This window comes from Megascapheus bottae, chromosome 8 (assembly GCF_031878675.1).
Source record: "Megascapheus bottae isolate mThoBot1 chromosome 8, mThoBot2.hap1, whole genome shotgun sequence".
Taxonomy (NCBI): domain Eukaryota; kingdom Metazoa; phylum Chordata; class Mammalia; order Rodentia; family Geomyidae; genus Megascapheus; species Megascapheus bottae.
Window position 1 is genome coordinate 48,177,064 of NC_143516.1, and position 144,179 is coordinate 48,321,242.

At 36.6% G+C, this 144,179-nt stretch overlaps 2 protein-coding genes and 1 pseudogene across 11 annotated transcripts; all 3 read right to left on the reverse strand.

Moving 5' to 3' along the window:
- Positions 1–20,077: 20,077 nt before the first annotated feature.
- On the reverse strand, positions 20,078–65,757 carry Fhl5 (four and a half LIM domains 5). Of its 9 annotated transcripts, XM_090338401.1 has the most exons (11): positions 65,658–65,757; positions 64,620–64,842; positions 63,895–64,051; positions 62,154–62,224; positions 47,650–47,792; positions 40,913–41,046; positions 36,067–36,234; positions 34,729–34,903; positions 33,345–33,514; positions 26,340–26,526; positions 20,078–20,316 (listed from the first exon to the last, which is right to left on the reverse strand). In XM_090338401.1, exons 6-11 carry the CDS (start codon positions 40,928–40,930, stop codon positions 20,153–20,155), a joined length of 882 nt encoding a protein of 293 aa, XP_090194527.1. In that variant the 5' UTR covers positions 40,931–41,046; positions 47,650–47,792; positions 62,154–62,224; positions 63,895–64,051; positions 64,620–64,842; positions 65,658–65,757; the 3' UTR covers positions 20,078–20,152. The 9 variants fall into 9 exon arrangements, with proteins under 9 accessions (XP_090194527.1, XP_090194530.1, XP_090194531.1 ...); XM_090338404.1 differs by lacking the exon at positions 63,895–64,051; XM_090338405.1 differs by lacking the exon at positions 47,650–47,792 and having other exon boundaries at positions 63,895–64,047.
- A 7,028-nt stretch (positions 65,758–72,785) lies between these two features.
- Positions 72,786–99,476, reverse strand: Ufl1 (UFM1 specific ligase 1). Of its 2 annotated transcripts, XM_090338410.1 has the most exons (19): positions 99,368–99,476; positions 98,351–98,496; positions 97,350–97,378; positions 96,475–96,572; positions 95,885–95,999; positions 92,891–93,021; positions 89,400–89,458; positions 88,442–88,588; positions 87,113–87,288; positions 85,863–86,042; positions 83,271–83,391; positions 80,844–80,966; positions 77,922–78,039; positions 76,946–77,109; positions 76,730–76,860; positions 75,076–75,156; positions 74,724–74,809; positions 73,798–73,978; positions 72,786–73,155 (listed from the first exon to the last, which is right to left on the reverse strand). In XM_090338410.1, exons 1-19 carry the CDS (start codon positions 99,442–99,444, stop codon positions 72,937–72,939), a joined length of 2,382 nt encoding a protein of 793 aa, XP_090194536.1. In that variant the 5' UTR covers positions 99,445–99,476; the 3' UTR covers positions 72,786–72,936. The 2 variants fall into 2 exon arrangements, with proteins under 2 accessions (XP_090194536.1, XP_090194537.1); XM_090338411.1 differs by lacking the exons at positions 97,350–97,378; positions 99,368–99,476 and having other exon boundaries at positions 98,351–98,467.
- A 30,546-nt stretch (positions 99,477–130,022) lies between these two features.
- On the reverse strand, positions 130,023–130,958 carry LOC150059914 (DNA-directed RNA polymerase II subunit GRINL1A pseudogene; annotated as a pseudogene).
- Positions 130,959–144,179: the final 13,221 nt, after the last annotated feature.

A 144,179-nucleotide genomic window follows, 5' to 3' on the forward strand; every position in this document is an offset into this window, starting at 1 on the left:
GTACCGAGGAATCGAACCTGGGTCTTCGTGCATGCTAGGCAAGCACTCTACCACTAGGCCAAACTCTTGGCCCCAACATGGAATATTTTTTAAAAAGAAGTTTGACTGTGTATTAGAAGTTTTTTTCATACATTTTTATCGTGATTAATAGAAGAGTTACATTATATTCACCAGACAGAAGGTGCATTACTTCACATACATTGATATCTTTCCTCATGTCTTGGTTCCCATGTCCCTCCCTTCACCCCTGCCCCTCATTTGTTTTCCTCTCTTCCCTAGCTGACTTCAAATAACCAAATACGCACATATAAAACGTATCAGATAACCAGGTGAAATACTGTAACAATATGAGATAACCAAGGGACAGCAAAAGAGATGAGAGATAACATAGTACATTAAGGACAACAATCATTCATTATATGGCTTTTGTTTCTATATCCTAGAGGTCCTTTCATTTAGCGTCATACTGTATGGCCTTATGTATCTAGGTTTTGTTCTATTGTAAATCTCTGCTAGGAGAGCCCAAGGTTTCTACTGATTAGGACAAATGAGGGAAACCATTGAGTCTATGTTCCTTTCAGTCTGGCTTACTTCACTTAATGTGATTTTTTTCTAAGTCTTTCCATTTCCTTACAAATGGGGCGATGCTGATCTGTCTGACAGCAGCATAGAATTCCTGTGTATAAATACCACATCTTGTTGATCCACTCATCAACTGAGGGACATCTAGGTTGGTTCCATATCTTTGCTATGGTAAATAGTGCTGCAATGAACATCATTGTGTTAATGGATTTAGTATGTCCTTGTTTTAGGACGATTGGGTAAATGCCAAGTAGTGGAATTGCTGGGTCATAGGGGAGTTCTATGTTTAGTCTTTTGAGGAACTGCCATACTGCTTTCTATAGTGGTTGAATGAGTTTGCACTCCCACCAACAGTGTAGTAGTGATCCCTCCTGGCCACATCCCCTCCAGCATCTGTTGTTATTAGTTTTCCTGATCCTGGTCATTCTAACTGGAGTGAGGTGAAATCTTAGCGTTGTTTTGATTTGCATTTCTTTTATGACCAGAGATGTTGAGCATTTCTTCATGTGTCTATAGTCCATTTTTGTTTCTTCTTCAGAGAAGACTCTCTTTAAGTCTTTGGGCCATCTTTTAGTGGGATGGTTGTTTCTTTGGAGATTAGTTTTGGATTGATTCAATTTTTTGAGCTGTTGATATATTTTAGATATGAGGCCTTTGTCTGTTGTATGGTTAGTGAAGACCTCCCACTCTGTAGGCTTAGAAGAAGTTTTAAGTGAGGAATAAGTTATGATTTCAAATGTAAAAATAAAAACGTTCTCCTGGGTGCAAGCCCTGGAACTGGGAAAAAAAAACCCAAAACTTCAATTTTGTATACAGTGAGTCAGTTATTTCTTGATTTTGTAACCCATTGACCATTAATTAGTGTGAAGTTAGGAACAACTGCTGATTGATGGCAATGAGGGTTGATCTAACACTTGCAAACATGCAATGCAACTAAACTGTGTTTAAGGCCATGTTTTCTGACCTCTCATAGCTCACCACACAAAAGGTTAAAATTGCCATACAGTCACTCTTCTGTCTTACAAATTTATCCTACGATGTGGAGATGGGAAGTCAGACAATGAGTTAAACAATCCTTGCTTGATCACTCTTAGTTGAGTAAAATTTTTGTTTAGTAGATGATATTTGAGAATGCTTTTAGGGAGGGGAAACTGGTTACAAGTACACCTAGGGGGTATTTTAGGTGATATGTTGATTTTGCTATTGGCCATACAAGTAAACACATTTTTTGAACACATTATTTGTATATTTGAATAATCCAAATAAAAACCAAAATTCACAAAATAAGATATGTATGAGAAATGTATTTGATGCATGATAATCTATAAGTCAATCTTTGCCTATAATTTATAAAGAAATCCTACAAATGAAATGACTGACTATAAATGTTTGAAATTTTTTATTATATTTTATTGTCAGGATAATATGTAGAGGGGTGAAATTTATGGGTATAAATTCACAGAAGAGATTATGAAATGGCTCAGAAAAATATATACAGGTGTGAACTCCTCTTACATTAAAATAACATAGCCTGGTACTGGTGGCTCATGCTTGTAATCCTAGCTACTCAACAGAATGAGATCTAAGGAGAGCAGTTTGAAACCAACCCCGGGTATGAAATTTCAATGAGACTCTTACCTCCAACTAGCCACTATAAAACCAGAAGTGGCTTTGTAGAGTGCCAGACTTGAGCAAATGAGCTCAGGGACTACATCTGGACCCCAAGTTTATACCCACAACTGACACAAATATAAAAAAATTAAATAACTAAATAATAACATGGCATGCTTTCAACTATAAGTGTGGAATAAATATTGACAATAAGCATGTTGAATAGAACAATACATTCCTTCATATTCAAGTATATATTAATACCAGTTAATAAAATTATATGTAAATATATGTTTGATTCAATAATTCCACTTTTGGAAAACTCATCCAACAGATATACCTGCATGCAAGTCACACACATAGATTTATTGTTTGTAGAATTATTAGTAACTAAGGAAGAGCATTCATGTGTGCAAAGAAAGGAACTGGCTAAATGAGATATGGCATATATCCATCAAGAGAATCCCTTCTAGCTATAAAGATGAGACAGTGCTGGTAGACTGGTAGAGAAGTGGTAAGTTAAGATTCACTTTGGAGGGAGGTAGAGAAGATATCACGTCTCCATTTTTCTCCCAAAGGGCAAATAAAATCTTTACATCAAATTCTTGAGAAAAACATGACAAAAATGAAATGCATAATAAAATAACAAAACCTGAAATGGTGGAATGGTTTGGAAGGAAGTTATAGACTACCTAAAAATCTCAGCACCTGAAAAAATATATGGTGGTGTTGTGAACTTTTTCCCCTTCTGCTTTCCAAATAAATATATATTATATTATATATCATATTATAATATTATATTACATATTATATATATCATACCTCAGAGTTTTTGCTGAAAAAGCTGGACACAGCAATAAATGAATGAATGCAGACAGAAATCCCTAATAAACTTGTTCTCTAGAACTATAGAGCTAGGAAACACACAGGCCATCAGAACAGAACACAGCGGAGCACAATTATGAGACAATAACTATTCTAGTCAAATACCACAGTTGAAAAATCTATGGCCGACTCCAGTCACATGAACCAAGGTGATGAAGGAACTAAATTTCTACCCTTTCACCCCGTCCCACTTGGATTACAGTTATTGTCACAGGAGACATCCCAGAAGAGAGCTTGGACTAGCATCTATTCTAGAGGATAAATTGAAAGTGTGTGTGTGTGTGTGTGTGTGTGTGTGTGTGTGTGTGTGTGTGTGTGTATGGGGATTATGACTTCAACAGTCAGATTATTACAGATTATTAGTACAATGCTTCTTGGGCATTTTCATTCATTTCTTTACCTGCTTCCATTTCCCTCTCCCCCCCCCATCCTTAATCACAAGTTATGTAGATCATGTTCAGCAGAGTGTACACTGAATACAATGACTGCATTTTCTCACCTTTCTTCCCTTTATATCTTTGCCAATCCAGCATAACAGAAAAAAAGAAACCAAACAAAGGAAAAGAAAACAAAACCAAAACTATGTAAAAGACCCATGTTTTCCATTTCTTGGGATTTGTTTCTCTGGATGTTCAGAAAGTTGCACTTTTGGATTTCTCTCCTTTCTACACTTTTCTTAAGTCAGTTCATTTGTGTAAATACATAAAGCTCTGTATAAGTTATCATGTTTACTTGTATTTTAGTTCTAGATTCATATATAAGAGAGAATGTGTCATTTCTCTCTCTGAGTTTATCCTACTTTACTTAACATGAGGTCTTCTAGGTCTAGGAGAAAGAATCTAAATTTTAAAATGTGTTTTGAAAGACCTTACTAGACAAACTAAAGGCTGAAAGAAAATATTGGAGATTATGTATTCAACAAAACAGTAGTACCTGAAATATATAAAAACAGTAAAAAATAAATCAAGCAATCTAAATAGAAAAAATTTTTAAAAGATGTGGCAAAAGTTTTATAAATGAAACTATGCAAATGGCAAATCAATGTGAAAATGTTTACTATAAGCTGTTAGAGAATCAAAAACACAAGGAGATATTCTATATGCCTAGCAAAATAAAGTAAAAAGTAATGACAGTGCCCAAGATTTGTGAAGATATGAACAAACTGTTGCCTGTGGTTAAGATCTCTGCTGGCAACTGCTAACTAATTTCTTATCAACCACAGTAATGATTTAATAGTTCCTTAGGTGCATCTCCAATATTTGTTTATCACAGGGAAATAAAAATGTGTTGTCACATGAATTCTTATTATGCCTTAATAGTAATAGGTACAAATGTAGAAATAACCCCAGCAGGTGAAGAGCTAAACAAGTTGGGAATGACGTTTGAAATCTGTAATCCTAGATAGTTTGGAAGTAGAGATCAGAGGACTGTGGCTTGAAGCCAGACTGGGCAGAAACGTTAGTGAGATTCCATGTCACTCAAAGAGCACAGTGGTGTTGCGCTTGCATAATGGTTGGAGTAGGAGCTTAGTGTGCCACCTGGCATCCAGAATCAGGAGGTAGATGAGGAAGCTATAGTAAGTGGATCACAGGACAGCCCTGGCATAAAGTGTGATGATATCTTGAAAGTCATTCAAGCAGCTAGGTGCACATTACTCCTGCCTATAATCTAAGGAGACTGAAATCTGAGAATTCAGGTTTGAGGTCACCCCAGGTAGACAAACTCTGAGAAACTTATCTCTAGGTAAAAACAATATCCAGGAATGGAGACATGGCTCAAGCATTAAAGCACCGGTTTAGCAAGAACAAAATCCCAAATTGAATTTCTCAGTCAGTGTTACAAAACAAAACACAAAACAACAAAGAAAAGTAACAGTTGAAACAAACCATGGTACATTAATGTGACAGGATATTACCTCAGCAGTAAAAAAGAAAGGTGTTGTTCAGATGCAACCTGAAAGAACGATCAGAGAATGTTAGAGGAGTGACTACTGGACAGGAAGCATATTTGTGAACATCAGGACTCCAGACAATTAGAATGGCTAGTCTTTTTTTGATAACATACTTGGAAAGAAAAGGATAGTATCAGAGCAAGGTACAGGAGAATTAGTGCAAGAAAAAAAAAGGGAACAGAGTTGAACACAGATCAGTTTAAGAACAAATTGACAGGCTTGAAATAGGTCTGTGGGGTGGACTACTGTGGGAACATTAGCAGCATATTTTATAGTGTTGAAGATACACTTTCATTATGCTACGAAGTCTCCGTACACAATTTCCAGTTAATGTTTGGCTGAAGTAAGTTTTACTTTCATTCTCCTTCTATATTTCATTTCCCCTCATGTTTGGATTTCTGCTATTCCAAATATACTCCTAAGTCAGATTCTAACTCTAAAATTAGCCATTACAGCCCACTGGGACTCTCAAAGATAAAGAGGTTCTCCATTGTAAACTGCCTCCTTTCCTTTATGTAGCCTTGCATTTGCTCAGGCCAGAATTCATGCCTGGCTTTCCCAGATAATTGCTGGGTGGCTGCCAACTTTGCTGGAATAACAGCTCTTAAAGCTTTCTCACTCATTATTTGGGGGACTTTGCACACACCATTCCTTGTTGCAGCCTGCACTTTCCAGGCTCAGGGACCAAGTGGCTGCACACAAGTAACTGTTCTTAGCAGCCAGTCTCCCCAGGTTAATCACTTCAGGATTAAAATGTCTTTGGAGTTAATTGGCTTCAGGAGAGAAAGTCTGAGTCCAAAGACTTGTTTTCAGGATGATTTCCTTGCTTGGTGGTCTTCCTCTAAGTCAGTCTCCATTGCCCTTGTATATTTGCAGTGAAAGCATCTCTACAGCTTAAAAAATAACTACCCAGCTGCACACCAGTGGTTCATGCCTGTAATCCTAGCTACTCAGGAGTCTGAGATCTAAGGATCCTAGTTGGAAGCCAGCCTAGAAAAGGAAAGTCCATGAGAGTACTACCTCCAATTAACCACCAAAATATCAGAAGTAGAACTGTGGCTCAAGTCGTAGAACACTAGCTTTGAGCACAAAAGCTCAGAAATGGTACCCAGGCACTGAATTCAAGCCCCAAGGACTAGCACATACACAAAAATCACTCAATTCACAATCTTTACGGTCATGCAGTAGACTTCTGTGGCTGATTAATTGCCATATCTCATATGCCATACAGTATATTCTACATTTAATAAGCAACAAACAATCCTTTCTAAAGGGTGACTACTTAGTTAACGAGAACAAAACATAATCTGAAGTGTAGAAACTGTGCTAGAGGAAATGTGGCAACTGTTACTGTAGTGCTGAGTCCCTTCATAGTTTTCTTCATGAAAATGTACCACATAGGCTGGAGTTTGGCCTAGGTGTAGAATGCCTGCCTAGCATACATAAAGGTCCCCGTTCAATTCCTTGGAACTGCATACCTACAAAAGGCTAGAAGTGGTGCTGTGGCTCAAGTGGTAGAGCTTTAGCCTTGAGAAAGCCCAAGGGCAATGCTCAGGCCCTGAGTTCAAGCCCCAAGAATGGCAAAAAATATGTATCACATAAATGACTTGCTGAAAATAAAATTTAATTCTTGAATTCTGGTTCACATTCCCAGAACTATGGACTTCAATAATGAATGAGATCTGGATAAAATAGATGCTGAAGATGTAATTGTTACATTAAATATGATACAGTTGTTGTTTCCTGTAAAAGCGCCCTTGGATTTTCAAAATTCATTTGAAACTATTTATACATGAAGTAATATGAAGCCTGGTATTCACCTCAAAATAAAATATGACTGAGGGAGAAGAAATAAATGAAAGTATTTATAAAGGAAGATTGTATGTCAATAATTGTTGGATTTAGTGAGGGCCCTTTTTATTATATCACTCATTCAAACTTTTACATATGTTTGAAATTTTCCATCATAAAATGTTAAAAATAATATCCCCTTATTGATCTTTCTTGGAAGCATTTAATTGTCATGAACATTACTATTCTCCACTATTATCCAAAAGTGGAATGTAACTCCACATTATACTTAACACTTCCTTTTGCCCCTCCAGTTTTTGTTTACCAAGCAATACTGGCATGGAGTCTTTGTGACGCTTTAAGGACTAGTCCTGGAAAATTCAGAAATTCAGCTCCTAAGCTGGCTGTAGAAGAAGGTACACTCTATCAATGCTTCCATCAAATGGAAGCTCTTGTTGAATCAAGTTGCCTGTTTGCCCTAGTGGCAGAAAAAGTGATGCTCTAGAAAAAGAGAATAGGCAGAAGTCATTTGTGTGTGTGTGTGTGTGTGTGTGTGTGTGTGTGTGTGTGTGTGTGTGTGTGTGTGTGTGTGTTGTGTGCCTTCCAGTCCTGAGATTTGAACACTGGGCCTTGGTAATGTCCCTGAGAAATGTTTTGCTCAAGGTTAGTACTCTACTACTTGAGCAAGAGCTCTGCTTTTTGCTTGTTTGTTTATTTATTTATCTGTCTCAGTGGTTTATTGGAAATAAAAGTATTATAGACTTTCTGCCAGACCTGGCTTTGAATTGTGATTCCCAAATCTCAGCTACTTCAATAGCTAGTATTGCAAGCACAAGCCACAAGCACCTAGAAGAACAGTTCATATGTTTCTAAAGAGCCCTAGAGACAACAGTTTAAAATAATACAGGGTTCTAGGATTCACTTATGGAAATCATCATGCGAGTTCAGTACAATTCAGATGTTCTCCTTTGTCTTCTTCATCTTCATCTATTTCCTCTTCCATCTTCTCTTTCTTTTCCTCCCTCCTGCTCCCACTTCTCTTTCTCCTCTATTTTCTCCTCCATCTTCTCCTCTTCTTCCTCCCTCTTCCTCCATTCCTTCCTCCCCTACCCCCATCCTCTTCTTCCTCTTCTTCTTTCTTTCTTCTTCCAAATCACTAGTTACTGACATTTTTCATTCAGAGAAACACAGAATTCCTAAATGTACATTTTCTTTTCCCGAGAAGAGGGCTATCACTGTTGCCATAGACATTCCTAGATATAGACTACCAATCAAGGTCATCAGCTTCAACTCAGGGCCAATATTTTATGCGCAGGCATAATTTCCTGTGTAGGTAGAAAATGGTTACAGTTTAATAATTAGCAGCTATTGGTTACATATGCAAGTTCTGCTGAGTCAACCTCAATGTCCCTTGTTACTAAGAATCATGGCGATGTTAAACCATATTTCAAGGTCTCTCTGATCCTTCAATTCTTTCATGGTGCTTTGAATTAGCTAATTGGTTAATGTTCACAAAGGATCTAGAACAAAATTAACTCTTGTACTTTTATGGTAATATTTGTGGTTTCCATAGCAAGGGACACACAGTTATATATTGATCCTGGATAATCAGTGCTGTAAAAAAGACTAGAATTATTTAGTTTACTTATTTTATAAAATGACAGCTGGCACTGGTGACTTCTTCCTATAATCCTAGCTATTCAGGAGACTGAGATCTGAGGACCTCAGTATGAAGCCAGCCTGGCAAGAAAGTATGTGAAAACCTTATGTCCAATTAATCATCAAAAAAACCCCAGAACAATCCCCCAAACAAAAGAAACAGAACTAGTAGAGTGGTAACTTAAAGCAAAAAGCTTAGGAATAGCACTCAGGTCCTGAGTTCAAGTCTCAAGACTGGCACAAAAATAAATAAATAAACTTAAACAAACAAAAAGACCATTGTCCAAGGCAGGGGCTCTAGCAAAATCAAAACACAAACAAATGAACAAAAAACTAACATTAAGCCCCCTCTTCTCACCCTCCTAAATATGCAGATTCTAGATCCCAGCTGCAGAACTAGACTTTGGGTAAGTCTAATGTATAGGAGAGATAAAAACTGTAACTTATAACTCACATGCCCTCCTGGGAGGTTTTTGTTTATGTCTAATCTCTAGTGTCAATGTTCACAAAGGATCTAGAACAGAATTCACTCTTGTACTTTTATGGTAATATATGGGGTTTCCAGAGCAAGGGACGTAGTTTTACACTGATCCTGGATAATCACTGGACAGACATTCCATATGGGAGCTCTCAGCCTTCTCTACACATCTCTGCATCTGCACTTGCCAGGCATAAGACGTAATTATCATGCTCATACCTAACATTTATTACTGGGAAACCAGATGTTTTTTCATCCTTAGCTTAAAGCCTGATATTTTCTCCCCCAGCTAAAAAGTGTGTTGCTTTAAAATTTCATTTGTACAAAGGCCAGCAGTACTAGGGAGAGAGGAGAAAATAATTTACCCAACTTGTAAAGTTTAGAAAAGCATGAACTAACACAGAGATGGTGTCGTGGCAGCTATCTGCCACCTAGTGGCTAATGCACAGATTTAGCTGTGCTTTTCTTTTCTTTCTTTTTTTTTTTTTTGGCCAGTCCTGGGCTTGAGCTCAGGGCCTGAGCACTGTCCTTGGACTTTCTCAAGGCTAGAGCTCTACCACTTGAGCCTCAGCACCACTTTCGGCTTTTTACTTATTTTCAAAACAAAATACTCTCACAAAGATGAGATTTGTAATCACAGGAAGAAATTTATAAATTTGTCAACTAAGTATTTTTTTTACTAACTTGGCCTCTAATTTATTCCTCCAATGTTTTTATTGTTGCTTTAAATGTGGAAAAGTTCATCATGTCCCATAAACTTTGTTATGTTTCAAAAATTTTACTAATATTGCTTTAAAATAAAACTGTGGATACTCTTGATATAAATCCAAATGTATTCATTTTTGTAGTTAGTGGTCTGTGATGCCTTTAGACAAGTATGTTTTTATATTGGTCTCTTTTCTTTTTTGTTCATCCTGGAGTCAATACTATCCAAAGTGAAAGGGCCTTAAAGCAAAACTTTTACTTGAAATTTCCTTTTCTTGTAGGGCTGTTGAAATGTGGAGAATGCAACTTCCTGGTGCTTCATTTTCTCAATCTAATAATGAAAGTGTTACTAGAATGGTTTAATCTGCAAAACAATAATCTGTGTTTAATATCTAGACCTGGACTCTAGAATGGCCACAAGTAAGAGCCAAAAGGCTGCTAATGAAGATAGAGCTATGGTCTAAAATTAGTTAGGAAACATGTGACAGAAGTATATCGGAGAGAGAAAAAGGAGAAGCATGGAGACATAGAAGGAAAGATACTTTGTTAGGAGATGATTTAGAGTACAGGTATGAAGCAATTATGGGTGAACCATGGAGATAAAGAGGAGCAAACAGTCCTGAGACATGCAACAATGGAATAGGACTGAAGACCAGTGGAAAGTTGTCTTGCAGAAAAAGAAAATGGTGAGGTGGAGCTGAATGCTGTGTGCTAGCATTATCAGCAGCACAGAATCTCGAGGCAGACTCCACCGTAATGACTTCCCCACCCTCTTTTGTTTGTTTGTTTGTTTCTTTCTTTTTTTTTTTGCGAGTCCTGGGGCTTGAACTCAGGGCCTGAGCACTGTCCTTGGGCTTTCTCAAGGCTAGATCTCTACCACTTGAGTCACAGCACCACTTCGGCTTCTTCTATGTATGTGATACCAAGGAATCGAACCCAGGTCTTTGTGTAGGCTAAGCAAACACTTTGCCACTAGGTCAAACTCCCAGCCCTCCTCACCCCCTTTCCTTAAGCTTATTACTCATGATCGGGATTATAGAGAGTGCTCCATGCTGGTGGTTCTTAGTGGTTGAAGTAAAGAAAGGATTACCAACCAAAGCTACTTAGACCCACATGCCTTGCCTTTCCATCTGATGTGTTTGGAGAGGAGGCTGGTCTCACCTAACAGTAGCAATTATTCAATAAGAACATAATTAGTGGAACATTTTCAACATGATTTAAGTCATGTATCTACTTCCAGCTTTTTGTTGATTTGTTGGAGATACAGTCTGTTGGATTTATCTATCCAGACTGGCTTTGAACCTTCCCTTATCTCAGCCTCCTGAGTAGCTCAGATAACAGATGTGAGACTAGCACCCACTAAAAATTCCTTACGTTTTATCTTCCTCATTAAGTGTGGCACAGGCTTCCTTTTTTTTGGCAGCTAGGAATATACTTTTGAGGGATAAAAAATTTTGTATGTAGGGAAGAATTTGAACGGTGTAATTCCTTTGAACAACCAAACAAAATGAGTATCAGAATTCTGGAACTTTCTGAAGCTGGAACTTGTCAGGAGGGTAGTGAGATCAAAGGTATGGAGATACACAAATCGAGAGAGTAAGAGTGGACAAATGCAGTCATGCTATTCCATGTACAGATGTGAAAATTGAACAAGGTTAACTTGAAAAAATAGTGGGGTTGAGACATGAGGTATAATGGTGAAGGGGGTTGATAATGATGCAGATACACTGCACAGTACTCACAGACTGAGGCTGAGTTGAAACCCCTCTGTACAACTATTTGAAGATAATTAGTTTCTTTGAAAAAAGTTTCGGTACTCGAGTGCTGTTTTTCTACTAGTCCGGAGCTATACCTATAAACATCTTCCAGCTCTAGTCTTGTATTTGACATCAGTAGAGGATTTATGTCACATGTAATACAGATCAGGAAGCAGAAGTGTGGGTGCTGATGAAAATAATGTGGATTGCCTAGATACTCAGGAGGCTGAGTTCTGAGGACAATGGTTTGAAACCACCTAGGGCAGGAAAATCTGTAATACTTTTACCTCCAATTAGCCACCAAAAAGCTGGAAGTGGAGCTGTGACTCAAGTGGTAGAGTGCTAGCCTTCACCTATGAGAAGCTCAGGGACTGCACCCAGGTCTTGTGTACAAGTCCCAGGACTGGTGCATACACACACACACACACACACACACACACACACACAGACTATGGACTTTTTTAGTCCATAGTAACTGGATGTTTACTTTCTGGAATTACATTCAAATTAATTATGTGAATAGTCAGCATTTTTGTCCACAGGGAACAGATGCACTTAAAGAGCTCTGAGACTGGAGAAGAGAAAAAGGGAAAACTAGCAAGTAGGGAGCTTGGTTAAGAAGAATGTGAGCTCTGTAGTCTGTGATGATTGCAGTAGCCCTGGGATGCTGCTCCAGAATGAGAAGAGAATTTAAGAGGTCTCAAACTACACATATCCAGCAGTAAGCTAAAGACTGCCCGTTGAAAGACATTGGTGAACGCATTTTACAGTTTAAACAAAGTCAGTACAGTTGCATTTCTACTTCTGTGTAATCAGCTGATATAAAACTTGGATGGATGATTCTGAAATTGACATATTTAGGATAGTCTGGCTTAAGGTAGAGGCTATATACAAAATCTATGCAGCAGGCTTCAGAAAAATCTTCAAGGCAGTTATTCCCCAGACCACTTGAAATTACTTGTCCAAGGCATCATGTCAGCATTGGTTGAGAAAGGAAATGGTTCAGATTTAAACAGATGGAGGAAACTGTGGCGCCCTCTCACAAGAACAAGTCCGTATAATGTGAGTGAGGTGAATGGGAAGAGAGATTTGCAGGTTTAATCATGATTATTAACAAAACAGTGCAGGGAGAAAATTATTTCAGAAATAGTAATTTCACAACTAGAAGTCAATTTGATTTCTATCGGGTGTCAACTGAGTGTCAGACATCTGACTGAGCACTGGCTTTAGAAAAAGTGAATATATGGTCTAGGAGTGAAAGAAGGTTAAGGAAGGAAAGTGAAGGAAGCTGATATTCAATAATATTATAATTAATGGACTGTGAGGTGGTTTACCTATGTATGCTTCTTTCATATGCAGAGGATGTTCATATAATAGTCTCCTAATTAAAAATGTCAAAACCAAGGTTGAGAAAGTTTAATATCTCTGCCAGGTTTCATACAAAATGCACGCAGAAGAGCAGAGATTGAAACCCAGTTTTTCTTGTTTTAATTAGATTGCCTCTCCTTAACGTAATATTAAACCAAGTTGTTTAAACTTGTCACAGGATGATGAAAGAAGTAATAATTTTCTTCAAGTTGAGGGAAAAATTATTAAATTATGCTATGGGATATTTGCAAAGGTACTATGGAGGAGGAAACTTTGATCTGGCATTTCTATGAAGGGAGGAGATTGTTAGTTGTTTTCAGTTCCCAATTTTGTCAATATTTTTCTATGTTACTTATCTGTTTGCTTCATGTGGATGCCATGCTATGTAGTTTATAAAAAAAGGTTTATAAGAAAAGGAGTATTTAAAAATTCTATTTCTGCTAGGAGCTGGTGGCTCATGCCTGTAATCCTAGCTACTGAAGAAGATCTGAGGACTGAAGCTCAAAGTTAGCCTTTTGACTTTGAGCACTTGACAGGGGTCAAGTAGTAAAACATTATCCTCAAGCAAAAAAAAAGCTCAGGGACAGTGCCAAGGCCCTGAATATAAGCCCAGTATCAGAATCAAAGCAAAACAAAATTCATTTCCTCTTCTCTTCAGGTTAAACACTTTCTTCTTTTTTGCCAGTCCTGGAGCTTGAACTCAGGGCTTGAGCACTATCTTTGAACTTTCTCAATGTTAGTGGTTGACCAATTGAGCCACAACACCACTTCCAGCTTTTTTTGTGTGTGTATGTGGTACTGAGGAATCAAACCCAGAGCTCTGTGCATGCTAGGTGAGCACTCTACCAGGAGGCCACATTCCTGGGCCCAAACACCTCTCTTTTAAACCACTATTCCTCTTTACTTCTCCATGAGTCATCTCTCTGTACTCGCACATTTATTCTGAGAGCTTGAGCTGGAGCTCTCAGGAGGAAACATCCCCATTAATTTTGCTAGAGACAATCCAAGAGAGGTAAAGATTATTTGCTTAAAGAATCCATCCTTGGAATTCAGTATGTGAATATCCATAAATGTTGAGCTTGGTTTTGGGGTGGTGGTGGTGGTGGTGGTGGTGAGGTAGGAATAGTATTTAATGTACTGAGTCATTGAATGAATGTCTGTTGAGCTCATTACTGTCCCTAATTCAGAGAACCCTTTATGGACATCTATCTACTCCATAAGTTCATTACCATTCGTGGGAAAATATTTGGGCAAAATACTCTGTTCCTCTGTGACACAGATCATAATTCTATCAGAGCGAGTCATTCCCAACCACAGATGTATCCAATTCAGTCACCATAAATATGCACAAACCCTGTTATTTCTTTTATAGACCCATATTTTCTGCCTGATTCTCTTGTTTACTTTCCCTCCTTTCCAATTTTAGAAATAATTCCTCTAACTCCATCTTCACCAGGATATCTAGTCCTAAAGCTATTCAGCTAAGAAAATTTAGAGTGGCTCTCTGATAAATGTTCTAATTCTTGTTTCTAGATGTTGTGATTTTAGAAACATCTGAGAAGCCATGTAGGTGTTTGTGAATAGAAGAACGCATTGCTCAGTTCTATTGAATTCAATAGTTTAAATGAAGATTGATATTAGTTTGTCTCTTGGCATTTTTATGTTGATACATAAAATTCAGATTGAGTAATTTCTGAGAAGTCATAGGTTACGTTTATCTTTGTGACATACTTTCCCATACTTGCAAAGTCTCTTTGATTTCTCCACAGAAAGAGAATGTTTCTAAATATTACTTTGTTTTTGAAATGGGTTTTTACTAGGTTAACTAGGTTAGCTTTGAATTCCTGTGCTCAGATCTTCTTCCTGAATCCTTCTGCCTCAGCCTCTCAAATAGCTGTGTCTACAGTGCTTTGTCTTTCTTTCTTTCTTTTCTTTTTTTTGTTGGTCATAGCAATTTAATTTTGGGCCTGGGCATTGTCCCTGAGCTCTTCAGCTCAAGGCTACCACCCTTGAGCCACAGCCCTGCTTCCTGTCCTCCCCCCACCCAGTGGTTAATTGGAGGTAAAAGTCTCAGTCTTTAGTGGGCTGGCTTTGAACTTCGATCCTCAGATCTCAGCCTCCTGAGTAGCTAGGATTTCAGGTGTGAGCCACCGCACCCAGCTCAGATTTTTCTTTATTGTGACTTTTCAAATATCTTTAGGCTAATAAAGATGTTTCTGGTAGGCTAATGAACCTTTTTCCTAGGTTTGAGAAAATGGTAATATCCCGTGAAAAAGAATCCCACTTTGATAAACACTACTTGAAGACAAAAGATTTTTGAGTACCAGTAAGAATTTCAAAAACATTGTTTAAAGGAATAAACTGCAAATGGCGGGTGCTTTTCCAAATATTTGCTCTTGCATTAAACAAATTCAGGATATAAGGACATTAAACCAAATGTTGATATTGCATACCTAAGATAATTCTGGAGAGAATCTACCTGATGCTTGAGGTAGTGGGAAATGTGGGAAAGAATCTCATAGATGTTCTTGCCTTGGCTGATTTGAACCACAATCCTCAGATCTCAGTCTTTTGAATAGCTATGATTACTGGCATGAGCCACTGGCACTCAGCTTTCAAAAAGTTTTTTTTTTTCTCCACAAGGAAGAAATTAGAAAAGCAGAAATATCCAACTGAAATGTGTAGTTTCTGATAGAATGTAAAATCATTATGGTTAACATAATTATTTTCATGTGAGATATTTCTAAGATTGTTTTGGTCAATTATGGGGCTTGATCTTTAGGCCAGGGCACTGTCCCTGAGCTGTAAAAAGCTCAAGGCTTCCATTCCACTCCTTGAGCCAAGGCACCATTTCCAATGTTGGGTATTTCTAAAGTTGACCACTGTAAGAAAGATCAAAGCATGGTTCTTCCTATTTAGGAGATGTTTTGTGTTTGAATCAGAATTCATGATTATTTTTCAGTTAATGCTTTAATATGATATCCAAATGTACATATTTTAGTTATTATAAAAATGTTTGGAACAAGAAGAAAAAAGTAACTATGCAAATGAAACTCATACATATGTAACTGAAATAGAGATATTATAGATGATATTTCATATCTATGGTGTTTACAACAGTTGATATAAAATACAACTCATTAAATAATTTTAGAAAATATACTATGTAAGATGAAAATTTATTCAGTTTAAGAAACTTTAGAAACTCACTATTTGTAAAACAAGCATAAAAGCAGTATTATTACAGTCATAAACATCTACCTATAAATGTGTTAGAGAATAATTTATGTGTTCAATTATACATATCCAAATTATACTGTAAAAATCATTTTTATTTAAAATGTGAAGTGTTATCAATGTGTCTACTTTTATTTCTTTAAATTACTAAATGTAATTACTAACATCAAAAATGGTTTTAGACTGATTTTATTTTGACATTACATTTTGTGATAGTTTTTAAGAGAAGTCATTTGTAATTAGTCACACATATTTTGTACTGCAATGTACAATGCAATATTTCCCTTTTTAAGGTTATAATGACTAAGTCTTGATCCTGTAATCACTTGACCAATGGTGCTAGTTTATTTCAGTCTAACATTTTTCTAATTTTGCTAAGTAAAATTTAAACCTTTGGGTATCCTACTCACCTTACATCTGTAAACACAGTTCTAGGCCTGCATAGCCTTTTGCTTATAGCTACTAATGAAACATGTATATTACTGTAATAAACCTGAGCCTTGGAACCCTGCACATGCTGATTCTATTACATATAAAGCCACTAGCAAGAGTTTCCTCAAATCTAGCCATAATATTTTTTTCTTCCCTAGATAAGACCAGTTGTTAATTGTCCTTGGACTCTCTGTCTCTGTCTCTGTCTCATACACACACACACACACACACACACACACACACACACACACATACATGTACACACACACTTTCATTCTAAGAGTATTTTCTGCTCCTCTGACCCTTTCTCTTTCAAATCTCTAATAGTTTTCCTGATCTTTGGCCTAATTTTTGCCTCTTCCAAGCCACCTAGTTGTTATTACCATTCACTATTTTCGTCTAACTAGTCTCATGCTCATGCAAATGTCACCTTGAGTCAGAGGGAGCCCACTGCTTCCATGGGCAGTCAGGTCCATAGGGATATGCCAGTTGAGAGTTTTTCTCTTTACTATATAAATCAAATATATCAATGGTATGACTTAGACAGTGACATTTGTGTGTTTGCCAGTCTAACAAGTTCTAACACATTTGTGCTCTATCTATAGTGGTATCTTCTCTACGCTAAGATCTCTGCATCTAGAAGAATCTCTATATCAAGAACAATTATATCTTCCACTTCCATATTTCCATGCCTCCCTCTATTTCAGAACCACAAGAGTGGGTCTAGTTATGGTTCTAGCTATGATCATAGCATACATTTAAATACATGTTTAATGATTAAGGCATCTCTTAAAAACAGAAATATATGAAAATATATACTAAACTACACACACATAATTAAATTGGAATCTAAGAAGTAACTCTATGAATTTTAAATGTAAAGATTAAATGCAAACCCAATAATATGCTCATTCAATTTCCTATCCTCTAAACAACAAATGTCTAAAGCTAGGGCTTAGCTAAAAAAACTGTATGCAAAATATATTTATTGATTAGCAAAGAAAATGTTATGCATTATATATCCATCCACATTTTGAATGCTATAGGTTTCTACATATGCATTACTTAGTGCTATACAAATTTATAGAATATTGATAGTTTGCATTTTAGAATGTGAATATGAGAAAGCAGTATACCATTATTAATCCAAAAATACAATTATAGTTTTAAAAGTCTAGGTTACCTGTCCTTTTAATATCTCTAAATGGTTAACCTCACTAGATGGCTTTGAATTTGAAATTGCTTCCAAACATCTTATAGTTTTTAATTGAATATACCGTGATGTTCTTTTAATTACTAAAATCAGGCATAGCCTATAGTTATATTTCACTTGGGACATTTAATGTTTCTGCAGTAATCTGAAAGTAGATATATAAATATATCTAGATGGGTCTCTTCTCCTGAACTCTTACTATATTGGAGAGCTCTTATAACCAAAGGTGATAACAGCCTATCAAGAAGACAGCAATGTCCAGTAACAAGGACATACTAAAGCCACTAGCACAATGATGTTCATTGCAGCACTATTTGCCATAGCTAAGATATGGAGCCAACCCACATGACCCTCAGTAGATGAATGGATCAAGTAGATGTGGTACTTATATACAATCGAATTCTGTTCTGTCATCAGAAGCATGACATCGCCCCATTTGTAAGGAAATGGAAAGACTTGGAAAAAATCATATTAAGTGAAGTAAGCCAGACTCAAAGGAACATAGGCTCAATGATTTCCCTCATTTGTAATAATTAGTACACAGCTAGGACTTTCCTACAATAGCTCAAAACCTAAGCACATAAAGTAATATAGGAAGAAACTAAATGAAAGGATCTCTAGGATATGGAAACAAGAGCTTTATTTTGTGTGATTGTTGCTCCTAATGTGCTATTTCTCTTCTCTTTTGTTGCCCTTTGGTTAATTTCATATTCTTATTGTGTCTGCCTTGGTTACCTTGTATATTGTATATACATTTATTTGTTTATTTGAAATAGGAAAGGGAAGGGGGAAATACAAGATGATTGGGAGGGGGTGGATGGAGAGAAATGGCTACAAAAACATGAGAAGTGGTATCAATATGTGAAAAGTAATGCACCTACTACCTGATGAATGTAACTGTAACTTCTCTATACATTATCCCGACAATAAAAAAGTATCTTTTTCATTGTACCAAAAAGGAAATTATTGCTTGGGGAAGTTGGTAGGGCCATGATAAGTTGGCTCTCTGTTTTGAAGATTAAGCTCTATTGATTGACTTTTCACTAAAACTTCTTTTCACAAAGACTGATTTTTCTTTTGGGACCTAATAAATACTTGTTTGTAGAATTGCTGTTTAGTGTTATAAATAAAGGTCCCGTATTGTATTAAGGTGGATACAGATGTGGTAGAAACAAGCGGGGGGGCTGGGGGAAGGTGCCTCATGCACAGCCCTTGTGCTTCACGGAGATTCTGATTGATCAACAGCGAATTATTCTTTTCAGTTCTTACTTTTACTGGGTTTCTTTAAAGCCCACTTCAGTGTCTGCCTGTTAATCATCTATGTAATTTCAGAAGGCAAATTCATGAGGCTCAGAGCTAATTATGTTTCTATTCTGCCCTTAGATGTCTGGATGAAAGTTGTGTTCTAACACTCAATTCCTTCCCTAGAATTCATTTTCACGAGTGATAGTTTAATGATCTATTTACTTTAAAGGTTTGCCTTTGGGGATAATGATTATCCTGGCTAGCTTCACTTAAAAGAATAGACTTTTATTTCACAGAGTCTATAAGCATTTAGGGGAAAAATCGTTGTGGAGTTTGAACATAGAATTAATACAAATGTGCTGAAACTCATGCCTCAGCTGGATCCCTAGGTAGAAATGATCCCTTTTATAGATACGCAAAGGATGAGGCTCACAGCATCCTCAGTGTTTTTAAAAACACAGGGAACCGGGCGGGGAGTTTGGCCTAGCGGTAGAGTGCTTGCCTAGCATGCACGAAGACCGGGCTTGATTCCTTGGTATCACATACTTAAGAAAAAGCCAGAAGTGGTGCTGAGGCTCAAGTGGTAGAGTTCTAGCCTTGAGAAAAATCCAAGGACAGTGCTCAGGCCCTGAGCTTAAGCCCAGGACTGGCAAAAAAAAAAAAAAAAAAAAAAAAAAAAACCACAGGGAACCAGCCAGGGAGGCAGCCTGAACGTGGGGCCAATTGTAACTCTAAAGTGAAAACATTTGAGCAGTAAAATAATGATTGGCTGTGCTGATCATGAACCACCATCTCTTATGAATCTTATTTTATCACTCAATCAATCTATCACATTATATATAACTCATTGGGCTAGAAATGTAAACACTCATCTCATGTATCAATTTTTCCCTTGTTTTCTTACACTCTGACATTTTGAAACTTGCCATTCTTCATTAATTAATACTAACAATTCGTACGGATGGCTCATGCACTCGTATATGAAGAGATAGTTTTCTAACAGCAGAGTGCGGCACTTTGCAAGGTTATTTGTTAGTTCGTGTTGGGCTGTGTTTTTGTGCACTGATCATATAACTCAGTAGGAGCATGTGTAAAAAGCTTTGCTGTTATCACTCTAACACGAACATTCTTAACAGCATCAATAAAACAGAAAAGTCAACTAATTGTGACCAAGTTCTGGATTTAGTGAGAACAATGAAAAAGTGGATTCTGGCTGGGGAAGGACTGCATGCTCTCTCCTAGTTGTCAGTATCCACCCCAGAGCCACATTTGCGGCACACGATTTCCGTGTCCTGGGTCAGGAAACCTTCACCCACCAAGGAGACGGCACACTTCCCACAGTTGAAGCATTCACTGTGCCATTGGCGGTCTTGAAAGCAGATGAACTTGGCACCTCTGAGACCTGTGAATAACCAGAAACACAGACTCATCATTCTTTCAAGGATGCCTTACATTTCTGTCAGGTTACACTTCTAGGAGTGAACAAGACCAGAAGCAGAAAATGAAAATAAACACCTTTTCCCTCCCTATCAGCTTTTCCTCTCCCTACAGCCATCTGTTCAGGTGAGATTTTTTTCAACTTCCCCTACACCCCCCATCACAGTTCCTTTTTAAAATGCAGCCAAGATGTAGCTCAGGAACAAAGCACTTGCCTAGCAATATTGCCTTGCAATGTCCTGGGTTTGGTCTCCAGTACACAAAACAAGACACAAGAAGAATACAGTTAAAGTTTGCCAAGTTCTTCTGCAATCCACAGTAGTGAGTGAAAGAAGGTAGAATAAAAATAATAAAGTATCACCTACTTTTTCTTTTTCTTTTATTTTTTTTCCAGTCCTGGATTTGAACTCAGGGCCTGAACACTGTCCTTGCGCTATCTCAAGGCTAGAGCACTACCACTTGAGCCAGAGAACCACGTTTGGCTTTTTCTATGTATGTGATATTGAGGAATTGAACCTGGGTTTTGGTGCATACTAAGCAAGCACTCTTCCATTAGGCCAAACTCACAGCCCTATTGTTTACTTTTCTAAACACTTAGGAATTGTTTCAGATAGATAAGGAAATACAATTAAATTCGGTATGAGAGGTAGATTTTAAAGTCAGAGATGTGTAATGGTACTTTTCTTCTATGCAGGTGACCGAGCTACTTAGCTACAAAATAAAAACAAAATAGAATAATAAATTGCATTTTTCAAGACTAGTATTTGGTATTTTTTAGATCTCTTCATTCAGTGTTCCATGCTTAGTTTTACTTGAGTAAGCCATATGGTTATATTATGATTGGTAACACAATTTCTAGAAATCCAAGCAGAAAATGCCATCCAGTAAAAGACAGAGCTATCCTATCTTGCTAAGTCAATTTAAGCAGTGAGACAATTTGAGCTTAGGGTTCTCATGAAGATCTATGAATTTGACCAGCCCTTGTAACACCCTTTCTAGTGATGAATTTTATGAAATGTTTCATTAGCTTCTCCTACTTTAGCATGAGCCTCATTTGAGCTTACATTCCCCTATATGTTTTCAGGGGATTTGTCAAGAAATTGATTTTGAAGGGTTGTAGAGAGGAGAAAATCTAAAGGTTAGAAGAGGCTGGGATAGTATGTGCTCTTCTTATTTCCTATTCCTCCTTCCTCCTCCCCTCCACTCTGCTGATTCTAGGGCTTGAACTCAGGGCCTAGGCAAAGTCTTTGAGCTTTTGTACTCAAGGCTAGTATCTACAACTTGAGCCATAGCTTCACTTCTGGCATGTTGGTGTAGTTAATTGGGGATGAGAGTCACACAGACTTTCCTATTGGAGTGTAAGGGAGGGAAATGGGGACAAAAAACAAGAGAAGGGGTATCAATGTGTGAGAAGTAATGCACCTACTTTCTGGTGAATGCAACTGTAACCCCTTTATACATTACCCTGACAATTAAAAAAAATCCAAATCAGAAGTCTAGCTTTAAAAAAAAAAAGAAAAAAGAAAAAACTCAATCCTCAGATCTCAGCCTACTGAGTAGCTTGGATTACAGGTTTGACCTACTGGCACTTAATATTTGAGTTATGCTTAGGTCTAATATTTTGTCCTTTGTAATCTGCTTTTGTGCACAACAATCTTTTTGTGTTTAACCAAGGTTGGTTTAGTGATATGAAAAGTATGCCCTCAAAAAGAATCAGATTCGTAAGTCTGTGATAGATCAGAATTGAAACCCATCAAGTTCAGGCTGTCTGAGATCATGATTAGATATGTAACTTCCCAGAGACCTGTGTGGTGCACTCTTTAATAATAATTTCATTTTCTCATTTACCTATCTGAGTCCCATATTTTTCCTAGCCCAATTCAAGGAAAAGTTTAGATTTTTAATTTGAGACTGAAGATTGCATGAATGAGAAATTAAGACATCCAGTTCCAGTAGAAAACCTGGGAATCCCATTTTTTTAACTTAATGCAGTGGAGATAATTCATTCCCTTAGTTGTAGAAGATGCCAGATATACAGAAGGCAGCAGAGTGTGGTGGTTAGAACTTCATTCTCTGGAATCCAAGAGATCTGAAATCACTAATGCAAGTTCTTCTAAATGTCAGTGATGTAACACAGCTGAGTAACAGAGGAGGGCTGATGAGAGAGGGCGTACCACATTTAATTGTGCAGCCGCTCCACTCCTTGAGTTTTTCAATTTTTTTCAACTTAATTTTATTGCCAAGGTGATATACAGAGGGGCATCAGTTACATTTGTGAAGTAATGAGTACATTTCTTATTGAACATTGTTACCCTTTTCCTCATTTTTCTCCCACTTCCATAACCCACTCCCAGATTGCAAAGTTCATTTCCAACATGTTGTCTTGTGAGTATCACAGTTGCATTGATTCACCCTTTGTCCTTTGTCTCACCATTTTGATAATTCCCTTCCCTTCTCAGATAAAAATATATGCAAGACACGGGGTACCAAAATCAAATACAGTGACAACAGGGGATAAAAACCAAAGGGAAAAAAAACTGAAAGAGAAAAGAAATAGCTTCACACAGTACATTAAAAACAATACCAAAGGAAAACCTCTTATTTCCATATCTTGTAGTTCATTTTACTCAGCATCATCTTATATGGTCCTATATATGTAGTTTTTGATCTATTGTGATCCTGTTCTATCATTTCCCTAGGCACATACTAATTATTACAAATGAGGGAAAATACGAAGTGTTTTTCTTTGGATCTGGCTTACTTCATTTACTATGATGTTTTCCAAGTCCACTCTTTATGATGGTGATCTTACTCAAAGAATCTGAAGGCACCTTTTTCCTTTGCTTTTGTCATCACAGATGGATTTTTAGCATTTGTTTTTATTAGTTAGTTTGTTTGAAATTATGTGCAGGGCAAATAAAACCTGTCTGCTGACTAGCCATATCCGATGGACAATACGAGAATCTACACAATATGATGCCCCTGTATAGACAAATACAAGTATGCTTTATCTGGGTAGTTCAGTCCTTTTTGTAAGTGCATAAAATTCTCTACTTGGGATTTGCATGGAAGCTCTTTTCCTGCATCAGAAGATAAATGTGTGCTCTTCTTTTGATCTGTTATGTGTATCTTTGAAACTGGAGGGGGAATCTTAATTCTCTGTTATATAATCCAAACTAACAAAGTGAAATATGGTCTAAGAACACTAGCAATGGAGAATGGATATATAATTCTTTCATGTTGTGAAGTGGTGAATTTCTTGAAAGATTAACATTGATTTCTCAAATATTGACCAAAGCTTCAGTTCTTTAACTTTAGGATTAGTGTTTTTTCAAAACATTGTAAGTCTAATATTATTAATCTATGATTTCTGTTATTTTTGAAACATTTCTCATGTATTTTTCTAGTACAGTGCTATGTTGTTTTCTTTAATCTAGTTATAATTAAAGTTCATCATAAGTGAATAGAACGAAAAAAGAGGCCGGGAGTTTGGCCTAGTGGTAGAGTGCTTGCCTAGCATGCACGAAGACCCGGGTTTAATTCCTCAGTACCACCTGCATAGAAAAAAGCTGGAAGTGGTGCTGACGCTCAAATGGTAGAGTGTTAGCCTTGAGAAAGTCCAAGGATAGTGCTCAGGCCCTGAGCTCAAGCCCAGGACTGTCAAAAAAAAAGCAGGGTATAAAATTAACCCTCAAAAATCAACTGCCTCCAACAGTGAGAGGAATGAGACAATCAGGAAAGCAACTCCTTTTGCAATAGCCTCAAAGAAAATAAAGTACCTAGGAATTAATTTCAATACCAAACTTTAGACTCTATTACAGAGCTATAATTCTCAAAACAGCTTGGTACTGACACAAGAACAGGCCTGAAGAACAATGGAATAGAACTGAAGACCCAGATATTAAACCATAGACCTATGGCCACCTAATCTTTGACAAGGGAGCCAAAAAACTAGAATGGAAGAAAGACAGCCTTTCAACAAGTGGTGCTGGCAGAACTGGTTAAGCACCTGCAGAAAACTAAAGTTGGATCTTTCTTTGTCCCCTGCACCAGGATTAACTCCAAATGGATCAAAGACCTCGAGAAAAAAGCAGGTACACTGAAAACTTTACAAGAAGGAATAGGAGATACACTAGGCCTCCTTGGCACAGATGGAAACTTTCTTAAGAAGGACCAAGAATCACAACAAATCAGAGAAAGGCTGAAAAAGTGGGACTGCATTAAACTGCAGAGCTTTTGTATGGCAAAGGACATAGCTTGTAAACTAATTAGGAAGCCTACAGAGTGGGAGAAGATCTTCACCAACCATACAACAGACAAAGGCCTCATATCTAAAATATATCAACCACTCAAAAAATTGAATCACTCCAAAACTAATCTCCAAAGTAACAACCATCCCATTAAAAGATGGGCCAAAGACTTAAAGAGAGTCTTCTCTGAAGAAGAAACAAAAATGGCCTATAGACACATGAAGAAATGCTCAACATCTCTGGTCATAAAAGAAATGCAAATCAAAACAACTCTAAGATTCCACCTCACTCCAGTTAGAATGGCCAGGATCAAGAAATCTACTAACAACAGATACTGGAGGGGATGTGGCCAGGAGGGATCACTACTACACTGTTGGTGGGAGTGCAAACTCATTCAACCACTATGGAAAGCAGTATGGCAGTTCCTCAAAAGACTAAACATAGAGCTCCCCTATGACCCAGCAATTAAACTACTTGGCATTTACCCAACCATCCAGAAACAAGGACATACTAAATCCACTAGCACAACAATGTTCATTGTAGCACTATTTACCACAGCAAAGATATGGAACCAACCTAGATGTCCCTCAGTTGATGAGTGGATCAACAAGATGTGGTATTTATACACAGGAATTCTATGCTGCTGTCAGAAAGAATGACATTGCCCCATTTGTTAGGAAATGAAAAAACTTAGAAAAGATCATATTAAGTGAAGTAAGCCAGACTCAAAGGAACTTAGGCTCAATGGTTTCCCTCATTTGTCATAATCAGTAGAAACCTTGGGCTCTCCTAGCAGAGATTTGCAATAGAGCAAAACCTTGATACAAAAGGCCATATAGTAGGACCCTGAATGGAAGGATCTCTAGGATATATATACATAAGCCATATAATGAATGATTGTTGTTCTTAAGGTACTATGTTATCTCTCATCTCTTTTGCTGTCCCTTGATTATCTCATATTGTTACAGTATGTCACTTTGTTACCTGATATATCAGATATATTTGTATTTGGTTATTTGAAATTGGATAGGGAAGGGGGGAAAAACAAGATGAGGGTTAGGGGTGGGGGGGAGGGAAATGGGGACCAAGACATGTGGAAGGGTATCAATGTATGGGAATTAATGCACCATCTATCTGGCAAATATCATGTAACCCTTCTATTAATTACAAAAAAAATGAAAAAATCCCACCTTCACAATTACTTATCAAAAAAAAGAATGAAAAAAGAGTAACACATTTGTTAGAAGCATCTTAAATGCAGTTGAATTAATTATTGATCTATGCAAACTCTAATCACTACAGCCTCAGATAATTTTTCAGTATTGTTACATTTAATTAACTGTTTTATATTTTAAGTCTGTTTACCCTGTGTTTGGAACTAAGTAGCATTCTGATTTCTCAATATCCCTTCTATCCACTCACTTCCTTAATAAGAATCAAATCAAGCTTCTTTATTAAAGTTTTCTCTGACCTCTTAGCTCCTTCCCTTTCACTCCTCCCTTGATCTATGACTTTAGAGATTATGCAATTGTATCTTCTTAAAGAGAACTAATGCACATATTACACTGTCTTTTCTGTAAGGGATTCATGTAAGATTTAAGTTTACAAATGGGTATCCAATTGTGATGATCCCCAAAAGCAATATCATAAAGGTTTACCCGTTTCTAAACTAACTGGCTTGCATGCTATATCCTTGTAACTGTGTCATGGTAGAATCCTACCTAACTAAAGAACTTACCAGTGATGGGTTTGGTACAGGCTGCACATTTCTTGGCATAAAGATGATTATAGCAGTCCAAACAGAACGGGTAATCATCTCGGGACATGAACTCCTCTTCACAAAGCTCTTTTCTACAGCCACTGCATAGAAAGCATTCTTTGTGCCATATCTGGTCACGAAATGTCACTCCACCTGTAGTTATCACCTGACAAAGGATGGGTGCCATTTCAGTTAAGAACTTACCAGCAATCCCACTCCTAGGCATTTACCTAAATGTCCATAAACAAGGCCAGACTAAACCGACCAGTACAACCATGTTCACTGCGGCATTGTTCACTATAGCTAAGACAAGGAACCAACCCAGATGCCCTTCAATAGCTGATTGAATTAAGAAGATGTGGTATATTTTCACAGTGGAATTCTATGCTACCATCAGAAAGAATGGCACTGCCCCATTTGTAAGAAAATGGAAAGTCTTGGAAAAAATCATATTAAATGAAGCCAGACCCAAAGGAACATAGGTTCCATGGTTTTCCTCATTGGTAACAATTAGTGTAAATCTAGGATATTCCTAGCAGAAGAATGCAATAGCTCAAAAGCTATGTGCATATGACCATATAGGAAGAGGTAGAGCGAAATGAATTCCAGGATATGGACACAAGAGGTTTGTCCTTGTGGTTGTTGTTTTTAATGTATTAAGTGAAGTTTTTTTCTTGTTTTAATTTTATTGTCAGGATAATGTATAAGTGGTTATGGTTACATTTATGAGGTAGTAGGTGCATTACTTCTCACAAATTGATACCCCTTCTTATATTTTTGTCTGTTTTCCTCTTCTACCCCCTTCTCAATCATCTTGTTTTCCCCCCTTCCCTACCCTATTTCGAATATACAATATACCAGGTAGCAAAGTCAGATACTTTTCTTTCGCTTGTGGTTTGTCCTCTGTTGGTGCTGTATCTACTTTGGTACCTGGTGTATTATATATACATTTACTTGTTTAATTGAATCAAAGAAGGGGAAAAACAAGATGAAACAAATAACAAAAGATGAACTAGTGTAACAATGATATTCACAAGAAAATATCTTGGAAATGTACTCTACAACTAGGGAAAGGTGGGAGGAGGAAAAGTGGGAGAAAAATTCAGGATCATCTTGGACGTAGGCAGCTGAAAAGAAGTAAGGGGTTGATGATTTATGTCAATTTCTCTGAGCTTTTTTTAAATTTGAGCTAAGAAACTTTTTATGTCACGCTCATATATCACTTAATAACTTTCAAAGGTACTGAAAATAAACTTTATATTCCTGAAAGCTTTCCATTAGGTCCAGCATTAGAAAAATCTTGAATGGAACTGGCGAGGATTGCCAGTTTCAAATATTGACTTTCTCTGTCTCTGTCTCTGTTTCTCTCTCTCTGAAATCTACAAATAGTTACACAAGAGTTTACAATTTATCATGTTCATTTATGTGCACAGTACAACTTGCTCAGAATCATCTCTTTCATCATTCTCTCTCCCCCTCCCAAATACACTTTCCTCTGCCATTCATATAAAGATTTCAACGTCCCTTTTCACATATGTACATTAAATATTATGAATGTATTCACCCACTCTTCCCTTGCCATTTATCACATCTTCCCCTCATTTAAAACATGTTCCAACTTCATGGTACTCATTGTAGAAAGGAGTTATACTATGGAGTCTCACTCCTGCATATATTGTTCTTTGAATTTACATTGTTAGTGTGTTTTTAATCCTATGTACTGTGCTGATGGCCTTATTTTGGCCATCTTAGAACATTTACATGGTAGAAGTTTCTATCATTCTCCATTAAGAGATGAACAATTCCTGAGCTGTGAGAGTCGTTGAGTCACTGGCCACAGAGTGATCGCAGTAAATCTACCAACCTGACTCCATGACTCCTGTGCTTAACCATTGAGTTAAGGTTACTTAATTGCCCATTGAGTGAATGAGCAGCAAAGGAATAATGTATTTGGTCAGTGATTCCAATTTTGGGTCTACCATAAAGTACTATTGCAGTGGGTGCTGTAGATAACTGCTTCACAGCTCAAAATATTGCATTGGCTGGGCATGGTGATACACATCTGTAATCCCTGCTACTCTGAAGACAGAGGAAGACAGAGTGAAATTTGAGGTGATCTGGCCAAACTTAGGATAGCACCATATCTGAGAAACACTAAAAATAAGAAGAACTTGGGTGTGGCTCAAGGGGTCAAGTACTTATCTAACAAGTCTGACGGCCCTGAATTCAAACTCAGGTTTAGGCACAAAAATACCTTTATGTTCAAATTTTAACTACCTAACTTAACAGACTTTAAGCTATGTTTTTCTTGACAAAACTAGAAATATTTGTTTATCCAGGACTCTAAACATTCACACAGTGAAATCAGAGGAGGATATTCTTAAGAGAGGATCACAGAGGCTTATTGGCTATGTGCATGTAACCATATAAAATGATGCTGATCAAAATGAACTCCAAGAAATGGAAACAAGATGATTTTATTTCATTTTCTTGTGTGATTTTTCTTCTGCTTTTCTCCTTCTATGGCTGTTTTTGATTGCTGTACCTTTGGTCTTGTATGTCAATTTATCTGATTTGAAGAGGGGAAGGGGATGCACGGAAATGAGGGACAAAGGATGAATGAATGCAGCAGTGATATTCACTAGATACTACATTGAAAATGAATTATGCAAATTGTGGGTGGAGAGGCAGAAGGGAAAGAAACTGGGAGAAAATAAAGAGGTGACACTATTAAAAAAGAAATTTCTCATTACTTGACTTACATAACTGCAACCCCTCTGTACATCGCCTTTAAAATAAAAATAAAATTAAAAATGAAAATATTTATCTTACAGGCCTTAGAAAGATCTATTTTAAAAGTACTTCATTATTTTATAGTGCTATCTTAAAAATTAAAAACTTTTATTTTGCCCGTGATGGGGCTTGAATTATGGGCCTGGGTGCTGTCCCTGGGCTCTTCAACTCAAGGCTATTGCTCTACCATTTGGGCCACAGCACCACTTGCACTTTTTCTGTTGTTTATTGGAGATAAGAGTCACATGTACATCCTTGCTTGGACTGACTTTGAACCTCGATACTAAGATCTCAGTCTCCTGACTAGTGAGAATTCAGGAGTGAGCCACCAGCATAGAAAAAATTATATTACCTAAATGGAAAACAGAGTATGTAAAGTAATGCAATTTAAAATATCTCCTACCAACTTAATTGTATTTATATCAAGCACAGCATAAAAAATGATTTCTTTGATTTGTTTGGTCAAATCAGTACACGATGCTACAAGCCAGAGATACCAGTGGCTTACATCTATAATCCCAGCTACTCAGGAGGCTGAGATCTGAGGACGTTGTTTCAAACTAACACAAGTAGGAAATTCTATGAGACTGTTATCTCTAATATATCACCATAAAATAAAATAAATAAAATAAAATAAAATAAAATGCAGGCGCTGTGACTCAAGTTGTAAAACACAGTTAGTGATTGAGCAACAAATTCTCAGGGATAGTGCCCAAGTCCTGATTTTAAGCCCTATGAGCAGCATATTTAAAAAAAAAGATTTGAAAGTTGAAAATTTGATCAACAGCAAAATAAAACTTTAATTATACACCAGAATCTGTTTAATTAGGAAGAAACTCTAAACACTAAAAATAACTTGCTTGCAAATATATTCCTTTTGAAGAGGTAGGAAGGTAAAAATAAAGCTGAATATATAAGCTTGGTTTTTACCCCTGACTGTGTCAGGACTCCTTAAATATTTTATCTTGCAAAATAAAGACAATAATGATTTTGTATGTAGTAGATAACAAATGAACTGAAAAATACATTGAACTCCATTTAAATCCTCAGGTAGAAGTGGTGCTGGGCTCAAAGTCATAGAATACTAGCCTTGAGAAGAAAAGCTCAGGGATAGTGTCTAGACACTGAGTTCAAGCCCCACAGCTAAAAAAAAAAAAAGAAGAAGAAGAAAGAAAAAGAAAAAAGTTCTGAGGAACTTTAATTCAAAGCACTTAAGGCTGAAATCACTTATTTTTTTTAGTGGAAAATATAGTGTAGCACAATGAAATCAATGGGAAAACATTCAAGGTAAGGATTTGTTGCCAAGTAGTCTTTTTCTTCTTTTTAGTAATGGCCTTTAGTTTGGCATGCAAAAGTTCCACTTGGATCAAAATAGTTTATTTCCAATTTTTCTTTAGAAATTTCTTAAAAATTCAAATAGATACTAAATCCACTATCACAACCATGTTCGTTGCAGCACTATTTACCACAGCTAAGATATGGAACCAACCCAGATGCCCCTCAGGTGATGAGTGGATCAAAAAGATGTGGTGTTTATACACAATGGAATTCTATGCTGCTGTCCAAAAGAACGACATTGCCCCATTTGTAAGGAAATGGAAAGACTTAGAAAAAAATCATATTAAATTACTAAAAAGAACATAGGTTCAGTGGTTTCCCTCATTTGTCATACTCAGTAGAAACCATGGACTCTCCTAGCAGAGGTTTACAATAGGGCAAAAGCTAGATACATAAGGCCATATAGGATGATGCTAAATGAAAGGACCTCCAGGATATAGAAACAAGAGCCATATGTGTGATTGTTGTTCTTAATGTACTATTATTTCTCATCTCTTTTGTTGTCCCTTGGGTATCTCATATTGTTACAGTATCTTACCTTGTTTTCTAGTATATTGTATATAGGTTTATTTAAAATAGGATAGGGAAGGGGAAAAACAAGGTGAGGGGAGAGATTGGGCGGGAGGAAAATGGGAACAAAAACATGAGAAAGGGTATATATGTGAAGTAATGCACCTTCTATCTGGTGAATATAATATAATCCTTCTATTAACTACAATAAAATATATTTTAAAAATAAAATAAAATAATGTAATGCAAGCTTAAAAAAAGAAAATAATCTGGCATGTCATGATCTGCCTGCTACCCAAAATAAACATTTCATAATTTTTTGTGACTTCAGTTTGTATACTTGTCTATAATCTAGGAAATGCCAGCACTTTGTCCCGAAGCTCAGCACTGATATATTAGAGACATTTTTTGGTCACCTCTTTACAGAAGCTGAAAGATTATGTTTTCTCCAATAAATTTTAAGATGATTCTCATAGTTTACTAAGATTTTAGCCTACATTTAAAAAATGAAGTCTGAAACTTATTGCATTATAGCCTACACAAACAGTAAGATTAATGGTCTCATTTTATTTTCTGTCTCTGCTTTTCAATGCATGTCACTGACTTTGGTAATTCAATGGAGCTTTGTACATCATAGGTTCTGACTGCTGCCTATAATAAACCTCACTTTATAAAGTAGTGGAAAAATTTTGAGCATTAGATGGTTTGGTGTCCGTAGTAATTTTCTCATATCATTACAGCATAATTTAATAATTACAACTTAGTAAAATATATCTTCTAATTTGGTCCAAGTGCAATAGTGGTATTATACAAGTAGAAAATTTCTCCTCCCCTGGTCCCTGTCCATGCGCATGCATGTTTATGCACCTTTAGGAAATGGCATGGAAGCATTCATTTGTTCAAATGCAAAATGCAAATGGTTTTAAGGGACCTACCAAAGAATAGCATAGATAAAAAAATACTTAAGAACCACTGTATTGATTTAATGCGATGATTCAGCTTTCTTATTACAATTTAGTGTCGTGTGTGTGCGCATGCGCGTGCACCACACCTGGGGCTTGATTACAGAGCCTGGATGCTCTCCTTGAGCTGGCTAGCACTCTACTACTCGAGCCACACTCCACTTCAAGATTGGAAATGAGACTCTCACAGACTCTCTTGCTCAGGTTGGCTTCCAATTGCAATTCTCAGATCTCAGCTGTCCTGAGTAGTTAAGATTATGGGCATGATTCACTGATGCCTTACGTATAGTGTCATTTACATTTAGGATGTGCCAAGGATTTCTTTGAGAATATCTATCTATCATCTTCCTATTTATCTACCTATTTATCTATCTGTCTATCTGTCTATCATCTATCTATCTATCTATCTATCTATCTATCTATCTATCTAATTTCATAAAACACACAGGGTTTGTGATGATAGCCATGGGCCACTTTTCATATGAAAGCTTAGAGGCTAAAAAGTCAGACAATATTTATTTAAATTTTTTTCCAGCTTATTACGAATGTGTTTTGAATGGTAAACCAAAAGAGAAGGTCATTCATGTTACTCTGGAACAGGGAATGAAGGCACTTTCAGATCATTTTCTTTGTGGTTTTGTTGTTGTCAATCGTGGGGCTTGAACACAAGACCTGGGTACTGTCCCTGAGCTGTTTTTCTCTCAAGGCTAGTGCCCTACCACTCTGAGTCATAGCTCAACTTTCAGTTTTCTGGGGGTCAATTTTCTGGGGAAGTGAGTCTCATGGCCTTTTCCTGCCCTGACTGGCTGCAATCCTCAGATCTCAGCCTTCCAAATTGCTTGGATTACAGGTGTGAACCACATGCACCCAGCTCTTCTTTGTCATTTTATGCTGCTAGATTTCTCACAAAATCCATTTCCTCACTTGCTTAAATGGACTCATCTACTCCACAAAGCCATTCACATTGCTGAAAGAATACAGAGGAGATCCCAGACTGACTAGTTTCTCACGGTGAATCCATGAGCAAATCCCCCATAGTTAATGCTAAATATTTTCCTAACCAACATCCTTCATTTGAAGATAAATGTGACTTCTCCAAGAACACATACAATGTTTGTATTAGAGGGGCAGATGGAACTGGAATGTCAGTCACTTGAGTTGCTTAGAATCTAATATCTATGTTATTGGAGGAATGTTATAGATGCTAAAAGTAGGTACTCATGTTCACTGTAGCAGCTAGTGGTTTAGAGATTTCTTGGAGCTCAGAACTAACATGAATGTGTTGGCTAGACAGAACAGGATAGCCTCAGTTCACTTCAAACTGCAACAAAATACTATTAATAGAGGTGATCCCACAGACTTCCCCTACAGATAACTTTACCTTCTTACAAAAGTTGCAGTAGTTCGCAAACTCCTTCTCAAAACATGGCACACAATAATTGCCAGTCTCTTTTGAGATCAGAGGCTTTGTTCCTATTGGCTGTCGGCAATGCTCACACACAAAACACGTTTCATGCCAGTAGTTGCCCTTAAATTCCATTTTGCGAGAACCTGCACTCCAAAGAAAGAGCTGGTTAGTGCAAGTCAAGTTGACGTTCATTGTCTATGAGCAAATGAAATTACCTAAAGTAGCATTTAAAACATAAAAGCTATAAGCTAATTGTCCTTTAAGAAATATATTTCCAGAGTTTCAGAAACATTCATCTAGAGAAAGAAAAGTTAATAAAGCCACGATGACAATGATTCCCTCTCAGATAGAGAAGTCTTGCAAGTTCTGCCTGTGCTGCAGGGTAAAGATGTGAGAGTATTTTAAGTGGAGACTGAATGTCTCATGGTTTAGATGAATTGGGCGATAATAACCATTACAGGGATGTTAGGAATGCCATGGCACAGCTCCAGAAATTTATGTTTATGCTTCTGACCTCTGAATTATTCGAATCGGTAAGAAAAATGTGTATATGGCTGTGTGTGTGTGTGTGTGTGCGTGAGAGAGAGAGAGAGAGAGAGAGAGAGAGAGAGAGAGAGAGAGAGAGAGAGAAAGGCACAGAAAAACTGAACAAAGACAGAGAAAGAATGCCATGCTTCAGTGCGTCAAGATTGCCAAAAGTGGCTCTATTGTGGTTCAAGTACTCCTGAAAGAAAGAAAACAGGAGACAGAGACAGAGAGAGAAAAGGAGAAAGAGAAGAAAATTTAAAAACAAAACATTTAGAAAGAGTAAATATTGATATGGCAGATTTTGTCAAAGTATCTTTTATTCATGTAAATATCACAATGAAGTCTTTTATATTAAAAATGTATGTCAGTAAAACATTCTCAACATCAGCTTGCCAAAAATGGAATGTATGACATGGGCCCGTTTTCTCTCCTAACACAGAGTATGATAATTGGCCTTCGGAGTAGTTTGGTGATTGTCCCCAGTCTCCCTTGATAAACGCTTCTTCTAATATGTTTCTTCTCATGCAGCCTCAGGGTGTCTGCAGAAGTATTGGTCTAAACTTTTCATCTTTATTCTACAGCTCAATTTCTGGTTCAAAATGTTTCTAAGAAGAAACCCCTGGACATTGTAATAAAATTGCAGATCACTGTAATTTCCCATTCAGGTTCATGAATGAACAAAAGATACATGAAATGAGATGGAGAAATGGAGAGGCCTTGGTCAAACCCAGGGCTCACTAGATGCTTTGTGGACCACCGGACGCTTTACATGCTGGCGCCTAATGAGAAGCATGCAGCTGGGTTGGAGCCCGGCTTCTGGAGGTCTTACCAGGCATAATGTTCCGCTTGCAGTGGAAGCACTTGGAGGAGCACTCATTGGAATAGCACTCTGTGCACAGCAGACGCTCATCCTTGGCGACAAAAGGCTTTTCCACCAAAGAGTGATTGCATTTGGTGCACCGGAAACATCCTTCATGCCAGTGCCGATTTTTGTAACACAGATCCTTGCAGATAGCAAGGACAAGTTAGCTAGATGAATTTGCAACAATACAAGCCATTTTGTAAGATAAAATTGAACACCTTGGGACGCTAGCATGGGTAAGCTGTGCTATCCGCTTGGGGAAAGTTATTATGGATATCATTAACTGTTGGAGAGGAGATTCCAGGAGGCTGGCGGCATGATGGGACGGAGCTGCAGACGTGTTTAATTAACCAGTAAAGGACATGGAAAAATAAACAAGTTTGTTCTTCCTTCGCATTTCCCCCTATCTTCTTTTTCTAACTACAGAAAAGGCTTCTCTCATAATGCTCTAACATTCTTGGTTGCAAATAATGCCACCTAATTAAAATAAATGGAGAATAAGGAAGAGAAAATAAATAATGAGCATTTGAGGAAGAATGGAGGGTAGCTAAGAAAGTTTAATATGTGGGGATTAGGAAAGATAGGTTTATTGTTTATTGTTTCATATTGTGTGTGTGTAGGAGAGAGAGAGAGAGAGAGAGAGAGAGAGAGAGAGAGAGAGAGAGAGAGAGAGAGAGAGAGAGAGAGAGAGAGAGAGAGAGAGAGAGAGAGAGAGAGAGAGAGGGAATATACTGGGGCTTGAACTCAGAATCTCAACATTTTTGCTTGGCAATTTTGCTCAAGGCTGGCTCTCTACCAGTTGAGCGACACCTCCATCTGCTCTACCTGGCCTTTAAACTCCTATGATTCTTGGATCTCCTCCTTCTGAGTAGCTAGCATTACAAGTGAAAGCCACCAATACCCAGACTGATTTCCGATCTTTACATCTCCAGTTATTAATGTATTTATTTATACTATTATTATGAAAATGACTTTGGGGAATAGTTTACTTTAGTCTTTAACATCCTAAACATAGCTTTTCTATCTCTCCTCTCTTCTCTCTCCTCTCTTCTTCGCTCTCTCTCTCTCTCTCTCTCTCTCTTTCACTTTCTCTTTTTCTTTGTATATATCACACACGTACTTCACAAGATAATATTAGTATTAAAGCATGCATTTCATGGTGGCTAGAACTTGATTAATGATAACATTGAAGATCTTTCATGCATAATAACAGTTTTTAAAAAGTCAATACAATGGAACAGAGACACCCAAAGTCATTCGTCTCCTGCTCACAGATGTCATCTTGTGAACTGAAGTGAGCCGTACCTTTGAATCGGATTCAATGGGTTCTTTGCACTGCTCACAATAGTTACAGAAGATGCGATCGTAACAGGAAACGCAGTACAGATTGTCGTCCTTAAGTACATACTTCTTCCCAACAAGGGGTGCTGTGCAGTATTGACAATCGAATTGAGATGTCATTTTGGTTTCACTCTGCGAATAAGAAATGATTCTTGGATTAAGAAAAAGCAAAAGTGTTTATAAATAAGCTCTCAAGACAAAGTGAATCAAGCACTTGAATTTATATTTTCTAATTCATAATCTGCCCATTTAGGAAAATATTCCTAAGTTATAGTGACTGAGAAAGACTGTTTTACTTCTTTTAGAAGCATGTTTTGTTAGAAATAAATAAGCCAGTACTGTTTGTGGGAAAATATCCTATATTCCTGAGGAGCTAAAAGTCCCTGGGAATGTGATTTGTGTGGAAATCAGAAGCCCAAAGCTCAAAGATATGTGAACTGGTGATGGGGATTTTACTGACTGCCACATCACATATTACCTTGGATAGCACAGGAAGGGAAATGTGACAGATTTAACTGTCTGTCTCCCTCCCCCTTTTCCTCAAGCTTAAATAGGAATGCAGCATCAAGTACATTGCCATATTCTCGTCCATTCTTTTATTTCCCAAATCTTTATTAGGCAAAATGTTGATGGCTCACATCTATAATCCTAGCTACTCTGGAGGCTGACATCTGAGGATAACAGTTTGAAGCCAGACCTAGAAAGTCTGAGATCCTTATCTCTAATTAACTAGCAAAAAGCTGGAAGTGAAGTTGTGGTAGAGTTCAGGCAGTAGAGCACTAGTCTGAAAAAAATGCTAAATGCCAGAGCATAGGGCTCTGGGTTCAATGCAGTATGACACAAAAAATAAAAAAAAATCTTTATTAGTTATGTAATAACTAATATAAAGCTTCCACATTCATCCTAAACTCTTGCTGTACCATGTGTCTTCTGCTGAAACAGCCTCCTTACCTATGGGTCTAACCCATATGTTTTAATGTGCTGATGACTCCAAAAACTATTTTTGATAGTTCTAACTCTGGATGCCCCTACTTAACTTCCAAACAAGCTTACAAAAAAGAAAAAAAACCTCTTTTATGTGTATGGTTTAGTCAAGGGCTAGGTTCTGTTAAACAAAAGTCCAATATGAGATGAATCTAAAAACAAAGGGGATATATTATATATATATATATGTATATATATATGTAGTTTTTCAGGCATTAGGGCTAAGTTAACATGTGTAGGACATGAAAAAAGGAACATCTTACTTAATGATAAACTGTTATAAAATATTATGCCAGGGCAGGATACGAGTTCTAGTTATTTTTTTAAGATTTGGGAAAACATTTAAGAGAGAAAATATATAGGAAGGGATAACATTGAACAAGTGGCAATGTACTAAATTTTTTTAAATTTCTACTCAAAGCCCCTTTGTACAATTACTTAAATACAATAAAGTAATGATTTCAGATATTTATAAATTAGATGTGAGTATAATACAGAGTATGAAATTTTCTGTATTCACAAGAGCAGTATTTATTGGAATACTTTTGCTGGGAATGGACATTTTAAATTTTTGATTGGATTATTTTATTAAAATGAATGTGGATTTTCTAATTCTCTAATCAAGGGAAAACATTTTTACCAAAAAAAAGGACCACTTAATCAATATAATGCTTTCACAAAGAATTTTAATGCTATTTTGTACTCTTAAACTACTATGCTCAGGCATTTTGCCTTCTTTTAAAGACAAAGTTCACAGCACAGTGCCCAGTTGAGGACAGATCATTAGTAATTCTGCATATGTCACTTTTATTATATTGCTACTCACTATTAATCATAGGAAAGACTGACAACTTGGAATATGTGAGCCTTTTCCCAGAAAAGATGAAATTCCAACTAGAAAGTTCCCAATGGAACATGGCCAAAATTATCTACAAGGAACATTGAATTCCTTGTTTGATTAGTTCCACAGACACATCCCTTCTGAGGGACCACAAACATTCTCAAAGGGACACTAAGGGCTTTGGAAACAGCCGGAAAAGAGATCTTATTCCCTTGAAAAATATCAAGCTTCTATTTACATTTGCAGTGACCAAATGTTTAGGTCAAGAGTAACATAAAGCCAATATGTTCATGACGTCATATGAAAATTGTCCTTTGAGAAATAACCATTCCATTAAAAGGTGGGCTAAAGATTAAAGTGAGACTTCCCTGAAAAGGAAATAAGAATGGCCTATAGAAACATTAAGAAATGCTCTACATCTCTGGCCATAAAAGAAATGCAAATCAAAACAACTTTGAGATTCCACCTCACTCCAGTTAGAATGGCCATGATCAAGAAATCTAATATCAGATGCTGGCAGGATGTGGCCAGAGGGGATCACAAGTACACCGTTGGTGGGAGCGTAAACTTGTTCAACCACTCTGGAAAGCAGTATGGCTGTTCCTCAAAAGACTAAACATAGAGCTCCCCTATGACCCCGCAATTCCACTCCTTTGCATTTGCACAAGGGTCCAGAAACAAGGACATACTAAAGTCAGTAGCACAGCGATGTTCATTGCAGCATTGTTTACCATAGCTAAGATATGGAACCAATCCAGATGTCCCTCAGTAGATGACTGGATCAAGATGTGGTACTTATACAGGATGGAATTCTTTGCTGCCATCAGAAAGAACAACATCACCCCATTTTAAGGGAATGGAAAGACTTGGAAAAAATATCAAGTGAAGTAAGCCAGACATATGCTAACAGTTTCTCTCATTTGTCGTAATTAGTACACATCTAGGACTTTCCTAGCAGAAGATTACAATAACACAAAACCTAGATACATAAGGTCATATAGGATGAGGCTAAATGAAAGGATCTCCAGAATATGGAAACAAGAGCTTTATCTTCACAGTGGTAGATTTGGAAGACTGATTTAGAGTAAAAATGGAGTAGGCCAAGGAGAAGGCAGCTTGAGCAGATGATTGGAGAGAGGGCAAATGAGTGACTAAACTTATAATATTCAAGTACATATGTGAAACAGAACCAAGTAACTTGAGAGGACAAGTGAATTGGGGAGATGTGGGAGAAAATAACGGAAGGGTTGATATTAAGATGAGTTGTACTCATAAATTGACATGTTGAATTGAAACTTTTACAAACACTTAAAACTAAAGAAAGTTAGAAAAAAAGAAACAGTGGTGCATCAAAAAATACACAAATATAATTAAACTTAGAGGCATACATAGGCTTTGATAATTTTTTTAAATTTGCTGATTTAGGCTCCAAATTTCTACCAGAAGAATATAAGTCATTGCTAGTAATTTTTATAACTGAAAATTCTATTTCTTAGGGTTCAAACTTTTTAATTGAATTTTCTCTTTTATTGGTACTGTGGCTTGAACTCAGGACCTCTCCCTTTCAATTGTCTGTTTTCTGTTTCTTTCCGTCTTCCTTTTTTTTTTTTTTTTTTGGCTCACAGCGGGCACAAGAACAATTGAGGTATGCCTCCCCTTTTAGCTCTTGGCTGGTCATTTGGGGATGAGATTTTCAGATTTGTCTCTGCCCACTTATTCTGCACTGCAATTCTTAGCTGTTGGCCTCCCAAGTAACTAATATTGTAAGTGAAAGCCACAGGTAATCTCTTTATGGGTTGTTTTTAAACTGAAAATATTTTTGCATCATTACATTTTATGATAAGGTATTGATAAGAAGCCTAATGCTGTGAGCAAAATGCATACTTTTTACTAGGCTGAGCAGATGCATAGATTCACAACAAGGATGTAGAAGAGTCTGTCAGGCGGGATAGAGGCAAGGACTTAGATGCCACTTTGGGTGTGTATAAATTTCTCTTGCTTACAGGGAAATCCACACTATTCATTTATTTCTGCAGCAACCAACATGAGAAGTATGTGCCATCTGCAAAGTCATAGGCTAGGAGTTGTAAAGCACATAAAATGCATTAGATTTCTATCTTATCTGCAGAAAGCTTAGAATCCATTAGGAAGAGTAAGGACACTTTATAAATAACTAAATGAAAGTTCAGAACTGAAAAGGAGGAATGGAAGATAATAAGCATTCAGAGCACTGGTTCTAAACATTACAATTAAAAATTATTGCCCAAAGTCTACTACTACACTAAATCAGCATTTGGGGATGTTAGAGTCTGAAAGTATTTTGAGTTCTCAAATGGCTCTAAATGTTTATTGATGGTAGATATCTACCAACTGAAAGAAAGAGAATGGGGAGGGGATAATTACTTCTAGCCAGCAAACATAAAGGAATAAGTAGAAACACCATTTGAATGTCTGTGAGACAGCTATTCTGGATTGACTTTCCCAGCCTCTTCCAACTGCTTTCCCATTGATTGGAGAGATTAGAGAGATGGCAGCATCTCCTGCATCCTCTTACAGCCTAACACAAGTTGGGATGGAAAGTTTGGAAGAAAGTTGTAAAATAAACATATACCTAGTTGCAGTTGATAGTGGCATGCTGGGTCACAGATATATAAGTGATTTCTACCCACTCAGGGCAAGGAATTAGTTTTCCAAGGCCCAACACCTAGTGTTAGGCTGTGATCAGACAGTTGCAGTAGAATCGGATAGAGTAACAGCAATTTCCTGGTCTGGAGGGCAGATCACAGGGAAGAATGGAAGTGGAAAGATGCAAAACATTGTCTCAAGACCCTCAGAGAATGTTACAAGTATTCAAAATGTTTTCCAATATTTCTACTTCCTGAATTCTGCAGTGTTAATCATTGCACAAGGATTTTCTTTCTTTTCTGAACAGTCCATTAGAATGGTATATTTTTGTTATTCTCAGTTGACAGAATAAGAACTCACACTTACAGAAGCCAACATCCATTGGCTGATGAAAATGTTGGCTCCAAGCTTCACTTGCACACATGAGAAGAGCAGAAGCCTAGGATCTTAGCCCGCATGAGCCTCTCTTTACCTGAGAATTCAGGGAAGGGTATCTGAGATGAAAAAACAGAATTGAGAGGAAAATTATGCTTGTATATAGGAGACACACTTGCACAAGGATAAGTAATTAATTCTAACTGGCTAGCAAGTTATGAAAGGGTAAATATGGAAGGAAAGGTTCTAAAAGAAACACTGGAGGTTGGGAGTTTTGCTTAGTGGTAGAGTGTTTGCCTAGCATGCACAAAGCTAAGGGTTTGATTCCTCAGTACTATATACACAGAAAAAGCCATAAGTGGTGCTGTAGCTCGAGTGGTAGAGTGCTAATCTTGAGATAGCTCAAGGATAATACCCAGGCCCCGATTCATGTGCCAGGACTAGCAAAAATAAAAAAAGGAAAAAAGGAAAAAGATAAAGAAAAGTAGCACTAGAGTCCAGTTATCTTTGGCTTAAGCTTCAATCTAGTGGGTAATTTTTTTCTATTAACAAAAATAGAGTTATTGCTCATTTGAATTATTTTGAGGTGATGTGTAGAAAAGTTGAATGATTTTGACAGAAAGTTAGGATTAAGTAGGAAAGTAAATCAGAAGCTATTTTTCAGTATTCTCTTTAAGCAGCAAATACTATTGTATCTTCTGTATAAAGAAGTGAGGTTTTATGTATTTGGGGGAAATATGAAGGAAAATCAAAGAGACAAAGAGAGAGAGAGAGTGAGAGAGAGAGAAAGAGAGAGAGAGATGGGGTGAGGGAGTATTCTTTTAACAACAAAATCAAAAAGAAAAGAGAAGAGAAAAACAGAAGGAACCCTGAAGGAGAAAAGAGAAAGGTCAGGTGTGGGGGAGAGAGAAGGGAGGTAGGGAGAAAGCATGAGTGTGCACTGCAGAGACCATGAAAGGAAGATAGAAAAGAACATTCACAGATGTACCTTCAGAACTTTGAGAAGCAAAAATTATACTTAGATGGGTGAGAATAAAATGTGTAGTTAGGATCAGGAAGGATGGAAGTTTGGGGTGGTCAGATTGATGATCATAATGACCTGATTTATGAAAGAAAAAAAAAGGCTTGTACGTGTATGACAAAATTGGGGCCAGAGACTCAAGGTGTGGTAAGATTGAAAAAGTCAATGAATCTGGAAGTCCAAGAGTCATCCTTGGCTTTCACACATGGTTCCTAGTGAATTTAGTTGGGATACCAACTAAAATATGCGCTAAATCTGAGGAACTGGACTAGCAGGGCATTGAATTGAATATTAATAAAATTGGTCTGAGCCAGGTACAGGTGGCTCAGGCCTGTAATCCCAGCTACTCAGGAAGCTGTGATCTGAGGGTCACAGTTCAAAGCCAGGCCCAGGCACAAAAGTCCTTGAGACTTTTATCTCCAATTAACCACTAGAAAACTGGAAGTGGGGCTGTGGCTCAAGTGGTAGAGTGCTACCCTTGATTTGAAGAGATCAGGGATTGCATGCAGGCCCAGTGTTCAAGCCTCATGATCGACAAATAGAAAACAAAAATGGTCTGAAGCCTTCCTGTTAAACTGAGAAGGGTTAGCCTTTGTCTCAGCCGAGTTACTTAATGGAGAAGCTGAGATATGACAACTGAAGTTAGAAAACTGAACTGGATGATCAGATAAAGTTGCAAGTGTGGAAAAATAGAAAAGATAAAAGATGGGCTCATCAATGCATGCATGATGGGGAGGAGAGGATAGGCAGAACCCCACTGTGTCTTGGAAAGCAAAGTAGTGAGAATATTAAGGAAAGTGTGAGCCATGCAGATTAGAAAAAGCATTGACAGGAGGTACAAGTTGTTTTTAAACAGTGATATTCACAAGACAATATGCTGGGAAATGAACTTTATGACTTGGGAGGAGGTGGGGGGAAAAACAAGGTGACAAGACCAAGGACAATATGTGAATCAGTGTAACAGCAATACTCACAAGACAGTATGTTGGAAAATAACTTTACAACTCGAGAGTGGATGGGGGAGAGAAAGTGGGAGAAAAACATGGGAAGGAGTACCAATATTCAAGAAGTAATGTACTGGTGCCGGGAGTTTGGCCTCGTGGTAGAGACTGCTTGCCTAGCATGCATGAAGACCTGGGTTCAATTCCTTGGTACCACATACATAGAAAAAAAGCCAGAAGTGATGCTGAGGCTCAAGTGGAAGAGCTCAAGCCTTGAGAAAGTCAAAGGACAGTGCTCAGGCCCTGAGCTCAAGCTCAGAACTAGCAAAAAAAAAAGAAGTAATGTACTCACTACCATACAAATGTAACTGTAATCCTTTCATACATCACCCTGACAATAAAATAAATTTTAAAACAAGTTGTTGGGAAACACTAGCAGATGTCAGATTCCAGAATCATTTCATCTGCTTATTACTGACAGTTTCTAAAAGTACAACGAAAGGTATTTCTAAGAATAAAAACTAAAGTAAAATGCACCAAAGACTGACAAGAAGGGAGTGTCACAAAGTTCACGAATAGATGAGAGCAGTAGGGTAGAAAGAAGCATGCCATCCTACAGAAGTTTTCTGAGCCATGATGACATTATATACTGGACTTCTACTAACTTAAAACTCAAACCATTTAGTTTAAATGACATAGTCCAAAATAAAAGTGGGGTGGTATTGCCAAAGGATCTAGCATTAGAAAATGCTCTATGGAAATTCCCAACTTAGCCTTGCAAAAAAAAAAATTCCTAAGGGAGGTTGAACAAAGGAAGGGCAAAGGAAAGAATAGGCAGGAAAGATGAACATCACATTACATACTAATAAACATTGTAAAAATTAACTATAACACACATAGTTTATGGAGTGAATATAAAATTGTACTCATATACTGAGCAAAAACATTTAGTAGTAGTTGATTCTTCATTCCTGTACGGTTTGAGAAGATAGTCAAATACATTTTTCATGTTAAATTTTTAATGCTTAGTGCTTCTGACACTGAATTTTCTGTAGGTCACTCAAAAACAGGAATAGAAACACAATAACTGAAATGAAGCATAATTTTATCATGCCAAAAGGAGAGAGAGAAAAAAAATTAAAAACCAGGGCTTCATGAAATATGAATATATGTTTAAAATGAAATCAAAATAAATATCTGTGGAAAATATTTTATACATATTCTATAAAATATTCTATAAATGTTCTATAAAATGATTTAAATACAATTTCTTAGTTCAATTCTAATCAACTTTAGGTAAGGGCTGAGATATAAGCCATATTTATTTTGTTCAATATGCTTTTATTCTGTTTTTATGCTGGGACTTGAACTCAGGGGCCTGGAAACTGTTCTTCAGCTTTATTTTGCCAAGGCTGGTGCTCTACCACTTAAGCCACAGCTCCACTTCATACTTTTTGGTGGTTAATTTGAGGAAAAATTCTTATAAACTATTCTGCTCAAGTTGGGTTTGAACCATAATGCTTAGATCTCACATTCCACCAACATCTAGATAGTTTTATCCTTAATATCACAGTCAATGACAGCTCAATCAAAAAAAATGGAAAGTTAACTCCTGTTAGCCATGTGATAGAACATGTATGTATGATTGGGGGGTGGATCTTGTGGGTGAACAGAGTACCATCTTGAGGTAGAGAAGTATGACGTTATCAGAAAAATGAAGGAATTTTATGTGCTGTGCAACTTAAAGAAGTTACATTACCTTATCATGTATCCTTTATTGTAAACACCACTATAATTTATTATATTGATTTCATTATAGCCTTTTTGTTTCCCATGGAGATAGCAATGCCATAATCACATAGATTATATGACTTACAGTAAATGATAATCAATCCAATAGGCACACTTTTGTAAATACATTCAACCAATTCTGTGACCATTGCTTTCAAATATATGCAGAAGTGCAGTTTTCCTTAAAGTCTGCTGTGATTTTTGGCTCCATTTTCATCTGTTTCTTCAAGGTAAAGTGTAAAGTGTAAAGGTCTGTGTAAATGCCCCTGCGCTCTCAGTACATGCACAACTCTGCTCCATCATGCTCTCTGGTCTTTCACAGATACTGTATATTTGTTTCTGCTGTTTTTCAGGGAGAACTTGAAAGAATTAAAATATGAGTGATGTAGGAATATTAAAATGCTCTTGGGAAATTTGAAGGCTGAGATTTATTTGACTGATATTCTTAGATCCAAATGGAGAGTGTATAAAGTATCTTATTTTGAATTATATCTCACTGAGTTTGCTTTCAGTGGTTTTCTCATTTAGAATGTTAATGGTTACTGTAAAGGCAGGCATGTGTCTGACGAGCAGCCAAGAGCATTTTTAAAGCCTTGTTAATCAAGGTACACTGCAGTATTCTCTTATAAAAGGTTACAGAAACCATATGTAGTATACGAGTAGCCAACACACCCAGTCTGCTAAGGCAAATGTTTCATGATTTCTCTTCTTTTCCCTGTACGCCCCTAGATCTAAGCACGTATCTATCATGTTTTCTTGTTCTCTGTTGATAGCTCAATTTCTCTGAGGAATTCCATAACATCGTTCACAATTCTCAACAATAGTCATTCTTGGTTTCATTGTTTTCTTTCCCCAGTGAAAGAATTTCAACAGCTTTGACTATACATTTTGTTGTAGTGAAAATGAGGCCAAGAGAGAAGGGCACACAAATGGAGGAAAAATAAGCAAATATGCAATCATATTTAATGTATTTTTTAAAATGAACTACATAGCTATGGGTAGGAATGGAATGGGGAAAGGCAGGGGAAGAAAAATGGAATGAATAACACTGATTAAGATGGCTGACATGTGGAACTGCTATGCCTTTGTGCAGCTCCTTAATAAAAGTAATAAAAATAAAATAAAGCCCAAACTTAATTGATGAGCATAGAAATCCTTTGCTATCATCTCTCTTCTTTCCTCTCCCTTTCCAGTAGCTTGAAATGAATGCATTGCTTTAAATACATTATTATCATTTAAGTCATGTACTTTGCTTAACTCATTCAAGTGGATGTTTTCCTTATCAGGAAAGATCTAGTTAAAAGTCCAACCCCAAGAACATTATCATTTTTCCCAGTGTAAAGTCATTAGTCTCCTAAGTTTATAGATGTATTTATCTTTTGTCATACTTTGTAAGTTGTTCTGTTCTGTGTATTTTTTTCTCACTCCACTGCTTGGTCTTCAAGAACGTGTCTCTTAGCCAAGCCTGGTAGCTCATGCCTGTAATCCCAGCTACGCAGGAGGCTAAAATCTGAGGATTAAGATTCAAAGCCAGCCCTGGCACCAAAGGACCTGAGACTCTTATCTCCAGGTAACCTTTAGAAAATGAAAAGTGGGGCGTGGCTCAAGGGTAAGGCGGGAGCCTTGAGCTGAAGAACTCAGAGACAACACCCAAGCGAAAGGGTAGGGTGGTAGCCTTGAGCTGAAGAGCTCAGGGACAGCGCCCAGGCCAAGTTCAAGCACCAAGACCTCCCCTCACCCTGAAAAAGTAATGTGTCTCTTATTTCACTTGTATATCTGAGGAGGCATAGTAAGATCTCATAAAGCATTTTTTTTTCAAGTGAATGGATGAATGAAAGGAAGCTTGGAGTCCAAGACAAGTACTGAAGAAAGCACATGTACAATAAAGTTTCTATTAGTAGAGCAAAAAATAAAGACTTGTCTATGAAAGAAGAATTGGCAAGGGATATGTCACTTGATAGTCAAAGGATCAAGAACAGGGGTTAGAGAATAGAAGATAAAGCCCTGAGGGTCTACCATGGTAGTGAGAACCCTTTCAGAATGGTTGAAGAGGACAGCTCAAGTGACTATGAAGACCATTAATGAGTATATATAAAACACAGCAGAAAAGTAGGTTATCAGTTGCTATAATTAAAGAATGCTCCTCTAAACTAAAAGCACTGATAACTGCAGCTAAACAGATTTGAAATCTTTTGTTTTGGAATCTGAATTGGCTCTTGTGTTCTGTATGAATTTTGTAGATTTCCTTATCCTTAACAGAAGTGAAAAGTAATTTGTATCCACTGTGTTCTCTCAAGCATTGTTGATGTAAAGAGCTTCAGAATTGGACAAGATTAATGAGAGTCAAATGAGATATATAAGAAAAATAAATAAATAAATCTTCCAAATTTATTATTAATCTGTGTAAACTAAGCCAAACGGGCTAAGCATAGGTTCTAGAGCAGAAAATCTTTAATTTCCCATGCTTTAAAAACTAGTAAATACATTCTACTTTTGTCTCTTTTCTTCTGACTCTTCTGATTATGAGGCCAAGGTTGAGCATACCTATGTGCTTCTATTTGTTTTGAGTTTGTAATCAGACTGACTCAAAAGAATATTGGTTCAGAATTTTTGACATTATATTTGCAGTATATTTGATTTGTTCTTTGCTGTAGAGGCCATTTAACTTTACTGGCCATTATATTTTAACTATCCATGATCTCATGCAAGGACTACATAAGAATAGAAAAGTCATGGTAAATCAGCCATAAGTATCCTTGACTCGATGGAAACTGTTCAATTATGACTGTAGTCCACACTTTGAAGGAGAAGGCTATTTTCTTCTTTCTTCAAATGCTACTTTTTAAAAACTCAACAAACATCTTAAAAATAACTAAAGCCGTAACTTCAGGCCATCAATCAAAAAATAACCTAAAACAAGCATCACAGAATTGGGGTGGAATGTTTGATATTAGTCTCTAGGGACATACTTGCATGCTCAGTTTGTTGGAAGCTCAGTATCTTGTGTAGAGAGGTCAAACATAAATTCTCTTGAGGGCTGATGAACTATTCTCCCATGAAACAAAACAGCTGACTAGAGCTTTCCATCCTGTTAATCTGTGTTCTGTGGATACTAACAAAGCAAAATAAAATAATAAAAAAGCACTTTGTATAATTTTCTTGGACCAGCTACATTCAGAAGCATGCAGTCATGGTAGCCATTAGTAAAATAGAAGCAAAATATAGTTCAAGATAAAGCATAAGCCTAACAATGTTTTATGAAATGTTGCACTATAAATAGTAAACATGTAGGATTCTCTTAAAACACATAGGTGTAATATCATTTTTAAATTTTATCTTTCTCCACCATGCTATAAACATGTTTTTAGGACAAGAGTCTTTCCCTTCAGGATAGAGATGAATTATATGGCTCTATCTCTAACCCCTCGATTTTCTGCTTTAAAACTCATCATCAAGGCTCTACACTTCTGATCCCAAAGGATCCATAAGAATTTTAAAGGATGTAAGTTGAGTGTGCCCTTCAACTCTATTATCCTGTACAAATGTTCTGGAAAGCAAGCCCAGTTCCTATGTGGTCATGGGGACCCCTGAGGGATTACTTAACGTTTGGTTATGAACAAGGAACTGAGCCTTAAGGAGATCACGTACCTAATAGGATTTCACATCACTTCTTAGCGCATCATCTCACACATAGCAATCCCCAGATTGACCCTATTTCCTCTGGGTCAAGTCTGTGAGGATTCATGTCTAATATGAGCCAATGAGGAGTCCCACTTCTCTCCATAGTTCTGGGAATATTTAACCAGCACTCTCACATTCCTTGCAGGTTAACTGGGCCAGGTTTTTATGTTGATTTTTGTGTTTGGTCTTCCTTTCTATTTGGAGACCATTATTACCATGTTCATTAACATGGCTGTCTGAACACAGGCTATAGCCTTTAGCGTTGGGGAGAGAAGTCCTTTGACCCGCCAACTTCACACTGAGTCCACCTCTCTCCCTTGTATGTGGTGACAAATACAGTGACAAAAACAACTGCCTTGTTGACACCACTGAGGAAGGGTCTAAACCGTAACCCAGGATACATCTATTAGCTGAAGAATGCATCAGACCCGGATATCTGGGTGTCTATGGCATGTGAAAAATTATGCATGATCATAAAAGGTTCATGCTCATAAAAGGAAGTCAGTGGGACCCATCACTTAGTGGGTAATATCAAAGCTACCTTTGGTAAAACTGATGACAATTGTGAGGAATCCTTACTTCATGGACTATGAAATTGGCTTAATGCTAGGGGAACAGGCATGAAAGCCCCTGCCTTGTTATATCCCGCTGGGGCTCTCCTATTTCCTTCCTCTTTCCATGTAGAAGGTGGTGCGCACCTTTTCCTTGTTAAAGAAGTCTAGACATATTAGCCAACTTAAAGATGTAAATATCTTTCTGCTTTGTAAGTATCCAGTGCTGCTGGAGGGTGTAGGCAAGGAGTAATGATTCGGTCTAATGGTACATCTTTTTTCATTGTGTTCTCAGAAGCAGTGGTCCTTGAAGCATTCGGACTGTCACTGGGTCAGCAGAGGACTAAAGATTTTAATAACCAGAGGTCTCTCTAACCTTTCACAGACTTGGGGTGATGTCCAACTCCAGATTCTTTGTGAGGCCAGCATCCCATTATCAGCAAGGCTCATGAGAAGTGAATGCACTCTTTGACATACGTATTAAATTTCATATCTACTTCCAAATCTCTAACTTCCATTGACAATTTCCAAGATTTGGGGCAGAGGGATAGGTCACAGTAATTTCATACTAGTAACTCAAGAGGCATTTTGACAACTATGCATATATATGTTTATATAATTTTAGAAAATGTATTTACAGATGATGTTTTATAGCATATATTTATCAAGCTACCTTAAAATTATTAAAAGTTATACAAATATGAACATTGTCAAGAAGTATATAAAATATAGTAAGGGTAGTTTGGGAAATGACAAATGTTTTAAGAATATCTACCTACCTATAACTTGCTATTCTGATAGTTCTCATATTCGACATTCTGATAGTAACAGTAGTAGTTATCAAAACCCTTGGCACTAGTGACTCACACTTGTAATCCTTGACACTCAGGAGATCTGAAGGTCACAGTTAGAAGCCAGCTTTAGCAGGAAAGTCCATGACACTCTTATTTCCAATAAACTAGTCAGAAAAATCTGGAAATGGTGCCATGGCTCAAGAGGTAGAGCACTACCCTTGAGCACAAAGAGGATCAGGGACAGCATCCAGGCCTTGAATTCAAGCCCTAAGACTAGCAATTAAACAATAACAATAACAACACACACACACACACACACACACACACACAAACACACACACACACACACACACCAATGTGGTTTCCCCTCAACTAATTTGAAAATATCCAGAGTCATTCTTTTTTTTTTTTTTTTTGCCTTTGGTGGTTCTCATCCAAGGCCTAGCACTCTATCAGTTCAGCCACAGTTCAACTTAAGGATTTTGTTGGGGAAGGGGGAATTAATTGGAGTTAAACATTTCATAAATATTTCTTCCCAGACTGACTTTGAGCCATAATTCTTAGATCTCACTGTCCTGAGTATCTGGGATTAAGGAATGAGCCACCAGGATTTACTAAAGTCACTCTTTAGCAAACTACAGAGACAATATGATGAAGAGACAGAAAGGCAGCAAGGTTTAGTTTTTTATTGCAAAGCCTCTTTTGTACCTTCAGAACTTTGCATTGAGCGTGAAAGTTGCCTATTTCAAAGAGACTGAATGAAGTCTTTAAACATGTCTGTTCTCATTGAATCTCATCTTGATCACAAAAGGTAAGAACTAGAAAGAACTAGAAGTTGTTATTCATTCTAGTTGTTATTCTACCAATATGGAAACTAAGTTGAAAAGACCATTTCTAGAATATGTCACTCAACATATAATTTTGAAAATATTTATTAGAGAATCCTCACACTGTTAATCCAAATGAACTTTTAACGATCTTCTTGTTTTAACAACAAAAAATCATAATTTAGCAATGAGTAGCCTACTTTAGACTAGGTTTGATGAAATAAAAGTGAAGGATGGATTTCCCTTAAAATCAGATGCCCAAGTTAGATGCAGTTTAGTGACCCATTTAAAAACATTCTTATATCTGGTACTATTTTAGTCATTTTGTATAATTTATGATTCAGAATAGTTCTGTATGAATTTTGTTTTCTCAAGCAGAAAGGGTTTTTCACTCTGAAACAAACTAGTTGTACAATTAATATTTTCTGCAAATACTGAGACAGGAAGAAAAGGAGAAATTTGGGGAAGGGGGGAATGAACAGAGGAAAAAGGAGAGCACAGAGAATTGTTGGAGAAAATCAGGAAAAAAGAATCCTTTATATTTATAAAGAGGCAGGGTTAGAGATTAGTGATGTTCTTTTTCCTTTTAACATTTTAATTATCATCAATTAGACAAGGGGTTTTCCCTTTCACAAGTACATTATACATGTAATTATCCTATTTGCTTATACTCTCTACTCTCTTAACCCTTTTCTCTCTTCCTAAAACATTCTCAACAAGTTTAACTGACCGTTGGTGGTGATATTTCCTTCCTTCTAAAAATACACTTTTCATGGGGGGAATTTTTTTAAATGCCTTGTTTGCTCTCTACTTCACAATTCTCAACTAACAAGTGAGAAAAAGTTTAGTGGGGGGACTTTCCCTCCCCTCTCCCTCTGCCTCCCTCTCTCTGTTCCTTTATGTCTCTGTCTCTCTCTTAAATATAACAATACAGCAAGCAAATATCCTTTAGCCAGAATTCAGAATTCCAAACATGTATATAACAAAAGCTATTTATTTCATTTTGTTTTTACATATAGAAATCTGCAACAAACAAACAACAAACATATAAGTTTGTTGTTGTTAATCTTATGTAAAAACATGATTATTTGAAAAGAACTTTGGTTATGATTGTGATTGTTATGAAAAAGGATGAAAAGTCTTCTTAATTGCATCTGTCATTCCAGGTTTTAATTAGTGACCAGACCACAGCCCCTGAGGTTCATTTTAGGTATGAGTACAGTCTGCCCTGACTTTCTGTAAGAAAGCAAGATCTTCCAAAGGAAGTACCAGAGCCTCCAACAAAGCAACTCCATTTTGTTAGCTAACATTAATTATATGGAGGAAGAGATTTGTGGTTAGATGTGTGATTATACTACATTGCAATCAACCCCATCACCTGAAATAGCATCTATAAAATATCATTTCCATGTTTCTTTTCAAAGTTGCAAATAATCTCACCAGCCTAATCCTTCCCGCTTGTCCCATCTACCTACGGAGTCTATTTCTCTTCCTTCTTTCTCCCTCTATTGATCAATAGCTTTCATTGAAGGCAGCTCAGCTTTAATTATTTAACGTTATTATTAAGTTGCTTTAGAGGATGGAAAGAAAAGCCCAAAACTAGATTTGGCTTTATTTTCTGGATCATCAGTAAAAGGTAGCTATATATATAAATATATATAATGTGTATACATACACATATTACATATGTGTATATATATGTATAACTATGTCCACATAAATATATGCACACACATGTGGATATGTGCACTGTGTGATAGCTCCTGGGCTGGCACTAGAGAGTAGTTATTCATAACTACTCTCATAACTGATGTTATTCAGTTATTTATTTTTAATATTTATGAAGCAGAGCAGTGTACATCACACTAGAATGTGATTTTTTTTCCCCAATCCTGGGATTTGAACTCCAGGCCTGGGCTTTCCCAAGGCTAGTGCTCTACCACTTGCGCCACAGTACCACTTCTTACTTTTTCTGTATATGTAGTACCGAAACATCAAATCCAGGGCTTTGTGCTTACTAGGCAGGCACTCTACCACTAGGCCGTGCGCTGGGTGCACACACAAGGTAGAACTATACTTATACTTGTCAGTATTAATCAATAATTATAAACTATTCGTCAATTGTTCAAAATTTGTTGGTTATAATGGTGGTTGGTGACATCATCCAATATTTAAGGCCAGCTTTTATTTTTGTTTGCGCTCCATCTGCAAAGATTTAGGCATATTTGTTTCATAGTACCTGTCAAAGAAAATAACATAATAGCCAAAGGACTCCAGCCTTACTCAGCAGTTGTCTGTTTACAGGTTTAGAAACACAAGATGTTGCTATCAGGTTTTTATGCTAATTCTGTCTATAGAGAAGTGGGAACAATCTGTTACCAGCCTTTGGAAGCTGAATGTTGACAAATATTGGTTGGTATTTAGCATTACTTTTACTTTTCATCTTAAACATCTCTGTGGTGCCAATGAGTCACACACAGCAGACCTCAAGAGTTGTATCCGCCATACCCACAACAGAGCCTCATACAATATGTGTAGAGGGAATGCAGCTGTCTGACTACACACGAATTGCAGAACAAAATCATTCCTATTCTGATTTCTATAAAGAAGCCAATCCAGATACCTTCAAGATAATTGACTTTGAATCACACTATTCTTGGAGGTATACAAATAATTCAAGCCTTCATATAGCATTGAAAGAAGATCTTCTTTATCTGGCTTTTATTATCTGGGTCTTACTTTTTAAAACAATGTCAAGCAACCTTCTGAACAAGAACTGTCAATGTTTTAGTTCTGTAGGCTTTATTGAACCTCTCAAGTATTATCGCTGGACCAGCGATCATGTTTGGCAGGATTGGTAGACAAGGAGTCAGCCTGTGAAAAGCACATGGGATATTTCTCCTCTGTCACTCTTCTGCTGGATTGAACTCTGGCTTGTGTTTTCCTGGCTTCCTGTTTGCTACAGAAAACACTCAGTGTTTCAGTGAATGGTCTTTCTGCACAACAGAAAACTCAGGCCAGGAACTAGGTTCCTGAGGACTGTAGTATTGCTGGGTATATACTGAGCATATAAGCATCCTTAGATGGAGAGAGGAGTGAATGAGGAGGAAGATGAGGACATGCTATGGAGAAGGCACAAGGTGCACTGGGAGTTTCAGAATTGCTTCTTCTTAAGCAGAGCTTCTTCCACAGCTATACTCCAAAGATCAAATAAAAGAAAGGCTCTAAGAAAAAGTGGGGAAGTTTCATAAGCAGAGTGCAGGTCCAGTTGGGAGCTGATGGACAGACTTAAGGAGAGTGAACGCAGCTTTAGTGGTACTGATGCAGCAGTATTCACCTATGCCAGAATCGCTGAGGACCAAGTTTAAAATTATTGTTCCACATTGAGCTACAACTTACCGGGCATTCTATTGAGCCCACTGTTTTCTTCTTGGATGACTGAAAACAACCACTGCAAATGCAGTGACACACCCCAGCAGCTAAAAATCTCTCTTGCTTGGCATCTTGACAATTTTCATGGATGACTTACATTTAAAACAGACCAAGAATTTTTTGTTGTTTTTTTTCCTGAATTAAACACCATATGAGAGAAACTTTTCATCCCTCTTGGTTCTGTGCTCGCCTTTTATAGGAATCTCTCTCTTCTGAATTGAGGATAAGATTTCTCTTTTTTGGCTCTGTCATTTAACTCCACTCCAGTCAACTTATTGATAAGTTACATGGCAAAGGGATACTTTGAAGCCCAGCCTGCTTTCTCTCCCTGTCTAACCATGGGATAATTGAGTCAGCCCAGGACAGCTACCCAGACCATGTACACACCCATAGCTGTTTGTTGTGTGGGGCACGTACAGATACTGACATGAGGAAGAAAAAAGTCAGAAAATTACATGTTCCTATGTTGTTCCCAATCAGGATGTTAAATTAGGAAACACAAGTGATTCCTTTATTGTGCTAGTTATTATAGTTTGACAGCAATGGAAGAAAATAAGTGATGTATATCATTGCTGGTAAACTCTTTGGATCAATAAAAAAATAAAAGTAAACAAAATAATCGATATTCTGTGTCCTTGATTGGAACAACTGCTAATTCATACATTCAATGCTGTATGAAATTCAAATCTGTTATTGATTTTTTATTCATGTTGGAGTTAAGAGTTTTGAATTTAGAGTATCAGCTACCCAGATAAAAGCCTGTTAGTGCTGTATATCATATTATTGTTGCTTTTGGGGATTGTAACAATTAAAGAATACCTACAGTCTTTTTGTTCTCATTTATTTCTTTCCTGATAGACTCTCATGGTTTTTGCCTGAGGATTGGTCTTAGACTGTGACCATTTTTCCTGTCCATTTCCTAGGTAGGATTGCAGGCATTTGTCGGCCTTTTCAAGAAACATTAAATTTTTATTTTGTATCTAAGTTATTAACATCATCAATGAAATACTAAAGTATAGTTGAATAAGTATTTATAGTTTTTTTAAAGAGCTTTCCTGGATATTACTGTAGATAGAACTTCTTAATATTTAATTTGGCTGAGGAAATTATTTAGCATCTAATAAAATTTATCTCTTCTGTTAAAAATTTGTATGTATTTATGCTCACAGAAGTTTCTCAAACTGTGGCAGATTGAGTTCTTGGCATCACGTCTAGAGCAGAGATTTGAGACTGTCACTTGAAGGCCAAATCTAGCCACAAACTGTGTTTGGATGACCTGAGGCTAAAACATGTCATTTGAATACCAATCAATTAATCAATTAATTATAGAAATGCTTCAGTTAATCTCGAGACCTTGTGCTTAATAGAAAGGTGACATATTACCTAAGCCAAAATAATAGCCCTTACATAGTTTTGCCTTCTTTTTTTTTTCATGTAAGTCTGGCCTTTTTACTTGAGGCTAGCCTCAGACTAAGATCCCGCTACTTGTGGCATCACATAGAGCCGAGAGCACCAATATAATAAACCTCTACACCCAGCTTGTCAATTGAAAGGAGGCCTTTCTAACCTTTTGGATTGAGTGGCTCTGAATTGGGATGCAAGCTATCTCTACTTCCAAAGTAAATGAGAAAACAAACATGAGCTAGCATTCCCAGGCTAACATCTATATTTTTAAATAACAGAAAGAATTCCAATAATAATAATAATAATAGTAATAATTTGGCTACATGAGAGTATACATTCATCGTTCCTAAATAAAGTTTTGTAGAAATGCAGTGACACAGCAAAGGCAATACTCAGGAGAAAATTTATAGCTCTAAGTACTTACATTAACAAGTTGGAAAAATCACAAACCAACAATTTAATGTGTCACCTTAAGCACCTGGAAAAACAGCAACAAACCAACCATAATCCCAATAGAAGGAAGCAAATTATTAAAATCAAAGCATAATTAAATGAATTGGAGTCCAAAAAAAACATAGAAAGAATCAACAAAACAAGGAGTTGGGTTCTTTGAAAAAATTAACAAAATTGACAGACCCTTAGCAAATCTTACCAAGAAAAGAAGGGAGCACACCCAAATAAACAAAATTACAGATGAGAATGGTAATATCATGACAGAAATTACCAAGATCTAGAGTATCATAAGGGAATACTTTTCAAACCTTTATGCCAACAAATTTGAGAATCTAGAAGAAATGGATGAATTTCTAGCTAATATTAACATACCCACACTGAACCAAGAAGACCTAATCCAACTAAACAGACCTGTTTCAACAACTGAAATAGAAATGGCAATAAGAGACCTTCCATCCAAGAGAAGCCCAGGGACAGATGGATTCACAGCTGAATTCCATAAGGTCTTCAAAGCAGACCTCACACCAATACTCCTCAAGCTCTTTAATGAAATTAAAAATGAAGGCTCTTTACCAAACACATTCTATGAAGCCAGTATAACCCTCATCCCCAAACCAGACAGAGATTCATCAAAGAAAGAGAAGTATAGACCCATTTCTTTGATGAATATTGATGCAATACTTCTCAACAAAATACTGGCCAACAGTCTTCAGCAACTCATAAAAACAATTATACACTATGACCAAATAGGATTCATCACAGGGATGCAAAGCTGGTTCAACATATGCAAATCAATTAATATAATTTAACACATCAATAGGAGCAAGGACAAGAATCACATGATGTCTCAATAGATGCAGAAAAGGCATTTGACAAGATCCAACACCTGTTTATGCTAAAAAGCTCTGGAGAAACTAGGAATCCATGGAACATTCCTCAGTATAATAAAGGCTGTGTATGACAAACCCACAGCTAGCATTATACTTAATGGCGAAAAGCTAAAGCCATTTCCTCGAAAATCAGGCATGAGACAAGGATGCCCACTCTCTCCACTCCTCTTTAACATAGTATTAGAATTCCTTGCCACAGCACTAAGGCAAGAAGCAAGCATAAAGGGAATCCAAATAGGGAAAGATGAAGTGAAACTTTCCCTCTTTGCAGATGACATGATTCTGTATTTAAATAACCCTACAGACTCCACACTCCCAAGCTGCTTGAGCTGATTCAAAACTTTGGCATGGTATAAAACTAACCCTCAAAAATCAACTGCCTTCCTATATGCCAACAATGAGAGGAACAAGGCAACAATCAGGAAAGCAACTCCTTTTGCAATAGCCTCAAAGAAAATAAAGAACCTAGGAATTAACTAAGAATGAAAAGAACCTTTTTGATGAAAACTTTAAAACCCTGAAAAAGGAAATTAAAGCAGAATGGAGAAAATGGAAAAACCTCCCATGCTCCTGGATTAGAAGAATTAACATTGTGAAAATGGCAATCTTGCCAATGGCTATCTAAAAATTCAATGCAATACTCATCAATATCCCAATGTCATTCTTTAAAGAAATAGAAGAGGCAATCCAAAATTTCATATGGAATAATAAAAGATCCCGTATATCAAAAACACTTCTTAGCAGAAAGAACAGTGCAGGAGGAATTTCAATACCAAACTTTAGACTCCATTACAGAGCTATAGAGACCAAAACAGCTTGGTATTGGCACAAGAACAGACCTAAAGACCAACGGAATTGGAACTGATATTAACCCACAGACCTATGGCCACCTAATCTTTGATAAGGGAGCCAAAAAAATAGAATGGAAGAAAGACAGCCTATTCAACAAGTGGTGCTGGCAGAACTGGTTAAGCACCTGCAGAAAACTAAAGTTGGATCTTTCTTTGTCCCCTGCACCAGGATTAACTCCAAATGGATCAAAGACCTCGAGAAAAAAAGCAGGTACACTGAAAACTTTACAAGAAGGAATAGGAGGTACACTAGGTCTCCTTGCCACACGTCAAAACTTTCTTAATAAGGACCAAGAAACAGAACAAATCAGAGAAAGTCTAGATACATGGGACTGCATTAAACTGCAGAGCTTCTGTATGGCAAAGGACATAGATAGCAAATTAACTAGAAAGCCTACAGAGTGGGAGAAGATCTTCACTAACCATACAACAGACAAAAGCCTCATATCTAAAAAATATCCACAGCTCAAAAAATTGAATCACTCCAAAACTAATCCCCAAAGAAACATCCCATTAAAAGATGGGCCAAAGACTTAATGAGAGTCTTCTCTGAAGAAGAAACAAAAATGGCCCATAGACACATGAAGAAATGCTCAACATCTCTGGTCATAAAAGAAATGCAAAGCAAAACAACTCTAAGATTCCACCTCACTCCAGTTAGAATGGCCAGGATCAAGAAATCTACTAACAACAGATACTGGAGGGGATGTGGTCAGGAGGGATCACTACTACACTGTTGGTGAGAGTGCAAACTCATTCAACCACTATGGAAAGCAGTATGGCAGTGCCTCAAAAGACTAAACATAGAGCTCCCCTATGATCCAGCAATTCCACTACTTGGCATTTACCCAACCATCCAGAAACAAGGACATACTAAATCAACCAGCACAACAATGTTCATTGTAGCACTATTTACCATAGCAAAGATATGGAACCAACCTAGATGTCCCTCAGTTGATGAGTGGATCAACAAGATGTGGTATTTGTACACAATGGAATTCTATGCTGCTGTCAGAAAGAATGACATTGCCCCATTTGTAAGGAAATGGAAAGACTTAGTAAAAAATCATATTAAGTAAGCCAGACTCAAAGGAACATGGGCTCAATGGTTTCCCTCATTTGTCCTAATCAGTAGAAACCTTGGGCTCTCCTAGCAGAGATTTGCAATAGAGCAAAACCTTGATACAAAAGGCCATATAGTAGGACCCTGAATGAAAGGATCTCTAGGATATAGATACATAAGCCATATAATGAATGATTGTTGTTCTTAAGGTACTATGTTATCTCTCATCTCTTTTGCTGTTCCTTTGTTATCTCATATTGTTACAGTATTTCTCCTGGTTATCTGGTATATTGTATATATGTGTATTTGGTTATTTGAAGTTGGATAGGGAAGGGAGGAAAACAAGATGAGGGGCTGGGATGGGGGAGGGTAATGGGGACCAAGACACGAGAAAGGGTGTCAATGTATGTGAAGTAATGCACCGTCTATCTGGCGAATGTAACCCTTCTATTAATTATAATAAAAATATATGAAAAAAAGAAATACAGTGACACTAACTCATTAGCATACTGTCTGTTTATTCTCCAGGTAAAACAGTAGGAATGAGTAGCATTGAGGCCTAATGCATTGATTGCCTAGCTCTTTATAGAAAATATGTATTGGCTCTTGATGTAAAGCTTCAAAGTATATTTTGTGTTTTAAGTGCTACTTTGTTGTTTGCTAGAGTATGTTTAAGTTAAATTGGGATTTCAAATTTTCTACTATATACTGCTTAAAAGAATATAGTTTGCTAAATTACTTTTAAAATAATTCTAGTAATCATTAATATGGTCCACATAATGGTACTTTACATTGTGTGCATGGTATAGAATGGTAATAATACTGCTTTAAATGTAAAAATATTGAATAGAATAATCAGTGTGTGCCTAAATGCACAAATATTTTCTTTCCTGTTTAATTGCTTGTACAAAGGATTTTTCAAGTGAACATGTCAGATTCTGAGTATAATGCATCTGGATCAACATTATGTCTTTCGCCATTCTCCCTATTTCTCCCAGCTTCACCCATCCCCCCAGCTTCCCTGGCTTCATAGTCACATAATCCATTGAACATTAAGATGCTTTTCACCTATCCTTTCTCCTGTCCTCTCTGCAATTGTCTGTCCCCACCTCTACCTCTCCTCACCTCCGGTTCCCAACAAACACACATTCTAGCCTTCTGGTATTTATTTTTGTTCGAAATTAAGTTAGTTATACCAAATCCACAAGTATAAATTTTTAAAGTAGGAAATAAATTTAGAAAAAATGATGTTAAAAAAATTAAAGCAACTGTATTGGTATGGCGTTTTAAAAAGTTTTACTTTTTAGTATTTGCAAATTGACCATTATCATGTATCACTTTGATAAAAAGGACAATATTGAATAAAATTAGAGTGGAATTGTTCAACATTTTAAAATTGTTGGTCAAGGGTTAGAATCTTTTCTGGTAGTGTAATTATCAAAATGTTCTGGAGAACAAATGAGTAGTTTTTATGGAATGACACATGGTAAGTCATTTTTTAAAACCAAGTAAACCTTAAATTAGACAGCGTGACAGCTTCATGTCAGCTGCTTATGTGGTCATTTTTGTGGGTCATGGAGCTTGCACTCTGGGCATGGGTATTGTTCCTGAGTTCTTCAGCTCAAGGAACCACCCTACCCCTGAGCCCCAGCCTCACTTTCCATTTTATAGTGATAAATTGGAGTCTCTCAGTCTTTTGTGCCTAGGCTAGCTTTGAACCACAGTCCTCACATCTCAGCCTCCTGAGTAGCCAGGATTTCAGGCATGAGCCACCTCACTCTGGCTGTATGCTCTTTTCTCAAATGCAAATTATGCCCACAAAATCCACTGATTGCATTGATCTGATGAGAATACACAAAAATGGAGCCAAATATATAACTTGGTGGCAGATGGGTGATTGAAATGATCTAGGGAATGTAACATCTAAGACCTAAAAGATGATAGTGGTTGAGCTTAAGTTATGTCTGTCTGCAGTGTGGTTTATAGGATAGCATCTTGAGAAGGCTGGAAGAAAGGCCATTCAGTATTATTCCAGTGGTGTGTGTGGGGGAGGCAAGGGGGATGTGGGAGTTTGGCCTAGCAGTAGAGGACTTGCCTAGCATGCATGAAGCCCTGGGTTTGATTCCTTGATACCACATACACAGAAAAGGCTGGAAGTGGTACTGTAACTCAAGTGGTAGAGCTTTAGCCTTGAGAAAGATTAAGGACAGTGCCCAGGCCCTGAGTTCATGCCCCAGGACTGGCAAATAAAAGGTATGCCAACTAACCACCAAAAAAGCAAGTGAAGGGCACCAGACTTACTTGAAGAAAGCTAACATCTCTCTCCTCCTCTCTCCCTCCATCTTCCATGCTCCCCCCCCTCTCTCTCTCTCTCTCTCTCACACACACACACACACACACACACACACACACACACACACACAATCGTAAAGGTGCTGATAAAATTTCTGAGACTAACCCATCTGATACCCTGTCCTAACAACCAGAGTGTTGAGTCCTTAGCAGATGTGCCTCTGTGGTGGACAGATAACTTTTAGGCTCCTCAAGGTTCAGGACCTAGGTTTGGGATTACTTAGTCTACAGAGGGAACATGTGCATATTCATATCAGCAAGTCCCAAAGATGGGGCAAACCCAAGCACTCAATTGTTACAAAAGCTTACACTATGTTATGAACCAACCTTAGGAGTTTGGGCCAAACCAAGAATAATGCAAACTCCAACCAATAACCTATCTAGTTTCTTGATACACCTCACCCCCCCCCATGAAGGTTGGAGGAAGTATATTACCCTGCACATTGAAGCACTTTAGCAAATGTGTCCTTTGCATTCTCCTTCAGCTTTCTTAGGCTTCCATGCCCTGCTGGATTCTTGGCTGGAGAAGCAGGTACAGGAAACACTACCACTCATGCGTGAATGCCAAGGCTAGATAAAATATACTGAAATGCTGCATCATAATGCTCTTCTGTCTACCACATCTTGTTACTAATAAACACTTCTATTGTTTTCATTATGTTTCACATCCTGCCTGAATTTTTCTCTGCTTGGACACAAAGGACTGAGGAAGAGATTGGCTCTGGTGTGGCAGGGCCACTAGAAAGAATTTCACCCTAGAACTTGTTAGAGATGCTAAACGACAGGCATTTGGAGAAGCAGAACCTTCATTTTCACAAAACCTACAAGTGGCTTTGAGCACCATAAAGCCTGACAAGATGTGGTTGAATCTAATGTATTATCTTCTTAGATAATCAGTTTCCTGGAATGAGTTTGGGTATTCATGTAGTCTGTGGAAAGCACAATAGAAGGGGACAATTCTAGTGTGAGAAGGGCTGGTGAAAGGGCTACGGTGACACTTGGGAAGGAGATGGCAGTGGGGAAGGAAGCAAGTGGATTGAAGAGGCAGAAATTCATCCTTAGTTCCAGATAGCACCACTGGCTGGGATCATGGTGTCACTACTGTATAGGAGGGTACCTGGGGGGAAGTAGGGTAGAAAAATAAAATAAAATAAAAACAAAGAGAAAACACTTACCTTTAGAATGCAATGAAGAGACTTGAGACAGAAGAGGCTTGAGAAAGTCAGATGGAACTAGTCAGCTAGGGCTGAAATGATAAAAGAGAGAAATGATATGAATTATTTGGGCATGTGGGAAGATATTCTCCAAAAGGTCTGTAAGAATTTTTGACTGGCATGCCTTTGGTGTTCTTCCTTATCATAGAGTTTATTGTTTATTTGATTTCTGAGAAGGGAGTTCATTAGTTCCATCACATTCTTTAAGGGAATCTGGGCTCCTAAGTCTGATTTAGGTGGAAAACACCCAAGCCAATCATTTTAAATGCATTTGAAATTTGAGGGAAGAATTCTTCCTTTCTGTTCTGTACTCTTCAAGGGTAGTATGCAATAACCAAGAAAACTGAGGACCAAGGAAAAAATAATTATAAGAATGGAAATGTATGCTTCATTTAATTGATATCTGATTATCATGTCCTTTGTAAGCTCAACTCTTTCATTTTCTAAAGAGATTGTATTTTCTCCATAAATGAAAGCAAGGCTTCTCTAAAATTTTGTAGATAAACACTTATCTTCAAGTTTATAAGTAGTAAAATTTGGGGGGGGCTGGCTAAGAAAACCAAATAAATCCAGTTTTATTAAAAATTGTTGTTGGCAGGTATAAAAAAGCAGGAAGGTGATAATACAATAAAACACAAATCTGCCATTCTGGTGCCTTAGTTCTAGAACTGGCAGCTGACAGTCATGTGGAAACTGATGAACAAATATAGAAAGTAGACATGTAGAAATGTAGTAAATGTGAAGTTTATTTTCACACCCAGTCATTTATTTCTGTTTGAGTCATCTATCATAATACACACATTAACACACCAGCCTTATTGTAATTATCCTGTTAATTTTTAATCCATAGACAGTTGCTCATAAAAATACTAGCATTTACACGATAGTACTTGTGAATGTGAAGTGCAAGCCACAGTAACTTGAAGATACATTTACATTTTATGCATAAGAACTATACATTTTCATTAATGCTGTTTTAAATTTCCACCTTTCAAAATCCGAAATGACAGCTGAGGAGCTGCATTTGGTTTTCCAGTGAATGACAGCAGCCAGAGGGTATGACTAAAAGGGTGAGAAACATTAGCACAGAAAGCACAGGTTTAGCTTAAATAACCGTTTCAAAAAGTAGCATTTTAGACTAATGTCAAGTATTCTATATCTGAGTGCTTTGGTGCACAGGCCTTTAACTCCATCTCAGCATACATTTATGTATGCTATGTTTGAGTGCAGGCAGATTTTTCTAGGAAATAGCAAAACTTTCATTACCTCCTTTTACTTAAACACCTCTAAATGACTTGGAAATATGCTCCTGAAATACAAAGTTCAGTTACAAAGTATCCTCAGTGATAAGGTTATTCATTCAAATAACTGAAACCAGTTAAAACCTGGAATTTCTCCTGTCCTCTTTTATAACAGGGATGCATCCACATTAAGACACTACAGAGAATCAGATGGCAATTTAGAGCAATCTGGACAATGTTGCACGTATGTGCACAGTATACAAAGAAGAAATCTGAAAACTCAGCAAATAAAATTATGTAATAAAGTGGCTCTAATTGGGAAGAAAAAACTTTTGCCAAGCAAAAATGTTCTTTTAAGCAGTTACTAGTTTGCTTTTAAAAGTCTCTTATCCTTAAAAAAAATCAAGAAATTAAAATACCACATAAACAAAACACGAAAGAAACAAGTACAGAAAACTCACTTTGTATAAAGGCTGCTTCTTCCTGCAATTTAAACAGCACGAGAGAAGAATATACGCGGAGTTTTTCCTCTAATACACATACACGCCAGTTCTGAAAGGCCCAGAATGAGGCCCCACCAACACGATCCAAGGACCCCTTCAGTGGCAGCCTTCCTAACTTTGAAGGAAAAGAAAAAAATAGAATCTCTGTTTCCTCCAAGCCTGTGACGTATGCACAAAACTAATTCCCACTAGGCTAGGAAAAAAAAAAATGCCCCTTGTCAATTTCTACTTAACATCTTTGCAGGACATCCTTTAAAGGGAAACGCTGTCGAGAATTAGTATTTGAAACAGCTAGAGGAGAGCCAAAAAGTTGTAAATACACAGCATTTATTTGTTTATTTATTTATTTTATCGTCTGGGTGGTGTATAGAGGATTTGCAGTTATGTTTATAAGGTAATGAGTACATTGACTTGAACATTTTTACCCCTTCCCGTGCTTTTCTCCCACAGCATTTGTACATAAATCCACACTCACCCGAGAAATTGCCACTGACTAAATTAAAGGGATACTTATAAAGCTCTTTCTCTAAAAAATGACTCTAGTTTCAAATTCCTTGGTTAATCTGCTCTTGACTTTGTTGTATGGTGCTGACCAGAGCCTCCCCTTTAGACCAGAATGGTCCCAACTGCCAATCTCTTCTGTGGAATACAGGCTGGAAGAGAGGAGTCCATTGTGCTCTTACCTTTGGACTTCTTGGTGGTTGGAGAGGTGAACTCTGGCTTGTGGTCTCTCTGACTTTTGTCTTGGGAAATCTGGGAACTTTGAGGCTTGGATGTGTCTAGATTAACTCAGGGTCATTGCCTGCTCTGTACCTACACTCTGAACATCTGCTCATTTCCCTGTGAGCTGGCAGCCATTCTTGCATCATATCCACGCTGTATGACCTCACTGTAGCCCAGATTCACCTGAAGAGCAGTTAGAGAGATGAGAGAGCTTACGAAAGGACTGGACACTGAGCAAACTGACAACAGGAATTCTCAGTGTTCACATGGATCTGTTCAAAAACCTCCAGAATCTCCATCTGAGGCCATTCTTTAGAGAGAAGAAATATTCTTCCTTCACTTCCTTTATATCCAGGCTAAGCTTTAACTATCCATACTTTAAATGTTAAAGGCATTTATTCAGCAATTTTTTTGATGTCAAATACAGCTACAAAAAATAAAAAACTTGAGATATGGAAATGCAGAGCCAGTTATAACAGCCCTGTGAGCTTTAATTGCCTGGCGGATGAGCAAGACATGAAAACAAAATCATTGTGATGTGCAACAAATTCTGACCCAGTAAAAGGACATGAGTGAATTTCATTAGCAATGGAATTTAATCCTCATTTAATTCTTGCTCAAGAGACATTTTCCCTCCTTTTATAATCAAGGAAACAGACGGATTTTGGAGATTTAAAAGTGACTATGTACCCTCATTAGGTTATGGGGTCACTGGCTCCCTGGCTTATTTGTGCCTTTTCAGAAGGCAATATACATCCACGGATTCAACTTTAGAAATTTCTCTGCCCTCCTCAGTTTAGGGCAAATTTGTCTTCCACCTGAACCACTCACCTAAAAGAAATCAAACAAAACCCTTGAGATCATAGATCTTAATTAACAAAGAGTGCACTCTTGACTATTACAGGAATTTTCTCATCTCTAGACACCCCTATCTTATCTTAGCATTTGCCCCCTTGCTCTTCTAATTCTTCCCCTGCTGTTAGCATCCTCAGGCTCACCCTTTTTTTCTCCCTACTGTCCCCGAGAGATCGGTACCCCTGATCAGAGCACTTCTGTTACTTATCAAACCATTTTACAATTATGAGACTCCCCATCTGCATTCTCAGTTGACATCACTCTCCAAGATTCTAGGAAACTATTCTATTCTCTCGGAATCTTTGAGTCAGTTCAGTCACAAATAAGCCTCTATTTTTTTCCCTATACCTTAGTTCGTTGTTTTCTCTCCTACTGGGTTTGGCATATTCACAAGATACCTTAAGCTCACATCTATTCTCCATCAACTACAATCTTGCTTAACTTCTTTTGGTTCTGCTCTGTGAAATGACATCTCTTGTTTCAATATCCTGGAGGGAGAAAAACATGGCAAGGGGTATGAATGTTCAAGAAGTAATGTACCCACTATCTGACAAATGTAGCTGTAACCACTGTATACATCACCACGACAATGAAATACAATTTTTATTAAAGAATTTATTAACATTGATTTTTGTATCATATTTCAAATGACATTTAACAAACAAGTATTCAAGAAGGGAATTTCTATATACAATCACTGGCACTTAGATTTTAGAACATAAGCAAAATTAGTCTGAGGGTTTGTATGTCATGTATATATATATATATATATTAGCCTATGTAATAAAACACTATGTCTATAGAGTCATAAAATTTTATGTCGATGTAGTTGTGTTTATATTTCCAGTATCATGTCCTTAGTATTGGGTATGCAAATATTGAGTCCTCACTCTTGTATTGTTTGGATCTAATAACCATGTATTAAGGATATCATGCGCCTTTTGTTTCTTTGGTCTTGACTTGTCTCACACAACGTGATTTGCTCTAGATTCAACCACTTCCCTGCAAATGCCATTATTTTATCTTGTCTGTTGGCTATGTAGAATTCCATTACATATATATATATATATATATATATCACATTTTCTGTATCCATTCATCCACAGTAGGACATCTGGATTGTTTCCATCACCTGGCTGTTGTGAATAGTGCAGAAATGAACATAGTTGAGCAGGTGTCCTTATCATATCTTGGGTTATGATGTTCAGGGTAGATGCCCAGAAGTGGTATAGTGGGATCGTATGGAAAGTCAATTTTCAGTTCTTTAAGAAACCTCCACACTGCTCTCCAGAGTGGCTGAACTAGTTTACAATCCCACCAGTAGTGCAGTAGGGTTCCTTTTTCTGCACAACCCCGCCAGCAACTGTCATTGTCTGAGTTCAAAATCTTGGCCATTCTTGATGGGTAAGGTGCTATCTTAGGGTTGTTTTTATTTGCATTTCCTTTATGACCAAGAATGATGAACATTTTCTCATATGCTTTTCGGCCATTTTAACCTCTTCTTTGTATAAGTTTCTCTTTAGTTTCCTTGCCCATTTAGTGAATGGTTTGTTGGGTTTGGGGGGATTAGTTTCTTGAGTTCCCTGTAGATACTGGATATTAAGCATTTGTCAGATGTATTGTTGGTGAATATCTTTTCCCAGTTGGTTGGCTGTCTCTACTTTTGCGACTACGCTTTTATCTGTATAGGAACTTTTTATTTTTAGGTAGTCCCATTTAATGAGTCTCTCTCCAATCTGTTGTGGCCCTGGGATTCTGTTCAGGAATCTTTTGCCTGTGCCTATGAGTTCCAGTGTCTCTCCTACTCAATCGTGTAGCAGTTTCAAGGTATCTGGTCTGACATTGAGGTCTTTGATCCCTTTTGAGTTAATGCTTGTGCATGGTGAAAGGCTAGGATCAATTTTTAGTTTTCTGCATGTGGCTGCCCAGTTTTGCCAGCACGAATAATTGAATAGACTGTGTTTGTTCCACTGTATATCTTTGGCTCCTTTGTCAAATACAAGTTGACAATAGATATGTGGTTCTATTTCTGGGTCTTCTATTCTGTTCCACTGATATTCTGGTTTGTTTTTGTGCCAATACCAAGCGTTTTTTGTTATTATGGCTCTATAGTAGAGTCTGAAGTCTGGCATTGTAATACCACCTGCATTGCGATTTTTGCCTAGAATTCTTTTGGCTCTTCTAGGTGTTTTTTTGTTCCATATGAATCTATGGATTGTATCTTCGATTTCAGTAAAGAATGTCTTTGGGATTTTGATGGGGATTGCATTGAATTTGTATATCAATTTGACAGTATGGGTATTTTCACTGTATTAGCTGTCCCTACCCATGAGCATGGAGTGTCTTTCCATTTCCTGATGTCCTCTTTAATTTCTTTCGTTAGGCTTTTATAGTTTTCATTGAATAATTCGTTTACATCGTTGGTTAATTCTTTTGGGGGCTATTGTGAATGGGATCATTGTCTTGATTTGGCCTTCTGTTGTGTATTGTTGGTGTACAAGAAGGTTACTGACATTTGTAGGTTAATTTTGTATCCTGCCACTTTGCTAAATAGTTTATTAATTCTAGGAGTTTGGGAGTGGTGTTTGTTGGGTCACTCAAGTAGAGGATCATGTCATCTGCGAATAGGGATCCCTTTGATGTCCTTTTCTTGCCTTATTGATCTGGCTAAGGGTTCCAGTACTATATTGAAGAGAAGAGGGGAGAGTGGGCATTCCTGTCTAGTTCCTGATTTTAATGTAAATGGCTCCAGTCTTTCACCTACTGGCTGTAGGTTTTTCATATGTGGCTTTAACTATTTTGAGGAATGTACCTCTTACTCCTATTTTTTCTAGTGCTTTCAACATGAATGGATGTTGTATTTTGTCAAATGCTTTCTCCGCGTCCAGAGAAATTATCATGATTCTTATCCTTAGCTCTATTGATGTGATGTATTACATTGATTGATTTGCGAATGTTAAACCAGCCTTGCATCTGTGGGATGAAGCCTACTTGATCATAGTGTATGATTTTTAAATTTGTTTCTGGATTCTGTTGGCTAATATTTTATTGAGGAGTTTTGTGTCTGTGTTCATTAGAGAGATAGGTCTGTAGTTTTTTTTGTTGGGTCTTTCCCTGGTTTGGGGATGAGAGTAATACTATCTTCATAAAATGACTTTGGTATTGCTCCTTCTGTTTCTATTTCTAGGGAGAGTTTCAAGAGTATAGGTGTTACTTCATCTTTAAACGTCTTGTAGAATTCCGCAGTGAAACCATCTGGACCTGGGCTCTTTTTGGTTGGCATTTCCCTGGTTGCTTCCACAATTTCATTTGTTCAGTTTGTTTACTTCATCATTGTTTAATGTGGGTAGCCTATATTTATTTAAGAAATCATCCATTTCTACTAGATATTTTTGTTTCTTTGAATATAGGCCCTGGCAGTACTTATTCATTATGGACTGAATTTCTTGGATATCAGTTGTGATTGTTCCCGTGGGGACTCTAATCTTGTTTATTTGAGTCTCCCCTCTCCTTTTTTTGATTAATCCTGCCAGGGGTCTATTTTGTTGACTCTTTCAAAGAACCAACTTTTTGATTTATCAATTTTGTGTATAGTAGATCTTATCAATCTCTGGTATTTCTGATGTTATTTTTGTTATTTCTGTCTTTCTAGTTGTTTTAGAATTAACTTTTTCTTGCTCCTCTAGGTGTTTCAGGTTTTTTTTTTAGGTTATTCACATGCTCTTCTTGGTGATTTGTTTTCAATATGCCCGAATATCATAATTTCTGTTATGAGTTTGGAGTCTCACTACTATTTTTTCTTTAGTTTGCTTTATTTTTATAATTTTTTTTTTGCCCATAGAAGTGCTTAAACTCTGGACCTGGGCATTGCCCTGAGCTGTTCAGCTCAATACTATCACTCTACAACTTTGAGCCACAGCACCATTTCTGCTTTTCTGGTGATTAACTGGAGATAAGAATCTCGGCGGACTTTCATACCTGGGCTAGCTTTGAATGGCAATCCTCAGATCTCAGCCTCTTAAGTAGTTACGATTACAAGCATGAGCTGTCAGCGCCTGGCTGCTTTAATAGCCACTCTAATGATGTTTCCAGATTTGTATGAAAAATGTACATCTTTGTGATATACCAGTGCCTCACACATGTAATTCTAGCTATTTATAAGGATGATATCAGGATCATGGTTTTGAAGCCAGCCTGGAGAAAAAGAATCCATGATATTTCCAATCAACTAGCATAAAGCTTGAAGTTCAGGTATAACTCAACTGGTAGAGTGCCAACTTTGAGTAAAAATGTCAAGCAAGAGCAAAGCCTGAGCTCAATCCTGAGTAGTAGCACACACATACAAAAATGTACATCCCAAAGGAATTATATGTGCATATACACAAGGTCCTAATTTATTCACTGGGATTACTGGGGTTTGAAATCCGGGTATTACGCTTGCTCGAAAGCCATTCTTACCATTTGAAACATGACTTCACCCTTTCTTTTTGCTCGGGTTAGTTTCAAGCTAGGATCTCACTTTTTTACCATGCGAGCCGAGACTCTGATCTTCCTATTTAAGCTTCCCTTTGTAGGTGGGATGACAGGCAAATACCACTGTGCTCATTACTGAGATGGGATTCCACTCAGGCTGGCCTTGAACTGCAATCCTCCTATTCTTAACTTCCTAAATAGCGAAGATCACAATATAAGCCACTCGCGAAATCACCTTTCACATACCCTGGTAAGAGGAAGCAAACTTCCACCCTCCACTTCCAACCCATTCAAAAACACATAAATTAGGTTTGATTTATGTTTATGCTTATACTGGGCTTTCAGGGTCTGGGCTCTTCCCGAACTTATTTTGCTCAAGGTGAGCTCTCTTATCATGGGAGCTACAACTTCGATTCCAGCTTTTGGTGATTAATTGGAGATAAAAGTCTCACAAACTTTCCTGTCATGCTGTCTTTTAACCATGGATCCTCAAACCTGACTCTTTAGTAGTCATAATTATAGGCATGAGTCACAGGCACCCAGCTACAAATTAGTTTGATAGAGACAATCCCACATGGGTCTGGATTAAATGGCGTCTTTGATAAGGGTCAATTGCTCCTTCTCAATGTGTAGTCTGCAGCAATCTCCAAATCACTGAGTCCATAGGTGCTTTCTAGTATAGGCAGAGCACTTCTCTAAGAGATTCAAGATGACTCTATATTTAGGTTAAGCAATTTAAACTCTACTCATCACTGGATCTTTCAGATGGTCAAAACTCGGGATGACTTCCTTTGATTATATGAATTAATATGGGTCTATATATTAAAAATGTCAGAAGATGGATCTGGGCATATGTCCCAACAACTGTACGATAATTGCAATAATATGCATTAGCAGGTATGAGAATATAGCTGCATATTTACTAACATCTGGCTAATTGAGAAATGACTAAAATGGTTAATGACAGGCAAACTCTCAAGTGATGAAAGATATTGATGACTATGGAATTATTTGTAAGATAAAATAAAATCTTTTAATAATATTGAGAATGAGAATTTAAACATATTACACAGATGGTATCAACTAGTTTTAATAATAATGAAGCTTAAAAGTGCCATTCAATAGAAGTAATTTTATTTTAAATACACTTAACCTGAACATTCAAATTTGCAGTCAACATTTAACAACTTCCACTTTATAAATGAAATTAAATCTTTACATACAAAATCAACTGTATAATATTTACAAAGAAAACTATTTACTTTGGAAAAGAAATAATTTAACACAAATTGAGACAGGATCCTTTCATTTGATCAATAGTTTTCTATATTATACTCACAAATTAAATCAGAATCTTATACCATCTATTTATTATCTAGTTTGACAAAAAATGATGGGTATCCACTGAAACAGAAATGATGAATTAAGGGTCTTAACAACTGAATAAAATGTCCAGATATCTAGTTTGGAAGTGAAATAAATAAAGCTAAATTAGTCTTCAGTCACAAAGTACTTGCTGTTTTTCTTCTTTTGCTCATATGAAAATATACAAAATTATTCAAAAATATTTTTAACAGTTCTACCAATCATAAGAATGTTTAGTCAGAAACTATACAATTAAAACTGTCTGAAGTGCAAAAGAGGTAGCACGATCTTTGTATTCAAATATTTTAAAATATAAAGATTTTATGTCATAAGGAATTACATAAAATATTTTTTACATTTAATGTTTAATTTGCTATTTCAAATCCATTTTCATAAGTAATTGTTGCTTAAAATTCATTTGGCTGAAATGATTACTCCAAGAAACTTAGTTCCTTTAAACAAAGAACTGTTAGGGCGCTTGGACTGAGGGCTGGAGCATTGTGCCTTAGCTCTTTTTGCTCAAGGTTAGCACGCTACTTTTAGCTTTTTGGTGGTTATTTGGAGATGGTGGTCTCACCAACTCTCCTTTCAGGCTGGCTTCAAATTGTGATCCTCAACTTTCAACTTCCTGAGTAGCTAGGATGATAGCATGAGCCACAAGTGCCACTCAAGAATACCTTTTTCTTTTTTAATTAAGAGCTTTTATTTTTGAAAAAAAAAGGGGGGGTTAATGATTAAAATGCATTTATAGATTTTATCACCAGGGGAAAGCAACCTGTTATACAGGTTCTTATAACCCATTAAATGTTACAGTAGTTACTGAAACAACTTTAAAACTGAGAACTGGGTTAGTAGAAAACTCTGTAATCATTGCAGTAAGGTGTGACATATACCTACTAGCAGCAATTTTGTCTTTTCTGTCACTGTTGTTACAGAGCAGGGCAAGGCCCTTCTGATGCTTTCACCTGTGAAAGCACCCCAGTGACCTTGCAATGTGTCATGTCAAAGCCAAACAATGTAACCAAATAAAAGAAAAAACCAAAACACAACAAAGAGGAGCCAAGGTTTTATAACAAAAATGGTGTTTTGAATATTTTTTTACTTTAGTATTTATTTGACATGCTAACTCAGTCTTATTTCTGACAAAGGCAGTTTTTTTCTTTGAAAAAAAAAATGACCGTATTGTTTCTCCATAAATGTATGTAAGCATAAGAATGCTACATAAAAGTCAAAAAGCAAATGAGAAAGATTTTTCTTAAGAGATGAAAAATACGAAAAAATTATTCTTAGAATCTGGAAGAAAATAAGCCTGAAATATATATTTTTTACAACTATGCAAAAATAATTTTGTAAAAAAATACTAACAATACAGAATTTATATGAAGAGAAAAACTTAAAGAATCCAATTTGTAAAACTTTACATCTTTGTAAGGTTTGACATTGAATATACCACCACTGTTTTATTTGAATTCTGTGCAGGGAAGGGCTGACAGAGAAGGAAACGTGTCTACTGTTTGTGATCACTCAACTTTACCCCAGGGCGGGGGGGGGGGAGATGCTCACTAAGTAACACAAGGAGTGTCACTACTCTTCTGTCACAGATGATTTCCTGGATTTCAGAACAAGGTCTTTAACGGATAAAGAAAGTTCTTGAAGCTCTTTACGAGTAGTATTGGTGACATCTTGCTGTTCTTTGTCTAACTCATCATTTGATGGATCATCTCCTTGCCCAGTCTTCTTGTTTTGACTGATTAACTGCTTTACAACCAAACCTTGATACTTTACCAGAAGAGTGTGCTGGTCCTATGAAGAGACAGGAGAAGAAAAGTCATTAATGGAATTCAAGTTTCTATTGAATGGATAATGTAAAGTATATCGAAGATTTCATCTTTATTAAACAATGGGCAGCTATGTTGAAAGCTGAATCTAACAAGATCCCTGATAACCAGCAATTGATAGACTAGGGGGAACGTCTATGCAGATCACTTTACGGTGACTAATGTAAAGATCACTTTACGGTGATTAAAGATCACTTTACGGTGACTAATGTAAGCTTTATCAGCCAAAACAAGGCAACAGGAGGTCCAAAAAAGGCAAATTATATTGCCCTCCTTGAGGAATTAGGTTTCTGAGAAGAATTTGTACACAGTAAGGCATCTGAACTAGTCTTTGAAGAATATGCTAAAATCAGACAAACTGAAAAGTAAGACATTCTTCTGTCGTTTTTGAAAGTATTAGCATGGATTTTAAGAATTTTTAGAAGATTCCTAACAGCCATGCTAAACATGAAAAATCAGTTTCCTAATTCATTGTTCACATTTTTGGAAGTAAAGAGATAATGTTAATGCTTTCTATTTGAGTGTTGACAATGACTCATACGTACCCACTTAAAATATTTAAAGTTGAAAAGCTTTGAAAATTTCAAATATACTGAAATTGTAATACCTCTGGAATCCTGTGATTAAGAAAAGCAATGATCTGTGGAACACATCTTCCAGGTGCATGGAGCATGCTGTGGGTTGAGAATTGAAATAACAGGACTGATGTGAGGTGCAAAATAAGAGCAGGGTCTTCTGTGACTTTCAGCTGTTCAGCCAGTGCTTGTCGATGCTGGAATAGTATTTGCCTAAAACAAAACAACACATACATAGAAAGAAGCAATTTAAAATCTGCTCACAAAATTCAGTTCTTTCCTTTTGCACTCTAATTTTCTTCTATAGTTTCCTGAGTTTAATAATCTACTTGAACAATGTTCAAGAAGCAGTCTACTCACTATCTTACAATGTAACTGTAACCCCTCTATGCATAACTGATAATAAATAAAATTAAAAAAACAATAATCTACTTCCATAATAAAATTTTGTGGATTTTTTGTACATATTTATGGATTTTCAACACAATTATAAACATATACTATTTATTAATATTTATACAAACATGCAAATATCTATATACCCTATATAAATATGCACATATAAAATATATACATATATAACTTTACATGGATAGATTAATATGATAAAAATTATAGAAAATGCTATAAAGTAGGAACTCAAAGTATAATTTTTGTTTTAAGTTGCTAGGGATCAAACAGAACTATGTTGATTTAAATAAGCTTTGCTATAAGGAAGGTCCTGGAGCCACTAAACATTTCCAGGCTTAATCATCTATGGAATTAAGAAACTCTGCTATTTGCTATGTTAGCAAGAGGGTCAGAGCAAATATCTAATTATATTAAGACTTTGAATATACTTGAAGGTCTACAGATATTTAAATATACTTCTCTTTGCAACATTCCGACAGTCATATTCAAATTTCAACTAAGAAATTCCCCATAAATGAATATTATTAACAGATTAATTCAATGTTACCTTTCTCTTTTCTTGTCTCCTTTTTTCACCATAATATCACAAGCTTCTGATGCAGAATCCAGACAAGACAGAAAGTCTTCTATGCTCTAGAAAGATATTTACTGTAATTGATATTTTTATATAAGTATCTAAGGAAATATAGCTGTTGAATACTGCTGTGAAGTCTTACACAGTTTTGTAAAGGTCATTTGGCATTAAACTAGAAGTTGTAATTGAGGACAAAAAATGGCAAAATGCATCCAGCTTTTCCTCTTTTTTTTTACCTTTGAAAGTAGCTGGGAGCAGAATATGTTTTAGCAATTATTCTGATAAAAATCATCAGAATACAAAGTTCTAAGGAGAATCTACTTACTTTTTCATTAAGAGAGTTGTGGAGTTTTGTGAGAGCTACTTTGGTTTCTTCTGACAATTTACTTAAAATTTTTTTTCTTACCTATAAAGAAAACAATTGTTTTGGCTAAATTACACATATAAAATCAAACAAAAACTCAATATATTTACTACTATAATACTAAACAGAATTTATCATGCTTTTGAATACTAGATCTTAAACTAGGGATGAAAATATTCTACTTGCATTCCAAAATCAGAAAGGTAGCCAAGTTAGCTAAAAAGGCTAACAGTCCTACTCCAGTAATAGAAGAGGAAGACTAGAATGGCTTTGTGGGAAGCACAATATTGGGGTGAGAGGGGGCTCCTTCTCTTTTGACTGGGGTGGGAAGAAAGTACTTTTCCCTGGGCAGTGCCAGCTAAGAAGAATCTTACTCACAGAACTCAGGGAGGCTTGTAGGGTGGGGCCTAGGATCTTGTTCCATGACTAAGTTGCTTTTCACACTATGATATGAGGAGGCTTCAGACCTCTCTCCACGTCTATGTGCCTTGCGATGTTTGCTGGCATTCTGGACCAGTCAAGTAGTTCCTTCTGGTGCAAAGTTTTGGGAAATGGCCTTCTGAAATGGCTCGACAGCAACACCCTAGGGTACCACGGTGTCTGGCAAGACTAGGGTCGCACAGCGCCTTTTTATCCTACTGTATATGAATCCTATTGTAGTCTTTAAGGGAATGGACAAACTACCTCTATTTCATTTATTTATTTATTTATTGCTTGCCAGTCCTGGAGCTGGATGGCAGGACCTGAGCACTATCCTTGGGCTTTTACTTATCATTATTTAATTTTTTAATTTTTTTTTTATTTTTGCCAGTCCTGGGGCTTGAACTCAGGGCCTGGGCACTGTCCTTGGACTTTGTTTTGTTCAAGGTTAGCACTCTGCCACTTGAGCCACAGCACCACTTCTGGATTTTTCTATGTATGTAGTACCGGGAATCAAACCCAGGGCTTCATGTATGCTAGGCGAGCACTCTACTACTAGGCCAAATTCACAGCCTCCTTGGGCTTTTTAAAGACTAGCACTCTATCACTTGAGCTACTGCACCATTTCTGGCTTTTTCTATATATGTGGTACCGAGCATTCTAAGCTAGGTCTTCATGAATGCTAGGCAAGCACTCTACCACTAGGCCAAACCACGATAAACTGCCTTGATTTCCTAACAGCAGATGTTAGGCAAAAAAGAAGGAAACACAGAAACTTTCACACAGATGTAGACTTATTATTGCTCAAGCTGAAAGAGACAATGGCCAGTACACTCAGGAGTAAGAGAGGAGTTATACAAAACTAAACATCACCAAAAAAACAATACATGTCACTTGATGGCCAGAAACCTTAGTTTCCTAGAAAAGAATTAAGCATCTTTACTCTTAGTACACTGGTCATACTATTATTCCTATGGCCAACTATATATACTTTTTTGTTGTACTTGAATTACAATCTTTTAGTCTGACTCAAGGGATAAAAGCCCTGGCTAGCCAGCACAATGCTTTGAATTCAAAGCCCAGTACTGAAAAAGAACTCTTTCCTATATTCCATTTTCCTTTAAAACTAATTCAAGCAAGAGAAAATAAAATGTGCTGACTCAAGACAATCCAATAGCAGCAAATCAGAACATACTTCACTTGTAATGGTTGCAGGGTCATCCACCGCCATCATCAAATCTGAGGCTAAGAAGTTGAAAATGAGGTTAGTGATATCAGTACACACTGTCTTCAGCAAGTGCTTGGAAAGAGCAGACTGAGTGTCATCTGGAAAAAAAAAGCACTTTGTTAAGACTAACCTAACTTCCTTCTATAAATACAAGAAGCTATGATAAAACGGCATTAAATGTACCTGCAAAATACTTCATCCCTTTTTCAAACAATCTAATATTATTGTATAGATTTGAAACCTCTTCTTGTAAGTCTTTGATTGTGCGTTTTCTGCCAGCTCCAGAAGCAGAAGTTGAAGACATGAACACTGAACGTACCACCTCGAGATATGCTTTATTAAGAGGTCTGTATACAAGATAAATGAAGTTGATTAAAAATGCATGAGGTTTATGTAGGTAAGAAATTTTACTTCTATTGAAATAAGGCTTAAGAAAAGGCATCTATTTTTCAAGCATATAAAATTAATTTGGAGAAGAGTTCATGAAAAATTTGTTTTCTGACTCTAGGAATTATAACTCAAATGGATTATTTTTCTTAAAGTATCCAAAGATATTGCACCAAAAGTGACAAGAACATCAATGAAACTACACATGCAAACAGTTACATGGAAAGTTACTTGGAAAATTATAGAACTTACATCCCTGACCCATATTCAGGAACAACAACTTAAGGAATTTTTTGCCTAGACTGGTTTAGAGCCACAATGCTCCAAGGAGGTTCTTCTCTGAGTAGGCAGGAGTGGTACACCCTGATGCCCAGCTGAACTTACTCCTTTCGAGGTTATTGTGCTACTTATGTTCCATCTAAGAGTAAGCATCATTTTCTGTCAAAACAGAAAATACTCTTTTTTGGTTTTGAATATTATTTTATGCTGTCTAAGAAACAGTCAGTGATTAGGTCTGGTGCTTGTCTCCCCAACCAAGATTTGTGACGGAGCAATAGCAGCAAACATACCAGTGGTTCTCAGTTGTTAGTTTGCATACTACTTTAACCAAAACACTTTTACAATGCTCAACTAAACTGCCTCTGTAGGCAAAGAAAGTCAGAGATCTTGTGGCTAGATTAATGTCAAAGCTTTGAAACAAAAATATCTAAAATGTATGTACTTAATAACCATTAAAATTCTATCAAAATGGAAAACAATGTTTTCTACTTGCTTTATTAAGTATTCAGCAAGTTCAGAAATAAACTCCTCAGATGCATCTTGTACATGTTTTCTTAAGCGATCTTCAATCTCATCCTGGAACATAAAAGTAATCTCTGGCTTCTTCTTTCCTATTACAAACAAGGCAGTGTGGGGAGAGAAAGAGATACATAAAAAACCTCAGTCAATAAGGTACTATATTTAATAAGTGGTAATTTATTCATAAGCTATAATAAACTGTCATATTCATTTCATATCAATATCACTAATGTCCAATAATAGCCAAAAAATAAATGTAAAAACTAGGCTATAATAAAATTCCTTTTAAGTGATCAGCTTTAACTTCATTTACAAATTATTCTTTTCTACAAGTGCATCTGAAAATAAGAAAGCAAATTTTTCCCTTTGTTTTCATTTGGATGACACAAATAGCACAGGTATTAAAACAACCACGTAACAAAAGTATCCTTTAGAATAAGACAATTTGTTAAGACAATGGATACTGAATAGAATTTCTTTCATTGTAAATGTGATTATTTATTAAAAGGTACAAAATGGTAATAGAATTTTTAAGCTAAAATTTGTCCTTTTAGGAGGCACTGATGAAAAAAGTAAGGACAATATTTTAGAAGAAGTAAGGACAATAGATTTTTGCTTTTATAAAATTATTTCTATTTTAAAAAAAGGGATGCAACTAAATAGTGGAAATTATTAGTAGAAATATCATGCCTCCCCATTGAGTGTAGGTTGCAAAGAAAGTCAGCAATATTCCCATTAAAATTTATACAGTTATGCTTTCTAAATAAGCAATTATTTCCATTCTTCAAGTGAAAGAATAGCTTTAAATATTTTAAAGTCACTTTTCAGTATGAATGGAGAACTAAGCAGTAGAAATCAAAGCTTTAGAGTAGAAATCCAAGTACTATTCTTTCCTGAGATATGCTTCTTTAATCCTAACGTTCACAATAAATAGTGTGGCTTCACTGTTTACCTCATATATGCCTTTTGCCTATTATTAAACAACTTATTTAAAAAGCACTCAAATTTTGGGGTAAATAATCTATACATACACACACAACAAATCACATGTTCCATTTTAGATCACAGATACTGGTAAAAATGTCTCTTTAAACCTCTACCCTGAATATACCTGAGAAATAGGAAAACTAATTTATTTATATACATACACACACACAAAAACTAAAGAAAAAATTTAAACACACAGGGGACCATCTCATCACTAAGTGAAATAAGGCTAACTAGAGCACATAGTTTTTACAAAGAAATTTTCCTTTACATAGTACTATTTTATGTGTATCAAGTAAAGTAGCTATTTCAACTTTTCTTCGGACATTTTAAAGACAGAACTTAAAAAAAAGTGCTATACTGCAAATAATTGTGCATTACCATGTCACAATATTTGATATTTTCATCTCCTAGCTATAACTCATATATAATAAATTCTGTGGAAGAAGAAACATAAACTCATACAATGATCATTTGGAGTTTAGTTAAAAAAAAACCAAAACTTGTTGATTCTAAAAGCCATATGATGAGTGATTGTTGTCCTTAATGTTCTATGTTATCTCTCATCTCTTTTGCTGTCCCTTGGTTACCTCATAGTGTTACAGTTATCTGATATATTGGATATTTGTTTATCTGGTCATTTGAAATAGGATAGGGAAGGGGGGAAAACAAGATGAGGGCTGGGGGTGGGGGGAGGGAAATGGGGACCAAAACAGGAGAAAGCGTATCAATGTATGAGAAGTTCTATCTGGTGAATATAATGTAACCCTTCTATTAATTACAATAAAAAATATATGAAAAAAAACTAGTTGAGAACGAGAGCCATATCATAGTTTTATGAATACTTTTTTTTTTTTTTGCCAGTCCTGGGCTTGAGCTCAGGGCCTGAGCACTGTCCTTGGACTTTCTCAAGGCTAGAGCTCTACCACTTGAGCCTCAGCACCACATCGGGCTTTTTTCTATGTATGTGGTACCAAGGAATCGAACCCGGGTCTTCACGCATGCTAGGCAAGCACTTTAACCACTAGGCCAAACTCCCAGCCTATGAATACTTTTAAACAAAAATAAAACCCAAATTTATATAGAAAGACAAACTATAATGTCTCTTTCAGATTTAACATTTCTAAACACTAGAAATCTAGAAAAGAGGCAATTCTATCCCTTTAAATACAAGCAACCATGTACAAGCAACTTGTACTATTATAAAAATTACATATATATATTTATGTGTATATATATAATTATATATATATATTTATATATAAAACTCTAATCAGCTTTTCTTCTATTTATCCTTTGGCCTTTCACTCTCATGAAGTATTTCAAATCGTTCATTTGATATGAAGGATTTTGTTTTTATTTTATTTTATTTTTGCCTCTTTCAGGTCTATAAATCTATCCTCTCCGTTACAATCCTTTCTCATATTAGTCCACAAGTGCATGTTAGTTCCCTTCCTCTGAATGTGATGCTGGTCCCCTGCACAACTGGCGTGTCAGCAATCTCACCATTAGCCACTTCTTCTTTCATTCAAATCTCCTCTTTGAACTATCTACTTTTTGAAAAATGTCACGTGGGATTATCCCTGGAAGACAAAGGTAACTCATCTACATTTCATTCCTTGTTATTTATGCATGAATATCAACCTGACTTTCATGGACAGAAATATTCACCCGTCATTTACATGGCGACTTGTGGACAGAAGAGTTAGCAACACATTTGCACTTTACGCAATTATTCACAATGAATATCCAAAAGCAGCCTGGTAATTGAAATTTGAACTGTGTTGATGAGCTTTTATTTAATCTAACTGTAGTGATTGAAATAAGCGGGTACAAATACTTAACAATATACATCTTAACAAAAATACTATAAAAGGCGTGTAGAAACAAAGGAAAAGAAGCTACAAACCTGTGTGAGATGACTGAGACTCATCATCACTGTCATCATCTTTTCTTCCTTTCTTCTTGCTTTTTTTAATTTTGTATTCTCGGGCATTGCCCCCACTGCCAGCTCTCACACTTCCACTACCCTCTGGTATGAATGACATTAGTTAGTCATTTAGAAAATGATGACTCTATATTGCTGTATTTAACTTTAAGCAGAAAAATAAAAAGCAAAATAATTAAATGTTTTATTATTTTTAAAGCTTGGGACTTCATTAAAATAAACAAATCATCAGAAATCTATCTTTCCAATATCATCTTACTTCTGTAGTTGTGATGGTCTTTTCTTCGCTAAATCCATTCCTTTACCTTTTCTTTTTGTCTCCTCAAAAGACACATACTTCATTTGCTTATTTATTCCATCCTAGATTTTTCCACTAGTATAATGTTACAATTCTATTTGATTTATACAGAGGAGACATCCTGACTCATCCACCACTCAACCTGCTCATGAATTTCTTCAAGCCAAGGAGCATATCACAATGTTTGTATATTGGGGATACAGCAGTGTTTTAAACATAATATAGCACTCTATAAATGTTAACCACAAACACTAATTAGAAAAATGTCTATAGAAAAATACCATTAATAATAACTAAACTTTTGTTAAGACTTAACAAAAAGCCCTGTAAATTATGAAACAAATTCGTTTACTGAGGTATTTCTCTATTATTTACATCAAAGACACTAATTCTATGAAATAAAATACCTTAATGCATTATGAACACTGAAACATTGAAACTATTTTTCTTCAAAAAGACTTTTTTGTAAAATAAAATTATTTTAATAAGCTGAAGATCTTTTTTCTAGTTTCTTATAGAACTCCCTCAGATTTCATCATATTGTGCAATCTATTTACCCTTTGCTTTTATTATGGAAGAAAATACAATTTTTTTTTCCAGGCCTGGGGCTTGAACTCAGGGCCTGAGCACTGTCTTTGGGCTTTCTCAAGGATAGAGCTCTACTTCTAGAGCCATAACACCACTTCCAGCTTTTTCTATGTATGTGGTACCAGGGAATCAAACATGAGTCTTCGTACATGCTAGGCAAGCGATCTACCAAAGCCTGGACCGCAAAATACTATTTTTAAAAGCACATACCTAAAGTGAATGTGCTCTAACATTTAGCCATGTTTCCTATGAAAGGACATTAATTTTTGACATGATTCCAGACTCTACAGATAAACTTTTGCAAAGCAATAGTAATTTTCACTGAGAACAAAATACCATATGACCCATAAAATTCAGAAAGAAACAGATAAGTTATGCTGACATATCATCAAGTAATTAAGGTGCATTTTAACTATGTTATCAATTCACAGAATAAAATGTGGTGAATGATAATAAGATAAAAATATCATAAAATAAGTACTGCTAGAATGAACTACTAAGTTATCATTTCCTAGAAGAACTAAGAAAAATTAAAAAACACCATTGCAAGATTTTGCAGAATTTTTGAAGGAATGAAACTATTTCAAAGAAATTATCTCATATTGTTACAGTATTTCACCAGGTTATCTGATATATTGTATATATGTGTATTTAGTTATTCCGAGATGAGGGATGAGGATGGGGTGAGGGAAATGGGGACCAAGACATGAGAAAGGGTATCAATGTATGTGAAGTGATGCACCTTCAATCTGGTGAATATAATGTAACCCTTCTATTAATTACAATAAAAAATATAGGAATAAAATAGTGAATTTCCATGAGAAAAGAAAAAGCTTTTTATAGTATAAACTCAATGTATCTGTATATGGTTAATAAAAAACGCATATATCAATTTTTATCACTGACATAGTATTAAAACTTATTCCTACATGTAAGGTATGAAAAATACATGTAATACAAGTTTCCAGTTTACAAGTATTACTGAGAATAAATTTTCAGTGGTTTAAAGACACTAAAAGCAATGGATCGTTGTTGGAATAAGGGCTGGGAGTTTGGCCTAGTGGTAGAGTGCTTGCCTACCATGCACAAAGACCTGGGTTCGATTTCTTGGCACCCATACATAGAAAATAGCTGGAAAAGGTGCTGAGGTTCAAGTGGTAGAACTCTAGGGTTGAGAAGTCCAAGGACAGAGCTCAGGCCCTGAGCTCAAGCCCAGGACTGGCCAAAAAAAAAAACAAAAGAAAAGAAAAGAAAAGGCTTCATTGTTGGAATCACTCATTGAATAAACATTTATTACATAAAAAATATTAAATAGTGCTTTAGGTAAAAGGGTCATAACCAAAAAAGAGACTGATTTGGTTCCCAAAGAACAAAAGACACTGTAATGATAAGCCAAAGCCCCAAACTCAAGGACAAGGCTTCTATATAAGATTTAATGCAATATTTCTACCACAAATAAAAACACTTCCTTTAAATCTTTTTTATAAGCAACAATGAATTACCTGTTGCTTTCTTCCTGCGTTCATCCTTTTTATCCTTCTTATTTGTATTAACACTTTCTAAAATGGAGAATTGTTTCAGATCTTCTTCAGTGATTAAATGCACAGGATTATTTTTCATTTCCTGAAATAAAACACGTATTTTTGGTAGGCAAAAATATGCAGCTTTTCAAAAAGCATTCCATAAAAGTTGTTTGAATAATTACATTCCAATTTTTCAAATTTCCTTGTTAGCTAATAAATATAAAACTTTGTTTACCACTCTAAATCTGTTTCATCTTGCTAAAAAAAAAAAAGCTGCCAGGCACTGGTGGCTCATGCCTGTAATCCTAGCTACTCAGGAGGCTGAGATGTAAAGATCACAATTCAATGACAGCCTGGGCAGGAAAGTCTGCAAGACTCTTATCTCCAATTAACCACCATAAAAATGGAAATGGCACTGTGGCTCTGGGGGTAGAGTGCTAACCTTGAGCTGAGGCTCAGTGACAGCACCCAGGCAGAGATCCAGTTCTATGACATAAATAAGAAAATAAAATAAATAAATAAATAAATAAATAAATAAAATTAGCTTTTTGTACCTACTGTCAGGTTAGAAAGTCTATTACCTGCAGAGCCATTTGCCCCTTGTTTTTTTTTGAGACCCCCAAGACCAGTGATACTTGATAAAACTATTTTTCCTTTGAGTTCTTCCTTTCTCCTTCTCTCTCATTCCCCTTCCCTCTCCCTCTCCCTTTGGTCCTGGGCACTTTTCCTTGAGCTTTTTCGTTCAAGGATAGTTTCACTTCTGAGTTTTACGTTTTTAACTGGAGATAAGAGTCTTAGGGCTCTTCCTGCCTGGGATTAGCTTCCAATTGAGATCCTCAGACCTTAGCCTCCTAAGTAGCTAGGCTGACAGTTGTGAGCTCTCACCACCTGGCTGGATTAATTCCTGAAGCATTTGCTATTTTTATTTGTTTGTTTATTTGTGTTAACAACTATTTTCAAGCTCAAAGACTGGTTCTTTTTCATGAGAAAAGGTTCAATAACAAAAGCATATTTTCATAATAATGTTATCGTTCCTTTTTTTATTTCATTTTGTTTGCCCAAAGGAAAATGCTTAGAATGTTGACAGTTTAAGTAACAAAATTGGTAGCTAATGTATTATTTTGTATATATACACAATATATATGTGTGTATATACATACAAAAGATATATATATATATCCCTTAGTTGTATTCATCCTCTTTAGAGTGAATATCATCATCTTTTCTTTGAATATAAATGGAGCTCTACTTGTCCAAAGGCATAAAGAATAAACATGCTTAAACTAAGATTTACTCATATTAGATCTATAAGGTTTCTATTTTTTTCTGTTCATCAGGACAAGTTCATTCTTATACTATTATATAATGGGAAAGGTGTGAAGCTAAATAAACATTAGTTATATATTCAATAAGCCTGTATAAAACTAGGTTCTATGATGAGATGATGTTATTCAACAGAAATATAAAATAGACAAAGATAAGTCTGACATTATTTCTATTCCAAATAGTTTTACAGCAGTTGTGCTAAAACTAATTGTTTTGTTTGAAACAGACTCTCAGTACGCGGCCCAGGCTGGATGTGAGTTGCCTTTTCTCAAGCTGTAGAATGCTGAGATTGAGGCATGTCCCAAACAATTTTGATAGCAAAAGAATTTCTCTTCTACTTATCTATCCAAACTAGAAAAAAAAAAAGATGCTCTGTTACAATTACTAAATACTTGTGTGTACATACCTTAGGCTATGTAAAAGCCTCATCATTTTCCTGAGCTACTCAATGCATGAAAGAAATTCAGTTGTATTTATATAGATACTGCTATGTTCATTTCAGTGTTTTTTGTTTGTCTGGTTTTGTTTTGTTTTTTTTGCCAGTCCTGGGGATTGAACTCTGGGCCTGAGCACTGTCCTTGGGCTTTTCCCTTAAGGCTAGAACTCTGCCACCTGAGCCACAACATCATTTCTAGCTTTTTCTATGTATGTGATACCAAGGAATCGAACCTGGGTCTTCGTGCATGCTACACGAGTACACACGAGTACTCTACCACTAGGCCAAACTCCCGGCCCCATTGCAGTGTTTTAAAGTGGGATCAATAGCCTCGGGTGACTTAAGTATATAATTTTAGCTGGACAAAGCTGTACATGCTTATAATCCCTGTTACTTGGTAAGGAGGAATAGTTAGGAAGATCAAGGCCTAAGGCCAGGCTCTGGCAAAAACAAGAGCAGCTATGGAAAAAATAAAGTACCAAGAGCCTGAGGCATAGCTCTACCCAGTAGAGCACCTGCACTGTAAGGCTGTGAGCTGAAAACTCAATTCTGAAAAAAAAAAAAAGTGTAAAATCTCATTTCTGTGATTTTTAACTTATAAGGTATATAAGTTCTAGCATATGTTCTAACAAAAATGTAAAGGAAAAATTAACATGCGTGAAAGAAAATAAATAAGAATAATTAAAGGAAAATGAGTTTTCATAGAAAGTATTTGTTTTCGGCTAGACTGCTTATGCCATTTTTTAAAAGACATCAGTTGACTGTAAAAATTCTTTTAAAGTAGGTGTAGGAAAGAAAATCTGGATTACCTTTTCAGCTTTCTGGTGCATCAGTTCAGTGAACTGATCTATACAGTCAGTTATAAATTTTTCACTGACTACAACGGTATCACTAAAGACTGTAGCTGAAGGCTGTTTGCTGAATAGTCTCATCACCTGCTGAAGCAACATTGAAGCATCTTCAACTGATATAGAACTGGGAAGCAGGGGCTAGAGTTATAAACAAAAAAATTAAGTTATAAGGCCATGTAATACAGATTGTCATATGTATAAAATATGCAAATAGGTTTAAGGACATATGTATATAAATACGACACATATGTAAGCATGTATGCATATTAGTATGCTCTCATGTGGCTTTCATAACCATAATTACTGTGATAATTTCCAAATGATATTTCAGATTTCATCATCATGCTCAGATTGGGAATCATAACCTATTTCCTATCTAATTTCTCTACTTGTAAGGCATCACAAACTGTCCAAAATGGCACCAAGACCTACAAATCACATCCAGTTCCTCTCTCTTGTAAATGTACATACAGCCCCCAGTAAGGTCTGAAAATTTTGCTACAAAATACATTTCCTGTGGCCGGGAGCTTGGGCTAGTGGTACAGTGCTTGCCTAACATGCACAAAGACCCAGATTCAATTCCTTGGCACTAAATACATAGAAAAAAAAAGCCAAAAGTGGTGCTGTGGCTCAACACCATTTGTGGCTTTTTTCTATGTATGTGGTACTGAGGAAGACCTGGGTCTTCATGCATGCGAGGCAAGCACTCTACCACTAGGCCAAACTCCACCCTCACCCCTTTATCTTTATCTACACTTTTCTTTTAGTGTAATGGAAGGCCTGAGTACAGTGAACACTGAAGTAAAACACTACCAGGATCAAAGTAGCTTATGTTAATGTATTAACAGAGATTACTAGATAAGAAATAAATTCTACAGAAGGCTCAACACCAGCAGAGGTCTACATGCTTAGATAAAATGTGAAAAGTCTCATCAAGGTTCATATCAGGATTGATAGGAACTTACATTTTTTTCTTGTTTAAGATTAACTGAATTCTGTGTATTGATAATACACATGAAAAAAGGTTATTTCAAAAACTAGAATGACCTTATATTTATAATAATTAACATTAATGTTTTAACAATGACTGCTGGCAATTACCTCTAAAGCCAAAATTATTTTTGTGTATATCCTAGCTTCCCAAATGGCAACATATTAGCAAAATTCATTTTGTCATTGGTTTAAAGAAGAAATAAGATAAAACATACTGAAATATCAACCCAGGTTCCAGAGCTGATGGCTTCCTCCACTGATGCTTCTACCTGATCCACAAGTCCTTGACCAACACAAGCTGCCTTCAAAAACAAGAGCTGTGTAGTCTTATACCTTTTCTTTATGTAAGTTACAGCATCTGGGATTCCAAGTCTGGACAGAGCATCAAATTCTAGGAATATATCACAAAGTTGGAGAACTGTCAGCCACTCTCATTTTTTAGAAATCTTAGAATAAGTTAAGTCCGAATAAAACCTATGTGTTGATTGTAAAGGTACTGCATTTTAGGTTATTTTAGGAATAAAATACAGAGCTGTTCCCCAGTTATCTTCTCCAATTTTTCTCACTATAAGTCTTTATTAGAAAAATTGGTACTTTCTGAATACCAGCTGTTTGCTCTCCTCTCTAAGAGCTGAAGGAAAACATGAGACTACAGAGCCATCAAATGAAATAGGGGTTGAGAAAGTAATTATTTTAAGAAATAAAGTGAAATTAATTTCGATTGTGGTTAAAATAATGCTATTTCTTTTTAAAATGTTGACAAGAACAAAGTAATTATCTAGTCTCAATTAACTACAAAAGTTTTAGCACAAAACAATCCTCACATGTACAGACAAAACAGTTACTGAAGATATCTACCTCTTTACTACCACCTTCATCCAAAATAATCATACCTAAGAAAATGGGTTACAACAATGTTTTAGCAGATCTTCAGTTGAAGAAACAAAAATAGGGACATCACAAGAGATGAAGAGAACATAAATAGGGTAAGTATCTTAGCACATTGTTACAGGTTTCTCACTGACAAAGTAATCTGCTATACAGTTATAAAGTTGATCAAACTAAGTGATAATTATTTTAATGACTAAATTTAGTTAATCTACTTTATTCAAATGATGGTCAGAATCTCAAACACAACTTGAAATAACCTCAATGTTTCAGAAGTATAAGGCGATTGATAAAAATGAGCATTGAAAAGTTGACAGTCAAAGTATTCTGAAGAGGAAATAAGTGAAAACTGGGAAATTACATAAAATCTAGGATAAACAATCTTAGGAGCTAAAATACTTGTAGTTTATCAGTTTTATATAATGGGAACGTTATTAATAATCAATACCAGCTTTTGGCAGTTTTACATTACAGCTGGTGGAGTGATTCTGTAATTAAATTTTTATCTAAGAAACACTGAAGATTACAATGTGATTACCTCTATAAGTCTAGGGGAATAATAAGCTGGCCAATAGCAGGAAAGCAAGGTTAGTACAATATTTTCTAGGAATGTTTTAGTAACAAAAAAGAAACTACTCTTAAATCAAAATAGTTACCTAAATAGCCATTCTGTCTGAAGAAGGAATCCACCCAAGTGCTCTGAGTTCTGGAGTAGATGTCTGGGACAAACACAGCTTTGTCCTGTCTCCCACCAACCACAGTACCTCGTAATCGACCACTAGTCACAAGCTCTTCAAGCACAGCTTAAAAGAAATCCATACAAATGCAAATAGTCAGAACAGGCAGAAACTTTTAAACACACAGAACTTCTTTATTTCATAATATACCTGTTCTTCATTCTCTGAACAACTAAATTGAAATTTAAATATACATAGTATAAATCTGTGTGTGTTTGTGTGTATGTGTGTATATTATCTTAATCCTACAATTTTACCTAACACGTACATATATTTTTTTCATTTTATTTATAAATTGGTTTTCTTCTCAGTCTCTTCTTGCTAATAATTAATGCTTGGTAATATACCATATATATACATACGAGCACTCTTATATAGAAATATTCTAAAGCAGAACATATATTAGGGACATTAAGATTCAAGAATAAAACAGTAAAAAACATGAAAATAATCAGCCTATTAAGCAATGCTATAGTTTGGATGCTGGATATCCTCTAAAGGGAAGTGTACTAAAGGCTGTGTACTGAAGTCCCCAGGGAATTGGTCCTAGTAGAAGGTCTTCAGGTTGCTGTGTGACAAAGCTCTTCCTCTCCCTTTGCTCCCTGGCTTCTGAAATAAATTATTTTGTTCTTGACTATGTTATCTTGCAATACGCAATAGAGTTTTGCTCTCGGATATGTTATCTGGCAATACGCAACAGCAGTGAATTTAACAAATCTTAGACTATACACTCTAAGGCTAACTAAAAAAAAACCTGCCTGCCCCCCATTTTTCTTTCTAGGACTGAGAAGTGAAAAATCAGTAAATTGTGCATATGCATGCTAGGCAAGTACTCTACCTCTTAGTCAGAGTGACACATAATTTAAACAAAACTCACAGTAAAGAAGCTGCTCCTGAAATCCATATTTTGAAATCAAAGAATTCACTGCTGTGGGCCTGTATGGGTGAAAAAAAGGGAAAAAGGAAGGAAATGAAGAAGAGAGTGAGAACTGAAATTGATTTATTATAAAGTAATATGAGTTTTTTTTGGGGGGGGAGGGAGGAAGGTCATGGTACCTGAACTCTGGGCCTAGGCTTTGTCCCTGATCAGCTCAAGAATACAGCCCTACCTCTTGAGCCACAGGGCCACTTCCAGTTTTCTGGTGGTTAACTGGAGATAAGACTCTCATGGACTTTAGTGCCCAAGCTGGCTAGGACTGCAATCCTGAGATTGCAGCCTTTTGAGTACTTTTTTGTTTCTTTATTGTTATAAGCATGAGCCACCGTGCCCAGTTAGTGATTTCTTTTTTTTTAAAGAATTAGTTTATGAAAAACAGAAGTTTTTCAATGAAAACAAAGTTTTTACCAAATTTAAATAAACAAATAAACACATATACAATATACCAGGTAACAAAGTCAGATACTATAATAATATGAGATTAACCATTAGGAGGGAAAAATAAAGAGAAGAGAACATAGAACAACAATCATTCAAGATAAAATTCTTGTTTCCATAACCTAGAGATCCTTTCATTTAGTCTCATCCTGCATAACCTTATTTTGTTGTTATTGTTTTATACATTTGTTGTTATTGCATATACATTTATTTGTTTATTTGAAATAGGAAAGGGAAGGGAGGAAAACAAGATGAATGGCTGGGGATTGGGGGAGGGAAATGGAGACAAAAACATGAGAAGGGGTATCAATGTGTGAAAAATAATGCACTTACTATCTGGTGAATGTAACTGTAACCCCTGTATACATTACAATAATAAATAAAGGGGGACATTTATCTCAAAGACCAGCAGTTTGCAAATATACTTAACACAGCTAGTAAACTGAGCCATAAAGGCTGAAAAGGAAAAAAAAAAAAAAGAAGAAAACTACTATCTACAAACCAATTTAGCTCCAATAGATTGCTTAAGTGGGACACTATGGTGGCCAGAGTAGAGTCAGGAGACAGGACACAAACATGAAGATATATGGCATGACATAATAGAGCCTGAGCTGGTTTACGCCTTAATAGGGTTGGGTTAGGGGTCAGGGTCACAGGAAACTTAAGGCCCAGGCCTTTGACTGACAGGTTTAGTAACCTATTACCCAAATCCCCTCCCCTTCTTCCAGGGGTCCAGGCATATCCATCACCTGGGGAGCAGAGGCTTCACCTTCCCCCACCATGAAGACAAGATGCCAGATCCCACAAATCACTATGTGGCCAAGATGGTACCAGCCACACCTTATTTTCCAAGTAGGATATTAGTTTTATGTTCTTACAGGAGATTTTTTTTACAGTAATGTATAAAGGGGTTACAGTTATTTCACCAGATAGTTGGTGCATTTCTTCTCACACATTGATACCCCTTCTCATGTTTTTGTCCCCATTTCCCTCCTCCCACCCTCTCCCAACTGTCTTGTTTCCCTCCCTTCCTTTTCCTATTTCATATAAACAAATAAACATAGATACAATATACCAGGTAACACAGTCAGATATAATAACAATATGAGATTAACCAAAGGGCAACAAAAGAGAAGAGAAATAACATAGTACATTAAGAACAACAATCATACAGGATAAACCTCATTTCCATATCCTAGAGATCCTTTCATTTAGTCTCATCCTATATGACCTTATGTCCCTAGATTGTGAGCTATTGTAATCCTCTGCTAGGAGAGTTCTAGATGTATACTAATTATTACAAAGGAGGGAAACCATTAAGCCTCTAATATTTGTATATGTGTGTGTGTGTGTGCATGCTTGATGTGTTGAGGACTGACCCAAGGTTTCCACATTCAAAGGAGGGACTAAGGGACTCGGATATACTAAGATGTATGCTCAGCTTTGAACATCTTTTTATTTCTACTGGATAGATTGCCATGAGTGTATTACTTTTATAACAACTGTAATTTTCATGTATATTGTATTCCTATTCATTTTAAGCCAGTATGCTTATGACCTAATTAATGTTATTCGAAGTTTTTATTGTTTTGCATGTAATTGAAAGATTTTTTTCAAGTAATTGTAAGTTTCCAGTTTTCTGCACAAACTTGGGAAAGCTGAAATGGTTTCTGAAAATGAAATGAATACTTTCAAACCTTGCATTTGGAGGTTTTCAATGAAATTATTATTTATAAATAATTATGTGTGAAATAATTACCTTATCAAATTGTTTTATCCCAAACTTTTAGTCAGATTATCTAGAACTCATCCAGAACTCATCTAGAACTAAACCAACTAAATCAGTTCAAATGCTCTGTAAACTCTGTGCTTATCTGGTCTTCATACAGTAATTACAACTAACTTTCTCATATTTTGTATGTTTTACATTTTATTACATAAATATATCCTTACAAAGATTGCTCTTTTAAAGAAACTTATCTACGTATTTGTTAAACTTGATACTTGAAAGGTGATAATACTAAAGCTGTAAGTTTCAGATTTAAAAAAAGAAGAAAATTATCCCATTAGACTATAAGATATTCACTGTAATATAGTAGTCTTTTGAATTCTCTAGTGCCTTATTACATCCAAGGTACTTACTAATTTGTAAAATAAGAAAATTATCATTTTTGCTGCTATGTGAAAAACAATGGCTGAAGTAAAACTACCTGGAATTAAATATTGTTGTAAGGCAAAATAAAGATAGAAGTAATCAACAGATTTAATGATAATGACATTACTGCTGCTGAAGCGGCTGAAGCCAAATAGCTGGGAAGAGCAGTAACAGATTGCTGAGACAGTAAACACAGACCTTAATCGCAAGATTAAGAACCATATCAATAGGAGGTAGAGTGGAATGTGGAATACAGAGTTCACAATTCCTTTTAAAGTGAGACATATAGACATTTTTTGGTGGGTCACAAAGTCACTGAAATGACAGTGATGTCACGAGAGGAGGTAACAGAGAATATAGATTCTATATCTATTCTATGTAACATTTAGAAGGAACATGATGATTCTTCACCATTGTAGACTCTTACTTGGTAAGGATGGATCTTAAAAATCATCTGTCCCCATGTTATGACCAGGTAAATGTATATATGGTAATTATAGGTATATGCTTATATCGTAATTATGTGACAGAGCTATGAGCCCAAATTCTTCTAACTGGTATACTGCGTGGTCTTTTCATGAATCCAGGGTGACCTTAGTATAGTGATATGGACAGCAAATTTTAAATTGCATCTGCAGAAGCATTTTAGGGGGCACGAAGATGGTAAAGGTTGGTCAGGGCCCATTCTAGGATATCCCATTCCCATTAGTAGAAGCTCCTTTTCTACTGTCTAATAAATTGGAGTCCTCAGTGAGATTTTGTTTCAGACAAGAATAATCCAGCTCCTAGGGTTAAAAAAATATTAAAGCACAAGTCTCTATGTGTCAAAGCATCTCACCGGGTAATAGCACTGAACAGTCCTCGGATTCGTGCTTTATGGCGAGATACAAAGGCTTCAGTAAAAATGACTCCTCTGTTATCAAGATCAATATGCCCATTGATAATTTTGCCAAGTCGTTGAGTTAATGCCTAAGGATACAGATGAATATTTTTATTAATTTGAAAGATTAAAATTAATCATATGAATTTTTATAATTCATGTTGATGTTGTACCAATCATGTGAACAGGAAATTTCAGTAGGCAGAAATCAAAAATATATTACCTATAATAAAGGTTCAGGATATTGGAAGTTTCATTCTCTCATAGCCGAACGAACAACTTAGTCAAACTGTTTATAAGAAAAAAGCTTAGGGATCCTAATAGTTCTTGCTAATGAAGTCTATCTCTAATGCAAAATGAAAATGATTTGCCAATTTCATAGCTACAGCAGTTTCTAACGAATAGACAGCCAAGGTTGTATCAAAGTATGAAAGAAAACTCTATCCAGAACTTCATACACTAACAGAGAAAAATGTTATACTTAGATTTTTAGGGAAGCATCAGTCTTAAAAATGATCTTATCTGGGCTGGAGTTTTACTCAAAATTCAGGTACCTAAGGTCACTGACACAGTCTTGAAGATATAAATATAAGTAAAAAGACCTAAATATCAATGATGGGATATGTACTCTACAGACATAATGTTATATAGATTGATATATATCTATGACATACAAACTCTCAGCTTAATTTTATATTCTAAAATTTACATGCCAGTCATTGCATATAAAGACTCCCTTCTTGAATACTTGTTTGTTAAACATGGCATTTGAAATGTGATGTAAAAAAATCAGTGTTCATAAAAAAAAAAAAAAGATGAAGCTGGGCATGATGACTCATGCCTATAACCCTAGCTACTCAGAAGGCTGAGATCTGAGGATCAAAGTTCAAAGCCAGCTGGGGCACAAAAGGACCTGAGACTCTTATCTCCAATTAATCTCTAGAAAATGGGAAGTTGGGCTTGGCTCAAGACTAGGGCAGTAGTTAAGCTGAAGAGCTCAGGGACAGCGCCCAGGCCAAGTTCAAGCCACATGACCCACCAAAAAAAAAAAAAATAAATAAAAAAAGACGATCTTATCTGACACAGCAAGTTACCTTTATCCAGATTTGAACTGGAAGATGATCTGGTTTCAAAAGTATTTCTCCACAGCTATATGGGGTCAGATATTTATAATATAAGTCTGAATAAATTTCACATCTCAAAATCAGTTGAGGTTATTCAAAGTTACTAAATATGGAAAATGTTTGAAAATAACTGAGAATATTTGTTTGTAATGTTGAGAACAAAATAGAACTAAAAAATAGTACATAGCTGTACTTTTTTAAAGATGCATTGAAGGGCATAGCAATCATTTGGAACTGAGCCTGATTGGGTGATTTTGCTTTTTTTCTTGTTTGGTTTTTTTTGTCCTTGTTGTTTTTGTTGGTCCCTGGGGCTTGTAAGCCTGGGCACTGTCTCTGAGCTCCTTTTGCTTAAGACTAGTGCTCTACAACTTGAATCATAGCTCAACTTCGTTTTTTTTGTTGTTTTTTTTTTTTGTGTGTGTGTGTGTGATTAACTGGAGACAAGAGTCTCATGTAAAACAGAACTGAAATTCCTAAAATGGTCTGAAAAACACATCATTAATATATGTGCTACTTTAGGGAAGCTCATTCTCTTACTATAGGAGAGTAAATCAGTACTTCAAATTTATCTCACATGATAAGTTTCATAAGTTGGATTCCTTAAAGTGATTTACACTTAAAATGAAATTTTTCTGTTCCTCTAATTCAGTACATATCAAACAGAAACAATATTTATTGAATGTTTCAACTGGAGCAGAATTACTCCTTTGCTCACTGAAAAAAAGCCTATGAGAAAGCTGTAATTATTCCTACTTTACAGATATGTGACTTGAAGCACATGGCAAATGAAATATTTTTCCTAATGTCAAATAAATAAGAAGTAAAATAAGACAAATAAGAAGTGAAACATGTTTGTTAAATAGCAAACCCTATTAACCACTACTGCATCAGATAGACCTTTATGATTCTAAAATGTCAAACTACTTTAAAAACAGGAAAAAAAATACTGAAGATATGCCTGAGTTTTCAGAAAATGGAGTTGTACAGTAATTCAAGATACCTAATTCAAGTAATAACACAAACATGTAATTTAAGAGAATAAGAGATTCCTTGGTTTCTTCATTTAATAGAGTTTAGAGGAAGAGAAAAAAGAGGACATCAAAAGACAATGTTAGGGGCTGGGAGTTTGGCCTAGTGGTAGAGTGCTTGCCTAGCATGCATGAAGACCAGGGTTCGATTCCTCAGTACCATATACATAGAAAAAAGCCAGAAATGGTCCTGAGGCTAAGTGGTAGAGCTCTAGCCTTAAGAAAAGTCCAAGGACAGTGCTCAGGCCCTGAGCTCAAGCCCAGGACTGGCAAAAAAAAAAAAAAAAAAAAAAAAAAAGACAATATTACTATGGATACAAATATCTTTTGCTAATGAAGCTGCCTTGTGCATGATAGGGCAGTTCACAGGGTCCTTAACCTTCAATCACAGATGACAGTAGTAACTCTTCTGTGCTATAATCTTCAGCAGTATTCACTAAAATATAACCAGAAAGTTAAAATTATACGTACCTTGGTTAAAGATTCTGTGCTGCTGATATGAGAAGTATTAAGTCAATCTCTATATGCTTATGGTATACATGCTACTGGATCAAGAATCCTAGAACTTAATTTATTGTTTTTAGGATGTCATGGAGAATGTAATCATGTTAAATGTCTCCTCAGAGCCATCAATAGATAGGAAATACACTATACAATATACTGCTGCAGCATATATCAAGGATACTTGCAGTATACCAACCGATAAGAAGAAAATGTGGTACTTTTTTCTCTCATTAGTAGTCTTTAAAGTAATTGCTTGTTTAAAACAACAACAACATTATACTACTAAGAAATAGTACCTGTGTCAGGAAATTTCCAGGAAGGTCATAGGTTTTACACAATTCTGATATAGTTACTTGACCACTTTCTTGCAGTTTATCATTTACTTCTTCTGCTAATCGATCCAAATAGTTTCTAATATTACAAAAACAGAAAATAGGAAAAAAATGAGAACTAAGTGCTTTTCCTTTATATCCTCCATCTTTTACATTTAGGTTCTCTTGAAGCAGAGTACATCCCCAAAATAAAGACTAGAGTACGTCATTCATTGCTCACATTTTAAATATATTGTTTCCTCATCAATGCAACTAAATGATAAATTGTGCAATCATGTTTTTATTGGTGGATATTAGTCATTTTTCTTTAATATTTTTGGAACAAATCTGTTTGCAAAGTTTAATAGGAAAAAAAGCAATACTCTGTATTACTTTCATAGAAAAAAGTCAAAATTTACTTATAAGTTTGTTATTTTATATAATTAGTACTTTTTAAGTGGAATGATTCTTGTAATGAAAAGGACTCTATAAGCTCTAAATACAATGTCTACCTAGCCACAGTGAGCCTAGAATTTTTAGAAGAAAGAAATCCAAGGCCCTTTAATTATACTTACTCATCTATCAGCTGTCCCAATACTAGCTGGACATGCTTTTCTGATTTTATAATGTCACCAATTCTATTCTCAATATGAGTCAGATCCACATTAATTACCTGGAAAATAAATATTTACTAGTAATAATTTTGTACTGTTATATAAAATGGAAGGTATATATTTTAAATACTTCTTAAGAAATTTCTTAATCTTAGGTAAATTTTGAATTTATTTGCAATTTTTAAAAGCCTTTTGCTCAAAAACAAAAGATTACAGAGACTTATTGCCTATTTACTTTTTACTTGCAAAAATAACATTTTTACAAACCAGGAAAATTTTTATTAAGCAGAAAACTGTATTTTTATATAACATAATACTTCAGACAAGACTTTTGAGCTTATTATATAAAGTATACTTGACAATCACATGCACATTTTTACTTTTTAAAAATATTTTCTAATTTTTATTACTTATAACTTCTACTTACTCAAATTATAGACAAACTGAAACAAGTGATTCTTCTATCATGATTACATACAATTATATAAAATATTACATAAAATATGATACTAATATTAGTGAATAAATATTTCTGTGTGTATGTGTGTGTGCTGGTCTTTGGGCTTGACCACAGGGCCTGGGTGTTGTCTCTTGAGTGATTGTGCTCAAGACTAATGCTTTTACCACTTTAGCCACAGCTCCACTTCAGGCTTTTTGGTGGTTAATTTGAGATAAGAGACTCATGGACTCTTCTGCCAAGGCTGGCTTCAACCATAATTCATGGCTCTCAGCATTCTGAGTAGCTTCCTCCGTTAGCGGACATTTTGAAAGGTACTGAACAAATTCACAGTATAAAAAAATTGAGAAAAACAAAATCTTATAAATTTAAAATTTACCTGTTGTAGATCAACAATGTTTACTCGACCTTTAAAAAGAAGACATTAATTTTAAAGTATATTTAAGTAAGGAACAGGTAAACAGGTCAAACTTTAATAGAATTAACTTCTAATCAGTTTAAATTGACAATAATTTGTCTACATATACACACACATATACATAAACATACATACACACACATGCCATTTGCTGAGTAGGTCATTAATGCTGAAGCTACAGGCACAACAATTATGAAAAACCAAGTGACATACAAGTTGGTTTATATGTCTCTGACTTTACAAGTCAGAATTCAGCTACTAAGGCCAAAGACATAGTGACAACTAAATTAAAGATGATTATTTTTTCTGTTATTTGAAACTGAAAGGTATGTTTCTGTCAGGAAAATATTCCAAAATGCAGCTATTTTATTAATAGTCTATATAAGAAGATAAATAAAACAAATACCAAGGTTAAATGGGTAACACAGAAGTTATTGCAATAATGATTTGTTTAAAGTGCTGGATGAGGTAGTATATGTCTGCAATCCCAAGACATAGAAGGCAAAGACAAAGTAGTGACAGACAAAAATGTGAAACCCTATCTGGAAACTAAATAAAACCAAAAAGGGTTATTTGGCTCAATTCAATCCTAGTAATACCAAAAACCCCCCAAGAGGCACAAGTTGGTCTATTTTAATAGAATTGTGCTCAATTAGATCAATAGTTTGCTCAAATTAAAAAATAAAAGACAAAAAAATACTATTCTATGGGGTTGATAGTAATACGCTGGGTATAGTATCTCACCTGAGTTACCTAACTTGTAATTATGCACAAGTGTAAATAAAAAGCATGAAATACTGCGTTTAAGTTTTGAGAAACTACAATCTTTTCAACAGAAACAACCGAGAAGAAAGGTGTCCTGTAAGATATAAAAGGTCTTACTTGGTTATATGACTTCTTAAAAAAGTTTTCCGTCCAAAAATAAAGGGGAGGCAGCCAGAGTTTCCTGACAAATGACTTACCACCTCTGACATGTAGTTCATCTCTCATCTCTTTAATAATTTGGGCTGGCGTGACATACTCCTTTCCATCAAGGGTGTGAACTACTTCTAGCTGTTTCTGAGCAATTAATTTAGTCACAATCTCAATGCAGTTCCGCTCTGACAACCTAAAAAAAAATAATAATAATAATTCAGGCATATACTTGACATACTGATGATCAACACCACCAACACAAGGGCCATGAAAACAAGCCTTCCAAAAACTTTGTCTGAAAAAATCACTTTCCCATTCCAAAATGCCTTTTCTTTCATTAGTACCACCCAGAAGCGCTTGCACACTCAAGTCGTTTGCTCAATTAATAAAAGGCTTCCCTCTCATGCAGACTTCCCATGCAGACGCTTTTCCAAACCTGCTTTTAGGGACTTCAAATCTGAATAGAAAATGGGGAATACATAACTTAGGAACAGGTATACTTTTTAATTTTTTTTCTTAAATCAAATTTTTCTCTTCAAGTGTATGGGTGGCCTCAAACACGTGATGCTTATGTGTATGCACTCATATGTGTATGTGTGATATGTTGTATGACTTATATCTCTGTGTGTTCAATATTGCTCAGCAGCGATTAGTCGGGACACATCCCCCCCTCAGTTTGCTGGGCGTGTAGAAACTGTCCGGGGCCTGCAGTTCCCAGAGATGACAGGTGGCGTGGGGCCGGGCCTAGGTCGGCCGGGGTGGGCCCGAGGGGTGGGGGAGGCGGGATGGCTGCCCGGGGCACGCCGTCGCGGGGACCGAACGGCGGCGGCCAGACTCCCCACGCCCCTCCCCCGAGCTGCAGCCGGGGCCGCGGGCCTCCCCGCGGGGCCTGGGACACGCGCAGCGGCCGCTGGGGCTCGGGTCAGGGACGGCGCAGCAGCGGCCCGGGCTCGGGACCAGGCGAGACCGCGGGACCAGGGCGGAGGATCGGGAGCTCAGGCCTGGGACCACCCCGGGGGATCCACCACTGAGGATTCCACCATGGAGAGGGGAGGGTCCGGCACCTCTGCGTGGCCTCGGCGAACTGCGCCCGCTGGAAATCAGCCGCCAACCGCCGGATCTCTTCCCAAGCGTCCGCCATAGCCGCCCCGACAGCAACACGTCAGCTCCGGACTCTGGAAGGCTGGGCGGCGACGGGCCGCGCAGAGGGACAAGAGTCCACGCCCCCCGACGCCGGCAAGAGCGCGCGTTACGCCCTCACGGGGGCGGGGCCGGAGGAGACGCAGGCCCGCCCCCTAGTGGGAGCTTGTGAGTGTGCGCGCGCATGTACTTGTGCTTGTGCGTCTGTGCCAGCCCACTGGGTCGACCTTAGGGCCTGTGAGCCTGTGAATGGGAAAGATAGGGGCGTTGGGGGGCGGGGAGGCGTGAAAATCAAGTTAGTAAAGCATTTCATATATTCGTATTGTTCCTGTTTCTTCCACGTGGTAATTCCATCGATGCCCCCTTTTTCTTTTCTGTCCTTTTATGGGGATCAGGTGAGACAGGTGCGTGTCATGCCTGCTTGTGCGGAAACTTGGGCCCAGAGCTGCATGAAGCACACTGTAGATGGCAATCCTTGCACAACACCAGTGCATTTGGAGATCATAAATGCTGTGAGCCTTTCTGGTATGGAGATAGCCCCACCGAACACGAGTGGGCCTGGCTACCAGGGAGTGCAGGAGCGCGGGGAACATATGTTTTGATTTTCTATGCTGAGATGGGTGAAGAGTAGAATTTTGTTGTTTTTTGGGTATGTTTTATTTTTTGCCTATACTGAAACTTGAATTGCTCCTGAGCTTTGGTTCTGAAGGCTAGCCCTCTACCACCACAGTTCCAGTTTAGGCCTTTGAATGGATAATTAGAGGTAAGGGTTTCAAGAACTTTCCTGCCTGGGCTGGTTTCAAAGTGTGATCCTCCTGAGTAGCTAGGACTACAAGTGGGACCATCAGTACCAGGCTAAAAACAGATTTCCAATATGGGGTATTGTTCTCTTACCATTTGATCTTTAGACACGTTCTCCACTTTTTTGAACAATATATTTTTTTCTTTTAGGAGCCCAATGCTGTCGATAAGCTGAAAATGTTATTTTCATTCCTTTCCCATCTCTATATATTATTCTGAATAACTCACATCCAGTGCCACAAATAGATTTTTCTATTAAAGTTTCTAGCTTTATTTTAGACAAAGAATTTGATCATAAAACCTCTCACTGAATATTATATCTAACCAGGATATTGCCTGGCACCTGAAGTCAATGCAGTAACCTAGCACATGGCAGATGATATGGTTTTAAAGATGATCAAGTCACACAAGCAGATATATTTATTCACAAAGCAAATACTGATTCTCTAATGATGTCATGGAGCTATCACAAACATGGTCTCACTATAGCAAATCATAAGTAAATGAAGTAGAAAATAAATGGTACTTCCCTTGCAGTGCAAAAGCAGTTACTGTAGTAAATTTTTGTGTGATTACTTTGCACCAGAGCCTTTTGATTAACATATGAAACCTACATTCTGCTGCCACTGTGCACACATGTAAAAGAGCTTGTGGGTCACAGACACAGTCCTTTCAGGATTCTGTGGCTTTTCTATCTCAGGAAATTTTATTGTAAAGCTTTGATCTAGATCTTTGACAGGCCACAGTTTTAATTAAACGTTGCGCTCTTGTGACTGACTTAATCTCCACCTGATGGCCATATTTTCCAATGGAATATTCACTGCTTTCCCCCCCTTTCTTTGTATTATTGTTGCTAGCAGCAACCAGAGTTTGAAATCAGAACTTCATGCTTGCTAGTCAGGCACTCTAGTACTAATATATAGATGAACTACCATCTGAGTATTTGCAGGTTTCTATAGTTGCTATGATTAGAGGCATATGTCCCCATGACCAGTTTTTGAATATGGATCTCAACGTCTGCTTGAGCTGGCCTAGTACCACGATTCCCCAAATCTCAATATCCAGTGTAGTTTAAGGGACAGGCTTGTGCCACTGCACATGTCTGTGAATTGAGAAGGAGTCTCATAGCAGTGTGTGGTGAAGGAAGCTGCTCACTATATGAAAATCAGAAAAGATAAGAGAGCAGGAGATGGTACCAGGGACAAGATATGCCCTTCAAAGCACACCCTCTATCATCTAGTCCTTCCCACTAGGCCTCACCATCTAATAACCATTGAGCAGGGATTATGGCTCTGTGGTAGAGAGCACTTGCCTAGCAGATACAAGGTCCTAGGGTTGATTCTGCAACATTGCTAGGAAAATGAGGTGGAAAAGGAAAGAAAGAGGGGCAGAGGAGGAGGAGGAGAAAGAGGATGAGGATGAGGAGGAGGAGGAGGAAGAGGAAGAAGAGGAGGAGGAGGAGGAGGAGGAGGAGGAGGAGGAGAAGAGAAAGATGAAAATAATGGATTAGAATAAAGATAGACCAGATCAAGCATTGTGTTGTGATAAGATAAAACATGAAAAGAGATTTTTCTGACAGCACTGAAGATGGAGACCCTAACCCCAAAGCATCACAGAATCGGAATAGCAGGCAAGGGAAAACTCTCTCATTTATTCCTACTAAATGGCTCACCTGACACAGAAATAATTGCTCTGCCAAGTCTCTGGCAGATTAGTTAGTTTTTGCTTCAGCTCTTAAACTGATGAGATGTTCCTTTCTGTCAAGGTAGACTCATCCATTTTGGACAGATCTGTTAGAAATTCCTTCTTTGTATGAGACCAAGATCTGGTTCCATGTAGCCTTTGGTTGCCTTCCTTGGGTGAGAGACCACAGGAGTGTAATGTATCTTTTTTTTGTAATGTATCTTTTTTATGATAGCTCTCCAAATATATGAACCATGTCTCTCCTGTTTTCTTTTACCAACTTAAAAAGTCATTGATTCTCATCTGTTAGCTTCCTGTTTATCAAATCAAGATGTATTTTATGTATAGAATGAGTACACCAAATGACAGCAAGGTTAATTTGTTAGACGCTTGGCGATGAACCATACCTGGCTGATATTTATGAAATTCCTATCAAACCAGACTTAGTCTGTTGTGTACCTGAATAATTTTATTTGATAAGTTTTACCTTATTGGTTTTAAGCCATCAATTCATTTACTCATTATTTTGTTTTTAAAACAAAACAGTCATTGGAGTCATTGGGCTATGCCCTGGGTGTATTATAGAGTATTACTAGTTCTATTAATTAGTTGATGTTATTAAAAATATTACTAGTTGATATTATTAAAAATATTATGCTTGGGCTCCTAGTTAGCAGCCGTAGCTCATGCCTGGAATCCTAGCTAATCAAGAGGCTGAGATATGAGGATCTCAGTTTGAAGCCAGTGCAGGCAAGAAATTCTGTGAAACTCATCTCCAATAAACTACTCAAAAAGCCAGATGTGGTGCTGTGGCTTAAAGTAGTAAAGCGCTCATTTTGAGCAAAAAGAAGCTCAGGGACAGCACCCAAGCCCAGAGTTCAAGCCCCAGGTCTGGAAAAACAAAATATTATACCAAGAATTTCATGTTATTATCTATTTTACTAGTTACCTTTCCTGCCATAGGTTTGACAATAAGACTCCATATCCTGCTTATATTCATTGAGTTGGAGTCTCATAAATTATTTGTCTTTGCTGCCTGAAATTACAATCCTCTCATTTCTACCTTTCAATTTAATTAAGATTACAAGCATGATCCATCATGCCTGCCTCTCTATTTCCTTAATGTAATTCATATAGTGTTACTCTTTTAATAACTTTTTAAACCAAATAATGCTTGCTTTGATATTTTTTCTTCAAACTCAACACAAGATTATAAAGTAGCTTTTGATATTTATAGGTTTTCTTAAAGGTTGAGGAGCTGCTTGTGACCTTAAACTTTCATTAGTAAAACAATGACTAACAATCTCTGTGAGTTATCATCTTGTCATTTTTTATGACATCTACATTGCCTAACTTATCAAGGCAAATCTATGTAAATACTTTTTAAGGCACACAATTTTCACTATACTTCTGCCTACACTTAATCCCTAATGATGTTATTTGTGATGGATTTTAGCACCATGTCTTTTTAAAAATTGTGCTGTAAATATATTTTTTCCCCAAAGCACTAACTATTCTTTTGTTTCCAAGGGAACAGAGTCTATATTAGTCGTTTCTGGTTTTTTTCCCCTATCCCTTCACAACACTGAATTCAGAGCCAGATTTATTAGCTCCAGGCTTTACTTGCTTTGCTGGGTATTTCTCCATAATCTAGCACTCACGCAAAAAATGACAAAAAGGCAAATCCACAAAGGAACAAGTTAGTGTTCTTGTCATTGTTTGAGTCCCATTCTCAGAGGAGCTGAAAATTCTCCTATTTCATCAACAAAATGTGACTTAAAGGGATATATTGCCAACTTGTATTACTGCCTGGCATAGTGTGTCACTGTGCAGCTTATAGTCATAGGACTCATTGTAAAGAAATACAGCCTAGTATTTCCTGGTAAGCAAGAAAATCCCAGACTGGCTTCTATCTCCAGAACAATCATATCCTCCCTCTTTATTGCCTATACCACCTCCTTTCTCTATTTCTTACCTATCCATCACTTTTTCCACTTTCTCATTTTCCCCATACATTAGTTATCAGTCACATTGATAAAATTATAGATCACAAAAAATACATACTTGTAGTAGATGGCATGTCTAGGAGTAGTACAACCACGTTCTAACTCATCAAAACCACACCTGGCATTCTTAAGTCACCTTCCCAGATTCTATTCCTGAAAGAAAGGTCTGACCCAGATTGTCAAAGTGATACAAGCAAGGGTAGTTGGTATCTCATGTGAATGATTTTTTAAAAGTGTCTTTAATATTTCAATTCTTCAAAGAAATTCTTACATTTTAGGCATGTTTCTCTGAATCATAAAATACATGCTTGTATTGTAATCAGATAAATCTATTTATTAGAGGCATTACTGCTGATACCTGACATTGTACATCATAATAGTTATAGTTCTTTGTAATGTTTACCCAGATGAGAAATTTTTGCCTTGTTGTATACCTGCTTGAGCATAGTATATCCGTTTTGATATTACAGAGTTAGAAAATAAACAATACAGTATTTAATTCTCTTTCTGGATGTACTCAAAGCAGACCACTAGTCAATCATGGCAAATCTTTGTCTAAGCCGGGAAATAACTTCAGAATCCTTCTCAAAAAATGTTCCAGCTAGCAGTTAACAATATACATTTATCTGATGGGGGGCGGGGAAGGGGAATAATAAAATGGTGACCTAAAGGACAAAGGGTGAATCAAAGAAACAACAATACTCATAAGACACTATGTTGGAAATGAACTTGACAACTTGGGGTGGAATGGGGAAGGTGTTAGGGAGAAGGGAAAGTGGGAGAAAAATGAGGGAGGGGTAAAAATATTTAACAAGAAATGTACTCATTACTTATGTAACTATAACCCCTCTGTATATCACCTTGCAATAACATAAAAAAGTAAATTAATGAAGAACAATATCATAGTTGCCAATGCAGAGGATGGACATAACTCAGAGAAGCAGCCTCATGTAGAGACCTTCATCAGCAGAATCTGATGAAGTATGTCAAGAATCTCTCCTGATGGCGAATAGTTCCAGGAAAGTCAAGTAGAGAGACTGTGATCTGGGAATACAGGTATTGTCAGGAGATAACTCTGAATTGGACTAGGGTAGGTGCTTTACCCTTGAGTCAAGCTCCAGCCATAGCGATGTTTTGATAATTGTGTACAATGCTATAGTGAATTGTTGAGTTCAGACACTCCATTAAGACACTGATTTCAATTTCCTTCTGCATATTCTCAGACATAGGATTGCTGGGTCAGTGGTAGCTCCATTTTTAATTCCAAAGTTCTTGATATAGAACTAATTGTTTTATCAAGAATAATTAGAAAATGGTCGCATATTAAAGAAATACAAATAAGAAAACAAACTCAAGATGCAGATATTTGGGCTATAATATTAGCTAATTTATTTAATAAATTTTTGGAGTACCTGTTATAGCCAAAAGGACACCCGTGAATATCTATGATGGCCTCTGTTTTCATCTTCAGGAGATTACATTGTGGTTGTGAAACTTATATCCCATATATATCATTATTTATAGCAAATGCAAATAAGACCCAAGAAAACAAATATATCATTACAAGATTATCATTGACCAAGAAGTTAAAAGGTATCCGAAGGGGTGGGGACCATGGAGCAGTGGTAGAATGCTTGCCTACCATGCATGAAGTCCTGGGTTCAATTCCCTGGTAGTACCACATACATAGAAAAAGCTAGAAGTGGTGCAATGGCTCTAGAAAATGCCAGAAATGGTGCTGTGGCTCAAGTGGTAGAGCACTAGCCTTGAAAAAGTCCAAGGACAGTGCTCAGGCCCAAGTCCCATGGCAAAAAAAAAAAAAGTATCCTTAGGGGAAACAAAGATTTTTTGAGATGTACTAAATAATTTTCTTGTCATGAAATCATAATTGACTGTAAATCTGTCTCATAGCCTGCACTGATGATAGATGTGGGTATGAGAACCAAATGCATTTGAGAATAAACTATAAACTACTTTTTGGAAAAAGGATAATTCTTTTTTTTTTCAGTTGAATACTGGGCTTTTTATTTGATCTCTTTACTGTTGGTTCAATGAGTTATCTTTTTAAACCATCTACCAGAGAGTATGTTCTTTTTTTAATTGTATTTGTTGGGATAATGTGTAGAGGAGTTATAGTTATATTCATCTGGTAGTGGGTACATTACTTCTCAAACCTTGTAAGCTCTTCTTGTGTTTTTGTTCCTCTTTTTACATATTAATAGTTTTGAAAGTACAAGCCCTGCTGGACCTTTGTGGTATTGACCATGCCAAATTAGGTCAAAGGTTCCACTTGATATATAGAGAATTGAGAAATATGGAGAAGCACAGGACAGTTGGTGAAATGTACATGCTTGACACAGATGGTTATGAGAAGGCCTGAGTCTTTAGAAGGAAAGCTTAACATACATATTTATTTATCTGTTTATTTATTTATTTTGTGGGTCTTGGGGCTTGAACTCGGCCTGGGTGCTGTGAGCTCAAGGCTACTGCCCTACCTCTGGACTGAGCTCTGTCCCTGAGATCAACTCCAGACTACTACCACCCTACCCTTAAGCCAAGCCCCATTTCCCATTTTCTAGAGCTTAACCAATTTTTTAAAACCAGTGGGAACAAACCTATGACTTATGGGCTGAATCCTGTCCTTTCAAAATGTGTGTTGATGTCCTAGTCTCTAGCTTCAAAGTCTGATTGTATTTGGAGATAAGGTAATTAAATTATAATGAAGTCATTATTGGACCTGATCCAACAGACTTGGTGTCTTTATATACAGAGGTTAGAGAAGAGGCACCTAGGGAAGGAACAGCAAGGGCCAACACAGGAAGATTCCCATCTAGAATGAAGAAGAGAGGGTTCAGAAGAAACTGAATTCACCAACACCTGAAATTAAGGCTGTACCATTTAGCATCATACAAAAATAAATTTCCACTGTTTAAGTTAACCCATCTGTGGTTGTTTGTCATGCATCTTTTAAAAAATTTTTAATACTTTTTATTGTAATTAATAGAAGGGTTACATTATATTTGCCAGATAGAAGGTGCATTAATTCACATACATTGATACCCTTTCTCATGTCTTGGTCCCCATCTTTAAAAAAAACTCATATGGAGGGATTCTATAGTGGATAAAAAAGAATAGCAAATAAAAATTCAAAAGAAAATAAGTGGGCAGAGGTAAAACATGTTTTGGCCTTAGGCTCAGACTCTTTTCTGGGAATGATTCAGCCTTAGGCCCCAAAAATGGTTGCAAAAAATGGAATAAACGGCATAGGTAGATGTGGTGGCAGGATGAAAAATATCATCAAAGGATATCTTTGTCAAGTAGGGCATGACTTTCACCCCAGACATGATGAATTTAAGGCTCTAGATGCAAAAGTTTATCTTCACTTATCAGAGTCAGGCCTAAACTCAATTGAACATATCCTTCCTTATGAGAGAGGCAGTGACTATTTAGAGACAGACACACAGGAGATATGGAAGGAAGATTGAGAAGGGGTCAGATGTGGTCTCAACCCTGGCACACTGGAGTCAACAGAAGCTGGGAAAAGACAAGGGGAGAATTTTGTTGTTTGAAATCACCAAATTTGTGGTATTTTTTTTCTCAGCAGACACAGAGAATGTATACAGGCAGACTAAACTTCAATATCTAGAAGAAATTTTTTCCTTTACTACACAGTGAACAAAAGTAAAGATGTTTTTATGTTATCTTGGAGACAACGATGATTTGGTAGTTGAATAATTACAGATTTTTCAATTTACAACTAATGCCTTGAGAAATTTTCTAATTTTTCTGTTTAACCGTAATCTACAGTTTGGCCTGAACCTCCAATATAGTAAAAAAATCACTAAATTAGTTTAAACTTTTTATCATTTATACAAACTTATTTCATATCTTTACATATTTAGGTAAAATTATTGAATCAGAGAGTGAACACATTTTCAGAAAGGACATACCACTTTCCCTAGTTTTCATATAGTTTCCTAAGTCATTAAATTTTTAATTGCTTTTCCTGAGATTGAAACAACTTTCAAAATGAAATTGCTTCTTTAAAATATAGTAGGAACACAGTGTTCTAGATTGTGATATATTGCAATGTATTAAAATCTAATGGATTTTTCTAATAAAAATCTGTAATATTTCTATGATTGATCACTGCTTCTGAAATTGATAAATGCATTGTTTGTCTAAAATCTTGTTTTTTTCATCACACTTATTCTGGCAGGTGGGGAGATTTGGGTATTGTTTGTTGTTAATAGAAGGATGAATTAGTTTTGCAGCAAGAGTTGGCGTTCTATAAAAAATCCATTCATGAAATAATTACTTGCTGGAGTATTTCCATCATTATAGCTTTGAAAGAGAGACACATCTGTGCTCATTGCCTTATGAGACATTCATCTTTTAGGCAATGACACACATTGGAATAGGTACAAAAATAGGAGATGAAAAGATGCAGCAGTTTGATTTGTGCCTGGGATTTTAACCCTGGAGGCAGGATAGAATCAGTCCTATGAGAACATCATTTAAAGCCTTAATAACCACTGAGAGTCTTGGCCCATTATCTTCTATCAATAATAGCTTACATGTGGCTTATATGGTAGAGAAAGCAACATGAAACTTAGAAGTCCTTGCTTATTTGGATCCACTGTGCTGAAATGCTCTTTCTTTCTTCTTCATCCCTGACAAAGTAAATCTTTCCCTCTTTTTGTTCTCCAAAAGGCCCTTAGGAACTCAAGGTTGCCCTTGTAGTTGATTTTATTCATTTATTTCACCAAAATTTCTTCCCAGAGTAGTCATAAATTTATGTTTTTTAAAATCATTTTCTTTCTTCTGAGTTTCATCTTTTATCCATTTTTACTTTCTTGGTTCTCTTTCTTCTAAAATGGACTTGTTAGTAGCTCTTTCTGCAAATGGCTAGTACTAATACAATGATCATAGTCCTTATTTGTATACACTCAAGTTCCCCAGAACAGCTAGGTCTAAGAATCACAGTTCAAAGTATTGGTGAATACGTTAAACATTGCTGGTGGAAGTACAAGTAAGGTTAAACCATTTTAAAAGACAATTGGACATTTCCAACTGATATGAACATAATATCATCTACTTAAATGATTTCATTCCCAATGGAAATGCATATATATGCTGATAAGCTGATTAATAGCCTTCCAAATGTGTCCACCCCGCAATCCTTGGAGCATGTGAATATTATCTGATATCAGAAAAGAGATTGTGCAGGTGCAATTAAGGATATTTTTGCTAGGGGAATTTTCGATGCTTCCCTGAATGGTTTCAGGGTAGTCACAAGGGTCCTTGTAATAGGGCTGCAGAAGGGAGTCCAGTCTGACAAAAAGCATTTCAATAACTGAACAACTCATAGCAGAGTGATAGCCTATAGCAATGAATGTCAAGAGTCTCTATAAGCTGAGAAGGTCAAACAGTGTATATTCCCTGGACTGGAGAAGAAACAAGCTCTACTAATACTCTTGTTTTTGCAACTATGAGCTTTATTTCAGACTCCGACCTCCAAAACTATGAACATCAGGGTTTTTATTTGTTTTCAAGAGCACTATTTTAGACAGTGAAAACACCCAGTGATTGTGGAACTGCCAAAACCACTGTAAAACTGTGTGAATGAATGAAAACAAATGTCGATATTTCACTCTTATTTTGATGGGTAAGTTGGCATGGTACCATTATTTTCTTTTCCCAGTAGTTAGAGGCTTAGGCTTATCAATCTTTTCTCATCCATTATCTCTGAACACTGTGTCTCATTCTTTTCAAATTCTTTCCTTTGGTATTTTTTAATGGTATTTTAATTTTTGTAATAGTTTCTATTTCTTCTGCTGCTTCCTGAATAGATAGTTTTTAAACTTCCCTACAAAGGTAGGGTATTTTTATTGTCAGTAGGGTTTGTTGTTGTTGTTGTTGTTTTTGTTTTGGTAATAGGGCCCCAAGGCTCACTTGACTTGCTTGTTTGGCTAGCAATTAACACCAGAGCTATGCTTGCTTCCAGTCCTGCTTTTCACCTGCTATTTTGGAGATAGAGTCTCACACATATTTCTGCCTAGGCTAGTTTTGAACTTTGACTGTCTGACTCTTAGCCTTTTGAATAGCAAGCATTACCGGCATAAGCCACCAGTATGTAGCAAAAGGGTAATCTTAATGATTAATTACAAAACCACCTGGCACAACCAATGGAATGCTTCAGCACCCAGAAGCCAATCCCTGTGACTTCCTTTTTACCAAAAGGTAACCATTGTTCCTTTAATATTTCCATTAGCAGAATCTATTGACCAGTTGAAAGATATACTGCAATACATCCTCTTAATTTTGCAAATATCCTGATTGAATTATTCCTCAAAAGCATTTGCACTGAATCTTAGTGAGAGCTCCCGATCAAGAGGGTTTTGGGGCCAGAAAATGAGAAATCAATCGATAGGGTTATTCTGAATAAAATATATTAAAATGTTTATGCTACCTGAAGTATCATAGAGAAACCTCTTGGTACAATTAATACACATTACCAAAATGAATAATAGGAAATTAAAACAGGTGTTCTGAGGGGGTGTTGGGTATGAGCAAGAAGAAGGAAGGAGAATGGAGAGGGCAAATGAGGACAAATCAGTTAAAGTGGTTTGTTTTAATTCATGAAAAATACACAATTATTTTAAAAGTGGGAGAGGGAGGTAGGGATGATGGAATATTTTGATCATGGGTACATTGTGTGTATGTACAGAAATGTTACAATAGGTGAATCCCACTCTTGTATGACTAGTATGTGCTAATAAAAATTGATAAAATTATGTGTATTAATGATAGAATTGAATATCGGCACTTATTTTGCTTTGATATTCAAAAGATTTATTGCAAGATCTTTGAATTTCAATGCTCTGATGAAAAATTAACTAATGAGTTTTGTTACGCATTTTATAATAGGAGGAATTTGTCCTTCCTTACAAGTTAATTATTTTTAGTGTTTTTTCATGATTCTTCATTGATTTCATTATTATGTGCCTATGTGTACCATTTTTGTAAAAAGCAGAACAAAACAAAAATGGAACTGGAGGTGTGTCACAAGGAATAGAGCTTTAGCCTTGACTAAAACCTGAATATGAGACCCTGAGTTTAAGCCCCAGTACTGGTACTTAACAACTTACCCTCCACCAAAACATCAGTGTGCACTTTTTAGGACTCCTAGTGTTACCAAAATCTTTGCTTGAGTCTCTTTGGTTAAATCTATATCCATTGCCTGTCCAGCTAACTTTCTGCTCTATTTTTGCTCTTTTCTTGGACTCTCTTTATGCATTGGTGGGTTTTTCTCTGCATTCTTTGTGTATTGTCTTGTGATTTACTCTACTATCCTTCCTTTTGTGTGCCTATGCTTCATTCTCTATAAATTTTTCCCATCCACATTATAGGTGGCTGTTTTTTTTCCATCTGTAACTAATTTACTGTAGACACATAAAATGAGATAGTTATTTCAAGTGTTTGTGCTTTTGAATGTTAACAGTTCTCTTTGATTTTTTTCTTAAGGTTTTTAGATATCTGTCAATGTTTCTTTTGGATACATGGTCTCACTATGTAGTTCACACCAAATAAAACTTGCTATGCTTACATATTCCAGGCTATATCATGTTCCCATTGACTGAGCTTCCAGAGTGATTGAATTGCACATATGTAGCACCACATCTAATTGTCACTCACTATTTTTAATTATTGTATTTATTTTGTGTATATTAGTCTTTTTTCTAATGACAATCATTTCCTGTTTTCTATCTCCTTTTCTCTTTTTTGTACAGTTGTGCTATGTTGTTGATAACAAGTAGTTATCTTATTTTTTATATACACTTCCTATTTCAAACACAATATGGAGAAAGAGGTATATGAAGATAATATCCTCCATCAAATAATTCATATTCATTCATCATTTTATAGATGGAAATGAAATTCCAGATCACCTTATTTCAATCAAAGCTTGATTTAGTTGTACCTAACACTTCCCTTTTCTGATTAACACTTTTTTATTTCAGTTATAGTGTTTGAGCTCTAGGTCTTCAGCTCAAGGCTACCACCCTAACCCTTGAGCCATAGAGCCCTTCTGGTTTTCTAGTGGTTAATTGGAGACAAGAGTCTCATTAACTTTAGTGCCTGGGCTGGCCTTGAAATGTGATCCTCAGAACTCAGCCTCCTGAGTAGCTAAGCTTATAGGGGTGAGCCACCATGCTTAGCTTAACTCTCATTTCTAAGGGTATTCTTTGTGGTTTCCAAAGAAAAACTCATCATTTACCTTGCAATATGTCCTGGGTAGTGTAAGGATTCCCCACAAAAAGCTCTATAGGAATGGGGAAATTATGGCATGGGGAAATTACAGTTTGGGGCCAACGGCTGAATCAGTCCCAGAAAAGAGTTGGAGCCTAAGGCCGAACCATCCTGAGAAAAGAATAGGAGGAACGAAGCATGACCATATAACCCCAAATTTCTGCTCTGTTAACTCTGCTAGCTTGTTTACACATACACATCACCTGCCTGTTGTCTTTGATTTTAAAAACCCTGCTGAATGGTAGACTGGCCCTCCCTGCTACTATCTGACTACTATCTGTAGGCCCTGAGCGGGTAATACAGACACCTCTAGCTATTTTAAGTGAGTGCTGGTGTTTATGGAATTTTGGGATACTTCAGCAGGTAGTAACTTCTCATATCTGTTATCCTTGGCACTAGGAATTGGTTCAAAATGGATATACTCAGAGATACAGTTCAGTTAGATCACATAAGCTAGACATAGATGAACAAAATTTACAAGGTTCCCTTCATATGTGAAATCTAAATTAAAAGAAAACAAACAAGCACTTTGAAACTGGACTCCTTTGAATGGGGAAGGGAATCAGAGATAGGGAGGAGTGGAGACATACAAGAATAAAGAGGCAGAAGGAATGAATCTGCTCAAAGAATACTATATATGTGCAAAAATGTCATAATGAACCCTTATAATTAACAAAATCAATGTGCATTAATTTTTAAAAAATGAATGAAAACCTACACTAAGATCCTGATTTTCTTTTTCTGTCTTTTTCTTTTTCATGGTCAGGGTAATGTATACAGGGGTTACAGTTACATTCACCAGGTAATAGGTGCATTACTTCTCACAAACTGATATCCCTTTTTATGTTTTGGTACCCTATTTCCCTCTACCAACTCCCTTCCAATCATCTTGTTTCCCTCTTCCCTTTCTTATTTCAAATAACAAATAAACATATATACAATCGACCAGGTAACAAAGTCAGATACAGTAAGTATATGAGATTAACCAAAGGGCAACAAAGGAGAAGAGAAATAACATAGTACATTAAGAACAACAATTACTCAAGATAAAGCTCTTGTTTCCATATCCTAGAGATCCTTTCACTTAGTCTCATCCGATATGAGCTTATGTATCTAGGTTTTGTGCTACTGTAATCCTCTACTAGGAGAGTCCTAGATGTGTACTAATGATCACAAATGTGGGAAACCATTGAGTTCCTTTGGGTCTGGCTTACTTCACTTAATATGATTTTTTCCAAGTCTTTCCATCTCTTTACAATTGGGGTAATGTTATTCTTTCTGATGGTAGCATAGAATTTGATTGTGTATAAATACATCTTCTTGATCCATCATTTACCAAAGGGCATCTGGGTTGGTTCCATATCTTTGCTGTGGTAAATAGTGCTGCAATGAACATCGCTTTAGAATGTCCTTGTTTCTGGCTTTTGGGTAAATGCCAAGGAGTGTGATTGTTGGGTCATAGGGGAGCTCTATGTTTAGTCTTTTGAGCAATCACCATACTGCTTTCCATAGTGGTTGAATGAGTTTGCACTCTCACCAACAGTGTAGAAGCGATCCCTCCTGGCCACATCCCCACCAGCACCTGTTGTTATTAGATTTCTTGATCATGACTATTCTAACTGGAGTGAGATGGAATCTCAAATTTGTTTTGATTTGCATTCCTTTTATGGCCAGAGATGTTGAGCATTTCTTCATGTGTCTATAGGCCATTCTTAGTTCCTCTTCAGAGAAGTCTCTCTTTAAGTCTTTGGCTCATCTTTTAATGGGATGGTTGTTTCTTTGAAGATTTGTTTTGGAGAGATTCAATTTTTTGAGCCATTGATATATTTTAGATATGACGCCTTTGTCTGTTGTATAGTTAGTGAAGATCTTCTCCCACTCTGTGGGCTTTCTATGTAACTTTCTAGCTATGTCCTTTGCCATACAGAAGCTCTACAGTTTAATACAGTCCCATTTTTCTAAACTTCCTTTAAATTGTTGTGGTTCTGGGTCTTTATTAAGAAAGTTTCAACCTGTGCCAAGGAGACCTAGTATATCTTTTATTCCTTCTTGTAAAGCTTTCAGGGTATCTGCTTTTACCTCAAGATCTTTGATCCATTTGGAATTAATCCTGGTGCAGGGTGATACAGAAGCATCAACTTTAGTTTTCTGCAACTGCTTAACCAATTCTGCCAGCACCACATGTTGAAGAGGCTGTCTTTCTTCCATTCTATTTTTCTTTGCCTCTATTATTAAAGATTAGGTGGCCATAGGTCTGAGGGTTGATTTCTGGGTCTTCAGTTCTATTCCATTGGTCCTCAGACCTCTTCTTATGCCAGTACCATGATGTTTTGGTTACAAAACTCTGTAATAGAGTCTAAAATTTGGTATTGATATTCTTCAAGAGCTGTTCTTTCTGCTAAGGATGGTTTTTGCTATATGGGGTCTATTATTATTCCATATTAAATTTTGGATTGCTTCTTCTATTTCCTTAAAGAATGACATTGGGATATTGATGGGTATTGCATTGAATTTGTAGATAACCCCTGGCAGTATTGCCATTTTTACTAGGTTGATTCTTACAATCAGGAGCATGGGAGATTTTTCCACTTCCTCAGTTCTGCTTCAGTTTCCTTTTTCAGGATTTTAATGTTTTCATAATAACGGTCCTTTACATTCTTAATTCCTAAGTACTTAATTTTTTTGAGCCTATTGGAAAAGGAGTTGCTTTCCTGATTCCTGCCTCACTCCTCTCGTTGTTGGCATACAGGAAAAGCTGTTGATTTTTGAGGGTTAATTTTATACCTTGTTACTTTGTCAAAGTTTCAAAACAGCTCAAGCAATTTGGGAGTAGAGTCTACAGGGTTCTTTAAGTACAGAATCATGTCATCTTCCTTCTTTATGCTTGCTTCTTGCCTTATTGCTCTGGCAAGGAATTTTAATACTATATTAAAGTGAAATGCAGAGAGTGGGCATCCTTGTCTGGTTCCTGATTTTAGGAGAAATGGCTTTAGCTTTTCACCATTAAATATAATGCTAGCTGTAGATTTGTCATACACAGTCCAGAGTTTTTAGCATAAAGGGATGTTGGATCTTGTCAAATGCCTTTTCTGCATCTATTGACACAATCATGTGATTCTTGTTCTTGATCCTGTTGATGTGTTGAATTATATTAATTGATTTGCATATGTTGAACCAGTTTTGCATCCCTGGGATGAATCCTTTTTGATCATAGTGTATAATAGTTTTGATGAGTTGCTGAAGATAGTTGGCCAGTATTTTGCTGAGAAGTATTGCATCAATGCTCATCAAAGAAATGGGTTTATAGTTTGCTTTCTTTGATGAGTCCTTGTCTGGTTTTGGGATAAGGGTTATGCTGGCTTCATAGAATGAGTTTGGCAAAGGGCCTTCGCTTTCAATTTCATTGAAGAGCTTTAGGAGTACTAGTGTGAGCTCTGCTTTGAAGGCCTTATAGAATTCAGCTGTGAATCCATGAGATCCTGGTCCTTTCTTGTATGGGAGGTCTCTTATTGCCATTCCTGTTTCAATACTAGAAATAGGTCTGTTTAGTTGATTTAGGTCTTCTTGGTTTAGTTTGGGTATGTTAATATTGGCCAGAAATTCATCCATCTCTTCTAGATTCTCAAATTTGTTGCAATAAAGATTTGAAAAGTTTTCTGTTATGATTCTCTGGATCTTGGTAATTTCTGTTATCTGTGATTTTGTTTATCTTGGTGTGCTCCCTTTTTATTTTTTTTCCATTTTCTTAAGTGCCTTGGGGTGGCTGGAGCATGGCCTAGTATTGAAAAGCATCTCCAAAAGCTAAGCAACTCTGTAGTTTGCATTTCCTCCCACAGATGCTCATTTACAAATTCAAGTCTGCCTCTTTAATCCCCAAATAGCTTCAAGTAGTTTTAAGGAAAACATGTCTTTCCAGCAATAATGGTTTGTCCTTAGTGTGACCTTTGATAAGATCTGGGTATGGCAATCCCCTGCAATTCCCAATTTTTTTTCTAGTGCTTCTATTTTATTACTTAAAAAATGTGTTCTTTTTATGAAGTCACTTTGAAGACTTCTGTGAAGCCTCTCATCAACATTAATTTTAAAGATAGTTATCTCATAGTGTCTACACAATAATTATATCAGTTACAGTTCTTGGCATCTATAATTATGATGTTTACTGATAGTTTTGAAAAACAATGAGTTGTCAGCTCAGACACAACACTTACATTTAATTACCTACTAACTTTACACAATATGCTTACAATTTGGAGACTGTATTTTCCCATCTTTTAAAAATGGAAATATGGTAAGCATTACTTCCATAGTTTTCTGCCAATATAGTCGTAAAGCCCACTCCTCAGTATGAATGGCAAGGAATCCTTCTCTTCTAACAGAAAATTAGCTAACATATAAATATCCTGTTTCATAGTTATGTAGAAGTTGGTATATTGGAACTATTTGTAAGTACATTGGCTCATTCTCATCTCATTTGAACAGGCAGGACTCCAGTCCTATTGAGAGAAAAACCTAGGGATTTCTGCTTTCATCAATGTAAAGGGTTAAATCTCAGACTGAAATACACTGCTTACCATAAAACTACCTCTTAAATTTCACAAGGGAACTCCACACTGCTTAGACATAATTAAAAAATGGGAATCTGGTTGGTAAGCCAATACCTTACATGAGTACATGAAAGTGTTTGCTAATACTTGAAGACTTGGGTTCATATAATTTAGAAATCTCCATACCAATATAAGATTGTCTTTATGGTCAGTTGATTTAAGGAGAAAGTTTCTCAGTGGAAAGATTAAGAAAAATGAGAAAGGGTATCAATATCTGCGAAGTAATGTACCTTCTATCTGAGGAATATAACCCTTCTATTAATTACAATAAAAAATATATGAAAAAATAAAGATTAGGAGAAAACAAGGTCTTTTCTCTAGCAAAGTCATGACAAAATTACTGAGTCTTTGGTGAAGCTGTAGGTTGGGTATGAACAATGTATTTCTTAAACCAGGATACAGTAGAGCTATCAGCACAACCATGTTTACTGCAGTACTATTCACTATGGTATGGAATCATCCCAGATGCCCCTCAATGGCTGAATGGATCAAGAAAATGTGAACATATACACAATGCCATTTTGCTCAACTATTAGAATTATGTTGTACTATTTTTAAAGAAATGGGAAGACCTGGGAAAAAGTATGTTAAGTGCTATCAGGCCTAGAAAAACAAGGGATTATGTGATCTCTTATATATGGATACTAAAATTATGTTATAAACTTTAAGTAAGTACTTTGGATGATATACAAGTGTGTATGAATGTGTTAACTGAAATACGGTAGATTCAAGGGAGAACACAAATAGTGCAATTCCTTGGAATGAAGACATCATTCAACAAAATAAACACCAGAATCAGATACTTGAAAAAGGTAGGAAAGCGTCAGGGGATAAAAAATAGAAGAATGAAGAAGAGAAAAGGAGAAGGATGTAATCAAGAATTCAATGTATGTCCTACAAAAATTAAGAAAAGTGAGGGAAGGGATGGGTAAAGAAGGGAAGGAAGGGTATTTTGAAAGGGGTGACATTGATCAAGATATATTTATAAATTGCTTTGTTAAATGGTAATTCTTTTGTATAGCTACTTAATATAATGATATTAAAACAACTCATTTACATATTTAAAACATATATATATCTAAGTCTCATTCCCAGCTCTTGATAGTAAAAAATGAGGATTTTCTTCCAGGCCAAACTGGGTTACATAGACAGGATTTTTCTCAAAACCCAACAATAAAACAAATAACATGCACTACATGCAAACACATACAAATACATATACAAACCCAAAATAAACAAGCATACAAACCCAGATTTTAAATGGAAGCATCAGAGTGTAACTGAAGGTAATCCTGGAATAGAGTAGAAGAGAAACCATTAAGGGCAAAAGCAACAGTAAAATTCCATCTGGATCCTAGGAAGGAAAGCTACTGCTGAAAGTGTTAAGTTAGGAACAGACAAGAACTTAGATTTATGTTTCTGTTTTTTAAATAAATTGGGAAATGTGAAGTTGGTGAGACACAGGGAGTTGAACTGAAAGATGAAGGTCAACCATGGTTAACAATGAATTATCTGATTATAGAATCAAAGAAGACATAGGAGAAATGTAGAGGGGATAAGTTATCAGTGTTCATAACTACCTATAGGTTTTCAAGGTCAAACAATGTTTTCCTGTGTGAGGGTGTGTGATTTTCTTTCAGTTACAGAATGATGGAGAGTCTGTTACATTCAGATTTCAAGACCCATGTACGGCAAAAGGAAAAAACTGGAACCCTTGCATCAAGGCAAAGACAACATTCTATTTAATATTCAAAGTTTAAGAATGGGATTGTATATAAGAATTTAAAAAACTTCAATGAAATGAAATGATTACATAGTTTAAGGTTTTCTTATCAGACAGAGAAAACATGCTCATAGAGCTTCATTACTTTTCCTGATTAAATTAATTGAGAAGGCATCTTTTCTTTCATGAAATGTATGTAAAGAAATAAGAAACCAAAAAACAAAAGAAAGAAAGGTGACAGAATACAAAAGACTTAAATTCAAAGAACATATTTTAAAACTGGGTAGGCACTATGCATCTTAAATTGAAATCCTGACAACCACCAAGCAAGTAAAGGTAAGAATTTTAAGTGGCTCCTGTATCATCTTTTCAATGACATGGGAACTATTCACTGCATTAGGTGCCCTAATCATTTATTGATCTGGTAAGTAGCTTGGCAGGTGCAACAAAAGCCCTATCATGTTTCTGTCCAGAATCACTGCTGTACCATAGCACCTGCTGTGAAGAAAATTAAGTATGGATGAGTGATCTTTGTTGATTTCACTCCCAGCAGTTCTACAAGAAAAGAAAAAAAGAAAAAAAGAACACCACCTTGGGTTCAGGCAATCCTGAAATATGAGAGAAGCTAAGGAGAAATGATGAGAGATTTGGAAAAATGAAACAGAAACAAGTTCAAAAGAAGTAAAGAAGGAAAGGAAAAGTCTTAAAAATTGTAAAATTCAAGACTTTGTTCAAAAAGCAATCTTTAAAAACAAGGAAGTCAGACTTGAAGTGCCCAGAATCTGAAGGAAGCAGTAGCTGATTTGATTCCAGTCTCTTGGCAACTCTTCGAGCTCTCTGGCAAGCAGCTACTCTTTTAGAGTAGCTAACTGCTTGGTACCTCTCAGAGGGACCTTACAAACAAACATTTGGGCAATATCTAGCCTTATTTAATGTAACTGTCTTTCATTTTTAAAACTGAAGATTTTGCATGTTGCCAATTCTTTCCATTTGTTATTTTTATCATGGTGGCATTTGATTTGAAGGGTATTGAAAATTACAATGAGATACATTTTAGAGCTGACTTGAAAACTATCAAAGCCAAGAAATTTGACCTCTCCCTCTCTCTCCCCCCCCCCCCCCTCTCTCTCTCTCTCTCTCTCTCTCTCTCTCTCTCTCTCTCTCTCTCTCTCTCTCTCTCTCTCATCAGAAATCCCCTAGCTTGGCTTGGTTTATGAAGTCCAAGGAAGAGACTACTTTCAAGTTAATCCCTCAATAGCAGGCTGATTTGATGTTTATCTAATTCTTGTTTCTCTTTGTGTCTTGGGGTAAGAAAATACTAACACAGGGTAACTGAAAGACATCAGCAGAAACATGTTCACTGAAAATATGATTTGGTTATAGTATAATTTTATTTATGAATGAGACAAAGGCTACTATTTCTTATACACTGAGAGGGGCATAAATAAAAACAGAAAATGTAGAGGGAATGGTAAAATGCATAACTTAGTGCATAAATCTTATATCATAAATTTTGCACAATTATAGGAAAGCTTCACAGGTCCTGGTTCAGATGTTCCTATTTTTGGGGGGAAGGGGATTGTTTGTTTTTACATCTATTTTAAAGATAACATTTCCAGAGCCCTGGTTATCTACTTTCCCAGCTAAGGCTGGAGTATGGAATAGGCATGTGTAAGCATTTTTGTGTGAAAACTTAGGGAGAGATCATATATGTCCTACTCAGATTTTTTTGGATTTCCAGTGCCTACTATATGCTTACTATATACTAATAACAGCACAAAGAATATTTTCTCTTTTTTTGCCGGTCCTGGGGCTTGAACTCAGGGCCTGAACACTGTCCTTGGGCTTTCTCAAGGCTAGTGTTCTACCACCAGAGCTACAGCACCACTTTCAGCTTTTTTTTCTATATTTGTGGTACCGAGGAATCAAACTCATGTCTTTGTGCATGCTAGGCAAGCATTGTACCATTAGGCTAAACTCCCTGCCCACAAAGAATATTTTCTAAGTAGATTAATGAGTAGAAATTAATTGGCTGGTAAAGAGATCTAAATATAGTCTATGCAGCTCCCCTGTGATCCAGCAATCCCACTCCTTGGCATTTACCCAAAAGTTCAGAAACAAGGACATACTAAAGCCACTAGCACAACAATGTTCATTGCAGCACTATTTACCATAGCAAAGATATGGAACCAACCCAAATGCCCCTCAGTAGAAGATGCAGTACTTAACAAAAATAAAAAATAAAAAAAATAATGAAGATGGAATTCTATGCTGCCATCAGTAAAAATGACATTGCTCCATTTGTAAGGAAATGGAAAGACTTGGAAAAAATCATATTAAGTGAAATAAGGAATAGAGGCGCAATGTTTTCCCTCATTTGTAACAGTTAGTACATATCTAGGACTCTCTTAGCAGAGGATTCCTATATTGCAAAACCTTGGTACATAGGGTCATATAGGATGAGACTAAATGAAAGGGTCTCTAGGATATGAAAATAAGAACTTTATCTTGAGTGATTGTTGTTCTTAATGTACTATGTTATTTCTCTTCTCCTTTGTTGCCCTTTGGTTAATCTCATATTGTATCTGACTTTGTTACCTGGTATATTGTATCTATGTTTATTTATTTATTTGAAATAGGAAAGGGAAGGGAGGAATCAAGATGATTGAGAAGGGGAAGGGGAAGATGGGAACAAAAACATGATAAGGGGTATCAATGTTTGAGAAGTAATGAACCTACTATCTGGTGAATATAACTGTAACCCCTCTAAACATTATCTTGATAATAAAAATAAAATGAAAAAATATAGTCTATGCATGACATATGTGGTATTTCTCTAAGAACTGAAAAATGACAGTTGTAATATTAAAGACATTCCTTTTGGAAATAACTGAAGTGTAATTTTTTCCTCTCTGAAGATCTGCCAATTCTGTCTTTAGTATCCTAAGGTGTGAAATTTCTTTTGTGTGTGGGGGACTGGGTGCTGTCCCTAAGCTCTTCAGCTCATGGCTACCACAGCACCACTTCTGGTTTTCTGGTGGTTAAAGGAGATGAGTCTCACAGACTTTCATGCCCGGCTGGCTTTGAACCATGGTCCTCAGATCTCAGCCTCCTGAGTAGCTAGGATTACAGGTGGGAGCCACCAGTATCTGGCTAAGATGTGAGATTTTTTAACTGTGAACATTGGCAACTATTTAGATCAACTACAAACTCAGATTTGGGAGGGAGGGGATGGAGCTCAATGATGAAGCACTGCTTATTTAATATAAGTCCAGAATTTAAGTCCAATCTTTAGCACTGAGGACAAACTTATAAAGAACAAACTCATTCATATTCAAAATAATGACATTTAAGTAGTAGAATAATGTTCTTTTATAAGCCTATTAAACCAGAATTATTTTTAAAGTAGTATACAACTTTAAAGCAAAACCCTCAAGCCAGGCACTTGTGACTTACATCTGCAATTCTAGCTACTCAGAAGGCTGAGATCTGATGTTCTTGAAATGAAGCAGCCAAAACAGACAATTTTGTGAAACTCTTATATCCAATTATCCAGAAAAAAGTTGGAAGTAGAGGTGTGGCTCAAGTGGTAGGGCACTATCTTTCAATGAAATAGCTAATCAAGAGTGCCTGACCCTGATTTGAAGCCTCAGTACAAAATAAAATAAAGTAAAATAAAAATAAATAAGACAGTCCTTATTATACTGAACACTAAATTTTTGTATGCCTAACCTACACATTGTCTCAAGCAAAAATAGTTTCACTGTGTAGCCCTTTGAATACAGGGATTACAGGAATGTTCCGTTCATTGTCAAGCCAGAAAATTTTGATCAAATCATCTATCTACTTTTAGGAAATTTAACTGAGAAACCACAATATGATGGGCAGTAGATGTAAAATTAAGTGATAGGTCAACACCCACTAGAACTTAAACATTTTGAAAACATGATTACATCATATCAAGAATTATAATAATTTTATGTGATCTGAAAGATCAATTAAAGGACAGAGTTGATCAAAATGGAGATAAAATCAAAGATACTTAATGAAATCTCTTTCCAAAGCTAAGAGGACTGGTAATTTATGTCTGTAATCCTTGCTGCTCCAGAGGGTGAAACCTGAGAATTGAGGCTGGATGCCAGTCTAGGCAGGAAAGACTCTGAGATTTTTATCTCTGATTAACTACCAAAAAATAGGGAACGGTGCTGTGGCTCAAAGTGATAGAATGCTAGCCTTGATTTTAAAAGATTAGGAACAGTGCCCAGACCCAGAGTTTAAGTTCTATGATTGAGGGTTTGGAGATTCTTTTGGTAAAATTTTCTCTTGTTCAGTATACAGTGTGGTGTTCAGTCATTTTGTATTCGTTAGAATGTGTATAGTTGGTCCTTATTAAGAAAGTTTCGACCTGTGCCAAGGTGGTCTAGTGTATCTCCTATTCTGTCTTGTAAAGTTGTCAGAGTGTCGGCTTTTACCTCCAGGTCTTTGATCCATTTAGAGTTAATTCTAGTACAGTGTGACAAAGAAGGATCCAACTTTAGTTTTCTGCATGTGCTTAACCAGTTCTGCCAGCACCACTTGTTGAAGAGGCTGTCTTTCTTCCATTCTATTTTTTTGGCTCCCTTGTCAAAGATTAGATGGCCATAGGTCTGTGGTTTAATATCTGGGTCTTCAGTTCTATTCCATTGGTCTTCAGGCCTGTTCTTGTGCCAGTACTAAGCTGTTTTGATAATTATAGCTCTGTAATAGTCTAAAGTTTGGTATTGAAATTCCTCCTGCGCTGTTCTTTCTGCTAAGAAGTGCTTTTGCTATACGGGCTCTTTTATTATTCCATATGAAATTTTGGATTGCCTCTTCTATTTCTTTAAAGAATGCCATTGGGATATTGATGGGTATTGCATTGAATTTGTAGATAGCTCTTGGCAAGATTGTCATTTTCACGATATTGATTCTTCCAATCCAGAAGCATGGGAGGTTTTTCCATTTCCTCAGTTCTGCTTTAATTTCCTTTTTCAGGGTTTTAAAGTTTTCATCAAAAAAGGTCCTTTACATTCTTAGTTAAGGTAATTCCTAGGTACTTTATTTTCTTTGAGGCTATTGCAAAAGGAGTTGCTTTCCTGATTATTGCCTCATTCCTCTCATTGTTGGCGTAGAGGAAGGCAGTTGATTTTTGAGGGTTAATTTTATAACCTGCTACCCTTCCAAAGTTTTGAATCAGTTCAAGGAGCTTGGGAGTAGAGTCTATAGGATTCTTTAAATACAGGATCATGTCATCTGCAAAGAGGGAAAGTTTTACTTCCTCTTTCCCTATTTGGATCCCCTTTATGCTTGCTTCTTGCCTTATCACACTGGCTAGGAATTCTAATACTATGTTAAAGAGGAGTGGAGAAAGTGGGCATCCTTGTCTCTTTCCTGATTTTAGAGGGAATGGCTTTAGCTTTTCACCATTAAGTATAATATTAGCTGTGCGTTTGTCATACACAGCCTTTATTATATTGAGGAATGTTCCATGGATTCCTAGTTTCTCTAGAGCTTTTAACATAAAGGGGTGTTGGATCTTGTCAAATGCCTTTTCTGCATCTATTGAGACAATCATGTGATTTTTGTCCCTGCTCCTGTTGATGTGTTGAATTATATTAATTGATTTGCGTATGTTGAACCAGCTTTGCCTCCCTGTGATGATACTTTGTATTTGGTTATTTGAAATTGGATAGGGAAGGGGGGAAAACAAGATAAGGGTTGGGGTGGGGGGGAGGGAAATGGGGACCAAGACATGTGAAAGGGTATCAATGTATGGGAATTATTGCACCATCTATCTGGCAAATATCATGTAACCCTTCTATTAATTACAATAAAATATATGAAAAAAAGAATGTTTATAGTTGTAAACCTAATTTAGAACCCAGACTAGAACTCAGTATTGTTAATGATTTATTTTCCTGAATCCACTAGAAACTAGCATATCCTTTCGGTCCTAAATTATCTTTTGGATGTTTACAGTCTGGAAGGCATGGAAATATTTAAAGAATAATGGAATAGGAAAGCTAGAGAGATATAGTCATGGTTATTTCTTTCCTGTGTTATTATTTTCTTTTATTCAATCCAGTACAAAATAACATGTATCTATTTTTAATGATACCCAGGGGACCAGACTCTTCTTGGCAATTCAAAGCAATGCAAAGGAATGTTTATACTTAGAATGAACCCTTTATATTGCTCTTTGAATTTACATAAATACATTTGGTGCTTGCTGAACATCTATGTGCAGCTCACTGGTGTGGGGGGAAGGTCACGAAAAACAAAACAATATTCAAATAACACTATCTCTATCCTTGCTAACTTTTAATATGGGTGGGGACAATTTTGTAAATATTGAAGGAGTTAACTAAAGTACAAGAAATTGAGCAAATGCAAATTAGCTAGCAACAACAATAATTACATTTCCCGAAAATCAAGACACCTGTAAGATGGATTGATGAGGGAAAGTTTCAGAGAGAATATCAGACTTTCATTCAGTTGGAGATCTTGTGTAGGATTTGGACAGCTGGAGTACAGCATGAGAAAATATTTCAAATGAAGACTAGTTGTGATTGATGCTATGACATTGTGAGTGTATAGATAGTGCTTTAAAATAAATGACAGACAAATCCAAATAGCATGAAGGACTTGAGCAGGCTTGAACCGGAGGGCAAGTTTGAGATTCCACTTCACCCCGGTTAGAATGGCCATTACAAAGAAATGACCCTATGGTTTCCCTCATTTGTAATAATTGGTATATGTGCCTAGGATTTTCCTAGCAGAGGATCACAATTGCTCACTAACTATGTACATATGACCATATATGACAATGCTAATTGAAATGAACTCCGGGATATGGAAACAAGAGATCTTTCTTTGTAGTGTTTTTAATATGCTATGTTTTCTTTTGTTCTGTTCCCCTACCATGGTTTATTCCCTGTTATCACTCTATCTAATTTTAGTACCTGGTGTATTGTATATACCTTTATTTGAATTGGGAATTGAAAGGGAGTAGCAAAATGGTGAGACAAAGGACAAAGTGTGAACCAATATAACAGTGAGATATATACATATATATATACATATATATATATATGTTGGAAATGAACTTTACAACTTGGATGTGGGATAGGGGAAGGAAAAATGGGAGAGAAACATGGGCAGGGATAACAATATCTGAAAGTATTAAGTATGTAACTTGAATCGGTCTGTACATCATCCTGACAATAAATTTAAATAAAAAATGAAATGAAAGGCAGAATGGATAAAGCTTACTAGACACAGGTTAGGTGGTTTTGACTATTACTAAGAAGCCATTGGATAAAGTAAGGGCATAAAGAACATGCTGAAATAAACTGGAAGATTCCTTTTAGTATAGCCAGTGAAGAATTTAAGTAAAACACAGTTAATGTGTAAATAAAAGAACTGCTATATATTGTTAAGTTTATTTATAGAAAACTGGTAAGGCAATGCTAACATTATTAGTGATGGAGTTATTGTGATGAGAAAATTGCATGTTGTCAAGTATTCGAGAATTTTCATTCAAGAAAATGTATATGACCTTAGCTTTGATCTTTTAGTAATTGTATAGTTAAATCTTTTAATAGCCAAGTACTAAATTTGCATAAATTGTACTAGGTCCCTGGGAGAAGGCATGCACACAAGATTTAAAAGTCTGTCATTGGCTTGACTTCATTAGCTCTTCTTTGTTCTGAGGGATGGAAGCTTTTTATAACAACCTAATCCTTTATTAATAAAAATTAATAGTGGGTGCATAGAGAATCTCATTCTTCATTTCATTTGGCTTCAGGCTTATTTCAACCTTCTTTGTGATGAACATCTTATCTTTACTTATTTGCTATGAAAAATTCATGTAACTCAAGTACCAAAATACCTAGAGTATCTTCAGAAATCTGGAAATTTTATAGTGTTGTTTGGAAATAGGACACCCACAAGGTAAGCACAATAGAAAAAAATTGTAAGAAGGAGCAAGTATTCTATTACTCTTTTTTTGGTGAGTGTGTAAGGTATGATGAGGTGCAGTACTGTGCCTTGAGCTCTGGGTCTTGAAGTCTTACTCGGCTTTTTTGCTCAAGGCTGGTGATGCTTTACCATTTTAGTCATACTTCTGCTTCATGCTTTTGTCTGGTTAATGGAATTGTGGAAATAAGACTCTCTCAGGCCTCTCTACCCTGGCTGACTTCAAACTGTAGTTTCAGATCTCACTCAGTAGAGCATCTACTATTACAGGTGTAAGCCACTAGTGCCTAGCTTTCTTTTACTTTTCTTGATAACAATTTTTTAAAAATACTGAAATTGAAGTGGAGACTGAATTAGAAGAGAATTGAAAAAGTATATTTTAATGTGGAAAGGTACTTTGGAGGAAACATTTTTTTGTCAGTCCTGGGCTTGGGCTTAGGTCCTTGGACTTTCTCAAGGCTAGAGCTCTACCACTTGAGCCTCAGCACCACTTCTGGCTTTTTTTCCATGTATGTGGTACCAAGGAATTGAACCCGGTATTCTACCACTAGGCCAAACTCCTGTCCTGGAGGAAACATTCTTTTGAGTTATGTGTGTGTATGTGTGTATGTGTGTGTGTGTATGTGTGTGTGTTGTTGTTGGATGATTTAATCCCATGATGTGAGTCTGCATTTTAGTCAATGGAATTTCCCATAAAACCTACTCTTTACATTGCTTATGTCACCCTGCACCAGATCAAGAAGGGACTCATCAAAGGAGATCCAGGAATTAGCATAAAGTAGTATGTTGTGATCTGTGAAAAAAAATGACCCCACAGTGAAGATCTTCACTAGCCATGCAACAGACAAGGGTCTCATATCTAAAATATACATACAGCTCAAAACATTGAATCTCTCCAAAACAAATTCTCAAAGAAACAACCATCCCATTAAAAGGTGGACTAAAGACTTACTTTCCTCTCTGAAGAGGAAATTAAAATGGCCTATAGACACATGAAGAAATGCTCCACATCTCTGGTCATCCAAGAAGTGTAAATCAAAACAACTTTGAGATTCCACCTCACTCCAGCTAGAATGGCCATTATCAAGAAATCTAATAACAACAGATGCTGGCCGGGATGTGGCCAGGAGGGATCACTACTACAGTGTTGGTGGGAGTGTAAACTCATTCAACCACTATGGAAAGCAGTATGGTGATTGCTCAAAAGACTAAACATAGAGCTCCCTTATGACCCAGCAATCAAAGTCCTTGGTATTTACCCCAATGTCTTGAAACAATGGCATACTAAACTTACTAGCATAACAAAGTTCATTGCAGTATTATTTACCATAGCTAAGATATGGAACCAACTCAGATGCCCCTCAGTAGATGAAAGCATCAAGAAGATATGGTACTTATACACAATGGAATTCTTTGCTGCCATCAGAAGAATGACATTGTCCCATTTGTAAGGAAATGATAAGACTTGGAAAAACGTTTATTAAGTGAAATAAGCCAGACCCAAAGGAACATAAGCTCCATGACATCCCTCATTTGTAACAATTAGTATACTTCTAGGATTCTCCTAGAAGAGGATCAATACCTCAGAACCTATGTACATATAAACATACAGGATGAAACTAAAAAAAATGATTTTTAAGATATGGAAATAAGAGGTGATTGTTGTTCTCAATGTACTATGTTCTGTTATTTCCCCTAATGGATAATTTCATGTGGTTACTGTATCTGACTTTTTTGCTTAGTGTACTATACATACATTTATGTGTTTATTTGAAGTAGGGCAGGGAAGGGGAGAGGAAGATAACTGGGAGGGGGAGGGGAAAGGAAAGGGAAACAAAAATATGAGAAGGGATATCAAGGTTTGAGAAGTAATGTACCCAGTACCTGATGAATATAACTGTAACCCCTCTATACATTATCCCGACAATAAAATACAATTGAAAAAAGAAAATAAAAATAAATTTCAAAATAGAGAAAAAAATGACCCCACAATCTTGTTTTATTTCTTTAAATCCCAACAATTATGTTGGGATTTTTTTTTGAATACTATGAGTGAAAATTCTATTTACTACTGGGATTCATAAAGCTGTTTTTGAGTCAGATATGTTTATAGTTACAGCTAATAGGATTTTTAAAAATTGCTCTTATAAAGGTGATATACAGAAGTGTTACATTTACATTGATCAGGTAAACAGTACATTTCTTTTGGGAGAATGTCACCCCTTCTCTCACTCAGTGTTTCCCCTCCTGTACCTTATCTACAAATGCTATTAGGATTTTGATGACTAAAGAGGTCTTTTTTATTGTCTAAAATTCCAAAACCCCCTACTTGAATCCCATTTACATACTCCATAGAATTGATGGTTGGAATGGCAGTAAGTGCTAAATGAATGAAATTGTTGAATCTTTCAGGTACTTGACTATATAGGAAAAAAACTGTGACACCTTAAAAATACTTTTTTTTGTTCTAATTACTATTTTATTTTCCTTTTCAATACTTTTAAAGATTCCACATATTAGACAATTTTCTGATAATGTGTTCATTTCTCTGGAGACAACCATATAATCATTTAAAACATGTACATATATGAGATAGAAGTTTCCGCAGCCTATAAAAGCTTCTTTGGGGGAATAAAAACGTGTGCTGACAATTCAATCATAACGTTAAAATACATGGTTTCCTAACCAAACATGAAGCTCTACGTACGGAACTATCATTGGTGCAGGCAAAGAACTCGGGTCAAGTGAACCCTGAACTACTCCTACCCAGTGCAGTTCCTTCCATTACTACAGGCAATCTGGTCCTCTAGAAAGACCTTCATCCTCTAGCATTTCCTCAAATCACTCCTTACTCGTAGGCAGGAAAAAAAGGTCAGTCTTCCTAAGATGACAGGAGACAACCATTTGTGGAGTGTTTTCTATAAGTGGTACTTTCTGGGGGCATTTCACACCCATATCTCACTAATTCCAAAAAAAACATGCCTACAGTTCCCTCCACTGCTCCCTTTATCACAAAAAAGGAGGGAACCACTGCTTCCTAACTCACTTTCGGTGCATGGAACAACCAAATATTACACCAAACGACATGTAATAAATGCCATATAATCGAGGTAAGAATAAGAAAAAAAGCAGTTATCTGCTTTCATTTGACTTAAAGGAAAAAAGAACACCGATGTGCTTTACTACATACTAAAATATCAGACAAACGCACAACATACTGCAAAACTTTAATGCAATGTGGTTAAACACAATACTCAAATATTAAACTCTTCAAACACGTACAAATCATCTTCTGAAAGATCAATGGGCTTTCTAGTGTAGCTACCTTTGTGTAACTTTATGAAATTTTCCCCTCAATGTCTGACCCTGATCTTGATACATTAGGAAGTCTGATGTAAGAAAATGGCATGTCGACAGTCAGAAGCTTAGATTACTATTGTTCCAGTGACCATCTTCAGAATCCATCATCAGAGGACTGCTCCACATCTGCCTGTTTCTGAAGAGCCAAAGACTCCTGTATGGAGCAGCTGAGTGGGCAAATGGTGAAGTGGTAGGGAGTCTCGCAGCAGTGATGTCAAGATGCTGCTGATCCCTGCGCTGCCGCTCCTCTGAGGAAACCGAGGGCTTTCCCCTCTGACAGTGACCCGTTGAGTCATTCTTCTGTGATGGCGACACGTTGGTTTTAAATCTATGTGGCAGGGGCACTGGATTTGGGGCTCGCATTTCTAGCACTTCCATGTAATGAGGCTTCTCAGGAAGCCCACTGCAAAGGTCCGTGGAGTTCTTAGCACTCAGTTTTTCTTCTGAATGATGCTCACCTTGATCTGCAATCGTGATTCGGTTTAACCTGTCAATAAACAGGTTGTCAGGGCTGCAGGAAATGTCTTCTCGATCCGAAGCACGGTGCTGGGGGAGATGCTCCATAGATCCGGATGAGGAAGGTCCCTTGGCTCTGCTGCTGGAAGCTGGGCCCTTGCTCACTGTGTACTCAACCTCCGGAGTGTCTCCATTGCCTTTGTGAGCAGGATGCACAAGTCCTCGCTTTTCTGAGTTTGTTTCAGATGACTTGATGCTATCCACAGGGGAACAGCCAGGAACTGCTGATGAAGTATCAAGTATCTGGTCAGAGTTCTGGGGCTTATCTACAGCCACATCAACTCCTGCAATCGCTTTTTGCCTTAGCTTATAGTCCACTTTGTCCTTTAACTTCTTCTCCTTCTGCAATGGCAGCTTTCAATTTGGCAACAATGCCAAAGATCTTTTTGCCTTTGTCGGGCAATTTGCAAATGAATTTTTCGTTGTGCAAAAGTCTCTCCTGGCGCCTCAACATCTCCCCCAGCCCCAAGTTCTCGTGAGCTGGGGGCTCAAAGCAGCGGGGCAGCGAGAACATTCTGCGGGACCTGAGGTTGGCGAGGCTGCGGCGGGCAGTCGGCTTCCTCCGCAGGCCCCACCTTGGGTGCAGGATCCGTATTGTCTTGAAAAGAATGAAATATTCTTAAGTGTAACTGTAACAGAGAACATTATGCACTAATAGATGAAGTTTTTTAATCATTTGTACTTTTCTTATCCATAATCCAACCCTCCAGAATCAATCTAACATATCTTTTCAATAAAATTTATCATTACATTTTCCACTTAAATATAAATCCTGCTTTGAGAGGAACATTGAGATCTATGTTAATATCTTATGTCTAAACACCTATGTGCTACACAAGAGTCCAGTCAATTCTTGATATAAGCTTGCAAATTGTGAAAAATCTGGGAAGTTGAGTTTATTTGGCCCAATTTGTAATGAAATGCTGGCTTTTTTCTTATGTTTTTGAGGGATTCTGAATATATGTTGAATTGTTGCTTGTGGGTAGACTTTTTATCTTTAAATTTTCCAAAATTGTGGTGTTTTCTCTCAGATTACTGAAAACATTTTTAATATATCCAGAACTGTTTTACTCCTTTATCACTGAAGAAATACTAGGCAATTGTTAGTGGTTGTATAATGATTTTTCAACTGCAGCTAGGAGATGAACAGAAATTGTACTGAAGCAACAGAAAGAGCTAATGGAGACAAACATTCATAACAAACATGACTTACTGAGAACTTATAGTGGTAATAATGTTGGGAAGCCACATATCAGCAAGAGGGAGTTAAGGAATGGAAATCATGCATTGGTCCTGTGGTAATGAAAACCATGGAAACACTCACTGTATTTGTATTTTGTAATTCTTTCTTTTTTGAATAAGGGGAAGTGTTATCAAGACATCTTTATTTGTAGAGTGAAATAAAAGCTTTCCTTTACTTTTTTGTCTCTAAATCCACATGAAATTTCAAATGATGACCAAAGATCTTAGTCTCATAGGCTGCTTCCTTCCCTATGTTTATTTTTCCTCTTCTATCTGCTAACACATCTTGGCAAAGCAGAAGCTCATGGAAAAGCACAGAACTTGTACATTAGGTTTCCGTAACCGCTGTGAATACACCATCAAGGTGATCTGCTCTGATCAGTGAAGCAGTGTGTGTCTTATCAGCCCTCAGCAGGTAGGACCTTGCCACACATCTATGCCTATGTATAGGCACAGATGATGAACCAGAAGGTAGGATGTTGCCAAATCCCATAAAATCCCATTCTGTTCTGAGCAGGAAATTACTCTACACAAAAACAAAGGTAAGACTTTGTCTGTGTTGGGTCGGTCATTAGATAAAGGTATTAATTGGGACATTTAGAATGCACATCCAAGTTCGATTTTGTTTGTCTTTCAGGATTATAACCAAGGCAATCTGTATGAAATTATGGTCTCTACCTAGTAGCATTTCTAAGTCATTAAAATACATGAAATGAAGTATTCCTGAATATGGCCAGTACTGAATCAGGGAAGGCTGGGAAAGTTGCCTAATGTACTGAAATAGAAATCAATTATATATTTATCACTAATAGAAACCAAATTGAAAGGATAATAATTTCCAAAAAACATAAATGACAGTGTTTTTTGTTTGTTGGTTGGTTGGTCATTTGTTTTGTGCCACTACTGGGGCTTGAACTTAGGAGCTGGGAAGCTGTCCTTGAGTTTTTTTTCCCTCAAGACAGGTACTCTACCACTTGAGCGACAGTTTCACTCCCAGCATTTTGTGACTAATAGGAGATAAGAATCTCACATTTTCCTGCTTGGGTTGGATTTGAATTTCAATGTTCAGATCTCAGTCTCCTGAGTAGCCAGGATTATAAGTGTGGGCCACCAGTAACCAGCAATGACAAGGTTTTGGTTCACAGAAAGGCTTTGCAGGATGCTAAGGGTCATTTTCTGTATACCATACTGTCTAATGTCTGGATGGAATAAAGATCCGCATTTTTCTATGTGTGAGCACATAGAGTTCTCTGCTGCAGAAATCTGTTTGGCTTCCTAGTCTAGACAAGGGACATAGGCCTGGGCTGTTTGCCAAAACAATGCCAGATTGATTATCATTATAATTGACATTAGTTTACTGCTTATTGCATACTAGACCCAGTATTCATGTTTTAAATAAACTTATGAATTAATTCCTCACAAATAATCTGGATATGTTGGCACTGCTGTTTGCCTTCTTGAAGATGAAATCCTGAGATACAGTAACTCTATCTAAAGCAAGTGGAGGAATAGGATTTGAGCTCAGGCAGTCTTGCTCTTGAGCTTTTGCTTTTATATACTATGCTAAGAGGTATAGGCCTTGCATGGCAAAGGCCTGGGTAAGAGAGATGAGAGAGAACAGTATGTGGCTATTTTGAGAGTACAGGAGAAGTAGCTTTAAGTTTCAGGCTCTGCAGAACATTTTGCAGAAGCTTTGGAGTCTACTTTCTGACCTAGTAGCCAATTCAGTTCTGTAGGCATTAAATGCATTAAACAAGTGCCGGTAAAGGTGGAGGTATGAAGCAAGCACTGGGGACAGAAAGACAGACAAGACACAGATGCAATTCTGTTCTAAATCTTAGAAAAGTATTATTTTGCAAGTGTCCTCAGAGGGTAATTCTATGCTGAAGACTTTGAAAGAGCAGTGAAAATGTAAGGCCAGGCTTCTCTCTGTTTACTTCTCAAGTCTCTCAATGAAGTACCTCTGTAGTCAACAGAATCAGATAAGTCTGATACATAACATCACCTTTCTTGATTACTGGTGAGCTTCCCAAACCACAATTATGAATAAACTTGAATGGGAGTAAATTAGTCAAGTATCTTTCTGTTCCTGTAATTTACGTATTCTTCAACTCCTATTTTATTTTCCAAATGAACAAGTACCATGATGAATAAAGCTATCATTAGAAAGATATTCTAAAGGGCTGGAAGTTTGGCCTTGTGATAGAGTGCCTGCCTAGCATGCACGCAGCCCTGGGTTCAATACCTTGGGACTACACACACAGGAAAAGCTGGAAGTGGTGCTGTTGCCCAAGTGATAGAGCACTAGCCTTGAGAAAACCCAAGAGTAGTGCTCAGGCCCTGAGCTCAAGCAAACAAACAAACAAACAAACAAACAAAACCAAAAACATAAACCATAAAAACAACAAAACCAAGAAAGTTATTTTGCAAAAAAGGAGAGTAGACATTCTCAAGCAATTTGTGCAGAAGATAGACTTCAAAGGACTTATATCTTTTTCTTAAAACCTTTATTTAAGAAATTACCTTACCATTAGAGATTATTGGAGACCATATCACGTTGACAACTTCACCATTTTGTGATAATAAAAATAAGTGAATTAGGTCTTGTGCTAATTTTTATACTATGTACCATGTTATTTGGGCCTTCTAAATCTATATTTTACATACAAGAAAACTTGGGCATAGAGAGGTTACCTGGTTGATATGGCTGATTGTAGGAGAGTGGGGTCATCAACCTGGGGGACTGTCTAACAAAACTATGCTCATGTTATCATCCTGTACTTTCTGACAAAGTCACTTTACAATTTGTATTGATCATGGTGTCCACTCATCCAGCAAATGGCAGCTGTAAGCCTTTCCCGACTCCCTAAGTTGTTGTGATTTTATTGTGCAGAATAAATTCCATTTTTCATTATGGACATTCAGTGCTCCTGTTACCTAATCATCTCAAAATCTATCCTCCTCATCATTTTACATTTATTGGTGTGATGATTTTATTAGTGTTGCTGTTAGTTATTGACCAATGTTGCAAATCACTGCAGAACGCTATGGTTTAAATAAACAATAATCACTTTCTCCTGTGGCTTCTGTGAGTCAGGAATTCAGACAGTGCATAACAGGAATGCCTGGACGTGGATCTGAGATGCCTGAATCATCACATCCAAAGGCTTACTCACTTAAGCTTCTGCTAGTTGATACTGGTTGTTAGCTGAGTATCTATCTGGGGCTTTGGTTAAATACCAGTGCTGAGTGTTCTCACAACATAGCAACTGTTTCTAATAAGAAAGAAGGGGTGGAGTGGAGAGAGATGGGAGAGACTGAGGGGAGAGATCCAATACAGAAGTCAGAAGTGGCTTTGCTTTTTTTTTCCCCCTGGGGAGAGGAAGGAGACACTTTTATTAAGTCATAATCTATACACCATCCAATAAGCCATTGTAAATATAATATATACTTCAATGTATTTTAGTAGATGTGTACAATTGTATATTTTAACATCATACAATGTTGGAAAATTCCCATCAACCTGGAAAGGTATTCATTTCTAGCCAATCTTTGTTTCTATTTCTAGATTCAGGTCAGCACTAGTGAGTTCCATGGCTTTGCACTTTGCCTTTTTAATAAAGGTTATGAAAATAGATTCATATTATATGTATGCTATTAGGTACCACTTTTTTTGGTCATGGGCTTGAACTCAAGGCCTGGGTACTGCCCCTGAGCTCTTTTGCTCAAGGCTAGTGCTCAATCACATTGAGTCATAGTGCCACTTACACTTTCTGGTGGTTAACTGGAGATAAAAGTCTCACTGACTTTCCTGCCTGGATACTTTTGAACCTCAGTCTGCAGATCGCAGCCTTCTGAGTGCCAGGATTACGGGTATGAACCACTAATGCCAAGCTCTAGATATCACTTTTTTATCTGATATAATCCTTTCTTTCTTTCCTTCTTTCTTTCTTTCTTTCTTTTTTCTTTCTTTCTTTCTTTCTTTATTTCTTTCTTTCTTTTCTTTCTTTCTCTCTCTCCCTTTCTTTCCTTCCTTCCTTCCTTCCTTCCTTCCTTCCTTCCTTCCTTCCTTCCTTCCTTCCTCTTCCCTCTTTCTTTGTTACTTTCTTTCTTTTTTTGCCAGTCCTAGGGCTTGTACTCAAAGCCTGAGCATTGTCCTTGGGCTTTCTCAAGGTTAGAGCTCAAACACTTGAGCCACAGTACCACTTCCAGCTTTTTCTATGCATGTGGTACCTAGGAATTGAATCCCCTAATGCATTCTAGGCAAGCACTCTATCACTAGGCTAAATTCCCGGCCTTTTTTTTTCCCATAAAGAAGAAATATTTACTTATATTCTCAGTGGACTAAAGGAGGTTTGAAATGGTCACAATTAAAATTTTATGCCTCTAAAAATGTATGTTCAATGCACTTAAAGCTTCAGGTATAAATAACATCATTTGGACTTGAAAAACAACAACAATGTAATGTTTTAAATTTTATTAGTAACTTGTAATTCATTATTGAATAGTATTTTATTGTACTACTTTGTCATATTTGATTCTTTATAAGTTATTGGCTCTGTTTTCTCAGCTTATTATTAGTTTGAATAACATTGCTAAGTGCATATAATATGGTATATATGATCTATGTCATATATACTCTATATTTATAATAAAACCTCCAAAGTACTATTTGTAAAAGGAGAGAAGACAGTGATGAATAATAGAAATATGGTAAGTGAAGTAGGTTTGTTCAAGTGCACTCTGTACTTGTTAGAATAATCACAGAAACCTCCTACAGGGCAAATGTAGAGTAGCTGAAAAATAAAAACAAATTGCCTTTTGGAAGGATACATAGGGGTAGAACTCCAGTGCCATCTACCTATTATGACTATTTAATTAAAAATTTCACTGAATCCATTGGAAATAAGCTCGGAAATATAATGCTTAGTGTTACATTTTATTTAGTTTTAACCAAGTGTCATTGAGAATTACTATTTGTGCAGCTGCTCTGGTTCACGCCTGTAATCCTAGCTACTCAGGAGGATGAGATCTAACGATTGAAGTTCAAAGCCAGTTGGGGCACTAAAGACCCTGAGACTCTTATCTTCAATTAACCACTAGAAAAGTGGAAGTGGCCCAGTGGCTCAAGGGTAAGGCAGTAACCTTGAGCTGAAGAGCTCAGGGACATTGCCCAGGACCAGACAGGACCAAGGACTGATGGGAAAGGGAGAGGGAGAGGGAAATGGGGAGGGAGTGGGGAAAAAGGAAAGAGGGAGAGATGGGGGAGATGGGGGAGGGAGAGAGATGAGATGGAGAGAGGGGGAGAGAGAGAGAGAAAGAGAGACAGAGAGAGAGAGACAGAGAGAGAGAGTGCCGGGGCCCGCCGGCAGCAAACCAGGGTTCGCAGGTTGGGGTTCCTGAAACAGGGGGCAAGGACTAGGAAGAAATAGAAGAGAGACAGACACACCGGGTCCGGGATGTCCGCAGTCCAGGTAAAGACTGCAGCGTTTATTTTTCACTCCCTCTTCTTCCCTCCTTCAGACCTGGCAACCTCCAGGTGTTACATTCATATGGTCAATCTCAGGTCATTTACATAGAATAGGGCCAGAAAACAATAAGACAATAAAGCCATTGTCTGATGCAAGTCAAGGTACAGTTTGATTCCACTCTGGCTCCCAACAAGAGAGAGAGAGACAGAGAGAGAGAGAGTTGTACTCTGATAAGTACAACTTATCCATGTGAGTCTGATAATCTGGTGAGCATACAGTTAATGTTTCTCCCTGTTGGAGCTTGATGATTACTCTGTAGATTTTCTGTGGTCTGTCACAGTTCTTTCCTCTTTCATTTGTGAAGACAGACTCTTATTTATGTGTCTTATCATAGTGCAGTGATTCTATAATACTTTTTTTTTTTTTACTCCCTGGTGCTCACTTTTAACTAAGGTTATATTTTGGCTTCTGGCTTTGTGGTACTCTCCTATCCTTAACACCTGGTCCATATTGGAGCCATTTAATCTCTGGGTTCATTTTTGGACATACAGCATCCTTTAAATATTTGGTATTTTGAATTCCAGCCTATCTTTTTCCCCTTTCACTCATGACTTCCATTTTGTTTCAGTTAGAATTCAAGGTCCTAGATTTTCTTCTTAAAGAGTCGCCCCTGCCACAAAGCAAAATATATAGAAACAATGTTGAAAGGGATGACACAGATCAAGATGAATTATCTTCCTAAAGTGCTTTGTTAAGTGACACCTCATATGTACAATTACTTAAATAGAATAAAAAATTAAATCTACATTATTGGTATTTGCTTGCATGAATGTGTAATTAATAAAATCTGCTCATGCTAGAATTAATGATATTAAATTTTCTCAAAATGTTTTTATAGAATACTCGAGGGCATTTTGGCACCTCTGGAGATGGTGCCTTACTTGGAGATAGAGTCTTTGATTAGAGAAAAGGCATGTCATGTTCTTGGATGCTATGGCCCTATACACACATATTTCACATTTGTCAAAACATGATTTACATATGTGACTAACTCAAGAGTTGTCACACAAAATACTTGATAAATGTCACCTCTGTTGTAGTAAAACAAGAAGTTTTAACTATCAACAGTACGGTCTGGTCATTCTGTCATCAGTCCTCAGTTCTTTCATTGCTTAGCAAATGACATTGAACATTTTCAGATCTGTAACTGAATTGTTGGCAAGGGAGCTGGAATTTTCCTCACAACTTCTGCATCTAGAGAAGAAATGATCAAGTAAAGACTGAACTCTTCCTTCACTCGTAGAGAAGAGTGATGTGAAACCAAATGGCTGAAGAAACTACAGCCATTTGGGATGAGAAGCAGTTAAGAAAGCCATATGTAATGCCGCTGAGAGCCTTGACTTCTTTGCACAGCTAAACTGATAAACTGAAATTTCTACTTCAGGTTAATCCATGAGGGAATGCTACTCATGTTCATGCAATTTTAGTTCCTGAACTTTGATACCTGATATACACATCCTCTTGAATGACAGAATTTCTAACCATAAAAAGAACAAATCATATTTATCTCTGTTGATAATTCCACATAAGTCCTTTCTCTCATCAATGGTCATGAGTGAAACTATGAAGTAATCCTAAGATTATGATAATTTTTTCTTTCTTTTGGAAAGTCAATGATAGCAGCATTGTGCCTGTAGATCATAATGACTGTGTACAAGAGAAATAATAAATTTAGAATATTACTAAAAACAACTTTCCTAAGATCTGAAATTTATGCCTCTAAATGTCAGAGGATTTAAAAGAGAGTTCTAAAGATCTGAGTAGATGATTTAGGAAATACAAAAATTGGAATTAAAAGCTATAAAATATCTCTATGGAAGGGGTGTAGACTGGTTGGGTAGAGATCACTTTGAGTTACTGAGCTGTGTGCGGGAATCCCATTAGTGTCAATCAGAGTGATCCCTAAAAATCAATGGCAGGATCTTGCCCTGGAACTGTAAGAGAGGAAAGTTGAAAACCTGAGCTATTTCTTGATAAATGTCTTAGAGTTCAACAGCTGTTGGGGAGGTCAGATTCTTGATTAAAAAAATACAAGTTTTTCAAGACTTTAATATTGCTGGATAAATTAAAGAAAGAGGGAATCCCATTCACTGTGTTTCCTTAAACTTGGGATACTTTGTTATTTTTTAAGCCCTTCAGCACTTCCTCAATTATTTTTTTTTCCAAATAGTTGAGTACTTTAATGAATAATACTTGTTCTTTGAAGGAATGCTATAAACTTAGTCTTTTTGTGAGGCTTGATACTAAACCTGTGGACCACAGGGCAAATCCTGTGTACATTCCCTCCCTCCCCCTGAAACATGAGGTGGTTGCTGACTTGTACTATGCTAGCCCCTTTGCTGCAAGACTGGATATTGTGAAGAGGGATGGGAATCTTTAGAAATGCCAACCATTTTCAAAGTATTTTGTCACTGAGATGTCAGGCCATAATTCTAAACCTTCTCTTACACCCTAATATAATTCTGTAATCTAAACAGATGTGATCTATTTTTGAAAAAAAAGTGCATTTTAGTTAGCTAAGCATCCGAAGATCCAGTAAACAGAATCTTACTTGCAGTCCTTGTTGATATAAAGCTGTTCTTCTCATATCCAATTGTCCAGAAACAAGGACATACTAAATCCACTAGCACAACGATGTTCATTGCAGCACTATTTACCAGAGCGAAGATATGGAACCAACCCAGATGCCCCTCAGTTAATGATTGCATCAACAAGATGCGATATTTATACACAATGGAATTTTATGATGCCATCAGAAAGAATGACACCACCCCATTTGTAAGGAAATGGAAAGACTTGGAAAAAAATCATATTAAGTGAAGTAAGCCAGACTCAAAGGAACATAGGCTCAATGATTTCCCTCATTTTTCGTAAGTAGTACAAACTAGCAGAGAACTACAATAGATCAAAACCTAGATACACAAGGCCATATAGGATGAGGCTAATTGAAAGGACATCTAGGATATAGAAACAAGAGCCAAATAATGTGTGACTATTGTTCTTAATATACTATGTTATTTCTCATCTTTTTTGTTGTCCCTTGGTTATCTCATATTGTTATAGTATCTTACCTTGTTATCTGATATATTGTATATATGTTTATTTGAAATAGGATAAGGAAAGGGGGAAAACAAGATGAAGGGAGGGGGTGGGGAGAGGGAAATGGGGACAAAAACATGAGAAGGGGTAGTAATGATTGTTACATAATGCACCTTCTGTCTGGCGAATATAATGTAACCTTTCTATTAATTATAATAAAAATATGCATCAAAAATAAAAAAGCTATTCTTCACAGTAATCATTATTTATCTTCAGGTATGAAAGTTGTCATATAAACTGTACCAAACCTCTTTTGTAATTTCAAAGCTCATTTTTCCTAGGGGTTAGTGCTTACTGTACTTTCATTGCTTTCTGATTTTTGTGATAAGCTTCTTGTCATTTTTATTAGAATTTTATTGTTCTACAGCATATATTAATTAATATAATATTATATTATATAATATTTTGGGGTCTTCCTCTAAAGTAATTTGGATAAAGAGTCATAAATGGGAAAATAATCTAAATTTCCTTTGTTTATATGTGCTTCATAACTGATGCTTAGCAGAACAAAACAGGCAGAGCTTCTGGGAGATTTGCAGAAAATGTGATTTTCGTTAAGTACTGTGTGGAATAGGAAGCTTTAGAGATTCTCTCTCTCTCTCTCTCTCTCTCTCTCTCTCTCTCTCTCTGTCCCCCCCCCTCTCACACACACACACACAACTCCTAGGGACTTGTGGACTTGTGTGAATTGCTTGAGATGTCCATTATCTTGTCCAGTACAATACTGAGTTTTAGTCAAAAAGGAAAGGAGCCCAAATCTTCTGTCTTCTGACCTTCTATTCAGAGGTCAGTCAACTGTCATGACAGCAATTGTACATAGTACCAAGTTTCCCTCATAATCCACTGGTTTTATAGTTACCAAAAGCTTGTCTTCCTATGACATTTGCAGAGCAATAGGCTCACTTAAATTAACACATCAGTACACACATTTTTTTTATCCACTAAGTTTATGCTAAAATAAGTTCTTTAAAATTTCCAGCTTACTTTTAGTTGCAGAGTCTTGGGATTTGGCCATTTAATATGCATTATACTTATGCTCTCAATAAAACAGCCACTTTATTTTCTATGGGCTCATCAGAAAATGAAGGTCTTGCTATAATTAATCTCCAAGGTCCAGCTCTAGAATTTTGTTAATCTGTATACAATTTCTTTGGGTGAATTCTCACTGGTATTAGTATTTTATTGTGCTTCTTTCATTGGGGGAATCAAGACTTTCTTTGTGTATGCTAAACTAATGTTAGGCATGAATGCTTAGAAATAATTTTTTGGCAAGTGTTCATTTCATTTCTGAAGAAAATTGGGTTTAAGGCTGACCCTGAGGATAAAACAGCTGTAGTCTTTAGAATGCTAAGGAACCTGAGATCTAAGTATGGTCTCTCGGCTGGTGTTCGTCTTTCATATTTTTTAAAGCCAGTTTCTCTTGTCTGTTCTTTCAGCTTTTAGATTCTCAAGTGCAAGAACTGCAGAAGCATTTCTCATTCTCTCTCCTCTGATTCCTCCACCTTCATAAATATTGAACAGACACCTTGGGAATATCAGCTGTAGTTCCACTCTTCAAAACTTTTTTAAAGGCTTTAAAGCCCTCTGTGGCTCATCATGCATAGTAGAGGTACCAAGATCTATCGGATTGTGGGGATGGGCTTTCATTGAGGAGATATGAACAAGAATAGTACAGACTGGGAGACTTATTGGGGCAGAGATTCCAAGACCTGGTTGTTGTCTCGCATTAGTGTTGGTGTGAGTGTGCTTTAACTGATAGAATTGAGAAGAAAACTTAAAAGATTACTAATCAGGGTGCAGTAAATTTGGAAGCCAAGCATTTGAAAGTACTGGATGTCATCTTCCATTGGGAAGCCGCTTCATTTATGTTGAAAATCTGTGGTCTGGTGAAGCCATCTTCCTCAGCCACTTTAGGACTTGCTGTTTCACCTTGAACTTCTATGTTTGGTAGAAATCTTTCCTTAAAACCCTGCTAGCTTCAATCTTTCCTTCTGTAATTTTGACCTATTATAGCCTTTATAGACATTTAACAAAGTTACTGGCTGTTCTGTATGAGGCTTTAGTTAATAGGAATGATGTAGCAGGTTGAATCCTCCAATCCAGGAGATATCTAACACTTCCTTCATATCAGCAATCAGTCTGTTTGGTTTGCTTGTAATTTATGTGTTCACTGGAATAGAACTTTTAATTTCCTCTCAAAACTTTTCCTTTGGATTTGCAATTTAGCTAACTAGTGGAGAGGCCTATATGTCTCCTATTTCAGCTTTCCATATGCCTTCATCCATAAGCTACACACATACACACACATATTATATATATATAATATATATATATTATATATATATTATATATATATTATATATATATATATATATATATATATATATAGAGAGAGAGAGAGAGAGAGAGAGAGAGAGAGAGAAAGACTTGAGGCTTGAACTCTGGGCCTAGGCGCTGTCCCTGAGCTCTTCATCTCAAGGCTAGCACCCTACCACTCTGAGTCACAGTACCACTTCCAGTTTTCTAGTAATGGTTAATTGGTGATAAGTGTGTTACCAACTTTCTCTGCCAGGGCTGGCTTTGAGGAGTGATCCTCACATCTCAGCCTCCTGAGTAGCTAGGAGTATAGATGTTAGCCACTGGCACTGGGTGAAGACATTTTTTTTTCTTTTATGGGTATGATGTGTGACAACCTCCAAAAGAAAATAAAAGATTACTTGTCATAGATCTAATGGTTGCAATAATGGCAGCATTTAAAATGCTTTAAGAATAACAAAAATAACATAGATGTACAATGTAAGCATACACTATTGGAGAACTGGCAAAGACAGACCTGTTTGAGGCAGACTTGCAAACATTTAGTGAAAGCACATTATCTACAAAGGACAATTAAGTGAAACATAGTAGACCAAGGTGTGTCTGCTCATAAAACAGTTGTTTATGTATAATCACACCACAGGAAGATAAGTAAGAATTAAATGTAGACATAAGCTTGATGATTCTTTAACACATACACATACATTTTTCACGTATAATTGCTCTCAACAGTCTATTTTATTTCCACTTTAAATGATCAGCTTTCCTCAGTTTCAGTGCATTCATAAAAGATGAGCATACTTTTATAATTGGTCTCCCAGGTCTAGCATCATTTCTACTTGACTCCCTGCAGTTTTCAAAATCCTTATCAAATCTCCACTTATTCCTTGGATAAAACTGTTGCACACCAATGTAGAAATCATTTTAATTTTCTATTTCACATTTAATCATGTAGAAATTACCATAAAGTTGAATATTATTCAATAATATGAACCTTGAGGACTATGTTATTCCATTATTGTTTTATACTTTTATCCATGCACATTAACTACACAAAGAGGAATTTCATTGTGACATTTTCCACACAGTGCATCCCAATGGATTTCTATTTTATTCTCTGAATATTTTATTTTTTTAATGTTAGAGATTTTCTCCCCCCCCCCAACTATCCAGAGTTACATTTTAGATTTGTATTGTCTTGTGCGTAATCTTTTACGCACATGTCTGACTTTCAGTTAAAGGTATGTGGCCTTTTGCTTCTGTTTCTGAAGCACTTCACATTTGCAGTCTCATCACATGTTTCAGGACTTCTTGCCTACATTGTTAGGCTGAACATATTTTCCTGCAGTTCATCCTGGGGTTAGGCTCTCACTCTCAGGATAGCAGGCTGAAGGATGGATGCTTACAACATGTTCCTATTGCTTTGCATGGAGAAACAAGCGGAGTGCTGCCAGAGGAAGGATGAATGTTTCAGTATTCCATGGAGCTATATGGTTCCAGTGATTTCCACACAGTCCAGACCTTAGGAGAAGAGGCTCCCTTGACTC

Bases quoted from the DNA above. Each gene is read 5' to 3' on its own strand.
- Fhl5 (XM_090338403.1), bottom strand. The intron at 33,515-34,728 runs GTAAGACCTCCA...TTTGGAGTGCAG, and splicing joins CAAGCGGAACATTATGCCTG to GTTCTCGCAAAATGGAATTT. The intron at 26,527-33,344 runs GTAAAGTTATCT...ATCCTTTGTCAG, and splicing joins ACTGCAACTTTTGTAAGAAG to GTGATAACTACAGGTGGAGT.
- Ufl1 (XM_090338410.1), bottom strand. From the start codon at position 99,444: ATGGCGGACGCTTGGGAAGAGATCCGGCGGTTGGCGGCTGATTTCCAG. The intron at 96,000-96,474 runs GTAAGTATAATT...TTGTAATATTAG, and splicing joins TTGGGACAGCTGATAGATGA to AAACTATTTGGATCGATTAG. The intron at 77,110-77,921 runs GCAAGTAGAAAA...TCTTGTATACAG, and splicing joins CTTGCTGAATACTTAATAAA to ACCTCTTAATAAAGCATATC.